The sequence below is a fragment of the Epinephelus moara genome, chromosome 2, assembly GCF_006386435.1.
Source record: "Epinephelus moara isolate mb chromosome 2, YSFRI_EMoa_1.0, whole genome shotgun sequence".
Classification (NCBI taxonomy): Eukaryota; Metazoa; Chordata; class Actinopteri; order Perciformes; family Serranidae; genus Epinephelus; species Epinephelus moara.
In genome coordinates this window covers 15,551,743-15,694,846 of record NC_065507.1, presented here as the reverse complement: position 1 = coordinate 15,694,846, position 143,104 = coordinate 15,551,743, and the positions used below count along the sequence as shown (strand labels likewise).

The window sequence follows — 143,104 nt, the reverse complement described above, 5'->3', positions numbered from 1 at the left end:
TCCAGGGGAAGTCAAACAATGTTCATCTGCGCACAGTACGATGACACACAGCTGGTTGAATATCAGCAAAGTTTCCCTGCTTCCCGTCACTGGTTCCTGTACAGCAGGATTGGCCTTTTTTTTCACTGTTATAATCACTGAAAAGCAAAAGCAGCATGTGTCTACATTCAGTAGGCTATATCTTCAGTAGCTAGCTAGCTAACCCTACACTTTTCAGGGTTTGATTTTGGTTTTGGAACAGGGAAGAAACGTATATCTTTTTCCAACCTCTCCGGGTAACGAGTGTCATTAATACACGACGTGCTCCAGACACAACATTTAGCTCCAAATCCACAAAACCAGCCTGAAGGAAATCTGAAACGATTGCATTAGAGTCAATGGAGCACACCTGTGTTGTTGTCGGACCCTGGTCTGAGCTGGCCTGGTGCTACATCTCACTACCTTTATTGAGACACTGGCAGTCATCTAATCCTTTCTCCTTTCTACCCCCAGGGAGTATTATCTGTGACGCCTGTAGTTTGGCAGCTGAAGGAGAAAATGACATCCAGGAAAACTTCTGCCACAGTCCATACGGTGAGAACAAACTGATGTAGATTAAGTTAGCTACAAAATCCATCCTTTTTTTTCTTTTGAACATGGAGCACAACACAGGATAACCCTCTGTATTATAACTCCAGTTTAAAAAAGCAGCTCACAGAACTGATCTATTCATAGAGATAGAGATTGTTTTACAATGTGTCTGAAATGGCACCTGTTAAATAGTTTTCTCTCTCTCTCTGTCTCTGTCGCAGCATTAAAAATGCGTCTGGGCAGTGTGTCGATGGTGGGAGGGGACCGTCAGCTGGTGCCTACGGCCCGCAGCCGCATTCTGAGGTGGGCAGGGGGAAGTGCAGAGAGGGCAGAAGGAATAGGAGGTGCAATGGCCCACAGTGCTTTGTGGTTGCAAGAAGGAGGCACCTGTACTTGTCCCGGCTTGGACTCTGCAGAGACCAGCGAAGACAGGAGGTGGTTAGAGGAGGAACAGATGGACAAGAGAGAAGCAAAAGAAGGAGGAAAGGTGGGGAAAGGGGCCCAGAATGCATGGTACCTGGCCCTGGCTCAGGCCGAAGAGGGACGACTGGTGCTGACTCGACTGGTGAGGTGGACCAGAGGGGACAAAGAGCTGAAGAAGTTCATCAGAGTGCTCCTTAAACAGTCCTGTCCAGAGCTGTAGACTGGGAGTCATCAACCATTGCTGTCCTTGTCCATGGACGCTGCTTTGTGTGAATCACATGAGCACAGATTGTTAGATACTATGTTAATGAGCCAAATGAGTTTGTAGAGATCTGTAAATCTGCATACTGGCCACTTTCTTGATGAACTGCTCCTGATTAACTCTGAAAAAGGTGCTAAATCCCCAACACTCAATAACCAATCAACTCTCCCTTGCTAAGTACATAATACTCTGTGTCCCATCAAGTTAAGCAGTGTATTGACTTGTTACCAAATGCATCATTGTACCATGATTACTTTACCATTACTCACAATTGATGTAAAAATAGAGCATCATTTTACTAAACTCACAAATTATAATTGTTTTCTTTTGTTAAGTTAGTGATTATCAGACAGAGAGCAGAGGCCTGTACTATGGAACCAGTTCAACCTACCTAGAATATCTTTTCATTATCTGACTTGACGGACCCTAACATTGGCCGTCTGGATAACTGGCACTACAAAGCTGGTTATCAACTAGTTCAGTCAACTCTGGGTTTTCATATTCAGCCACAAGCGTGTTCATTGGGGAGGGGGCTGCAGTGATGGAATCAGAGTGTAAATAGCAACTGTCTGTCAATCTTGCTTCATAGTACAGGCCTATGATGTTTACATACCTCATTGTTATTACCAATGACTCCGTAATTCTGGAAATGTAACGCAGGCAGCGATGGTAAAAGCCCAGACACACCAAACCAACGTCAGAGACCTAGTGGCGACAAAGGCCGACTGTTGCATCGTCTCACTTCAGCTGTGTCTCGGCCAAAGAGTTGCACTTGAACACAACACATAGACTACAGCTAACTGTCTGCTATAACATATGTTGTGCCTGCATGAGCGGAAATAACTCTCCATACCAGCAGGCCGTGGTAGTCTATATTCCTCATTAAAAAGGGAAACCAGAGGACGAAGAGGATTCAAGATGCTAGTTAGCCAGTTAGCACATTAACAACACAACCTGGTGTTTAAAAAGCAAAAGATATTTACCTTGAACAATGACACAATTACGAACTGTTTCCACCAAAGAGCTCAATGGTTAACAATAATCTTACCTAACAACTTTGTTTTGATCTCATGCCCTTTTGACTTCCATTTCTCTTCTCATCCTTTGAGCTTACTTGCCAGAGGGATTTCTCTCATCAATGGGCTCCACCAATCCAATGTGCTGAATCAGCCGACAAGTCCCAACGGTGCTGAACAAACCGCAAAAATATAAGGCGACAGATGCTCACCGACGGCCTGGCATTGACAGCTGATTGTCAGCTTGGTGTGCCAGGGCCTAAGGCATTGTTATAATAGTTACTTCTACACATGGCATGAAAAGGTTGATGTGAGGGTGGGTATTTTGTGTATATTTGTGTATATAGGAGAAAAATATAACCCTTTAAACAGTCAGTGTTTGGAAATGATTGCAGGGGTTAGGCTGATCTCATCACGTTTTCTATTGATACAGATTTGGGTTGCAGCAGAGTAATTGTTATTCCTATTATAGTGTTTTGTTTTAATACGAATTACTATATTGCATCCTATTTTACCATTTAGTTTCACCGCAGCTTAGGTCTTAGCAGTTTTATGAGTGAAATCACGTCAGGCAGCTACAGTGTCAAGTCACATCAAAAGAGAAGCACTGAAAAGAAAGGAAACGTGGTGTGAACAATAAATCATTAAGATCTTCGTTTGGTCTCTATTTTTTTTCATTTGACTCTCATGTAGGTTTTTTACACAATTAATAGATTTTTTTTATTTAAACAAACTAATAAAAATGTATTTATATCATGTTGAGGTACATCAGATTATATTCCATGAATTAGGTTTTTAGGTGTGTCTGTTTCTTTCTTGACCTTTCCATCATGACTCAGTAAAGAAATTTGATTCCACACAGACACACACCTGTTGCTGTTAACTCGATATATCAAATGTCTCACGCTGCCTCTCTCTGTCTCACTGTCTTACTGTCTCTGCACCTATTCTAAATATCTGAGCAAGAGGCAATGTGTGGGTGTCTGATCAGAAATGACAAAGGCTGGTGTTTAGCAGTCACACAGTTAGTGACGTTACTGTCAACATCTGTTCTTTGGAAATAATTACAGGACAGATACTGTCATGCACGTGATACATGAATTATTCACATCTCCAGGTCTCTTACCTTCTCTGAGACACACACACACACACACCTCTCTGTGTTTCTGTGGCTGAAGCTCCACTTTCATCTTTATCAACAGCGCTTTCTGCAAACTTTTAAGTCACCAGGTGAGTTTGTCTGTTTTTCATGGGACAGTAAGTGAGACTTTATTTTGATTCACATACTTTGTTATACTATCTCTTGTGTGGTGCAGAAAGCCTGTGGTTACCTGAGGCAGTAGAAACATCTAGAGAGGCACAGCACTTTCTCTCACATCTACCGCAAGAGCGAAGCATGAAAGATGGTTCCTGTGGAGATCTTGCATAACTCAAAACTAGGACAGTCTGTCTCAGATGTGTTTAATCACTTTGAAATTTGTTGTTTCAGGGAGAGATTATTAAAATAATAATATCAGACTGTATTAAAATGGTCTCATAATAATGGCCCTTTTTGGTATTCCCAAAATGTACCTTAGAATGATGTACACTTTTCCAGCTTTATTTGCATTAAGTAAAGATCTTTTGTCAGTTGTGAGTGATCGTTCAGTAGTTTTGTCGTAATTAATTCATGGCTTTGATCATTTAACACATGGAACACTACAAAAGCACCAGACTAGCTGCAGAGTCTTGATACCACAAAGAGATTTGTGGAGTCTCAAGGCCATGCCCATGAAGACTACACGTGGTAACAATCAATTTGCCTCTAAAAATGTACTGAAATTACATATGATGTTACTGCAAAGGACTATCACTTCAGTTTTTTGCACCTTCACTGCAGAATACTACCACTGGTGTGTGCCTGACAGTTACAAAACTTCAGACGTCAGCAAGCATCAGGAGGAAATGGCTGAAAGATCTTGCAGCACTGATGGACAGATAAAGCAGAGTTTGTTTATAGTTTGTACTTCCTCCCACTCCTTTTTGGACACGCAAATCAAATCATTATGTGTTGTTTTCAGTTTTCATGCTTCCTTTAGTATCCTGTGTTTTTTTTAACGTCTGTCTACTACTGTATGATTATTTGGGTTATTTGCTACTTACATGGTTGAAGTAAACTGCTACTAACTTCCTTTAAACTATTAAGGATCTTACTGCACCTGAACATCTATACCAGAGGTCGAAATGGCAGTGTGATAGCTTCTTTTTGACACTACAGGGCAGCACTGTTTGATTTCAAATACAGTAGGCCAATGCAATTCTAGTCCACTGATGTACAGAGAGCAGGGACACATCACCACCTTACCACCTCATTCAAACAAAGAGTAAATACATCTATTATGTTGACATAAACAACACTGAACATAACTAGGTACGAGTGTCTGATGAATCTACTTGTGTGTTTCTTTAGATGAGCTAGGATGGTGTCTCCTGCTATTGCTCTGGCCTTCCTTCCCCTCCTGCTGACTATCATCATCAGGTGCCGCTTCTACTTTGTGCTGTTCTATCGGGCGGTCCTGGTCAGGATATGGAACGACTGTGTTACTGGCCTGAGCCGCGAGGAGCGTGCCTACCAGTACGTTCTCACTCATGCCACCCCTGGAGACCCCGACAGCATCCTGGACGCCTTCGATGTCTGGTGCAGCAAGGTGGAGTTCATCAGCAACATTGGGCCTAAGAAAGGTGAGGGGGATATTGACCTTACACAGAAATTTATCTGGTGACAGGCATGATTTTACATGATGTGTTTCGTGCGAAGGGAAAATCCTGGATCGTCTGCTGATGGAGCAGAGCCCTCTGACGGTGCTGGAGCTGGGCGCCCACTGTGGGTACAGCACTGTGCGGATGGCCCGGTCTCTACCCCTGGGTGCCAGGCTCTATAGCATCGAGATGGACCAAAGAAATGCTGCTATCGCTGAGAAAATCATCCGTCTGGCAGGGTTTGACGATGACACGGTGAGAGAGCAGAAACTTAAACACTGTAGCCTATATATCCATGTGCTAAAGGCCCAATGACCTGCCTACAGAGCATCACCTTTATTTTTTACATACATCCCTGTTTTTCTCTGTTTCATGTATTGAATATGGAGAGTTTTATACCAATGAGACATCCATGCTGTGTGTGTTCCCCAGGTGGAGCTCATTGTGAATCCATCTGACGAGGTGATCCCTCGGCTGCGGTCTGACTACGGTTTGGAAAGGCTGGATTTTGTCTTCATGGACCACTGGAAGAAATGCTACCTCCCTGATCTGCAGGTGACTCAATAAATTATTAGAAAGTACTTTTACATATGAATTAAAGGTCCAGTGTGTAGGATTACGCACAATATATTGGCAGAAGTGAAATCTAATAAAATACGTATGTTTTCTTCTGTGTATAATCACCTGAAAATAAGAATCATCATATTTTTGTTACCTTAGAATGAGTTTATACCTACATAAGGAGCAGGCCTTGTCCGCGGATTCCAGCACGATACAGTGGCCAAGAAAGACAAACCAAACACTGGCTCTAGATAGGGACATTTATGTTTTTGCGTCAGCCACCGTAGTTAGCAGCTCCTCCACAATGAGCCAAACAGCATTGGAAAAACACTGATTTTTAACATGAAACTGCTTTATTCAGTATTTTTTACTGGTTTTAATCACCTGGTCTGTTTACTTTGGAGAGGAAGAGACCACTGTGAGTAATTCGGCTCAACACTAAGGGAATTCTAATAGAGATTTTAAACTTTACACATGGGATAATTTTCAGTTAGATGTAATCCGCACTCCTCACCGCTAGATGTCATACATACTGCTCCTTTAAAATCCTCTTTTATAGTTTACTGTCTGTCTGTCAGATGGCTGGTAGGAAATAAAAATATAAAGTCTTACATAGAACTTTCAGCTGTAGGAACCCTGATATTACCTAGTGTAAACTTTGTATATATTAGTAGAGTTATGAAGATAAATTGTAAGTTGGCTAAAGCTTTAAAAAAAAAAAAAGCAAATCAGAAGATTAGGTTTTCACATAAGAGAAATTTGCTTTGATGTATTGGTGTATATTATGAACACAGCGAGAGAAAATGTAATGAAAAATAAAAGCAATTATTGCAAAAAAAAAAAAAAAAACATAAGAGAAAATGACAATAAAAATACAAAAAAATACTATTAAAAAAGTGTGCAATATAGTCCAAGTCCAGCCTGCGACCCCCTGCTGCGTGTCAGTCACCACTCTCTCTCTCTGTCTCCCCGTTTCACACACTGTCCTGTCCATTAAAGGCAAAAAGCCCACAAAAATAATTAAAAAAAATGAATAAGCTGTACAGTTTTTAGAAGGTTATCAAGGTGTGTTAATAATATAAATGCAACTGAAATTGTTCTTAAATTAATATCTTTTAGTTGGGATCCTCCCCATTGTTACCTGGTCAACTCCCTCAGCTACATGATACTGTGTGTGTGTGTGTGTGTTACAGATGCTGGAGGGCTCTGGTCTGCTGGGAAAAGGGTCTATGATTGTTGCAGACAACGTGCTGTTCCCCGGGGCTCCAAAGTTCCTCAGACACATTCGCAAGAGTGGCCTGTACGAGTGGAAGGTCCATCGGGCCACACTTGAGTACAGCAAAGGCATCAGGGACGGGATGGCTGAGCTGGTGTACCAGGGAATCAAATAGACTACACTGTTAGACAGATACACATTTTTGGAGTAGCGAGGGATGAACTGATGATAGTAAACCTTATGTAAAAACTAATCTGAAAGAAAATGTGATGAAAAACAGTTTAAATAATTCCCTAAAAAGCTGCATTCACCTGAAAATTGCAACCCTATGTGCACAACACTTGTCTTCATATGGAAATATTATCTACCTTTTTATTCCTGTTGGGGATCCCTGTCATTATCCTCTCCCACCTGTCTTTTAAAAGCAGGAAAAAGTCTTCAAAAAATATCACAAATTTTGAGAAAAAAGAGGATCAATTCATTAAATATGCAAATTAAACTTAATGATGTGTATTTTTTGATTAGTTTATTATAAATATCCTTTATATACAAGTTCAGTACTGAAGAAAATATTGGCCTTTAGCTGGGAAATGTTAACATTACCTGTTCAAATCTTTCCAGATATCAAATGTTTAATGGCATAAAGTGAATTGTGGACATCAGTACCACCCCAATCATAAATTTTATTACCACCAAATTCACAGATCTCTTTATCAGTACTGGGTGTATCCCAACACACACCCCTTACTTCCATGTTACATTTTGTGTGTTTTTTCAATCAATAAGATACTAAAATGTAGACAACAGAAAAACACGGTTTCATCAAAATTATTTAATTTAATACAAAACGTCAAGGCCTCTGTTCGTTTGAGTACAAATAAGCAAAGCCTTGGCAAGCAATCCTTTTAGATAAATATGTGAGTATCTGGATGGAAACTGTGTGTATTCATATTTCAACTGACAGTCATCAACAGTAATGGCTGCTTTTACCTTTGACATAGTTGAAAAATAAAAAATATCATTTTTTATTTAAATAACAACTGATGATTTGTCTGGATTATTTCGCAAGCATTTATGAAGATTTCACCACAAATGTGAAATCTGTAACAAAAGATTAGCAGCTAACACGACACTCTGAAACAGAATTGCACTATATGGTATTTGTTAGTCTCCTTCATAGGTAACAAATTATTTAGCTGACTGAACTGTTGTTGGTGCTCAGTCAGCTGTTTGGAGGCTTTCTGTGAAGTGGCACATGATTGAGATATGACAAGGTCAAAGTTTAAATGAAAGATCACTGGGCTGATGGCTACTGCTGTCACCGTGTGGGTGTGTGCCCGACTGGTTACAAAACAGCAGGACCTTGTGTGTGAGTGAATGGGTGTGTGTGTGTGTGTGTATGTGTGCCAGGTGGCAACGCTCACAGCATTTTACAACTACGTCCTGGGCCTTCAAAGGCCAAGTGCAACTTAAAATGAGACACTTTGTGTTGGACTCACCCAACCTCCCGCTGGAGGACATCACGATGTAAGCTCGTGACTACTTTTTCTGTATACACAAATAAAAAATATATCTGTGTCACAGACTGAAGGAGCAGCAGTCGTGTTTTATGTGGGGAGTAAAAATTCATTGCCAGACAGCTTGATGGAGACTAAAATTGTCTTTTGTCTTAAATCATCCATTGGTCTTGGTCTTGATCGGGTCCCTCCATGTCCACCTGACAGAAAGAAACAGAGCTAGATTAAAGGCTATGTTTTCACTTTTTGGGGAGAAGAAAGGAAGCTAAAAAGGGAACAACATTTTTATGTAATTAAGAGTATTTTTCAGTGTATTTTACAGATTTAGTCGTTGTGCCTTTAATTCAAAAATATCAATTAAAGGAGCAGTGTGTAGAATTTAGTGACAACAAGCGGTGAGGACTGCAGATTGCACCCATCTGAAAAGTCTCCCATGTGCCAAGCGTGAACTTCCACTTAGGATCCCTTCAATGTTTATTGCTCTAGAGATTTTTACAAGGAGCCAAAATCTGCAGAGGTCTCTTCCTCTCCATAATAAATGAACCAGAGGTCTCATTTATAAACATTGCGTATGCACAAAACAAGGCCTGAAAGAGGTGTACGCCACTTCCCACACAAAAGCTGTGATCTATGAAAGTAGACTTGATGGGAGAAACTTTGACCCATGCCTACAAATATTTTGGAAACGGGAAATTGGCGATGCAGATAGTGAGGTGGAAGCCTGAGTGTAGAAACCTCACATTTTTTTGCACATTTTTGGCTACCAGTAAACACACCGAATAAAGTGTGACATACTTTATTATGTGCTCACCTCTTTTCTCTGATAACTTAAGATCAAGACGATCAGGAGGTTTTTACCAAAACCCGGATTATCCAGAGGTTACCTCCCCTCCTACACAAACGGACACGGTAATTTAAACCAATAAAGACACCAAATAAAGCAGTTTCACGTAAAGAAAACAAACAAACTGTGTTTCTGACACTGCTTGTTGCAGAGGGGCTACTTACTATGGTGGGCGACACAAAAATGCAAATGACCCTATCGAGACCCAACATTTGGTTAGTCTGTTTTGGACTATTGGAGAAATATGGCTGTGCAACACGGTGAACTCCGTGGACGAGGATCCACTCCCTATGTAGATATAAACAACTCCTTCTCAGGTAACGAAAACACAGCAATTCTTATTTTCAGGTGATTATACGCTTAAGACAACATACTTGTTATATCCCCCTAAATCCTACACACTGGTCCATTAAGTTACGTATGTTTAAACAAATTCCTTTTTTCTTAACAGTGTCGAGCCATGTGAAAATTATACACTAGTCGCCCTCAGTCATTTAACGCTGTACTGACTGCAGGAGGGGAAAATACTTCATCATAATTCAAAGCACCTCATTAATCTCGCCATCATCAGGTGACTCATTGTAGTCATTCATCTCATCCATGTCCTGCATGTCCTCTTCATCTTCTGAATCTTCCTCACTGTCCTCCTCATCCTCGTCATCCTCCTCTTCCTCTTCCTCATATGCCCCCTGCGCCACAGTAAAGCCAGATGACATATATGAAGGGAACCATGTTACTAGTACATGTGTCATAGTGTGGCATGGTGAAAATCAAGAGCAGCATTTTCATTCCAAATGCATCTGTTGAATAGATCTAAAGGACACATTACGTCAAAAATAGGTTTCCCAATGGGCATCAGGTTGTTGTCTTTCTCAGCAATGCTCTGCAGCTGTGGTAGAGATAGACAGAGAGCACATGTTAAGATGTGAGCATGAGGAGAGGGAGAAAGACCCTGTGTCTCAGCTGAGGTGTTTACCCATGTTTGGTGCTGCTGCTCCTGCTGATGCAGCTCCGTCTCGTCCACACAGGGTCGGTCAAGGTTGAACCAGAGAGACTCCGTTATCCGGGGGAAGAGAGAGGGGAACAGCGTGGACATGTCTGTCACAAGGGGACAACGACAAACACGGTGACAGTTAGCGACCCTGTGTGTAGCCCAGAGGTTTTAACGCTGAAAATAAAAAGCAATAAAGCCCTGGTTTTCTAGAAAAAGGGGAGCCAGTGAGTATGTGTCGATACAAACGCAATTTTAAATGACTAAGTAGTGGTGGAGGGACACGGTAACGTTTAGTTAACGCAACGTTAACACATCGCTAACGTACGATATTAAGTCGTCCTGTTTTTTGTTAACAAACAAACTCTAAAATGTAAAAGATAGCGTTAAAAATGTGGTATTTTACCCGCTATTTGTTGCGTTATTTAAGATAATGTACTTACCTGCCAGGCTATCGCTCCAGCTTTCAAAAAAATTCAAAACAACTCTAACCGGAAGTCGCTGATGTTCATCACTCAATACTTCCGGAGACCTCTAGTCCTGTGTCACTTCACAATGGTTCCGCCTGGGTGGCAGCAGTAGAGCCAGGAAAGTGAACCAAAAACACGAATAGACTTTGGTAAGTATGTTAATAGTGATGTTAATGATCTGTATAGATAGTAATGCAAATATTCCCTGATGTAGTTTGTCGAAAAAATACTGATTAATATGTCAGTCAACAGCGAGGGATACCTGTTGTTAACATAGTAAATGGTTGTTATATGGGCATTTTCCTCCATCTGTGAACCTGAGTGTTAATTTTTCGACCAATAAATTGCATTGTAAATAAATATAAAGGAAGAAGACTGAATTTATTACGCTTTTCTTTTGTTTCACACAGAGCATTTGGCAATAGGGAATGTAGGAACTAAAGTTGTTACCAAAAGTGCAGGTCCGAGTCATTGTTTTCAAGTCTGAAGTCTTTGCACTCAAATCCCAAGTCCAGTCCAAAAACAGGACAGGCAAGTGCTGATTCAAGTTCCAAGTCAAGACTTGTACCACATCATAAACTTTGAGTTTCGAGTCTTAAACAAGTCGCAATGTGCTCTTCACCACCAGCCATTTTAATAACAGGTTAATAATATATAAAAATTTACAAATATCGTGAACGCTTTTTAAAATGAGATTTTTCATGTAGCGCTATCCATCAGTAGGCTACTACAACAGAATTAATTTTGTGTGTCTCTGTCCTGACTTCTTGTAAACTCATTTTATTCTGGAAAAAATGTCCACAACTTTTCTCTTCCCAAATTTGCAAAATATTTTCTGTTAGACTAGTCTTCCTTTAAAGTGATATTGTATGTTGTTGCATGCTTTGTGTTTTATGTCTAAATGAAAACACCTAAAAACTTTTTAAAGTGTCATACTTTTTAATCTTTGCATGGGGAAAGGTGTCAAGTATTTTGATTTCAAAATGCTCAAGTTCAAGTGAAGTCACAAGTCATTGGTGTTAAAGTCCAAGTCGGGCTGCAAGTCTTTCTTGTTTGACTCGAGTCCAAGTTATGTCAATGAAGTCCACGCTTATGCTAATGAAAAACCATACTGGTGGATTAATCTAAATATATTAATTATTAACCTTTATTTTTGTTACTCATCAATGAAATTAAAACGTACATTGACTCAATCTTCAAGTCCAACAGTGAGAAAGCTGTTGAACCGACACTTGTACAAATTAACCGCCCACTTCAACGTGTTTGTAGCCTAACATTAAAAGTTTTATTTGAATCACGAGATGACCAACACAGATACAGCAGAAACTTATCTTAACTGCCCCCTTTTTTTACTCCTCTTCCTGCCTTCCCAGGTCACACTAACATGTCACATCAAAAGTCAAGTGTGCGTGTGTGTGTGTGTGTGTGTGTGTGTGTGTGTAAGAGAGAGAGAGAGAGAGTGAGAGAGAGAGAGAGAGAGAGAGAGAGAGAGCAAGCGAGCAAGGGAAGACCTTGAGATAAGACAAACAAAGATGTAATAAAATTCTGATAACCAAACCCACCACCTCTTTCGCATTCCTTCGTTCTATCTCAAGTACCCTCACAAATGAAGCAGACTTTGGACTTTGGAAACATTCACACACATATTTGTGCGCAGATGTGTCTTATTTGGTCTTGAGAAGTGCGTAAGAGGTGACTCGAGACTCCGATTTGTAGGATCATCACTTCAGGAAGGATTCATTACAAGGTAATGTAAATCTGTTCATTATTGATTGTTGAAGTCTTCATTGGTGTCTAAACAAGATGCCACATGAAGTCATTATGAATACAAATAAATGTATTTAGGTTGTAGGGTATGTTTTAAATTCTAATAAGTGAGGGAAGAGGGCTTAAGGGGTTCTTCAGTTATTTCTGTTACATCTACAGTCTCTTTGTTTGGCTTTTTTGTGTTACATCCAGCAATGTATATATATATATAGTTTATTTGTAAGTGTCTTTGCTGTGACTTCCCAGTTTTGGATGATTTGTCACATTGAAATGAGAGCAAAACTGAATGCTACAGAGGGGAAACAAAAACCTTTACTGCAGTGAAAAACCATCAGATTCTAATTCTTAAAAAAAGCTGTTGCGTTTTAATGTTACAGGTGAGTTATACACCTGTGTGTTTCACGTCAGAACCTGAATAACAGATGCTTGTCTCAGTAGGCCAATGTCCATCAGATATTGTGTTACAGGACATTAACCTCATTACCTCTAACACCAGTCAAAGTTTGAGCTGACGCTTGCTGTAAATAGGTTTTGTTTGTAACAGATTTACATCTCTCTCAGTCTGACTCTTCTGTCCAGTTTGTCACATTGATCATTTGTTTGAAGACTATAAGATCACCACCAGGTTGAGTTAGCTTCCTGACAGATTTTTTTGTTCATTTTTGAAATGTTGTACTTCAGATTGTAATTTTTGATAAAGAAAATGCACTTTACATCCCTCAGCAAAACACTACAATTTCTACAATTCTCTGCTTATAGATTTTATAAAACTTAATGACAGAGTTTTGGTTGTTTTGTCCAAAGAAACTTTGTAATTATGGGAGTAACGGGGGTAAAAAAGGAGAAAACACAAATAATCACAAGAAATTTGTTTTTAAGAAGCTGTGTAAAGATAGGGGCAAAAAATGGGTATATCACCAGCGCAGGATGCAAGTGCCCCTAGCCAGGATATTTTGGCTTCATCTTTGTATAGTAGGAGGAAGAGGAGACACGTGGTCCATATTTATATCCAGTGTAACTCACACAAAGTAAATTGTACACTCCCAAAAAGAAAGCTGAGAAAATAGGGTGAATGAACATCCCTTTAGGTTATGGCCCTTCGCTGTGGACAGCAGCTGTGTCCTGCTTGTGCCAACACGGTCCTCCATCTTCAGAAAATAACAGTTAACAATATAATCGATGACAGCCATTTATCTATTATGCAATGGATACATAAGTAAACAGCGAGGAGACGTTAAAAAAACGTTGGCAAAACACTTCACAGGCCCCCTCATTATCACACTTCCTCCAGGAACTTGAGCATAAAAAGAGTCTAAACTGATTGGGATTAGTTTGTGGAACACACAGTGATTAAATAACGATATTAAAATATGTGTAATGCTCTGTTACTTTAAAGAGCTCTGCTGTCAATGGACAACCAACAAGACAAGATACTGTCAGATCCAAATACCCAGACACCTGCTGGTTGGATGATATAAAAGTGACTGAGGTGGATAAAGTTCTGTGCTTACTCTACTTATGTAACAGGTTCAATTATACTGCAGTAATATGTGTGACAAGTCTAATGAATGTTGAGTATAATAATTCCAAAAAATTTGGTTCAGTTGTGGGGCATCGGTGGCTTAGTGGATAGGGCAGGCGCCCCATGTACAAGGCTGCTGTTGCTGCAGCAGCCTGGGTTCGACTCCAGCCTGTGGCCTTTTGCTGCATGTCTCTCCCCCTCTCTCTCCCCCTTTCATGGTTCACTATCCTATCAATTAAAGGCAAAAATGCCCTAAAAAATATCTTTAAAAATATTTTTGGTTCAGTTGTTATTACCTGACATGCTTAGACCTCTGTGCACAATATGTGGAACGTTTAATAACCAGTTTTTGTACCCTACGTTCACCTTTGGGGGTACCCCACCTATAAAGCGGTTTCTTCCGCCTTGCCTCCTCCCTTCTGCTGTTTTGCTCCGTGGGAGAGGTACGGAACATTGCTCTTGTGGTACTTCCTGTGTTTTAGTGCTGTTAAGCTGATTTTAAGTTCCTTTTATGCTTACATAATCTTGTGTCGCTTGATTTGTGAAGGGGCTGGAGTTTGTATGGTTGTGTATGATGGAATTTTTTTTGTTTTCGCCACCTACTTTTGTGAGTCAGTGCGTTAACTTCCATTTAGGGGAGGTGACTCACTGAGCCGTTGTCACTCATTTTGTGTAATAAACCTCTATTGGGATGCTAAAACCTGACCTTTACTACAGCAATGTCTGCCCACAATAAAACTACAGCTGAGGTATGAAGACTTTTGTCTGGTGATCATCCATTCCAGGGGTCAACAGCATCTTTACAGTGTGTGTTTTACTCAGGTTAGAGGTTACAGGGCATGCCTTTGATATGCATTTCAGCTTTTGACCAGTACTGTAGGTTGGCTGTCATCCCATTATTTTTCCCACCAGTTAATGTATGTTAATGCCTCCCTGCTGCAGAGCCATGTGGGTCATCCTGGCCTTGCTGCTTGCCCTCTCCAGTGGCACTCTGTCTCAGGACAAACTCAACATGTGCATGGACGCCAAACACCACAAAGTAAACCCTGGCCCTGAGGGACAACTTTATCAGCAGGTGATGAACATAAATGTCTCAAGCAAATCAAATGCTGGGGAACTGGGATGTTTTTTTCCTCATCTGAAGCTTCTGATCATGTTGTCACAGCCGATCCAGACGTGGGGCGGAGAAAAAAGCAGCATAAAATGACCCCTCTTTCGTCCTCCTCTTTCCAGTGTGCTCCGTGGAAAGACAATGCATGCTGTACTGCCAACACCAGTGAAGAAGCCCACGATGATAACTCCTACCTGTACAACTTCAACTGGAATCACTGTGGTATCATGAGCCATCAGTGCAAGAAACACTTCATACAGGACACCTGCTTCTATGAGTGTTCACCACACCTGGGACCCTGGATACAGAAAGTGTGTATTGTGCTCTCTCTCTCTCTCTCTCTCTCTCTCTCTCTCTCTCTCTCTCTCTCTCTCTCGTATCTGTGTTTAGCCAATTGCAACACTAGATGGCAGCATAAGAAGATGAAACGACTGAGAGGCAGGCCAATTAAATCCACATACAGGTTGTTGCCAGTGTCATCATAGTAATAAAAAAAAAATTAACCAGCAGATCAAGTTCTAAATAGAGACTTTGTAATGTGCCCCAGTTTCATTTGTGGACGCTTTTTATAACTCTCCTGACGGATCATATTGTAACTGTAAGGGCAGAGAGTTTAATTCTTGTCATACACTAATCAGCCAAAACATTAAAACCACTGCCAGGTAAACCAGGGAACCTTTAGTCCAATGACATCTCAAGACATCGACCTGGTCTTCAAATTCCTGATATCCCAATCTGATCAAGCATTCCTGGGACGTGCCAGCACTCCAGAGGTTCCCTCAATTCACACTGGAACCTCCTTGAATCTGACTTGGCTCTGACCTGTTGAAGCATGGACATCTGGGGGATGTCTGGCATCAGGGCATTGGTGGATCCCTTGAGCCCTATGGGTTGTGAGGTGGGGTACCGGCCCGTCCTACAGTTGCCAGATTAGATTGGGATCTGGGGAATGTGGAGGCCAGGTGGATGCCAGGAGCTCTTTGTCACATTTCTTTGGCCACTCGTGAGTTGTGTTTATGTTGTGGCATTGTCCCTACTGGGGAGGCCACTGCCTTTGAGGAATGCTGTTGCTATGACGGGGTTACTTTGTCTGCAATGGGGTCAGGGGTTGGACCCAAGGTTTCCCAGCAGAACACTGGATTGTAATGACACGATCGATGTTATTCATGTCATCGGCCAGTGGTTTTAATGTTTTAGCTCATCGGTGTACATCACTTGTGTTCTGAAATTATGGATCATACAAACTAGTCAATCGTGTGTGTGTGTGTAGGTGGATCAGAGCTGGCGTAAGGAGCGTATCTTGGATGTGCCTCTGTGTAAGGAGGACTGCCACGAATGGTGGGAAGACTGCAAGAATGAGATCACCTGCAAGACTGACTGGCACAAAGGGTGGGACTGGAGCTCAGGTTGGTATATAAACACACACACACATGCGTGCACACACAGACCAGTAGGTACACACAGACCTACTCAGAATAATCATACATTTGAATCCACATTAACACACTTGTCTTACCCAAAAAACACTTTTGACTATGTGCACACAGTACCATGCAGTGACTCACTCATAAACACATACAGAGATCTTCCATTACACTGCTTTTACTTGTTGCCAGGTAATCACTAAATTTCGATGCAAATTCCTCCCCTCTGTCTCACCTACAGGTACCAACCAATGCCCTAAGGACAGTAAATGCAGAAAGTGGACCGAAGTTTACCCCACACCCAAGTCCATGTGTGAACAAATCTGGTCCAATTCCTACCTTTATACCAGTTACACCAAAACCTCAGGACGCTGCATGCAGCTGTGGTTCACCGGGGAGAACCCCAACAAGAAGGTAGCCACGTACTACCTGAACAATGCGCAGCCAGGAAAACAAAGCTTTGCCTTGACAACTCTACTCCTCCTAGCTTTTGCATCTTTCTCTGTAATGATGCACTAAAATGATATCATTGACCTACCCTGTATCAGCTTTGAGGTGCCAATAAAACTGCTTTCAAATGCTCCTCTTGTCTCCTTTTGAGTCAGTTAGCCTCCTAAGTGATGGAAAGACCCCTCTGGCTTGCTCCACCTAACTAAAATGAGATTCACTGATCACCTTACAGAATTCCTGGTAATGATTGTCTATGTTCTTTTCTTGCAGTATAGTAGTAAATAAAAAAATACACATTTTCCTCTTACCAGTAGTGCTATTCATAAATCTAGATTGTTTAGGTTTGAGTTACAGAGTGTTGCCGACACTCTGTAACTCAAACCTAAACAGGCAGACATCTCTATGACATATATCTCCAACACTGTTGGAGATATATGTCATAGAGACATCTGCCTTCTTTCCAAAATAATGGAACTAGATGTACAAAAATACATTTGGAAAAATCTCAACAGCGATGTCTCTTTCCAGAAATCATGACCCAGTTACTCACAGTAATCCACAGACCATGTTGTGAGCAGTTTCAGGTAGAAACTATTTTCTTTCAACCGAACTACACCTACCAACTGCATCACTGCACAGAAGGAAGCATCTACTCGTAGATGAGGAGCTCTAACGTTAGCTAGCTTAGTGGTGCTAGGTGAGCTAGTCCCCACCTTGTATGGTCACTGAAGCCCCCACTTGCAAGTTCAACAATGTTCAACAATAAAGTAGAAGTTATGTCACTGTATAATTCATTAAATTTGATATTCATTCATTTTCTGTAACCGCTTATCCTGTTAGGGTCCTCTGACTATTACAAGGCTGACACATAGAGACAGACAACCATTCGCACTCACTTTCACGCCTACGGGCAATTTAGAGTCACCAATTAACCTGCATGTCTTTGGACTGTGGGAGAAAACCCAGAGTATCGAGAAAACCTTGCTAACATAGGGAGAGCATGCAAACTCCACACAGAAGGGCTCCCCCACCCCAGGGTTCAAACCAGGAACCCTCTCGCCGTGAGGTGACAATGCTAACCACTGCACCACTGTTTGTCATAAATTTGATACCTTGGTAAAATAAAAAGATCTTTAAAGAACATCTGGAAACAGCCTTCCTTAGTACTAGAACGATAGACAGTAATGTGCAGTACATCTGATGCACATCACTACGGGGGAGGCTAATAATTTACCAGTCTTTACTCTCCCCCTGTTTTATTTTTTGTGTTTTGCAGTTCCTGGTGAATTTTTCATTTCCTTCTTACGTTATTGTTTTCTTATTAATTTCCTAATAATTTCTTGTCGATCCAAACATCAAGCCTGTATCCATGGCGCTGTGATCATTTGCTACATGAACACTGTAAAATGTCCTCATGGTGTGAATGAATGGGATCAAATTCAACACGAACTGTGTTGGTTTCTCAACTGTCCTATTTGGAAACATGAAAGACAAACACAGGTTTGCTTTCTCCATCATAATAAAAAAATAGCAAAACATGAAAAACTACATAATTGTTTCACCACTCAAATGGAAAATTAGCTGAAATAAAGGCAGCACAGCAGTTTCACGTGTTAAAAAAAGTATAATAGATTTGAAAATTTGTACAGATAAAGAAAATAAAACAAAATCAAATGTTTGCAACTGGACAAGGCATGAAGTGACTTGCCACATACTGTACTACTGCACAGCGCTGGGATGATATTTCTGTGAGTGCAAACTATGGATCAACTTAATAACCCCTTCGTAACCTCAACCACCAGCGAGGAAACCGTAAAACAGACCCAGGATCTGCACTCAGGGAAAATGTTTCTCTACACCGGGCCCCAGTGATCACACCGTCACATGACCACTCTGGGCCAGCTAGTGGTTAGTGGGCTCCACTGCTTGGTAATTATGGAGTTCCAGTCCCTTGGGTGTGTGTGTGTGTGTGTATGTGTGTGTGTGTGTGTGTGACAGAGGGAGAGAGAGAAAGAAAGAAAAAGAGAGAAAGAGTGAGGGTGTGTTAATGTCTCACTTCCTCCCCCTATGTTTAAGTGTGTTCCTGTGTCACACAGTTTGTGTGTGTGTGTGCTTGTGTGTGTGTGATGGGCATGAGTTTACATATGTGTGCGTCAGTGCCACGTCTTAATGTGTTCTGTCAGGTCTTTGAATAAGTCTTTTGATTGGTTGGCTGGTGTGTGTACAAGACCTGAGCAGAGAGGACCTTGGCTGATCATCATGTTGGCTGATATATATTTAGCAGCTTTTGTGCACTCTGTACTTTTATATTCACGTTCTGAGATGATTAATATCGTACATTTAAAAAAATGAAAGATGCAGTCCACAGTATTGTTATAATTTGAAAATGTGGCCCTACCTTGTGTCAGAGATCAGTCGTGTCAAAGTGCTGCTACATTTCTGAAGCTGATAATAACATCCTTCCTGATGATACCACTATGTAATTTCACATTGCAAGATCAGCTGTGAACCCCAGGCCAGTCTTTCCTGTCTCTTTTCTTTGCATGAACTGCACACCTAAAGCTCTTATAGACCGTTTAAAACTTGACAACATAAAATTTCTAAATTTCTCCTTTGGTTTTTCCTGTTGAAATGTTTGTTAAGGCAGCAGCTGCAATTAAAGAGCAATTAAAGCAATTAAACAGTTTATGCAAAGAGAGGTGTGGCCTTTGTTTGTTAATGCCACGGCCATAATTTATCCAACAGCTTTATTCGAACATGAGTATGACAATGTTCCAGTATTTTCTATGTTGAACTAAAAGAATACTTATTCTAGGATTCAACAAACACCATCAATTTGTCATAATCCCCTCAATTCATGCAACACAGTTTACATTACCTTAAGCATTTTCCTGCTCTGAACCCTTTAGACATGTAAAGACGCTAAATGCAAGTGTTACTCATAACAAGAGAAACTGAAATACTACATGAACAGTGCAATAATGCTGTTCTGGGCACAGAAGAGCAAAACTATTGCATTACTGTATCTTGGATGGTGGACGTCAGCTGATGTGGGGCATCCATGCTAGTTTGCTTTTCAGATACTTGCATGTTTAGCAGATAGTATTTTAATATGTCAGATATTATGGAAGAATTGGCCATGATCAGATATCATCACTATTTTGGTTTTGATATGAACACTATTTAAAGGCCCAGTGTATGTGATTTAAGGGTATATATATTGGAAGAAATGGATTATAATATAAAAAGAATGTTTTCTTTACTGTAAAATCACCTGAAAATAAGAATTGTGTTTTCGTCAATTTAGAATGAGCCGTTATATCAGTGGTTCCCAACTGGTCCAGCCACGGTGTCCACATTTCTCCATAGTCATTAGTTTCAGGTCCACAAAGTTTACTACATTCAGCATCATACTAGCATTTGGCGATTTCTGTTAAGTAGCTGTCTGTTATTTCACTCTACGACAGGAAACAACACTTCAAAATAAAAGCTTGTGCTGGAAATTCACTGTATCTAAAAATAAAGTGTGTTTTTTACAAACTCGACACGTTTGTGAGTCACTTGAGGTCCAGTCAAAATGGACCTGTGACCTACTTTTGGAAGATGATCCATCATTTAGGGAACCACTGGATTCTATCTACATAGGGAGCAGCTCCTCGTCCACGGGCACCAAACACTGGCTCTAGACAGATTAGCATTTTCGTGTTAGCCAGCATAGTTAGCAGCCACTCTGCAATGAGCCAAACAACATAGGAAAAGAGAGAGCACGTCTGAGAGAGCACAGAGTTTTCAGCAGTTTTAATCACCTGGTCCGTTTGTCATGGCGAGGAAGAGCCCTCTGCGGATAATTCCACGCCTGGTAAAAAAAACCCTCCTGAACAATGAACACTGCAGGAATCCTAACTGGGAGGTTACGCCTGGCACACGGGAGAAGTTTCAGATGGGTGCAGTCTGCAATCCTCACCGATAGATGCCACTGAATCACACACACTGCTCCTTTATCTACTACGTGTCATAACATGCTAGAAGTTGGGCTAAACTCCTGCATTTATAGCTGAGTCTAAGGATGTAAAGTTGAACCTGGACAGCTGACTCTGAGATGTCCACACAGAATAGTGTAGCCCCTATAAAGTGGCTTAAGTGACCCTCTCACCAAGATTGGGTATGTAAAGGGAGCAGCATGGCCTGTTCTCTGGCTTGACCCTCAGGCACAACTTTACAAAAGTTGTCTATCCATTATTCATCTATTTTAGAATCTGGTTTTTGGGGTTTTTAATGAGCACTACAGCTTTCACTGTGTTTTTAGCGTAGCTACGGACTTTAACTCCTGTTCCAGATTTACCAGACAGTTACAGAAAGATGCAAAAAAAGGGCAAAATAATTTCTTTTTAAGATGAATTGCTGACCAATTATAGTTTTATTACGATGTCACATCTTGCAGCGCCCTTTTACGATCCCTGCATGCAGACAAATTGTAAAGCCACATGCTTTTACAGTCTTTTACAGTCAACACACACACACACACACACACACACACACACACACACACACACAACACACACACACACACACACACACACACACACACACCACCCTGCTTAACTCTAACCCTCTCTCCTCACTTTGACTCCAACTTTCTTTTTCCTTGTGTGTGTGCATGTGTGTGTGTGTCTCCACCACATTTTAGGAGTCAGACTTTTTGTGGACAACTAGAGAGAAAAATACATAATGTGCAGTGTGTGTTGGGTTGACTGTTTCCTGTGTTTTTCCAGTCTGGCCTCTAGGTGGACAGTTACACCTTGCAGGGGTGTGTGTGTATGTGTGTGTGTGTGTGTGTGGTCTGGAAAACAAAAGGATTACATAACTGGATTGAAGCTGGAGAAATTGCAGCAGGCTGGCCTCCTTGGTGGCTGCAGGTCACACTGATATTCAAATAGGAAAGCCCTCCGGTCATTTTCATATGCTTATCCGGGGCCAGGTTCAGGGGGCGGCAGGCAAAGCAAAGCTCCCCACTGACACTTTCCAGCACCTCCTGGGGGATCCCAAGGTGTTCCCAGGCCAGATGAGATATATAGCCCCTCCAGTGTGTTCTGGGTCTGCCCCAGGGCCTCTTACCTGTGGAACGTGCCCAGAACACCTCTAACGGGACATGCCCAGGAGCCATCCTATCAGATGGCCAAACCACCTCAACTGACCCCTTTCATATTATTGGACAGTTATGATATATGCATGCGTGTATGTAGCATTTCAGTATTGTAGGTGGTCAAAGTGCTGGTATGTTTAACTGAATACAGCTGCATTATACTTTATTTGTTGACCACATTTTGTATGTAAAATCTGAACCTGCAAAGCAACTAGTGACTAAAGCTGTCAGATAAACATAGTGGAGTACAACGTACAATATTTCTCTTTGAATATAGCAGAGTATAAAGCTGCATAAAATTTACTACATAACTGTCAAGAAGATAAGTAAATAGTTACTTTCCTCCACTGCTTCTCCTCTATTAGCATGAAGTCAGGTCATTTCGAACATCAGGTAAAATGGGGCAAATAAGGTGTTATATCTTGGGCTCATTAAACACAAGCAGCTGGTCACCAAATATGTCGTTGTATTGTTAATACAATTGTGCTTTACATAAAACAGTTGTTGTTATTGGTCTGAGATGACTAAGATGGGCACACCTAAGACTGAAAAATCCACTGGTCACAGAGCTTCCAAGGAAAGCCATGTGGCATGTTGATTTTCTCATGCTGGTAATAAGAGTACTGTTCCTAAATAAATAAGGGTGTAACAACAAACACGGTTTAAGGATGTTGTATTATATTATATTTTTGACTTTTAATCAAAATATTCCCACAATAGAGTTTATTTTTCATGTTAAAGGGGTTGGAATTGTCTTCCACATGAACTAAAGTCTGCTATAACAGTGTTCTCTCTTTTAACTCTTTTTTTATTTAAGAAACAAAGAACATGAGGTCGTCATGGGTGCTACACAGTCAAATCCCAGTGCATTTTTCACTTACATCCAGGCATAAGGTATCACACTTTTTTCAACAATAAAAAATAAAAGTAAGTCTTTCCATACAGTATAATTCGTCTATAATCCCCAGCCATTGGGCCAATGTTGGAGGATCAACTTGCAACCATTGCAACCAACAAGAGTCATGGCTTTCCTGCTACTTGCCAAAAGTATCTTTGATAAATACTTGTTTGTGAAAGGTTCAAGTATTTTTCCTAAGTATAACGTGACAAATGAATAGACTAAATCCGTCCTAATTATCTTAGAAATCTCAGCTGCAATCTCTCGCCAATATGGTTGTATTTTTGGGCATGCCCAGACTCAGCTCCTTTAAAAGCAAACTAGAAACATATCTTTTTTCACAAGCTTTTGGTTAGGTTTGTATGTGTATTTTTATTTGTTTTAGGAATTAGTATTTATTGTTATTATCTCCCCTTTTTTAAGAATAATGATAATAATAGTACCTTCTTACTCTATTTGTTTTTATCGTATATTTTATGTTTGTCGTGTATGATGTATCTTAAGCACATTGAGTTTACACTTGTTAAATTAAATGTACGATATAAAAAAGTTGACTTGATGTGTTTGAAGGTCCAATATTTCTACATTATTTTACTTTTCATCATATTTTCCTCATAGAAATATTGCAGACAGCTCTAACAAGTTCTTAACTTGTAAGGGTAGTCTTTAGAGTTTTAGGTAGTTTTCTTGGTAATCTACTGTACTTAGTGACCCATGTTACCTGGCCTTTACTTCTTCTCTCCATCCCTCTTTTCCTCCTCTCTTTCTCTTCATCCTTAAGAGCACTGTCAAGCTAGCTAACACATAGACATAACAGGAAACAGACTATGAGTGACTTTCCCACCGAAATGAAATGTCTCAATTTAAATTCGTCATCAACTGTTTTATTTTGAAAATCCTAACAGGAAGTTGTGCATATTGAACTTATGTCTGTATTGACGCGGGTCGTCCCCGCTGTTGCTCCCCGGTCTCCAGTGTGGATTTACATACCCTGATTTCCGTGGGACTGGGAAGCGATAGAGGAGGGTGTAGAGTCTTTCAGGAACTGAGGAAACAGCCGCAAACAGCGCAATTTAACAAATGTTCAACTTGTAGCCCGGTCTTCGGTTGTCTCGCGCCTCCTAACCGCCGTCGGAGTAACATTTACGCCACTTTTCGGAGCTTGTTTCGGCTCTGTCCCTGGATTATTTTTCTCGTCTTGAGGAAGGCTGGGAGGTTTTCGGAGAAGTCTGGAAGCAGCTTGAGTTGAACCCGGTTTGAAGGGCTGTGGCCATGGCCGGGGGTGGTGGTGGTGGGGTTTCTCCGTTGGGGCCCGCGCCGCCGATGTGGTATCACCGGGACCTGAGTCGAGCGGCGGCCGAGGAGCTGCTGGCCCGGGCCGGGAGAGACGGCAGCTTCCTGGTGCGGGACAGTGAGAGTGTCAACGGGGCTTACGCTTTGTGTGTACTGTAAGTAACTATATAAAGAGAAGCTTGTGTGAACTCTAAACATGTGTGTGCGGCCTCGTTTGACTCTGTTTACCAGGAAAAGTTAGTCGCCAAAGTTCTGGTTTAAATGGTAAGTTGGTATTTAAGCTAGCACATGCCTTCAGGGAATCTTAGGTTTTGTGTTTAAGTCACTACCTTATCTGTTGTTGCTTGACCAAGCCACACCAGCTTTACTTTCCTGCATCATTTGATCAAATTGTAGTTGAAGCCTGCGTGAGCCAGTTATACAAGGCATTTGTTTACTTTCTCCTGGTAGTCAGTGAGTGCCAGAGAGAGACTGTCTGTCTGCCCAGCAGTGAAACTCCAGCATGGCACACAACTTTAGGGCTGTCCCTGTCTGTCTTGTCTCTGATGTGGTCGCCTGCAGCGCCGTTTTTACAGGGCACTGAAACTGAATGGCGGTGGAGGTAAATATAAGCATCTATGTGGCTGTGGAAGCCTTGCTGATGTTTTAATTTAAGGCTCATATAAGCAGCTGGCTTAGCTGAGCAGTTACACATACTCCCTTCTCACACAGTATATCATAAAATGACAATAGGGGCCTGTCAATAGTCTCTGCTGGAAGAAGTGATGAAACGCCCAACCTCATTTGCACAATGAAGACTTTACCACCAACCACCTCCATGTTCAGTAACATAACCAACCTCACCACCTGCTGACTTGAGTAAAAGAAACTGTGTCCGTACTCTGTGCACCTGACAAGCAGACAATCAAGATTCAATACAGACATTACAGCCACCATTGTGCAGACTTGACATTGGCAAGTCAAATAAACGTGGAAAGGGGGTGTTTAACTGACCAAAATGACTCACACGCCCCCACCCAAGAGCCCACGCAAAGTCAAACAGATGCATAGACTACTACTGACTGTGCAGATGCAGGAAGGGCCTATGCCCTGTGACATGGTACTCTGACATTGACTCGACCTACATCCCCTATCTGAGAGTTTACCCCATGCTGAGTTCATTGTGCATACACGCACACCAGCAGCAGTACATACACTATATGCATTAATTTGTGAATGACTACACCATTACAGAATACATTATTTTGCAGTCTGACCTCATTATATACTTGGCCAGTTAGACAGACTCACCCTTGTGTACATTACTCCATATAAAAACCCAGAAAAAAATAATCCCGCAACCCATTTTGGCTCATGTCTAAGTAAAATAAACACTGGCAAATACCCATTTTTCATCCTTTGCTGGATGCACTTATTCAGTAGGTCACTCTATGACCAACAACATTCCTCACATCCATGCATCATCCGTTTCCGGATGTATTCCCGCCTCCACCTCTCCCTTCCTCTCCCCTTTCACCTTTCACATCGTAGACTTTGTTTCATCTAAGAAAGTTTCCTTCATGATGCCTTAACAGGGTTTAGTCAAACTTGCTTTACAAATAATATAACTGCTTTTTACCCAGAAGATTTTTCTCCACATACAAAAAAGTAACGGTAACAAGACATGGCAAAAGTATTGCCAAACCAGTGATGATAGATCAGTATGACAGAGACAAGCTGTATGCTCTCATGAATGATATATTCGAGAACTGGGATGACCGAATATTTCGCAACAGTCGCTGACGCCATAGAGTCAAAGATGTTAAGGTCAACAACATTCAACTCTCATTCTTGTGAAGTCGTGCTGATATTACTCAGTTTAAAAAAAGCATTTCCAGGAAGTAAAATCTGAATCACCAGACGTGTGAAAAAAGTTCCAGACTACTGAATGGCACACTGCTTTTAGTCATGGCCCCCAGTGTGGTGTACCGGAGGTTCAGGACTGATGTCTTTACCAGGTCCTCTTATCGTTGAATGTCTTTTGTCTCCTATGCTTTAACTTTCTAAACAATCTAGTAAAACAAACTGCAAAATTAGCTGGTTACAAGCTTGCCCTGTGTATTGGTAAATTAGTAAGTTGTATTTCCTTTGTGCTGAAATATTCATTGTATTGTAACCATTTTGTAAGACTTTAAAGACGTTTTTATAATCTTTTGAAACTAGCATATTTTAGCTGCTTAAACCAGGTCCTTTGGTCCTTGCACACAAAAATGTACATGCCAAAATGTTTCTTTAAACCTGAACATGGCTACTAGACACTGCTTTTGTAACTTGCATACACAGATAATGTGTACTTCCTTTTTGAGGGACGTGGAGGCACCAGTGTGTTTCGGAAGTGTTTCCAGTCTGCTGCTGTCTGAGAATAGACTGGTGCGAAGAGCGTTTCTGTTAGTGACTTTACAGAAGCTGCACAGCAGCACTTGGGACTGACTCTTCAGCCTCTTTCCCTTTGGGCCTTTGCATTTCACTTCCTCTTAGTGCACATGTCAGTCTGCAGGATCTGTGTTTTGTTTGTCTGCATGCAGACTTTTGTAAGAAGTGACCATTTCACCAGTTCACTGAATGCGTTAAGTATGCAAGGGGTGTTTGGCATTTCTGTGCCATAGGTGGTGCAGATAAAGTATCCTGAATAGTGTTTGGTATGTTAGAGCTTTGTGATTTGCTGCTACAGTGTGATTTAAATATTAAAATATTTGAAAACCTCTTTCTAGGTAGGGATGTTTTTCTAATGTTTCTTGCTGCAGTGTCACAACCTTTAGATTGCAATAAGAGAGATGCCGACCATCAGGTGAAGCCACGTGTTTCATTTAAGCATGTGTGTACGCATCAGTGTGACAGCTACAGAGATATTGAACCGTTTCCTATTTTTCCTGTCAGGAAGATGTTCTGTGGTATCAGTGCAGCGCGTCTAAACATGTCGGGGTTCAGGCATGGCCCTCTGTGTTTCTGTGTGTGTTTGAAACCTAGATGTTTCTGGGAAAACATTCCTCACCAGGAAGGCGTGTGAGTGGGTGTATGTACAGTTTTATTGCCCTGTGGAGATAATGGGTCGGACATTTTTTAAATGTATACTTTATCTCCAGGTAGCCTATATGTATATTAGTTTTGTTACAATACTGGAATTTCTAACTTCAGTGCAGTATCTTGGAAAATATCGATATTTAATACCATTTTCGATACCACAGGAAAAATTGTGATTGAGAGCATGCGATTTAAATTTTAATTAAAAGATAAATCAATCAAAGCTATAACATGACAATGATAACTTTTCATTTCTTGGTTTGTAGCAGAGAACAGCAGGATCACTGCATTAACAGTAAGAGGGAGCAAGAAAGTGCAGCTGGTATCAGTGTGATACTGAGCAAAATGAGTGTTGAAAACCATTTCAGATATTAAGTAGCGACATGTATTGATAATTTTGACAACACCAGTGTATTTTTATGGCAGTTTCATACCTACTGTCAATCCTTCTCTTTTGTGATCACATATTAAAAGTGAGGAAGATTTGCGATAGTGAAGAAACTTGTAATTGATTGAATGAAATTAAGGATAATCAAGAGGGAATGGAGGCTTTTACCTGCAGTCACCTGAGCAGTGTGCTTCTTGAAACGAGAAGCATGACATGACAGGCAAGAGCAGTGAGGCACAGGCTATATTTTTATTGATAAGCAGGCTAAGAATTATATAGAACATTTTTGCTAACTATTTTAGCCCCTTGGTCGAGTGTGTTGATGCACAATGCACACACAGTTTACAGTGTGGGGACTGACTGAACTGACGTGGTGTACTTGAGGTTGACGTTGGATGAGACAAAAGAAGAGGAGGTGGCACTCTAAGCCAGCAGGACAGAGGGAGTCCGTGGGGCAGTCATTGCCCTCAAGACAGACTATTGTTGACAACACACAAACACACATAGACACACACACACACACACACACAATGCTTCGGGTCTATGTCTATCCCATAATAAACCTCTCTCTCTCTTTCTCCGTCTCCCTCCCCCTGCTATAACTTTGCTGCTACTGAAACAATAGTATTTATTCCACAGACCCACAGAGAATCTCATCAGCTGCCAACAGGAAGACGCACACACACACTCACACGCACAATACTGTACACTTCAGTGACTTCTGTGTATGGATTCTGTGCCACTGAACCAACAATGCATTGTGTTTTATAACATGACAGGTTTAAATGTAGATGTGGCTTCAGAGGCCTGACCGACAAAAGGAACAGTTCATCTCACTGACTGTGTTTGTTTACTGCCGGGCCTTGAAAGGCAGTAGCAAATATGTTTTTAAAGTTTATACTGTTAGAGTGAGGAACTGCTGGAGGTGTAATATATGGAACTATTATTGGCAGCAATCAGATAAATGTGCTGTATATAAATCACTTCAACGTGGGAACTTCTGTACCAGTGTCCTGATGGTTTAGCTGGCAAGGACCCATTTTGTATAACTCTGACGCTGTGGGTTCAAATCTGTGCCAGAACCTTTTGTTGAATGTCTTCCCCTGTCTCCTCTGTGTGCAGTCAGATTAAGACAAGAATACAAAAAAAAAGAAAAAACAAAAAATTGACGTCGTTTTTGGTATCTGAGCCACTACAGCAGGAATTGGTGAAAGGAAGCCTGTAAAAACATAATTGCCCTCAGTTAGGAAATAGTCCAAAGGTTGAAACACAGAGAGCAAATTTAAAACACATCATGATTTATTTCCTGATGCTCTGGAAAGTGTTTTAAATTGCCAGCCAAATGCTGCCACAGTTTTGTGGCATTTTGCATGGCTATATTAGATCATACAAGGCTGTCAATGATCTGGCAGAGGAGTTTATAACTGAGCTTCTCACACCGTACCGTCTGAAAGGCCCCTCAGGTCTGCTAGTCTGGGTCTTTTTACTGTTCCAGAGTCCAGGTTAGAAACAAAGAGTGATCGAGCCTTTTCAGTTCTCGCTCCTCGGCTTTGGAACAGCCTCCCACTGAGCATCAGATCAACTGATTCTGTTCACTTCTTTAAATCTCGTCTGAAAACGTACTTTTACAGAAAGCCTTTTCTGACAGTATTAGAGTTGAATAGGTATAATAAAATCAATTGCTTTTTCAGTCTAAAATATACATTTTGCTGCAGTAAAAATGACTGAAGTGAGATGAACAGACTGAAAACTCATCTTATTAAATAAAAACAGATATTGACAAGGTTTTCCCTCTGGGGACATAATTTGCAGTTAAAAATAGGTAATAAATTGCAATGTATTGCATTATATGTTATGGCAATACTCAGCATATAGCAAAACATTTAAAATCATAATAATATTGTATCATGAGTTAGGCTAAGTATCATGCTATTATCGTACCGTGGGGTCTTTGGTGGTTCCCACGTCTACATGTAACTCCCGGTCGAATCCCAAAGAAATATTGATTTGATTTTTTTTAATGCCCACCCAATGTGCTGCTGCTGATTTTCATAACTCAGCTAATCGTCAGACTCATGTTGACCCGGTCAGGATCAAGGTTGTGAGGCCAGGTTGGATGAACGGTGTTGACCCGTTCAGACAGAAGGAAATGCAGGTTTATTCAATGTTGCTGTGCTGGTCTGAGAAGCCGTATAAGTAACATCGCCAGCTTAAAAGTCAAGTCAAACAGAAATCAACTTAGCTTCTTATAAAGTTACACTGGCAGTATATTTTAATCCAGTTCATGTTTTGGTTGTGTGTAAGCCGTGGGACACTGACCTGGAAAGACCGGAAAAACAGCTGAGGGGTCAGGGCAGGATGAATTCCTGACATGGATTTATCCCTCCCCTCCCTTTTTATACGGTGTATACTCACATACTGTAAATAAGCACAGCATAAGCAGCAGTAAAAGCATTGCTTTAGTGTTTTGCATTGGCTGCCGTGCTTACTCCCACACATTCAAACAGATGCACAACCATAACACATACGTACAGTGTACACACCAACAGACATAAACCACAACATTTGCTTGGCAAATTGAACATTTTGTGTCCAGTCCACTGAGCAGACATGAAGTGCAGACATGAAAATCATTAAACTCCAGCTTGTGGCTGCAGGCGTGTAGCCATGGCAGTTCAGTCACAATGTCAGAGCATTGATCTGTGATCGATTGGGGAAAAAAAAAGCTTGTGATTCATTTAGGAATGCAATTCAGACTGAAGTTTGATGCGTAGTTGTTGGCTAAAAGAAACACACAACAAATCTCGAGTGTTTCAAGAGAGGACAAGATAGTTTTCTTTTATCTGTACTGTATCTGGAAAAATCTTGTCTTTAATTTTGTTTTGTTTTTACTTTGCATTACTTTGTATTGTGACTGTACAATGTATAAAGGCTAGGTTCCACTCTGCTCTGCTCTACTGTATCATGCTACTGTAAGAATAAAGCCTGCTCACAACTGTGACAGACAGCAACAGGTTGAAGCTCTCCACAGTGTCTAAACCCCCCCTACTCTCACACATGCATAAACACACCCCTAACCACTGAGGTCAAGTACAAGAGAGTATGTGAGCATGCCAGACTTGAAATGTTACTTTTTTGTTGAATCAAACAATCGTCTAATCGTCAGTTTCTCCTCTTCTCTCACTTCTCCCTCCGTCTGTTTTTCACTGTGTTTGCTCCAATTTCCTGACTGTCCTCTTTTCCTCTGTGGTGTTTCTGTCTCTGTAGGTATCAGAAGCATGTCCACACATACAGAATCCTCCCAGATGATGAAGGATTTCTGGCTGTACAGGTACAGAGAAGACACACACACTCCGCTGAGGTCAAGTGTGTGTGCATGTGTGCAGCAAAAACTGTATTTGCTTCAGTAGCAGCTGGCAGGCAGAGATGCTTTTGTTGGCTCTGAGCTCTTTCTCTCTCACTCACACACACACACACACACACACACACACACACACACACACACACACACACACACACAGACACACTCACACACACTCACACACACTCACACACCCCAACAGCAGCCTCTTTGTGCGTTGTGCCCAACAGCTGTGAAGTCCCCACCAGCAGCCACACACACACAGACACACAGCAACATGGTGCTTCAGACGATCCGTGTGGCCACATCACAGACATCTGTGTCCCTGCTGTATGATTTCTGGGGCCTTAGCTGTGACGTTGAAGAGAGTTGGAGGAACTGAATATGTTTGGGAGCAGTGTTTACCGAGACAGTTCTTCCTGGTTTGAATTATATTTAGACCACTGGGTCATATTTGCTTACATAACATTAAATGTGGAACAATAGGGGCCACCAGAGATTTCAATAACATGACTACTTGTAGCCAAGGAGTTTGGATGTTATTGTTATGTTCATGCCATGTAGCAAATGACTTTCCTTCTCTTCCTCCTTCTCTTGTCGAATCTCCCCTTGAATATCCTCCTCCCTTTTGTAACTGTGCAACACTGGAGTGTTTCAACAGCAAAATTGTACAATTTGCAAAACTGACTTTAAGCCCTCGACATTATTTGTGCAGTAATAATTCAGCTCTGCAGTACACTGTGCAATACTCTTTCTTATTTCATTCTTGCCTGTTCAGTTCTTGCATTTATACTTAGCATGCTTACAGTGCGATACACATATTTATACATATTTCTTTATTTTTTAATGAACAAACTTCTGTGACATATCTTGATTTCTCCCTGGGAATCACCAAAATATTTCTGATACCTGTTTTCCTCTCAGACATCTCAGGGCGTGCAGCCTAAGCGGTTTAAGACGTTACCAGAATTGGTGTCGCTGTACCTGCAGCCCAGCCAGGGTCTGGTCACCACCCTGCTTTACCCTGTGGAAAGAGAGGAAACAGCTGTCAGCGACGACAGGGACTATTCAGGTGCCTCCTCAGCACATACCGACACACTTGTATGCTCTATGATTGTCACCCTTTTTTTACATTTTAACTCTCCTTTTCTGTGATTGGTAGATGGGGAGGATGAGAAGCCACCCCTCCCTCCTCGCTCTGCCTCCACCTCCACCCCCCCTGGTCCAGAGACACCCACAGAGAGGTACAGAATCTACAGTATGAGGACTCCTTTATTGTGTCATGTTAAAAATATTAATACGTAAGTGCTGATAATCAAACCACAAGTCGCAGGGCTTCCTAACCAACATGTTACCCAGGAGTATTCACACAGTAAGATATTTTGAAAATGTACGTACAAGCACACAACCGCAACCCACACACACACACACACACACACACACACACACAGGAAGGATGTTGCCTCAGTGTGAATGTGATTATGTCAGCCCCGCTCACAGAAATAGTAAGCAGAGGTATCAGTGATTATGTGAACAAACAAACACACAGTTCCTCATTCGCTTTGACTTTTTCTGTCACATGACATACGCGCACACACATCGTAAATGAAGCATTGCTACATGTTAATTAAACATCAAACATAGCAAACAGATCATCATTAGCACACACACACATACACATATATTAATAACCTGTACTCTGCCTGCGTGCCCCCCTTTGTTTGCATAAAGAAGGAAAGCCGCATCCTGTTAAAACTACGTAGGATCGCAGATGGTAGAGGGTTTGTGTGTGCACACAGATATGTGTGTTGCTCAAATCTGTGTTTAATAATGAGCTATTAGTGCCTTCACTCAGACTATAGGGAAGTGAGTTTGGTGGCTGAATTCATCATTCTGATATTTATGTTGCAGTTAGCAGTTACTTTAGTTTTCACAATATATAACTAACTAACAACAGGTAGAATTTTGCCAAAGAGATGAAAGAAATACCAAAATTAATGTGTTGCAGTGAACTTTGTCACAGTTTCAACTGTAGGTCAAATCACTGAAGCAACATCCTCATTTCTGTCACAGTAGAAGTCATTAGTAAAATTGTCAAAATAATCTTAAAATAAACTGTGGGAATAAGCTGTCATACTTCCCACATATGATTCCTTAAGTTCTCCTAAATGAGTGCAAATGACATCGTACATCAGACATAGTGAGGGAACAAGACATCACCTTTTTATTTACTCTCAACGCTTTTAACAGTCTGCTGGTTTGCAGACTTTACTTAGCTTTCATGAAAGCCACAGTGTAGGCCATATGAAAGGATCGTCATCATAAAAAAGTCGTAGTTGTAGAGGTTACAGCAGAAAAAGTGTTTTGTTTGGCCATATTAAAAGTGGCAGTATTTCTGTAAAAATGAAAAGGAAGCTACTTCCTTTTTTTGACTAGACCATTTTTTGCCCAGTTTAGAAAGAACTGGCAACCTATTAAACCACATCAGTGACAGTCCATAATACAAACTCTTAAGCTAGTTGTAGAGTGTGTAGGAGGGTTAGGGGCATTCTGCTGGCTCACGTGGTTAACTCAGAGGGAGTGTGTCTGTTTTTCTGTGTCCGTGGGTGGCAAGGTAGACACAAGTCGGCCCTCTGTGTTCGAGGAAGTGTGTGATTCTAAAAATCCTGACAGCACAGATGCAGACACACACACATGCCTTGCAGATATGGCCTCTAGGAAGTCCTTGACATCTGTGTTTTCTGATACAAGGGAGGCAATTCATCTGCAGTTTTCATACTCACTGTTTTGAGTATCAGCTGAAAGTTTAAAAATCTGTCTTATTACACTAATAACAATAAATGATCATAATCACCATGGCTCTAAATACTCATTGGACTTCATCTGAATTCATTTTAGTGCTCCAGCAGCTAACGGCCTTAGCACCATCTCCCACGAGTACCTGAAGGGCAGCTATGCTCTGGACCTAGAAGCCGTCAAACAGGGAGCCTGCTCCCTGCCTCACCTCAACAAGACACTAGTGGCCTCCTGCAAACGCCTTAATGGGTAAGAGAGACACACCAGCACATCTGTAGACACAAATATTCCAAACACACTCTTGTCTGTGCAAGTTCTATACAAAGGTGTTCTTTAATGTACGGTATGTGCTCGTCACTCATTAGTAAAAATTCACAGCCTGCAGAGCTTCCTTCTTCAACTCATCCCTTGTTTTGATTACAGTGGCACATGTTGGGCATTCAAACATTTTGATATGTCACAGAAAATAAATTTGATTTAAATAAATGTGACAAATATAACTAAATCACACGGTCATTAATCATCTGGAAGTCATTCTCCATAGATAGATCTAAATGAAGTAAGTTGTCGATCTCTAATTCCCCAAACAGGGAGGTGGATAAGGTTCTGTCTGGTCTGGAGATCCTGTCTAAAGTCTTTGATCAGCAGAGTGCTTTCATGGTCTCCAAGATGATCCAACAGGTACACATCTTTTCCTCTTTGTATCTGTGTGTGTGCATGCTTAGTCACAATGGAAGCAAGTGGAGAGCTCTATGTCGTCCTGCTTTCTATGTCTAACAACTGGACTGTGGTCTTTTCTGTATTCCTGCTATCCAGCATAATATGTGTGTATGTCTCTGTGACCTCGTCTGTCTCAGTCTCAGGAATGCAATGTCTCAAGAATGCCTTGAGGAAATTTCTTAAGATTTGGCACAGACGTCCACTGCGAGTCACAGATGAAGTGATTAGAAGTTGGTGGTCAAAGGTCAGAGGTCACTGTGACCTAACAGTTCCTGTTTTTGGCCATGACTCAAGGATTCATATGCTTATTATGACAAAATATCACACAAATGTCTAACAGGATAAAATGATGAAGTGATGACATTTTCTACCCAAAAGGACAAAGATCAACTTCACTGTGACATCATAATGTTATTCAAAAACACATTCCAGGCCAATACTTAAAGTCATATCTCAGGAGCAGAAGCGGAGACATTTGGTTAGATACTGAATTGGGACACTAATCTTGGGTGCCCACCTTAAAACTGTGCTGACTGTATAGATCAGTGGTTCTCAACTGGTCTATCCTCAGTCATTAAGTCTTGACCCAAATTTTTGACACTCCACTCAAATCTATTTCACAGACACTTCCTTGAAATTTTATGACTTTTTTCATGAAATACAATAGTCTTTTGGCGTGTATTCGTGTCTATTCGTCATCTTTGCATTGACTATTGTATGTAATATACAGACTAACATTTTGAGAATTTCTAGAAAATATTTCTAGAAAAAAAAGTTGTAAAATTACATGAACAAAGTTGCAATATTTTGCAAAAAAAGTCAAGAATTTTGAGAAAGAAATCATAAGATTTTGAGAAAAAAACAAGATTTCAAGGAAAAAACATAAAATTTCGGAAAAAAGTCAAAATATTGAGAAAAAAATCATTAAATTTTGAGACAAAAATCGTAAAACTTTAAGAAAAGGTTATAATGTTTTTAGAAAAAAAGTTGTAGAATTTTGAGAAAAAGGTCATAAAATTTTGAGGCATGGATGCAAACTGTAACTACAACTTGACGGGTTCGCGTAGGCATATAGCCACGAGGCGGTGATTCGAGTTTTCCTCATGCCTCAGAGGAAAACGACGAACACACTGATTTACTGATTGATAGAGGACCACGCTGAACAACAGCAAAACTATATCAAAACATCCGTCATCTGTGGCATGACTAAATGATAAACAAATGGTCATTTTGTTTGTCATTTGTAAGACACTATTTTATTGAGAAATATCTGTTTGTTGTGCTGCGCCATTTTTATAGTTGGAAGGCCATTTTATCATTTTAAGGGCATCATTTCCGTGTGCAAAACCGTTATCGTAATATCCCTCCTTACATGCCATATTGTTTCGTACAGGCGTAGCAAAAAATAACATCTCATCCTTTCTTGTCTTGCTTATATCCTACTCTTCTTATCAAAATTTACACCTTATATGGGTTGTAATTGTTGTTTTTTCCTCCATCAGTCGGTGAATCAGGGTGGAGACCAGGAGCTGGAGAACCTCGTGACCAAGCTGGCAATCCTCAAAGACCTGCTGTCCTCTATAGAGAAGAAGGTACAAGCATTCAGTATAGTCAGACATGTGAAGGCATGCACCCTCAGACATGATCACTCACACGGACAGCTGCTAGTTGGAGGTGGTTAGTTTAGATAACCCTCTCCATATGATGGATCATCTGTCCAGAGGCCCTGCTGGCTGCATGTGTAGCCCAGCACGATGACTCCAGGCTGGTGTGTGTTTGTGACAAAGTCAGAGAGCCTTTTCACAACACATGGAACACACACAGATAGAGACAAGTGTGTGTGTGTGTGTGTGTGGGGGGGGGGGGGTGACATTTTTAGACCGAGCAGCCAGTTGTCAATTTTTGTAACAGCGATTTAAAGCATTTCGCGTAATGTGTAAAGGCCCAGGCACATCAAATAAACTTCAGAGAACTAGCGGTGTCAGAGGCGTCCTGCTTGCTTCATCACCTGACGTTGCCGTGTCTCAGTCAAAAAGTTGCACATGAACACACTGCAAAGACTGCAGCTGTCAGCAACCAGCATGTACGTTCTGCATCTGTGTGAGAGGAAATCACTTTTCACACCAGCAGGCAGCGGTAGTCTGTCATCGTCATTCAAAAAGGGAAACTGAAAGACCGTCTTGATGCTAGTTTGCCAGTTAGCACATTAACAACACACTCCAATGTTGAAGGAACAAAGCATATTTACTGTGCAGCAGTGAACAATAACAAACCATCATGAAACGTTTCTGTGGCTAAAGAAAATTATCTCGCCCTGTGTAACGAGTTTGTTTTGGTCTCACTCCCTCTTGACTGTAGCAGTATGTTTACTTTCCTCTCTTCTCATGCACTGAGCTGAACAGCCAATTGAGTGATTTCATTCATCGAAGGGCTCCGCTGTCATGGGCGCTGATTCAACATACTTAATTGGCCAAAAAAAAAGCCAACGAGGGGCTGACGACAAGCCCGCACCAACTAGGGTGACAGGCACTCACCAACAACCAACTGTTGGCTTGGTGTGTCAGGGCCTTAACACTGATGACGCCAGATGGAGAGGGTGTGCCCTGTAGGTCAAAACAGAAAAGCAATTAAAGCTAAGTTTGTTTGTTTTTTGTCATGCCCAACAGGATTTCCAGGCACAGTAAACCTCACCAGTTAGACTTTTTTTTTTTCTATCCCTAATGTTTAAGTACAGTTTGAGCAGCTCTGCCATGTCAAGAGGGGACACCGTTTCTACTTGGACTTTATTTGTAAGGAGCTGCCTGGGAAGGAAATGGCCTCAGTACAATCAGGCTACATGCCTTGCCTCGTGTGATGTCACTGGCTCCACCTTCTCTGCTCCTGTTAGATCACATCCAGGAAATGGGAAATTGTTTCCTTGTTGACACCAACACTGATGCTGAAAACAATACAGATTATCTGTTTGTGTCCTTTCTCTTATGTGTGTGTGTGTGTTTGTGTCGTCTTGTTTATCTTTCCCTCTTTTATCATTTCTTTCTTTTAATTCTTGCTGCTCTCCCCTGCTCTCTCTTTGTGCCCCCAGGCTCTCAAAGCCCTCCAGGACATGAGTTTGTCCTCTCCGTGCTCCCTTCCTCCTCTCCCCATGCGTCACAGCAAAGCCATCCCTGTGCAGGCCTTCGAGGTACAGCTGCACGCACTTTACATACAAACTCAGAAACACACTCATTTTATTTGTTTGTCTTTCTGCAGGGTGATATGACATCAGTATGATGGCGGTAATAATAATGTCATCTGTTTCTACCTTTTGACCTTTCCTGGAAGTGCATCAACAAAAAACTGAAACTCTTTCTCACCCTTCATTTAATGAGGGAAAGGTGACGAGAGCTGCAGTTTAGCAATTATCAGAGTGAACCCATACTTGTCACTCAATGGTCTCAATTCTCATTTTCCCCTACGAGACATTCAAGCTTTTCTCCACTCTATAGTCAATTTAGGTATGCTTATTTTAATCAAAATCTCACTTCTTCTATATTTCATGTTGTATGACAGGAATAGGAAGCTCAAGTAAAGATTATTTTGTGTTGACTTTAGTCTGGGGGCAAACCCTATATCTGTTATAGAACGCTGAAACTCCTGCAGATATGACTAATAAAATGCTCCTATCAAGGAATGGTGGTTTCGTTTCACAGAGGACAGACTGAGCCTGAATTACAATAAAACAAGGTGTGAAGTCATATATTCCTCCACACACAGCAGGAGGTTTGTCAGCAGAGCTGCTGTGAGACCACAGGAATGTTTGTAATGCACTTCCTGTGGCATCATTAGTGGCTTTGTCATAGTACAAGGTAGTTGTCACATTTGGTACTATAGCCTATGCACAATGAGCACGCAGCTAGCTGTGTATTACTGAAATTTTGTCTACTGGTAATGAGATTATAGTAAGTAGTAAGTAATTATCAGCAGGAACATGTGGGGAAAGGGTGAGACAAAGAAGGAACAAGAGAGGAGTGATTTGAAATATTAGCTGTCAGCCAAGTCTGCATCCTCTGTGGTGACCTCCTTTCGAGCAGCTTCCTGTTGCAAAGGAACAGAAGTGTTGTTACGATGGGGAGATAGGTTTGAGATGTGGCACCTGATTCGCCCACTGACACACAAACAGATCCCATCGAGGTTAGAAATGATGTGACTCAAAGGCAGAACACATTTTTGTCAGTAGATGAGTAGTATGTGATGAACAGACATATATCAACTGTTTTCTAAAACTTCTGTCAACAGGATCAGGACATTCTGTGTGATCATCAGAATTAGATTTTACACTGTTAATAGAAGCAGCAACCTCGTTTTGTGTGTGATAACAGTAGAGTGAGAGAGTCCACTGCTTTACTTTGGAGACCCCTGGTGGTGTGAAGATTTGATATGAATGAAAGTAGAAAGTAGACAGCTCTGTGGACACTTCACATCACAAACACCTCCAGTTTCTATGAGTGTGTGTTTAACCCTCGCCCTGTAATCCACTTCAGGTAAAGCTGGATGTTTATCTGGCAGAGTTGACAAAGATAGGAAAGAGTCAGAAGTACACTCTGTCAGTGGACGTGGAGGGAGGACGACTGGTGGTGATGAAGAAGGTGAAGGACAGCCAGGAGGACTGGACCACCTTCACACATGACAAAAGTGAGGATTACACAAACACTCATACAACATATACAATGACCTCAGTATGTTCTAAGCTGACATGAGTAATCAGTGTTTCCCACAGGAAATTATTCAGCAGAAATCTGTGGAGCAGATGTAGTAAGCCACCCAGATAGTGACGAATCTTGTCTTGTGATTTGTAGACAGCTCTCTAACAACGACATTCATTAAAGGGGACCTATTATACTCCTTTTCAGGTTCATTCTTGCATTTTGTGTTTTTTTTACATGCTTTGATATTCATAAAACATTTTAATTACCCCATACTAGCTGTGCTGGAACACCTGTATTCACTCTTTCTCTCAACATTTCATTTTAGCGCCTGTCTCTTAAAGCCCTGCTCTGGAAAAGTTCCGGTCCCAGTCTGCCCTGACTGTTCGGCATGTCATTGTCTTCTATATCTCGTGTCCCTGCACTATCATTAGTATTGATATTGTGGCACTACCATGAAAAATCACCAGTTAAACCTTCTAAACCAAAATCATCATAACCGGACATGTTGCAGCAGGAATTTTATCAGAGCTGTGGATTAAACAGCAACATTGGCAAACAAGTTTACACGTTTCCCTGACATTAGCATGTAGCTACTATATAAAGAAACAAGTCACAAGCCGACATCACCTTGTCTTGACGGTAGAAAAAAAATGGTGGAGATGAAGTGTTCAGAAAGGTTTGAAGCCTGAGGTTTTTGCTCACAGGGATCACTTTTACATACGTTTATTTCATTATTTGGAACTGTGGTCATGATTAATATGAATATCCAACATTGTAACATCCCACTATGAAAACTGTTAAATGTCTCTAGACTCCAGGGTAAGAGATGAAATATATTTATGGGATCAAGCCTGCAAGAACACATTATACTTGATGGTAACTGTTTGAGATGCAGTTGCTGTGTCCTTCTTCATGCCTTTTCATCGTTCTCCTCCCTTAACTTTAACTGTCTCTAACCCACTCCATCTATTCCTTGACCTTGCTTTCCCTCCTGGTATTTCTCTCTCTCCTTATCTGTGACCTTCTCTCTGTCTGTCTTTCTGTTTGTCTGTCTCAGTCCGTCAGCTGATCAAGTCTCAGCGTGTGCAGAATAAACTGGGCATTGTTTTTGAGAAGGAGAAGGACAAGAGCCAGAGGAAAGACTTCATCTTTGCAAGTGCCAAGGTCTGCGCACACACAGACACAGACACAGACACAGACACACACACACACACACACACACACACACACACACACAGAGCCTCAAACTAAAATTTGTAGATGTCTGAAAGCACAATCTCCCACAGTTACTAAATCATTCAAATCACGTGCAAACACATACATATTCAGACCTACAAGGAAATACTCCCACATTACTCTTTGACTTGTATATCCATAATCAGACGAAGGACTGTTAACATGGCCAAGATTTGTGTCACAGACCCACACACAATTTTCATGAATGAATTCAGTTTCCACCGACACTTCCTGTATTGAGAATCTCAGCTCTGCATTGTTTTTTCTTCGTTGATATTTGTCTTTCAGTGAAGAAAATAGTCTAAAGTTATGTTAATTTAAAATGTTTAAAGGTTCAATGACAGCACATAAACTCATACTGATTGTTAGTCAGCTTTTGAGTGCTGCTACTTAAAAACAAGGTGCCCTTTAGTAGCAACTTCCACTCATCTATGGGTGTGTGTGTCTGTGTTTCTCAGAAGCGGGAGGCATTTTGCCAGCTGCTGCAGCTGATGAAGAACAAACATTCCAACCAAGACGAACCAGACATGATTTCCATTTTCATAGGCACCTGGAATATGGGTGAGACACACACACACACATTTTTCTTTTCAACATGCAACATACACTGACTTATCATGTAGTTTCACATGTTGCAGAACAACACAAATTCATGTATTTTAAAAGCATGACACAAGTATTTTTGAAGAGAACGTAACATTTTGGTCTGTCTGTAGGCTCAGTGCCTGCGCCTAAGTCTCAGGCCTCGTGGGTGTTGTGTCGTGGCCTCGGGAAGACGCTAGACGAGATGACGGTCACCATCCCTCATGACCTTTATGTGTTTGGAAGTCAAGAAAACTCTGTGTGTGATCGGGAGTGGGGGGAGTCACTGCGTGCCGTGTTGAAAGAACAGACAGAACTGGATTATAAAACGGTGAGGAAACAAAGATTTAATAGGTATCACATTATTTGATTACAGTGGTGTTATTTGTGCTTGTATTGAAGTCATGTGGTGGGTGTGAAGAAAAAGTGAAAGTGATTTGTTTGAGAGAGATGAGGCCAAACTGAAGATGAAGAAAGATTTTTTTGTACAGTGTGACTGCAGAGACGATGACCATAGGTGCCTCACTGTCTGTTGTTGTCACTGGTTATAGATCGCAGTGCAAACTCTGTGGAACATTAAAATTGCTGTGTTGGTGAAACCTGAACACGAGAACAGGATCAGCCACGTGGGAATGTCCAGTGTCAAGACGGGAATCGCCAACACGCTGGGTAAAAACATTACTCAGTATTAAGTCCTTGTTCTTCCTTTACATGCTTTACTTCCTCTTTATAACCTAGAGGAAAATGTGACCAGTGGAAAAAACGGCACAATCAAACGCTGACTCAGGGGCAACTAAAGGGGTTATTATGGATTTTATGTCTGCATCTTATGTGGTTCTTATTGTTTTTAGGTAATAAAGGAGCTGTGGGTGTGTCCTTTATGTTCAACGGCACATCTTTCGGCTTTGTGAACTGTCACTTGACATCAGGGAATGAGAAGATTGCCAGGTACGCACCACAGTCCTACACACACAACACTTATAGCTACTTTATTTCGGGGTCTTGTTTCTTCTATCACCTACACTGTGGTGGATATACTTTTATTGAGCGTCAGATAACATCACAAACACACACAACACACATTTACCTCTTCATATCTGTGACACATGTGACTTGATTGTTACAGGAGGAACCAGAACTACCTAGATATCTTACGCCTGCTGTCTCTAGGAGACAAGCAGCTGAGCTCCTTCGACATCTCGCTGCGCTTCACACACCTCTTCTGGCTAGGAGACCTCAACTACAGGCTGGATATGGACATACAGGTGAAGCAGAATGCACACATGCACAGGGTGATGAAGTGCAGCAGATTTGGATGACACTCATGTTTTGGTGCTGTCTGCTTTGTGTCTGTGTGCAGGAGATTTTAAACTACATTAACAGGAAGGAGTTTGATCCCCTGCTGAAGGTGGACCAGCTCAACCTGGAGAGGGAGAAGAACAAAGTCTTTCTACGCTTTGGTTAGTATGCCTGCGTTTTTAACAGACTTCTGTCTTAAAGCACTGCCAGTAGAGTGTCCATCCCATGTGAGCCATGTCCTTTCCTGTCACCCTCTAGCTTCACTGTGACAAAGGCAATAAAAGCCCCAAAATGTATCTCTTAAAAAAAGTTGTAAAATGCTATGCTTTCAAACAAGTAAATGTGTGTCTTCTTGCTTGCAGCGGAGGAAGAGATCTCATTCCCACCCACCTACCGTTATGAACGTGGCTCAAGGGACACATATGTGTGGCAGAAGCAGAAGGCCACGGGGGTATGTTTACTAACTCAAACAACATCACAGATAGACGTCCTCCCAGCCAGTTCTGGCAGCTGATAACTCTGCTGTGTCCTCCATTTTTTGTCTGTCTCAGATGAGGACAAATGTTCCATCGTGGTGTGACAGGATCTTGTGGAAGTCATACCCAGAAACACACATTGTCTGCAACTCCTATGGTGAGAACCTCAGCAGAAAATCATTCAACAAACATGTTTCATTTCAGTGTAACCGAGGTCCCTTTTTTATCAATTTAGTAACTGCGTATGGTGGTTAATTTCACCTAAACATCAAATACAATAGTACAATAGTATTTGCGCTTTTGTTTGTCAGGCTGTACAGATGATATCGTGACCAGTGATCATTCCCCTGTGTTTGCTACCTTCGAAGTCGGCGTGACCTCCCAGTTTGTCTCCAAGAAAGGTACAAGTGGATTAACGTAAATTCTTCCAAAAAAACCCCAAACGTATTTCATGTACTGTTTTTATTTCCTCTTCCTGTCAGTCACTCTTCCCTCTGGTCTAAATGTCTCTCTTTCTTCTGTTCTTGCTCTTTCATAGGCTGCGGTTAGGCGACATCATATCAGCTGATTTTTTAAAACAGAGCTGACTCTGTGCACATTTTAGAAACTTGATGATTTGTTTGTTTTCCAGCTCAGATTGGGACAGTTCTGTAATGTTCTCCTGTGATCTGGTCAATGACTCACAGCTAGTGTCAGGAGGGTTACTTTTAAAATGTATTTCACTACAGATTACTGAATAAGTGTCATTTGTAATGTATTCTATTAGATTACTCAAACTAAGAAATGTATTTTAAATACTTTGGATTACTTCTGGAATACTAATCATCTTGCTGAGTTCATTTGTCTGGGTCTTAAATTTCCATGCCCAAAACACACACATTGTCATGTAGCAGGTGCATTGCACACACACACTGTTTAAAAGGCTGTTACAGGGAAATGCGTGCCTCAGATGAATGTTACACTGTGTCCTAACAGCAAGTGAGCGACGCACCAGTCCACACTGAATCTGTTAAATATGCACATCTGTTTTGTCATGTAGACAAACCACATAGGCTGCCTGTCAGCTGTGCGCTCAACTGGACATGTAACCAGATTGTACTTTCTATCTCTCAACATTTGGTACTGGTACTTTCTGTCTCTCTTTGTTTGTACTTTTTAAACAGAAAATACATGTTTTATATTGTGATACGGGAATTACAATAAAATACAATACAGCCAGCAGCAAGTAGGTTGTTGTCAGTGATGGTCATTTACCAGAAACTTTTCTACTTCCTTCCAGCTTTAGGTTTTTGTAGTTGAATGAGGAGGTGTTGTGTAGATAATTCCTCATTTCGACTTTACAAATCAGCCGTTCCCCATCTATTGCAGAGCTTTCAAAGTGAGCAGCAGGAATAAATAGGAACAGGACATCAAAAGTTCAGCTCAAAACGGCAGCAATGTGTCGCTCATGGCCAGGTAGAACATTCCTATAGAAAACAATGCAATCAAACTGACGCTCGCTAATTCAGTTAGGACACAGTGTTAGACAAAATAAAACAAAAACAAATAAGGTAATCTCTTCGTGTAATGTATTCCAATTTAAACTGTAGCTGTAATGTAATCCAGTCACCCATATTTTGTATTTCAAACGCGTAACACCATTACTCGCCAACCCTGCTTACATGTGAACAGAGGCAGTAGGTTGAGCTGAACAAATTGGAAAACAAAACATCAACCTGTTACTCTGTTTTTACAAGATTTAGGGTTTACCTGCACTTAAAATTAATGTAAAGTAACTGAATACCAGTTATTAAGTGCACAATGTTTCATCTTTTTTGTCTCACTCTGTTTCTCTTCCAGTGAGCAAAACTTCACATTTACAAGTAAATTCTGTTTCAGTCCTGTGTATATGCTATTCTGTGATACCTACTCAAATCTTCCCTCCCTTCTTCCACCCTCCCCATCTCTCCTGGCCACCTGTATTTGTGTAGGTCTGCCAAAGTCCTCAGAGCAGGCCTACATTGAGTTCGAGAGCATTGAGGCCATAGTGAAGACGGCGAGCAGAACCAAGTTCTTCATTGAATTCTACTCCACTTGTCTGGAAGGTGAGAGGAACCTGCCTTCACTTTTGAAGCAGCTCATTCATGAAAATCCACCAGGTGTTATAGCACAGAGAGTTTCTGTAACACCAAGTGGATTTAACAAATATTATGTGTTTCTTTTTTTTGTATCTTCCTCCCTCCCTCCCTCCTAATCTCAGGCAGTCAGTATACCTTTAAGCTCGAATCCATTTTTGACCCGTGCTGCATCCCCACTTCCTGTCCTCCTTGTACTGTTGAATGAAATGTTATAGCAACATTTTCCTTGTCTCCTTCCCACCTCATTCCCTTTGTCCTCTCTCCCATCCACTCTGCCCTGCATTTGTCTCTCTGTCTCTCATCATTAGAGTTTAAGAAGAGTTACGAGAACGACAGTCAGAGCAGCGACAACGTCAACTTCCTGCGTGTGGGCTGGTCGAACAAGCAGCTAACAACGCTCAAACCTCTTCTGTCAGAGATCGAGTACCTGCAGGACCAACATCTGCTGCTAACAGTGAAGTCACTGGATGGATATGAGTCCTACGGTATAAAGAGAGCATTGTTTTGTAGTGTGGCTGTTTAATTCCGTCAAAGTTGACTTTTAGTCCAACAAACAAGCATGTGTGTGTTTTTCCTTGTCAGGAGAGTGTGTGTTGGCTCTGAAGTCTATGATTGGCAGCACAGCACAGCAGTTCCACACCTACCTGTCCCACCGTGGCGAGGAAACAGGAAATATCAGGGGGTCCATGAGGGTCAGAGTCCCCGCCGAAAGGATGGGAACCAGGGAGAGACTCTACGGTAATACTGTGTATATGCAACTGTGTGCTGATTGTGTGGTTTGCTGTGCAGACAGAAAGAAAAATTAGTAGGAGACTTAAACAGACACCAATTAAAAGGGATCAGTGTTTCTAACCTGGGGAAAGGGAAGATGTAAATGAAGCAGGAGAGACAAATGAAAGGACTTTTAAGCTTTTATATGCAGATGTGAATTGTCCAAATGATGCACTTTGATGTAGGACACAGTGTTTTTATTGTGTTTCAGAGTGGATCAGTGTGGACAAGGATGAGACAGGTGGACCAAAAGGGAAATCCACTTTGGTAACCAGAGTGGGACATGAATACGTCAAGTGAGTACTCTTTTAATTCTGCTCTGCATTTACTTTTCAACTAAAATGCAACACGCAAAAACATGACAGAGCAGGTAAAAACAATCTGTGGAATATTCTACACATTAAGTTTCAGTTAGGGATGACAAAAGTATTTTTAAAGCATGCATCTATGTGTTAAAATCTGTCTCATTTGTTATGTTATTCCTTTTCTTTCATCATCATCTTTCATCAATCTTTATACGGCAAAAATACCATTGTCATGTTGTATTTTAAAAAATAGTTATAGTATTGTAAAAGCTTTATTTCGGCAGCCATGTTCCCTGGTGAAATGTCTCTGAAAAATGCAGCACAAACATGCTGTCAGACAGAGAAATTGATATATTTGTAAGTTTCAGAGTCCAATGGAAACAGGAACCAGCATATATGTTTTAAAAATCTTTATCCATATTTTTATTTTGTAAAGATTTAACCGCAAAGTATCTGTACACTCGATTAAAGCTCCTAAAACTTGATTGGTCTGAAATTGTCATATTGGCCATTTGCCTGATGACGACCCAGTAAGGCTGACATGTTCAGTTTTGGGAGCTTTAATGCAGTGTGTAGATACTCTCCATATCTTACTTACTTACTCCTCTTCATCCCCTATGGGACATAAGGCTTCAGTGAGCTCTGTCCACTGCATTCGATCCTTGGCATGCAGCATGCTTCCAGCTCCAGTGTCACAGTTCTGCACCGGGTGTTTTTTTTTTTTTTGCTTGGTGGTGTCCATCTTAAGGCAACTCTCGTGATCCGGCCCCATTCCATTCTTAGCACATGGCCTAGTCATCTCAAACATCTGTGTGTGATTTCTTTGGCGATGTTCTGGTTACTTGTTTTCTTGTGCAGTTCAAGGTTGGAGATTTTGTTTGGCCAGAAGATCTTGCATATTTGTCTCTCCATATCTACTTTTATTGAATCTGATATCCTGCACCTTTTGCCAGGGATGTGGACACAGGCAAGTCTCTGAATCCTCTATTTTGTCCAATTTACTGACTTGTTATGATGTGCTCTCGGTGCAGGCCATCTGTGGTTCGTAAACAGCTTGGAGAGCTGGGAAAGGTCAGCGAGGAGGGAGAGAGGAGCGGCAAGGAGGAAAACGCTGCGAGGTACAGACACATTTATGTAACTTATACTCAACAGAGACTTTTCACACAACATAAAGTGGAACCATTAAACATAAAAGAGGTCAGCTGTCAACCACCTATTCTGTTTTTGTGTGTATTGTAAAGACCTAAACAGGACGCACCAGACGGTGATTCATCCATCTGCAAGAACAGCTACAATAATCCCGCCTACTACATCCTGGAGGGTGTTCCCAACCAGTCGGCAGCTGCGCTTTCACCTGAGCTTCTCCCATCTCCTACCTCTGCAAATCCCCCGGCAGCTAAAGCCCCTCCTCCATCAGCTGGAGCTCGAACCAAACCCCCTTTTGTGCCATCAGGGCCCTCTCACCCACGTAGACCCATGACAGGACACCCAGTCCGCGCTATTAGCGAGGAGGGCTCCTCAGAGGACGATGGAGGTGCCTGTGTAGCAGGGGCTCAGGGAGGTGGTGTCGCAACAACGGTTGGAAGCACACTGAATCGACCCCCTCCTGACTTCCCCCCTCCTCCTCTCCCCAAGGGAGCACTGGAGATGGTTGCAGAGGCCCCCTTCCCCAAACCTCGCCCCCTGTACCCAGACCTGACTGAGGTCAGGATCCCAGCAGCCAGCCCTGCTGCCCCGCTGGCCCTTGGAGAGGGTTTTAGACGAGGAGGAGTAGGTGGAGGAGGGGGAGGGGGAGGAGGAGGAGGAGGAGGAGGAGGACCAGGGGCATTGGATGACCAGTCGTGCTCTGTGCTCCAGATGGCAAAGACACTGAGTGAGAGTGAGTTTCCTGGGCAGCCTCCACGTGCTCCGTCTGCGCCGCCTCTTAGAGGGCAGCCGATGGGTTTGGGTTTGGAGGCCTGCCGCACCTTCCCACCCAGAAATGCCATCACAGAGAGTATTGCAGAGGACATGCCTGAGGAGGTGAGCAGTTTATTTATTTATTCATTTGTGGTTTACAGTTTTATTTATTGAAATTTTCAAGGCATACATGAATTAGTGGTTTAGTGTCTAAGTTTCAAAGCCCATTCTTGGACAAGTAAATATACTTAATTAAAAGTAAAAAATAAATGAATAAAATAAAAAATATAATTATTATTATTAATACAAGCTAGCGTATTGTATCTCTAACTGTGTAGTGATGTTGTTGACGTACGTTCTGCAGCAGCTGTGATGAGCTGCAGTGTTCCTAAAGCAGTTTTTAAGTTGATCCCGTGTTTCATTTCCCCTGTGCAGGCACTTTGGGGCAGCAGTAGCTCATCTTTGTCTGTCGGGGAGTCCTCAGTGGGGGAGTGGCTTCAGAGACTGGGACTGGAGAGATATGAGCAGGGACTTCTACACAACGGCTGGGACGACCTGGAGTTCCTCAGGTACATACACTCACACTCAGACATGTTGACATTCATGCAGTGGATAAAAATGAAAGCTGTTGCTGTAGACTGAAAATAATTAACAGTAAAATGTCTAATGTAAGAGCAGCAAATTGAGTCTGTGTGGAATTAAAAAAATAATCTCTATTGTCATTCTTCTGTGTAAATCGTCATTGTTGAATAATAATAATTGTTTTTGCAGTGACATCACCGAGGAGGACCTGGAGGAGGCAGGAGTGCTCGACCCCGCCCACAAGCGGATACTGCTGGAGAGCCTCAGGCAGCAGCAGCAGCAGCAACAGAAATAAACTGTTTGAAACTGGTCTACGACTGGTCCAAACTGGCCCGGCACCACACCGGGTCCCAAGAGGCCAAATCTCAGCTGAACTGAACTGAACCGAGCTGGAACGTGCCAATTGATGCCAGACTGTGCCTTCTGAGAGAAATTGCACTTCATTTGTACTTTCAAGAAAAAAAAAACACTTGTAGAACCACCATTGTTTTTCACATGTACTGTATGTGTGTTGTTGTTGTCGTAGAGGTGGCCTTATTTAATGAGAATCATTTCAGTCCTTTTAAGCGTCACTACATAACCCTCGGCTTGAAACCTAGTGAGAAGATGCAGGATGAGATAACATTATTTGTGGCCAGACAGAATTGGAGATACGACTCACGTGAAGAGCAGCTGATGCCTTCACCTCTGACCTGCAGCTTCAAGCGAGTGGTGAAGCTTGTTTTCCTTTCTTTGCCCTGAGAAACCTTAACTGAGGCGAGATAGAGTTTGAGACTCCTCAGATACGGGGAATGCAGACTGTTGAGTTTAAAGCTAACTGAGAAGAGGGCTTTTTTGTGGGAAACCAGAGCCTGAAAAGCAATTCAGACACTTTTAACAACAATGTGTACTTCTCTGAGTCTCACGTTTTCCCCCATTAAAGGTCACATGTGGGGAAACAATTTGGGAATTGTTAGAGAGCACTCAAGGGTAATTTCAGCCCACAGCTCGGGCAGAGGAACGCCCTTGCTTCTGTGATGGAGGCGGAGAGGAAGTGGTGAGACAGGAGAGGAGCTAGCCCTGACTCAAGTCAGGCCAAAGTGAGATCAACTCGCATTTCTCAAATTTTGTACTTTCGTGATGATGTTTCGGCCACTGTTTTTTTTAAAATGGTGGCGTTTATTGTCTCAGAGTCTCTGCATGTATTTATGGTTTTATGTTGTTTTTTTTGTTGTTTTTTTAATGATAAAGGGAATATGGAGCAAACCAACCAAACCGGTCCCAGTGGAGCTAAAAGTGCATATTTCACCGTGGTACAACATTTAATCACCACAGCACCCCTGATGTCTGATTTGTTCACACTCAACACTGAGATTTTAGATTTTTTTTCTGACACTTGCAGATTGTGACAAGTTGATTACATTATTAGAAATTGAGAATGTTTTTTTCCCAGAAATCTGGAAGTAATTTGAAGATATACCACACAGGATTCTCCTTGAAAACAATGTGTAGACTCATATAGAAGTAATCCCTCACAATTATCAGAAGTGTGTGGCGGTGTGTTTATCTGCCTGTGTTTTCTTATTTTCTGTGCCCAAGATGTTTATAGTCATTTACCCCTTAGTGGTCAGGTGAGGTCAGGGCTTTATGAATGTAGTGACCAGGTGCCAGACTGTAAGCAGTAGGCATCAAAGAAACACAGCGCGGTAAAAACACACATATAGCGAGGCAAAACACCAAATGAGAGTGCATCTGGGGTCAGCTTTTACTTTCATTTCTGCTGACCAGCATTTTTACAGTCCTGCGTAGTATACCTTTAAACATTGACAAGTGACAAATGCATCATACGGATTCTTTGCACAATCTGTGTTTGGTTCATTGGTCGAGAAAATCTACTAGATTAAGGCAGTAAAATCAGCGAACATGTGGTAATAAATGCTGTACCAAAGTGAAATGTCACCCTGAAGGTTTTACCCAGAACACATTTCTCATACTCACACTTAAATTGTCTGAGAGGAAATTTAATTTCAATTAAGAGAAGAAGGCAAATCTTATTTTAGCATCTTATGACCCAGGTTTGATGGGCTTTATGTCACATCACTCATTTCATTTTGTAGTAGCCAAATAGATTAACGAATGATTATCCCACTGGAGATTTACTAAGCCATCATATTGTCATTGTCTCGGAGAAACCATTTGTCACCAAAACATTTTTTTCTGTAATAGAGATTTTTCTTACGTTGATTTTATTTGGTTCTTGTGTTAAATAACAAGAGACACAGTCTAGTTTTTGGATTACACATGGGAGGAGATGTCACCTCTAATGATACATTCAACACAGAAAAGTCAGGTTCCAGCAGGACATATGGTTTGGGTGATGTTGTTGTTCCCTGATGTAATCAGCAGGTGGTGCTGCTACTCCATTAACCTCATCAGTAGATGCTGATAGTGTAAACTTTGGGGAAATAAGACACAACCAAGTCATGTCCAGTGAAAGGAATTGTTTTTTTATATGTTGTTCTTGAGCGGATAGAAGTCATAGAGTTGACTCACCTGTTAGTGTTAGACTGCCTTTGTATGTTCTTAATTTAAATCCTGCCTCCTCTTCTGCCAGCGAGACTAGAAGCCAAGCCAATAAGCCAGTTTATAGTTGTTTTAAGAGATGATGTGTCCTTTAAAGTAAAACTCTAAACTCAATGTGTCGTTGCATAGTCGGGACTCAATATGCGATTGTAGCAGTTTCATTGTTTGTGTAATTTTCATCGTGACCCCAAAACATCCGTGTGTTATGTTGCTCACGTTCAACCTTAGATTCAGCACTTGCCTGTGTTATGTGTTGTACAATTTGTCTAATTTTTTTAACAGCCAAACAATTGCAGAGAATGTGGATCTGCCGTTCAGACGTTTCAAATCTGATGTCTTTTTAAGCATTTTTTTGGCCTCTCAGTGTTCTCACCTGTGTGTGTGAGTGTGTGTGTGTGTGTGTGTGTGTGTGTGTGTGTTTGTATTTTTGTGCATGAGTGGAAAAATCATGCCATTTCTCTGACACACTCCATTTTATCTTGTTCCTTAATGTAGTCGCCTCTTTTTGGTTATGTTAAGTTAATGTAAGTTCGCTCATGTATTTTTTTTTTTTTCCAATTAAAATCTAATATCTTTCCTTATTTTCTACATTTGCTCATTTTCTCCCTTTTTTTGTCGTCTGCAGGGACAGCTGAGAGGATGAGGCAGTTATGGTCCGTGAGCTGTAGCCGAGAAAGGGAAAGAGTGTACGGTAAAATGAAAAGAAGTTTTTATTAGAGCATGATTTCAGGAGCTCGTAACTTTTAGTGTTCATGAAAACAGCTTTAGTTTCTGAGGTCTGCACATTACACACAACACTCGTCACACAAGAAACCAGATCACTGAAGGCGTCACGTAGTGCTTCCATAATGTAGATTTATTAGAATATTCAGAGTAGTGCTATAACTTCTCATTCACTAGAGCTTCTGTCTTTTCATAGTTTTCATGGACGTGTTGGTCTGTGAGACAGATGCTCCGCGATGAAATAAATCTGTAAAGCAACGTGAGAGAAAAGAAACAAAGGGCTACCTAATATTTATATTACTAATTACGGAATTTACAGTCACAAAATCTCATGGAGCAGTTCAAATAAATGTGTGGGTTTCCTCACCGACATAATAAAGAATATTAATAAATACATGTTTTTTTTTTCATCCCTTTTCGAGTAGATTTCCAGAGTAAACCCTCTTCAAAAAGTCAGCTCTGAAATCAGTCTTGTTTCGGTGTTTTTGCTACAAAATGAAATAGAGGTGATACACAAGCAACTTTGCAAGGTCAGAGAAAGTACAAACTGCTGCTTCTTTTGCCTTTTTTGCAAAAAAAAAAAGATGGAGGTCAACAGGAACAAAATCAGAGTATTGATGGACATACAGTTGAAAACTCCAGTAACTGCCTGCATCTCTCTCTATATTGCCAGCTTGCGTTGCATTTCTGAGAAAGATCGTCCCATATTTGTCAGCTGTGTGAGAGTTTATGAAGAAACTGATGAAAGAGTCAGAGTGGAGGGTGAGTTGTAAGTCCGATAGAGTTCGTACCATCAGACTGAAGCACACAAACTCATTTGGCTCCTATCAGTCCAGCAGAAGAATCACCAAAAAGTGAGAAACCAGTTGTGGTACCAACAGTACAAGTCAGTTATACTTAGATTGACATATTTGTGGGTTATTCTCTGCTCTGCGTACATCTTCTCACCTCCCTCCACCCAAAGACCAGGGCAGGGAAGTTCTCCATCTGTGTTTCCTTGCTGACTTTTAACAAAGTGCCCACTGTTTGGTAGAGAAAGGCATGATGGGGCAGAGAGAGTGAAGGCTGGGGGGGGGGGGGCGGGGGGGGCGAGGGCTCACATTGAGGATGAGCGCAGGGGAGTCAGGACTGGATACAGTAAAGNGGGGGGGGGGGGGGGAAGGGGGGGGGGGGGGGGGGGGGGGGCGAGGGCTCACATTGAGGATGAGCGCAGGGGAGTCAGGACTGGATACAGTAAAGAAGGAGGAAGAAGGGATGAACTTGGGGAGGTGTCTGGTCTGGACCCGGAGGCTCTAATTGGATTTTGGGGTGCCCTGCTCTGCTCGGCAAAGAGACTTAGGGGGGGGGACCCTGTTCTGTGTGTCAGGGGAGCTTAGAGGAAGTTGTGCTTGAGGGTAAAAGTTTGTTTTGTTTCCCCAGCAGAGACTGGAGCGTGATGTTTAGCTTTCTGCTTTAAACTCGTACCTGACCGCCATGCTCATCAGAGTGCTGTGGCTCTGATGCAATGCAGCGAGTGTGGGAATGTGAGTTTAAGTTAGCAAGAAAAGACAAAGGCTGGGTATGAATGTGTGTCTGATATGTTTATCAGTCCAAGCAGATCTGATTTGGTTAAAATCCTTTTGACAGTGACGTTTAAGGGTCTGTACATGCAGAGTGTTGCATCATGAAATTGAGTTTTATCTGAGGGAGAGTGATTTTGGGGTGAAAGTGATTCATCGCTGGAAGAAAACTGACCATGTCCAGAGTTTTGCAGGTGCAGTTGCATAATAATTTGGGGTGAGACATGGTGATCAGACCTTTGACTTTACTATCTGAGCTTTGAATCAGGTTGAGAGGATAGTTTTTTGGAGAGTAACAGAGGGCCTCTGACTGCACCGGTGAATTCAGTGTTATAATGGGTAAGTCCTGACTCTCTCAACAAAAGCTAGAAAGTCCTCACTGCTCCAGTCGACAGTTTGTTTCTCATTTCCTCTTCCTCTGTGCTTCAGAACAGGTTCGTCTTGATGGCGGGGTTGGGTTTTCTGTGGAAGGAGGACAGGACTCCGGCAAAGGGCCCGGTCATACTGTCCGCCGGCTGCCAGGCCTTCAGAATCTCCTGAGTCTGGGCAGCGGGCTGGGCCACGGCCGGGTTGGACGGCCCCAGGCTGGACCAGCTGGGCGGCTTCAGCCCTTGGAGGACCGGAGAGCTGGAGGTGTTAACATAGCCGTTGTTGGCAGGAGCCGGGCTGGGGCTCAGGCTGGCAGGGCTGCCCAGGTTTCCGTTGGCAGAGCCGGGCAGAGAGGCCGTGCTGTCAGGTGTGGGGCTGCAGGTGGATTCTTTGGACTCGTCATCATCGGATGAAGATCTCAGCTCTCCGCCCTTCTTCCCTCCAGAGCTGCTGCTGGAGCTGCTGCCTGTGGTACCACCAGAGCTGTTGGCTTTGGCGTTGGCTGCACGCTCCTGCTTACGAAACTTGGCACGCCTGTTCTGAAACCAAACCTGGTAAACACACACACAAAGGTAAAATTAATATTTTAGATAGATAGATAGATAGATAGATAGATAGATAGATAGATAGATAGATAACTTTTTCTTCAGGTAAAAGAGGAAAAGCCTGTTCCTCTCACCTGTACCCGCGCCTCGGTCAGGTCTATCTTCAGCGCCAGCTCCTCTCGGGTGTAGATGTCTGGGTAGTGCGTCTCGGCGAAGACCCGCTCCAGCTCCTTCAGCTGGGAGCTGGTGAAGGTGGTCCTGATGCGCCGCTGCTTCCTCTTCTCGTTCAGGCCGGAGGGGTCCGAGAAAAACTTGTAAGGGACTGAAAGGGAAAAATGATGTCCTTTTAGTGGTCGGGAAGCAACATTTAAAATGGTCTGATTGGCGCTTTAAAACAACAGGCCATTGATTACCGCTGAAAACATGTAGAGGCTGTGCGTAAATGACGCAGACGCGTCTGAACGCTTAGGATTTTTTTTTACCAATAGAACTGTTAAAAGGCGGCATTAGGAAATATTTCATAAACAGATGTTTTTGATGTTTTCGATCACTAACCGACTGTATTAACACAATAGGCTGGTTATTGTTTTGTGAAAAGTGGATTTATGTATTGATAAACTGATTGCATCGCGCTCAGTGCCAATAAGATCATATAATAGGCTGGAGGCCCATAACAGGCCGATTTATAACAAATGCTGAAAAGGCAGTATCGCCTTTATAAGGCTGGTTTATTCATTCTTTTTACATTTTTTATTCTATTTAGTCCGTTATGTTTTTGTTCTATAATATTGGCTCAAAGTTTTTGTTAAAATATGATCAAGCCTCAAATTAATTACAGGCTTAAAACTAATTAGGCTGTTTATTCAATTTAGAAAATGTTTTACAATTAGGCCTATAGCCTACATTTTAATGCAGGAAGTACACTTTAATCAGTATAACCACAATGTTAGTTTGCAACTAAAAATGGATTTTGGTTATTTTGGAGTGAGGTCACGGCTAATATAGAAATGTCACAATACACAAAAAAAAAAATGAAAAAATTAAAATAAAGAAATAAAAAATACAAAAATGTCATTGCTTTAAATAAAAGAAAAACAAAATGAATAGTGAGTTTAAAATTATAAAAGTAATTTAAAATTAAGAATTGGCCAGAATTATATCTGCATATGAATAAATTATACGCCCAGTTTGTCTGTCAGGTGGGCCTATGGCCAACACGTGTGTGTGTGTGTGTGTGTGTGTGTGTGTGTGTGTGTGTGTGTGTGTGTGTGGGTGTGTGATCCGTCAAGACTGATTTCGATTTTTTTAGAAAATGTATTATTATTATTTTATTTTATTTTTTATTATTATTATATTGTGATGTGTGTGTACATATATATATGTATATATATATATATTGACATGTATATAGAAAGGCTGTTGTCCAAGTGAGTAAGGAAATACAATGTCAAAAAATTAAATAATAACATCAAAATGTAAATTATTACACTGATGATTTTAAATCAGAAATGAAGTCTAATACGATTAAATCCATGTAAACCCATTTAGGATTTAAGCTGTAGATGGTTAGGTCATCAATAACGAAAACTAGAACTGACTATTAGATATTGCCTTTTTTCTTTTTTATGTAATGTCGATGGAAACTGTCGCAGTTTGAGCCACATGGAGACAAAAATGCATGACTTTATAACATTTTCTTTCCTCGCATTTTAAATGGAATTATTATCATAATGAACAGCATCCCATAACTTTTCTTTACATCCCTGCAGACCGTCAGAGGAATAAATGAGAGGCTCCTGTACCTGAGGAGTAAGGTGTGGGCTGGTGCTCCCGCAGGGCTCCCAGGGTGCAGCTGGCCGTGCTGAGCGGGGTGCAGCCCGGGTTGGAGAAGGGTCCGCTCCGGATCGGGTTGTACTGGAAGGAGCTGGCCTGGCTGCACGAGCTGAAGTCCGCGTAGGCCGACGCTTCCATGGCCGCCATGCAGGAGTCATAGGAGTTCAGGTAGGAGTAATCCATCTTATACATGGAGATCAGCCGGTGCAAACACCGGGCTGCGAACCAAAAAAAACGACGAAGTGATATCAGAGCAGAGGAGCTCGGGTGGGTCTGCAGCCGCCTTTTATTTCAGGAGATGGAGTGAATACTGTTCAGACCAGTCACAGTTGGTGTGTCTCTCCAGTATCTCCACGGACTGTTGGTTCGTCTCTCCAAAAACTTCCTGTCAGCTTTGTGGTAAACTCGCTGTCACGCGGCTGTTTTTCACGTTTCTTGGTAAATAATCCAGATGTTTTTCTCTCACAGCTCTTTATTCTCCTTCTGCTTGACTTTCTCCTGCTCCCTGGTTTCTCCTCCCTTCAGTTTTCCTCCCTGGACTGCACTTCGCTCTGCTCTCGCGCTCCGTTTGACAGCGCGCTGCGGCTCGCGCGGTGTTTATAATAAACTTGGCAGAGCGCAAGACAATAGCGAGGCGGTGGTCTAGTTTCCATGACAATGCCACCAGTGAGTGAGCGTGGACACTGACGCCCCCCTCCCTCTCCCTCCCTCCCACCGCTCACTGCACCGCCCACGCGCTCCACAGCACCGCGAGCTCGCAGGTGTCAGCAGAGTTAAACAGTCAGTCTAAAAAACCAACGGCTTCTTCATTTAAAACACTTATAAAGTCGGTGTTTCCTTTATCGGACGGTGCTAATTCTGGTGAGTCTAGTCTTTCTTGGCCCAAATATGACCAAAATAAAGTGTCATTTTCTTTAAGCTAACCTATTTCCTTTAGATAAATATATAAACTGCGTCTTTTGTGACTTTAATCAGCTCTTAAACTCTCCAGGTAGAAATAAAATCCTTTCAACCAAGACAGGCACTTCAATGCTTATTGTCCCTCTGAAATTATCATATTTCCCCTCTTTTTCCACGATAGTGAAGAAATGCGTGTGCTATAATTCAAAACAAGAAAGTAGCCCGGCCTATCAGCCTCTAAAAGTGCCCTTAAACCACGTCTGGTTTGCAAAGTATATTCATTTGTGGAATTTTATTCCTTTTATCCTATATTTGCATTCAGACGGAAGATTGAGAGTGATTAAGAATTTGAGGGTTTGAACGCCAGACTATGAATGCAGTGTCTATAGGCCTGAAGAGATGAACGCCAGACTATGAATGCAGTGTCTATAGGCCTGAAGAGATGAAGAAAAATAATAATAATAATAATAATAATATAAAGGAGCAATCGCCCGGGTTGCAATTGAAATTTGAAAATTGTCCGATGATGGACGCACCTAAAAAAACACACACACACACATATAGACATCCTTTCTGCTCTGAGAGAGTCTAATGTCTGATTATTTTTGGGATATTACAGCCTATGCGATTACTTTATGCCAAAACACTTGGTAATAATAAATATATAAACATGTGACTGAAATACAGTTTATGAGCAGCTGAAGCCTGAGCCCCCAAATGTTGCCTCGCAGCCGGTCAATATTGTTTCACTGCCCCTCAAACGGCTCGTGGAAACAAGTGCAGCTCAGCCACAGAAGTCTTTATGTGGGGGAAAACGTCCAGATGTGACGGTGATTGGTGAGATTAAAAGCTTTGATTTGATTCCGATCACTTTTACGGAGATGTCACCAGAGTGAGCGTCACTTTGATGTATAGGACTAGAGAGGGAATTGGCTGCGGAGACAACTGAGCAACCACGACAGGCTAACCATAAACGCATTGACGCTTCATAAATTGGTTTAAGTTTATTGTTCGGTGTCATACAATGTGATAAGTCATATCCCACACGGCCCCCATCGCACACACACACACACACACACACACACACACACCACAGACACACACACAGAGGGCTTGAAACCGGCAGCAAGGCGCGCGCTCCATCCTTGTTTCCAAATCTGGTGCTATTTAGAAACACGACGGCTGCATTTCAGTCTCTGTTCACGAAATTAACAGGCTTTTTATTAGTGGATAAATGTCACCAAATAATATAACCCACAAACCAAAATTACATTTTACGTGCGTGCGAGAAATTAATTAAGTTTGTCCTGCGTGCGCGCGCGCCCAAAGTGCGCGCTCTTATCTGGCTTGACCAGAGGCTGCATGATGATGATGCTCCTTAATGACATTAACCCGGCAAACACGGGCGCGCGCATGCGTGCCATTTGCTGCGCTGTACTCACTTAAACTACAAATAAGTATAAATAATAAGATTTGTTTAAAGCGTTTATTGTGTGGTTGGTGAGAGCTGGTGGATGTTTGGGGCGGGGCGGCACGCGGTGCTCCTGTTGATACAGTTGTTCGTCTTGCGCTGATGTTGGCTCGCAGTTCTGGTGGAACATCTCTCATGTCTGTGGCTGCGTCAGAGTCTGAGGCTCAGTAAGGCCAGACACAAGAGCTGAATACTCAGTCTCATTCTTCCTGGTAATTCAGTCTGAAAGCAAAGCTATATCCCACTGAACAGAAGTAAATGCAACATGTAAGATGTGTGCGTAATTGCGCACAACATGACATGTTCTCCAAATGGTTCAAGGCAATTTGCAGTCTGAGTTAGACTCCAGCTTTAGGTTACATGTCCTATTCTTAACTGCTTATTCTGGTCTGGTGTTTAGTCACAGCGTTTCCAATAATAAAAAATAATTTATGCAAAATATTTACCCAGATTTTATGCTCCGTTTATGCCTCATCTGCAAAAAATGTGATTTTGTGCACCTGCCTTCCCTGAGATAAGCACTCAACCAGCTTCCTTTACTGGGATATTATTATGAAGCCTAGAAATTACATGTCTGCGGGTGTTATATATGAAAGTCTTACTGTTTTAGGTCAAGAAAAATATGCTTTATATGATACATGGCATAAAATAGGTACTTAACTCCCTCTTAGTTGTGTTATTTATTCAGTCATGTATTAGTGCCCTGTCTCTACACAAAAAGTTCCCCTTCCCCCAACACATGCACTCATAAGAATACACACTGCAACACTGATATATCCTCAAAAATACTAGTGAGTTCAGTGTGATTCTTACTCTTTAAGCCATTTAAAATACATCTTATGAGCCTTGTGATTTTTTTCAGTCAGCTCCCAGGCCACACCGTCTGTTGTGTGTCCTCGTCCCGTCTGGTGGGTTCAGAGGTGAGTTTACCGAGAAACTTAAACTGTTTCAAAGTTAAACTCTCCAGGGCCGTTTCTGCCTCCTCCCCAGAAAAAAAGAGCATCCAGGAGCGACCCTAGCTCTCCCGCTTTTAAGCATTTAAACTTTAATCCCTTCAAAGAGGGGAGCGGTCTCTTCCAGGCCACTAATCCGCCCTTAGTGCTCCAGCGCAGGGGGAGACTTCTCCTCCGCGGAGGCTTTAACTTTGGACTTTTACATTCATGGGGCGATTTGACGGAAACAGTAACGGGGATCTTTGGCATTCATGACGTCTGAGTCAACAGAGGGGGGACACAATGGTCCCCTAGAGGCTCCTGAGGGCCCCTGAGAGAGGAACCCCGAGACTATAGGGATTATAGGCCTATGGAGGACTAGGGGGGGAATTTTATGGACGCACTTAACATAGGCTGTTTCTAATCAGGGTTATGATTGAGTTAACATTAAAGGATCAATCCTCATTTTTGAGGTTAATTAGCCAGTATTAAAACTTTAGGTTGTAATGACAGGAGACAAAAATAATGTAACGAATTGAGCGATTAAGACAATTAAGCACAAGTTCTTATGCGGAAATCATGAAGGAAATCATAAAGGCATATCACAAAACAATTAAAAATAGTGCGTTATTATAATAAAAATCAGATTTCTCTTTGTTTTGTCGTTATATGTGTCTTTAGAAATAAATTTAGGCTCTCTGTTCTCTTTATGATCCTGATGCATTATGAATAACTATACCTATTAACCAGGGTGTAAAGCCTGACCTTAACATCTTTTTTCTGAGGAAATACCTGATTTTTCTTCGCTTTGTTCTCATAATTAATTATTCTAGGGCTGCACTCGGTTTTATATTCACATCCCATTAATTGTCCTGTCTGTCCTATCTTATTTCAGCCACGAAAGGGTTCACGATCTGTAGAGAAATTAAATTCCCAGCATTTGTTGCCTCTCTGCTCTCATCTTTCCTGCCACTGTAATTGTTTGTGATGGTCTTCCACCGACTGGAGATCAGAGGGGCTGCATGCAGATTTGCGAGCAGTGGAATAACTTGTGTGCGTCAGGGTGGTGATGGTGGTGGTGATGGTGGTGGTGTGGGCAGAGAGACTGGTCCCTATGATGGATGCCTGGATGGTCTTCATGGAGAGATGGAGAGGTGTATTGATAGAGACAGGGGATAAGGGATGAGTGAAAGATGGGACAGCGGCGACACCGGTTTAAAGAAAAGCCACGCGGGAGGCCCCAGCCCGGTTTCTGTCCCGTGACAGGCGGTGGTGGTCTGAAAACCAAGTGAAGCTGTCAGTCAAAGGGAGAGGCTGCCAGCTCCATCCATCATGAGAGCTCAAAGAAGAACATGTCCCGTGTGTCGAAAGCCTTTTTTTGCTGCTTCAGAATGAGGCAGCTATTGATCCTCAGGTCCGGGTAGTCTCTCTCCTGTTTGTCGAGCTCTGCAAAACGTGTCGTTAAATCCACATATTACTATTATTCTTATATCTTATTAAGAGTTAATTGAAGCCAGTGCCACTGATATTGTAAAATCAAACAAAGTTTTATCATACTAATTTCACATTGCATGGTGCGAGCATACAGCTGATGGTTGCTGTGCAGCTGCTGCAATAAAATGCAACCAGGTGGGACCAAAAGAGAGAAAAAAGAAACAGACAGAGGCCTAAGTTGAGTAGTGTTTTGGCGAGACTGTATCCTCTGTTACGGATTAACCCTCCATGGCTGCTTGATTCCCTCTGAAATGAAATTTTAGTTAATGTGATAATTATTTATAAACTGTTAAAATAGCTGCAGCAATTGTAACACCCACATCTCTGCGCTTTAAAATGCTTTTAATTGGTTGTAATATCTTATTTTACTTATGAATTAAAATCCATTTTTAATTTAGATAATGCTATTCATTATTTTGATGATATTAACTTCATATATTAATTATCAAAAGTGAGTTATAAATCAAAAGGTGAAATTGATCGAACATTAAAATTATTGTTTCATGCGCACCTCTATGTATTTTCTCCTTTTTGGAATTTGCTGTTGTGCATATTGAATTATTAGACCTATATAGCCAATCACGATGATAGGATGTGGACAGCATGTCTGTTTTCGTTGCACTGTATCAAGTTATAAATGAGTCCCTTAAAGCTGATTTAATTGTCACCTGTGCGTAATTTGCTTGTGCGCAAAACACACAAAATGGCTGATTGAATTCCTTTGCTTGCTCTCAGCATGTGTCCATAATTTACCTTAGATGTAATTTTTAATCTCCTGTCAATAGTTTATATCACTGAGAGTGAATTGATATTTGTAAAGACTGATTATCCTTAAAATTTAATCATTAGGGCCCGTGTTTTTTTTTTTTCCATTTGCTGCAACTTCATCCTCCACCGGGCCAGTGCGCTCCACACAGCCGGGCAGCTGGCTCTCCACCTGCAGTGTCACTAAAATGTGTCGTGTCATCGCCCCTCTTAAGATCCTCTTCCCTCGGAGGTGAATTTGATTGCGCATAAAATAAAATCAGAAATCACAGATCCTGCCGTTAACATCGGCCCTGCGTCTTTACAGCAGCAGAGGCTGGCGGCGCATTTGATTTGCCCGGTGATGGATGAGAGCCGGTGCAGGAGAGGGGGTGGATGGAGGAGGGAGGAGGGGGGTGTGTGGGCCAGGGGCCGGGGGGTCCCGTCGGTGCGCCTGTCCCCGCATTTCAATCCTCAATTACCGGAATGTACCGTGACGCTTCGGCTCGAGACGACGGCGCGCATCTAACCGGGTTAGAGACAGAAGCAACAGCATCCAGTGTAAGAGTTACATTCAACTCCTCACTCAGGTGGTGTTGATGCACATGATCAAAATCAGCGTGGGGCTGTAGCCTGCTCCACAGGAGGGGAGTAAAACACTCATACAAAGATAGTTTTATATTTTCTTTAATACCTTCATTTATTTGTTTTTCAATCTTGGCCATATTGTGCCTTGTATCTGGGCCAAAGTGCATCACCTCAGAGAAGCTGTTAAGGGCTTTGTATTGCATAATAATACAGCCTGGTGAGGCTGCACACAGGCAAACATCCCCAAAATCAAACATAAAGAAGAAAACCTTCGGATGAAATGGCTCTCTTGTGAAATCTTGTCATATTGCACCAGTTTTTCATGATCTGAATATCATCTTTGGAGCCTATAAAAGCGCCTTTAAAGAAACCACTGCGCTCACTGAAGAGCAGTAAATCTGCTGCGCACTCTGAGTTTGGCTCAACATAAGGTCAGTCAGAAATCCACAAACTATTTTCAAATTCGCAAACCTTAAGTGTGCAGCACAAAGGCTCGTCAGTTGTTCTGTCAGTTGCCACAAAACGTGCCCATTAATTTTATCCATCAAATTAGCCTCGCGCTAATTTAAGTCCGCTCTAACATCAGTTCAACATGCATTCATCAGCCGGAATATGACGCAGAGCAGCTGCGGTTATTCACATGCTGCGTACATCTCTCTACTGCGGCACCAGACCTGTATTATCCTAATGGATAACGGCATGTTACTTAAAAAAGAAGCTTTTTAGGATAAAAACCAGGTCCCGGGAGACCACAGTACACACACACACACGCACACCACAGCTGGAGCGGCGAGGGATGGCCGCGCGCAGGAGAGCTTCTCCAAACACGCTAATTAGATCTCGAGCTCTGGCCCCGCGCTCTGAAAGCAGCCCAGCGGCGGGGCGCGCGGAGCTGTGGAAAGTTAATTGAATTAAATTCCCTCTAAACTAATTAGGCTGCAATCTGCCACGCGAGCTGTCCCTGAGCAAGGTTCGAATTAGGCGGAATGGATTCTTTCCTTTTCTTTAAAAGAAAGGAGGGCAGACTGGTGTGTTTTTGGTGGGGTCCTTTATTTGTCTTTTATGCTAATTCTCCCAGGGGACTGTCACGTGATTGCCTTGCGGTAACCGGACGGCATCCGGTGCGTGCAACCCCCGTCAACCGGTCCATCTCCCGAACCACAACAAAGCTTCCATATAACTCCAGGCGTTAACACCAGAGCCAAGTGTCTCATTTGAGCAAACGCGTAAAACCAAAATGAAAGCCTGATGCAGGCTGTGATAACTGTGCTTCTCCACAGCTGCATGAATGAGGAGCATCTCTAAAGCTGAGAGGACTGAGGTAATGGAGGTGAAATCGATCGCTTTCCTGGGGGAGCACAATGAGAAACGGGAGGGGGGGAGGGATGAGAGGAGTGCGGAGGGACACGGATGAAAATCCCCCGTTAAGAGCAGGGACAGATATGATAATGGGAGAGCCTCTAGTAGTCGTTCATCATTCACCACCTCCACCTGGCTGCTGCACCTCTCTGAGCTGCTGCTGCTGTCTGGGCTGCACAGCAACTGCACTGAAATCAAACACACCCAAACTTCTTTACCCATCTTTTTATTTACAGAATGTAGATTAGTGTTTATGAGCAGTAGAGGACATGGGCCAGATCTCTCACATTACTCTGCATTGTCCATTTGTGCATGTAACACATTCAGATACACAAACTGGGAACCCTATCACAACAGTTAGACACAGTACCATCTTAATGTGTGTACAAAGAGCAGTTTGACTCTGCAAAATTATCCAGATTTCTCAATAAACCCTCCTTTTCTTCATTAATATATGAAGCAAATTTCTTTATTTTCACCATAATGAAAGTCCTCTGATACTTAAAAGATTTCACTTTAGGAACTATATGCATTTACTAGCTGACAGTGTAGAGATGAGGGAATTACATACAACAGAGGATCCAGTCTGGACAAAGAACTGGGGACGTTGTGGTCCATGGTAAGCACCTTGAACCCAGAGGATGCCCCAGATGTTTTCAGTAATTTGGTTAATTACAGTTTAGAGAATCTGCACCACTAAAGGATAATATCAGCTAAGGCCATGCATTATTACTTAATCTTCATGGGCTGACTATGAGACAACAGGATCCCTGGGCACAGATATGCAAAAGGCCCCACCACCTCTCCTGCACAGGGACAAGCAACACATTCTCACTCTGACCTCGTCACATACTGATGTTTGGTCATGGACTTTCCACGTCCAGATACGATGTGAAAGGTACCCCGTGTGTTGGTTGTTGATGTTCTGGGACACCATGTCAAGTTCTGCCTGTTACATGCATTGTCTTCTTTCAAAATACACTTCTGTTTTCACAGGAACTTCACCATTTACACACTGTCTCTTTCAAAATAAAAGCGCTACGTCAGTACAACAACGCAAATTGATGTTTTTCTACAGCAACAAACGCACCTGGTTAGGTTTAGGACAAAAGAGCAGGGTTTGGCTTTATAATCTTATGGGATGCGAACACCACTCTCCCAGGTGAAAGTTGATGTTTGTTGGACCCATCCACCACCCCTCACTGCTGAGCATCGTTAAAATATAATGGTGCCCAGCCACGTGATGTTAAAGGACAGCTTTTCGGTCAGTGTCTGACGCTGCAAGTCACTGCCCAAGCGCCAGATTTTGACGACTTTGCCGTGAGACCGGGCTCAAGACACACAGACACTGTGGTGGTTTTGCCTCTTTTTGTTGTTTTGCATCTCTTTGTAGTCGTAATCTTTGTGTGGTTTTGTGTCTCTGTGGTCAATTTGTGTCTCTTCGCAGTTCTTATGTTTCATTTTTTTTAGCTTTTTTTGTGTCTCTTCCTGGTCAGCACATGATAATTTGAGTGCCATTTTGCAGGTGTAGACCAAGAAGGCCCCTGATACTTTGGGCCCCTGATCCTGTGCCCAGTAGGCCTGTCAATGTTAATCTTGTGGCCCTGTGTTGCAGAGGCAACTGCTACTGCTTGGGTCCTTGTCTTTACAAGTTAAGAAAGTCATGGTAACAAATACTGAAGTCTTTTGTTTTATTATTGTACTAATGAAATGTTTTTAATTTCTCCCATCTTTCTGTTCCTCTATTTCCATCCTCCTCCCATCTTTTACCTTTACCCTCTCACTCACTTCTCTGTTTTGCTCCTCTCCTGCACCTTGAACTCTCCTTTTCTATCAGCAATAGAAGGTGGAGGAGAGCCACCGGGGCAGAGAGGGACAGAGACAGACAGACAGATGGACAGCAGAGCATAAGGGAAGGACCGAGAGGAAAAGGTGGAGGAGAGAGAGAAGCTGAGCATGAGACGGAGGGAGGATGGGTGAGCAAAATGCAGCGAGATAGAGTGAGAGGGAGGTTAGGACGATGGAGGGCCAGGTTTCTGTTTCTCCATAATCTAATCAGAGAAATGGCAGCAGTCAGAAATAGCCTGACGGACAGACTAAGAGCCTCTTCTCTCTCCCCTCCTCCTCTTATTCTTGTCTTCCTCCTCAGGGAGGGTAAATGGATACACACACGTGCACGCACACACACACACTCACATATACACCAGCTCGACTTCCTAAAGCCATAAAGTGTAGATGTGTTTGAGGGTTATAAGAGATTGGGAAAAAAGCCTTGAGGTATCATAGCAAAACCTGATCTACTGTCCAGATGCAGCCACTTTAAGAGTCCCAAGTTTGAAAACATCTGCTGCTCCTTCGATCAGCTTCACAACATGTAGATAACATTTTTAAAGCAAAGGGCAATTTAACAATGCAAACTATAATTGATACAACCACAGAGTGAGCTTAGGTTCATGAGTAGTTGGCAGACAAATTAAAAAAATGATACTTTCCTCTCTTCAGTTCCAAGGAATAACAACAAAATGGTCAGACCACTTTTTGAGGCTGTAACAAATTCAATAGTGGACATTAAGAATGCACAAAATATATGAGGAATGTTCATAAAGTGGATCATGGTAAAAGTCACCGTCCTCTATTGATTTCCATTATTAAAACTACACCAATCATATAGGAGTTGGAGGAAAATCAGGGCTGCAACTGAGTATTATTTTCATTATTGATTCAGCTGTTATCTTTTTGATTAATCGTTTAGATACTAAAATGTCAGAAAATATTGAAATGTGCCCACTGCAAGTTCCCAAAGCTCAAACAACATCTTCAAAAAGCATTTTCTGTCAGATCAACCAACAGTCAAAAACACAAAGATAAATCAGAGTTCACACATTTTTACCAATTAATATTCAAAACTTTTTCCATAATATTCCCATCATATTTTACCCCATTTTTGTGACTTAACTTAGGTAGTTTAAAACAGGTAGGCAGATCACTGGATGCAGCAATTGATTGGTTGCACGTCGCTTGAAGTTGTTCCACAGCTAGCAATGCTTGCCTTGCTGGTAGAAGCGGTAATGTTATCTGGCCAGGCTATGGCACACGTAAAATATGTGCAGACACTTGCAGTCTGTTTAGCAGCCTTTTGGTTGTCTAGATGCTTTTTCCCTTTAGCATGGCTGACCAGAGTCGTTCCCCCCATGTTGCCACGTGAAAGGCTTTGGTGCAGAGCCTACACCCCATGCAGTGAGGATCTGCCCCTGTCTTTGGCCACGTGTATTTGTCATTCAAAAGCCATACAGTATTAAACATGCTCTTTTTGGTCATTTGCAGATAAGCATACTGCTTGGAAACTGCTTGAAAAGAAGATGGGATACACCTGGTCACAGATAGAAAAGAAAGCCAGCGATCGGGTACTCTGGAGGTCCCTTGTCGACGGCCTATACCCCAAAAGTGGTGTAAGGCATAAGTAAGTAAGTAAGTAAACTGCTAGCACTTTCTAACTTTACTTGCATGTTTGATGTCCCCACCATCAACTAGCTTCATACACCAATGTGTATCACGTGATACTAGTGATGTCTCAACAGTTGTGCAATGCAGCACTAGATTTTACATCAGCAATATAGGGAACATACAGTAATTTGTATAACCTTAGACATATTTTAAATAGCCCAAACAATATATATTCAAAATGTTTCCAAAACATTCTATTAAATTCAAACTATTTCCAGGCCTGGAAAACATTTTTTGTTAACTCCATAACTTTCCAGGACTTTCATGACCGTGGGAACCCTGGGTAATGAATTTACAATAATAAAAAACAGTGTAAAGAAGCTGGAGCCAGAAAGTGTTTTGCTTTTTTGCTTGAAAAATGAATCGATGGCAGGTAAAGATTCAAATAACAGAGGAAGATTTGTATTAAATATGTGAGACACAATGTACATCCACAGACTCACCAGTATGGAAGGAATTCTCCTCTTAGAATTTACTTTTTCACAACACCCAAAATAAAAAGCAGGCAGCTTGGTACACAGCAACGATGTTGGAGGCTGTGCGGGAGCACGGAAGCCGACCACACACATATTTTTCGGAGCTGTACAAATATCAGATCATACTGGGAAAATATTAATGTGGCTGTTAAAAATATTTAGAGATACAAAATCCCAAATACCTGCCTTGTGATGTATCTCAGGAGCATTAGTTAGCAGTTGTGATTAGCAAGTTTTACTTGCAGCAAGTAAGAAAGCTGGCTCAAAGTGAACCCCCCCAAAACAGAAACTCTGGCTGGAAAATGTCCAAGACGTTTTAGTGATGGAAAAGCTGACGTGTTTCGAGAATTTAAAATATTACATTTAAAAAGAACTGGAAAAAATGGAACATTTATATGAGACATGACACCAACTAAAAATGCCTAACTTGAAGACACTTATTTGGTTTGTACTGTTGATGTAACTGTGAAAACACAATGAAAATATGTTAAAAAAAGAAAGAAAAATGAATCAATAATTAGAATTTTCTACAATTCATATTCTGGCGATTAATGGGCTGTCGAATCATTTCAGCCCTAGAGAAAATGATTGCTTTGTTGTACTGTAAAACAACAGGGAATGACAGCCGTGACTCTGTAGATGTGTGTGTGTGTGTGTGTGTGTGATGGGGGGTCCAGGCGGAGCACAGTCAGAGTGAATGTGTCTTTTTCCTGCATGCTAATTCCTCCCTATAGGGAAGGCATTCCTGCAGGGTGTGTGTGATGTCTTTTACATTTCTGTGGCATTTACCGCGCTGCATTCCCTCCCAGCGTCCGACACAGACCCCCACACAGAGCAGAATTCCAAGGAAATTCCCCTGTCATGTTGTTTCACAAGGTGGACATGTGTTATTGTTGCAGAATTCCCACCCAGGCACTGGTCACTCACACACATACACACACACACATCCATCCATCCATCCATCAGGAGTGTCAGTGCGACACAAACAGAACAAAAAACAGAGGAATTCCCTTTTTGTTGTGATGACTTTATTTACTCGGTGGAGGTTGGGATACAAGAATGAAAAATGTCGCTGGCTTACATTTGGTGCCTTGTCAACATGCTGTTCAAACATTTATGAAACAACACTTTGAATATTATTTCTTCACGACTCTAAATTCCTCTTAATGTCAGATAGATTTTTTAAGCTAGACACACACTGTACAGCACCAGAGCCTCTGTCGTGACAGGCGAGACGTCTTTACATCAACATGCATCAACAGAAACAATTCACAAGGCAGTTATATTACCCATCATTCAAATGGGCTGCTATACATTTCTGCTTGGTGTTTCGCCACTAACACATTCTTTACTAAAATGAAATTAATAAGCAGGTTGTGTTGACTAACATTTATCAGTGGAGCTCTGCTGGTGAGGAGTTTTACATAAATGTGCATTAAAGTGAACACGATCTGAGGCAACGTCAAACTATCTTTGGTCATTAATACCTTCCTTTCCTTCACGGCAAACTGACAAACTTAAAGTGGCTGTTATTGATCTCACTTTGGCAAAACATCCGTCATTCTTAAATCAAATTACTTGGTGTTTAAGAGATTTAAGTTTTGCTCCTCGTTAATGTTTTCCATTTGACATCTTGTCTCTTCAAAATCATGTCGGCTTCATCGGCCTCCAAACTGCCAGATATACTGCCATTAACTTAGCTTATATATATCCTTAAAGGAAGCTGTAGAGCATATCTATGATTCAGAGTCTGGGCCAGGATTGTCTGCACTTGGTTCTCAACATGTAGGTGGCTGAGCTAGCACCTAGCAGCTAACGGTGCTAACAATGGCCACAGTGCTGACAGAGCTAACATGTTAACATAGGGGTGGGTGCTACGCTTCCAGGATAACGCCGTCCCACCACGTGCCAGGACAGTGTTATCAGCGGTAACTGTCATATGAGCACAGTGCAGAGCGGTAATTAGCTAGCCTGTGGGATACACAAACAGGGACTCGCAAACAGACAACACACAAAGAGAGCGTGACTTCATTCTCTGCTCGGGATGCCATTACCCCATGTTCCCTTATGTTGTATAGAGCACATTTAATAAATATTAAATAATTTGGCTGTTTTCAGTGTTCCACATGATAAAGCAGACATTAATTTTAACTACGTCACAGCTACATTTATTAACAGTAGGCTACTACAGACGTAAAGCTGCTAAGCTTTTGTTTCAGCTAATAAGATGGTTTCAATCCACTGATGAGATGTCTGATGTTTGATGTTCATGATGCTGCACGCTGAAGCCTCTATGCTACGTTTACAACCTGCGACACATTCACTCACCCTGCGCTTAGATTTTATATCTAATGAGACCGTGTGCACAGCTCTTGATATCAGTCCCTGCTGATATGAGATTCTGTTGTAACATAAACTTTAACGTTCAAGTAGGCTGACTTTACTTTTTACAGCACACACTGTTGGCCGATACACTGTCATGTAATTTGGCATGTAATTACTGCATATGTGTACTGAAACAGAGAGGCAGTGATGTGTTTATCAGAGGTACTTTTATTGGTTAAATCCATCAAGAACCATCCATCCGCCTGACACTATGATGATGATGATGATGATGATGATGATATTATGTGTGTGGAAAGTGTACATGTGTGCATATATATATATATTTATCTGTATATATCCTCTGCGTTTCTGCATTGTGTTAGTGTTCAGGGCTGAGCGGTGGACGGATGTCCAGCGTTCTTGAAGAGCTGTCCTCTCCTACCACCTCAAGGCGCAGACTGGGCGTGCTCCGCTCCTCCCGGTCCTCCGACTGGACAGACAGACGCAGGGTGCAGCCTTTGGGCAGCAGCTCCTGCTCGTACGCTGCTGCTAACTGGTTGACAACCCGACGCTCAACCTGAGGGATCAGGGACGAGGTTAGTGGTGCGGCAGAGTTTAGAATATTGTATTTAAAGCAGTATAGTGCTGTTCTTGAGCTTTGCTGATTGGTCCCTAAAACAACATGATGCTGATATATTTTAACTACTGAAAACCAGCCACTGCTCTCTGCTGATAGGAGGCTCTTCCCTGATCAAATATGTGTGATAGATATATCTGTATCTCATATCTACTGACTGAAAGAGTATTTTGCAACTGACACATGAACGTTAACAATGTCAGACTTTACTATGGATTTATCTGCTTATTTTCATGGATGAGTGAAACAAATGCCACTCTCTGACCTAGGAGAGCAGTGTTTGAGACCAACAAAGAGTGATACCTGTTACAGTGTTTTTTAGCGACACGCCGCTACCTTTCTGGCCATGTTTGTGTCACTTAAAGCTGGGTGTTTTTTTGGTGAGGGGCAATCAGGCTGAACAAGGGAAGGTAAGGGGGTTTGCCTTTTAAATACTCCCTAGAAGAGAACTTGAGAGCAACATCCGCAGTCTTTTCCTAACCATAACCGAGTAGTTTTGTTGCCTAAAGCTAACCGCCAACCCCTTCTGTCTCAATGTACAACGCAGAGGAATGCCAGCTTGTGTAATTTTAGTAACACCCGAGGCTTCTGCCCAAGCGGCAAAACCTGACGAGTACAGATGAGATCACGATAGACAAAAACAGAAATTTTATCTTGCGGAATATGGAGGCTGCTGGTCTCCTGCTGCCTTGATCAGTTAATGTGTTTCTGTTATTGTGTGACTTTGGTTGAATCCAAACTAACATTTTAAAACACCAAAGTCACATGATAACACAAACTAGAGGCAGCGGTAGACCAGCAACTCCCGTGTTCTGCAGGGTAAAATTACTTTTTTGTCAAAGGAGTCTGGTGGCTTTGAAGGGAGTAATACAACAGCTTCAGTTTCCTGTCGTATAGAGCTGTGTGACGGCATGTTAAAGCAGTGAAAATATTCAAAATATCGCGTACAATTAAATGGATACTGAGTTTTTTTAGATGGGGCTTTTTTTTTTAGGCAGCTAAAGTAAATTTTGCTGCTGACCCCTCCACAGCTGTATATTGCTTTGCTTCTGTGTCGGTACTCCTGCGTATTTCTCCAAACTGGGAGTGGGCCAACTGACACCTAAGTGGCCTAAGTACCTCATACATACCTCATACCCTACTCCAAAAACTCCACACTATCCGTTCAAATTTTGGCCAACAGTCCTATCAGTTAAACATTTTACTCAACAAAGTCATTGTTGAGATCTTGAGATGTTCTGCTACACACATCTTTACATGTCTTCACACACATGATCAGACAGGTTTTACACCAAACCACACTTAAGGCATATTATCTTAACCACTTAATTGTGAAAATGAACATTAATGTTAAATTAATTACCCTACTATATGTCTGTAAATGTCCCTCTCTGCTTGCCCTACCGGTCTGCTGCAAAGCTCATCTAGCAGAGCTGCTGTGTCCCCAGATCTCAGTCATGAAACAAGTGAGTTAAATGTTAAGTGTGTTTTACAGCCCCTGCGTACCTCATGTTTGATGGAGCGTGCTCCGTAATGCATGTTATACCCGCCCGCTAACAGCTCCAGAACCGGGCGCTCCCACTGAAGAGTGATGTCATGGCGCTGCTTAGCCTAATGACAGGGAGAGAGGGGGTGGAAGAGAGAAAGAAGAGGTTATTATCATAAGAGGTTATTATCATAAACAGTCAAATCAAAAAGAAAGCATGGTGGATGGTGGAGACAGAGACAAATGCTCGGGCAGAGAGGAGATACTGTCAAGCAGCATGTCTGCCAGGGCTAATCAACAGGCCCTTAATGCATTTTAATCAAACACCAGTCAATAGTAGCGATCAGAGCTGCTCATTTAGCTCCTGATGTTAACACTCCATTCAATAACTACCATGCCATGTTGTACTCCAGAGATATAAACACTAATATTACAACATTACAAATGCAGTATTAAAGCCAATAATGATAGCACTAAACATTTAATTTATTTAATATAAGTGAGTGACAAACAAATGGCTCATGAGGATTCTGTAGTAATGAGATTTCTGCTGTGAGCAGCGCTGCCACACACAGACAGAGGCGAGTTATTACGAGACATGAGCACTCAAAACATTAAAGAAAAATAGATGCGCAAGAAAACACACACAGCAACGTTCAAAAGACAAATGCACAGTGAGAGTTGTGAGTCAGGTTCCTATCAGTTGCCTGCAGGGCCCATGTTGGCTGTCAGGACACCAGCTGTAATATTAATAATTAAATATTGATGAAGGCTCCACATGTTAAACACTGTAATCACATTATAGTGAGTAGTAGTGGCACATAATATTGATCTGCGTGTGCTTCTGCACAGCTCAGCGGCTGCAGGATGAAGAGGGTAGGGCCTTCCAGCCCGACTGGAGGACACCCATGTGTCTGGGCCGCAACCAAGATTATTTTCATTTTTGATTAATCTGCTTATTTTCTTGATTAATTAATTAGTTGTTTGGTCTATAAAATGTCAGAAAATGGTGAAAGATGTTGGTCAGTGTTTTCCAAAGCCTGAGATAATGTCCTCAAACGTCTTATTTTGTCCTTAACCCAAAGATATTCAGTTTACTGTCACAGGGAAGGAAAGAAATCAGACAATATTCACATGTAAGAAGCTGGAATCTTTTTTTCTTAAAAGAATTACTCAAACTGATTTACCCATTGTCAAAATAGTTGACGATTAATTTAACAGTTGAGAGTTTATCAATCAATCAATCAGTTGTTGCAGCTCTGCTCTCAGATACACTTGGAGAGGATTTGTTGAACCTTCCCAGTAGTTTGAAAAGTACTAGTAGTTTGTACAGTCCCACGATATTCTCATATTTACAAACTGCAGACAGCTGATTTTATTTTTTTATAAAAGCATATAGAGGATCTTAGGAGCTGTGAGACCTATCTGAAAATATAATGTGAACACTGTGATGTGCTTTGCTTGTGCGCACTGTTACACACCTTCTTGGCCCAGAAGTTGAGCTCTTTGCTGACCAGCTGCAGCAGCTCTGAGTGACAGAACGGCAGGAAGTACACAATTTCATTGATACGACCCAGAAACTCGTCCCTCCGAAAATGAGCCTGGGGAGGAACCAAAGAATTAGCAATGACAACTGAAGCATCTCAGCTTTAACTACAACATTAAACTGCTGTAGTGAAGCAAATAGTTAAATAATTACAGACAAAGTAGTTTGTCTGTAATTACACCAAAAAAATGTGGGTTACCTTCAGGATCGGTCGAATCACAGATTCTTTAAACTGTCGGGAGATTGTGATGTCATCACTCTTCTGTACATCCTCTGAGGAAAAACACATCAACATTGATTTCACTTTTAATATTATTCACCTGGCTCTACGGTATAGCACCAGATAACTACACTTTATGTAGATGTCTTCCCAGTATCTAAAATGTTGATCTAAGTTATTTAGCAAAACACTGATAAGACCTGACAAAAAATTTGGATGATCTGATATTAAAAAAAAAAAAAAAAAGATTTGACCATGCTTGACATCATTTCATCATGCTGATTTTAAACTACAGTAATGGATGAAAATGGAAAATAATGTCAGACTGAGTTTAAATGGGTTCCCAAAGTGGGAACTAATAAAATCACAATGTCCAATTCATTTTGCAGCAGCAGCAAATACAAGTCAGTGCGATGTCTGCTGTGCATCATCGTGTTAGTGTGTTTCCCTCACCGAGGTTGTCGGCCAGCTTTCTGCGGCTGACCACCTCAGCTTCCTGCCGAAGCTGGAGTGCATGCTGGGCGATTTCGTCACTTGCAACGTTGGATGTCATGATGAAGATGGCGTCTTTACATTCGATGGTTTTCCCCTTGCCGTCTGTGAGGCGACCCTGAGACAGGAACAGCAGCACCCATTAATGTTCCGTTTGCAAATGTTTTATCAACACGGCATGGATGTAATTTCACAAAGGTGTAATAATACTGCTCATCTGTGTGTGTTTGTATACACACTTCATCAAAGAGCTGCAACATGATAGTCAGAACATCAGGGTGGGCCTTGTCGACTTCATCAAACAGGACGACAGCGTTGGGACACGCCTTTAACAGCTTGGTCAGCTGACCCCCTTCCTCATGTCCCACATATCCCGGCGGAGAGCCAATGAACTTTGCCACCTGACAGAGGGTGCACAAAATAAGTTCTAACAATATAACATAAAAAGTCTTTTGCAAGGATCTGTTGCTGCAAACTATGCAGAAATCCACAAAAAAGTCAACACTGGATAAAAAATACTGAACATGGTTTCTGAACGTTGTAAAATAATGCAACTCTGATTCACAGATTAAACATATTCATCAACAAAGTTTCACAAAGAAGGGCAAAAACAACATTAATTTTGGTTTATGGGTCCATTGTGAGTACATGAACAGAATTAATCCAGCGTGTCAGTGGCGTGCAAATGAATGGACGTCCGTTAGAGCAACACATTTGACACAGTATGTGTGATATAGTCATTAGAAACACTTTTTGGCTACTTCCTGGTAAAAAAGTGTCTTACCTCGTGTTTTTCCTGGAACTCGGACATGTCCATACGAATGAAACCCTGCAATCACACGATTGGTTAACTTCCCCAAGAGGCACAACATGCTGCTGTGTGTCTTCGTGTTGAACTTGTGCTACTAATAGTTACCATGGAAACCAACACAAATTGAATTCTCTGTCATTTCTTCCGAGGCGAGAAGAGCCCCTAAATTAAATGTCTGTTTTATATCTATGAGAGGACCTGTTTTCCACCTATTGACTGGATGCTGAAACACTGGTGTAAATGTGTGTGTGTGTGTGTGTGTGTGTGTGTGTGTGTGATGCCTCGTAACATACCTTCTTGATGTCCTTGTGCATGTAGCGAGCCACCTGTTTGGCCAACTCGGTCTTTCCTGTGAGACCCGCCATCAACCGGTCGGGCAAAACAGAGACATCATTTAATCATTCAGCTTAAAACAGGAACAGCTCCTTCTTCCATTTAATTATTTTGCTTTTGATATAAAAAAGAATGCCTGCTTTTTTGGAATACATCAGTATGCAGAGATTTCAGGAAAACAAGCTTACTCATTTCAGACAGAAAAACGATCTCTCTCCCTCTGTAAGTGCTGGCCTAAATCCCAGCGCCTCCCTCTACAGAGCTTTCAATCATCTCCTGCTCTCCAGAAGCACACATTATGTTTGTCGCTAAAATATTCTGCATATAATATGCTCATATATGATATTGATGTCTTGTGTTTGGTATGCGTATGATGATTGTGTGTGTGGTGTGTGTGAGAGGCTGTGTGTCTTGTTGCTGTGTTTAATATTGATGTCTCATGGCCACTGTTTGTCGCTGAAGGCAACAGAGAATATGAACACCAGCGCTCCTTCATCTATCTCTGTGGCCTGTCATCTCACCATCTCCCTCTTTTTTAGCCATCTATCTGGCCCTTAATATCCCTCTGTCTCCCTCTTTCCTTCACTCTAACACACACATGCACTCCCACTTCTTCATCTCACTGCTGTTTGAGATCATTTAGGCTTTTCTCTGAACTGGAGATGTCAAGTTTTGTCCTTTAATATTGAATATCTGCTGATATCGACTTGATCCAAAACTTAGATTTACCTACACAATGCAGCTACTTAGCCCAAAGCAGTCTCCACTTTTGATACTTTGGACACCTCAAGAAAAATACAGCCTTCCTTTAACAGTTTCCTATAATGTTATAGCGGTGGCATGGTGGGGCAGTGGTTAGCACAGTCGCCTTACAGAAAGAGGGTTCTGGGTTCAAACCCACTACCCGGCTGGGGCCCCTCTACGTGGTGTTTGCATGTACTCCTTGTGTCGACATGGGGTTTCTTTGGGTACTCCAGCTTCCTCCCACAGCCCAAAGACATGCAGGTTAGGTAACTGGTGACTCTAAATTGCTGGTAGATGTGAATGTGAACGTGAATGTCTGTTTTTATGTGTCAGCCTTGTAAAAGTCTGGCGAGCTGTCCAGGGTGTACCCATCCTTTTGCCCAATGTCAGCTGGGTTATGCTCCAGACCCTCCTCCACGACCCTTTACAGGATAAGCAGTTACTGATAATGAATGAATGAATTATTTTTGTGTTGCATTTTTGCCTTTATTCGGACAGTAAGTGTGACAGACAGATGTATGGACGGAGGGCTGTCGGTGGGGATCTGTTATAGCAGTAAGGTCCTGACAGAATTCAGTCGCTCTCAGTTAACCCCCAATGGGCATCTTTAATTGAAACCACTGTAGTGTTGTTCTGAGATTTGCTCACTCTCAGCGCTGTGTGTCACAAAGAGGTTCCTCCAGTGTTGTAAAGTGCAATCAGCTGTTTTTGACAGCTGGCGCACCCAGAGCTCAATCGGATACATTAAACTATGGATTAGAAATGGATGGGGCTTTATCAGGGCCTGAGCACTGGAATGGAAATGGAATGGAAAGAATTATTATTCTCTCACATTAATTGCATTATGTTGTAAAGCTATCATTTGTCTGTAAAATATTTGTAGGTTGTGTACTACATGTACCTTAGTCCCAGCTCTGCTTAGTTAATACCAGATTCTAGCTTGGTTCAAGAACATTATCATCTCAACACAGATTTTGTCTAAGATTCGAGATAGGGCTGGGCAATATGGAGAAAATCAAATATCACAATATTTTTAACCAAATGACTCATTGTCGATATTGCGACAAATATATAGGGTTGTTGCTTTCACAAAATATTTGCACAATGCGATTTTTGATAAACTAGGAAAATTCAACACTTAGGTTCTGACCATATTCAAAATCTAAGACAATATTTAGTCGCACACAGGGCTGGGCTGATGCATTGACGTCGACTACGTAAATAGATGTTTTTTGTTTGAACCGACGCGTGGCGGCGTGCAGCAGCAATGCTGTGCTATTGTGCTAGGGCCTATTCAAGTACTGGAATTTGTTATTTATGTGACAACACCTGAATGCAACACAGCTTCAGCTTCACACCGCTCCATTGACTGCGTGCACAGTGCCGTGCTGCGGGTTCGGGCTGGACTCGGTTATAATTGTCTCACCCGGGTGAGGAAAATGCAGCCCGAACAGCGCTCTAGTGTGCTCACCCGTGTCTCTGTGTGTGTGTGCGTGCGCAGATGTTTGTGTGTGTTTGTGCGCGCATCGGGGCCGAACTCCGCCGTGCACGTTACAGAGAGCCGAGGAGAATTGTAAACATGCGACCATGTAGAGACAGAAATGACATAAGATAAATAACATATGGCTGTTTAGTTTGTTTAATAAAAGGACAAGGTATAGACCTGTTCTATGGGAATGGTAACCTTAAATGACTTCTGTTCTGATCTGGCGCTATATAGAAAATAAAATTACATAAAATGAACTTGACCTTCAAGGGGGGGCTGGGGGTACCGTTGGAGGGTAAACAATGATGTTTTAATAAATGTCGCTAGAAAAATAATCGTTTGGGACAGCCCTAGTCACACATCACAATATTAATATAACATAGATGTTTTTCGCAGCCCTAATTCTAGATCGTCTGTAGTTCACCTGGTTGGAAATTGATTGATGATTATCTTTATTATCCCACTAGGAAAACTGATTGAGAAACAAGCGAGCCAATCAGAGCCTTTGTGTACGGGACTACATCTGGTGACACTGCCAAGCTGTTCCTGAGTCAGAGAGGTCGTGACATCTAACTTGTATAAAGTGGCTGTTGTTAAAAACTGCTCATGAAAATGGCATATAACCACAGAATACATTTACCAAGTTAATGATGTCATTCTTTTCCAGTCCCAAACTGCCTGTTCACTGTGATAACACAAATAACTTAAATGAGCCATACACGACTTTCAGAGGTATAGCTGCTATGTAAAGTTATAGTGAAGTAATGACGTCCTGAGGAGAGATTTAAGTCACGCTACCTCTGTGTTTGCTTTGTTTCGATCTTCTCTATTTGTTGTTGTGGTAGACAGTTCAGCTACGCATGCATGTTCGTGACCAGCCAATCGGCACTGTGCTCATACGGTAGTTACAACTGATAACACCATCCCGACCCACAGCAGCAGGACGGTATGGTTGAGGAAGCATAACGCCCACCCTCTTGTTCCCGACTAGGTTACCACTGTTAGCTCTGTTAGCACTGGTCTTGCCGTTAGCACCGTTAGCTCCTAGCCGTTGGGAACGGGACTAACATTATCTTACAGTTTAGTTTACTAAGCCAGCTAACTTGCCAACAATAACTTTAGCCTGCCGACTTGTTACTGTGCTGGCTGTATGAGTAGTACACTAGCTTTAGCAAGGAGGAACAGTCTTTGAAAAAATTATTGTCTCAATTTTTGTCTTTATTTGCTCAAATACATCCCTTCTTTTTATGTTTGAATTTAAATCTTTATAGAAATCAAGATATTGGTAGTTAATTAGTTAATTCAATAATCAGATGTGAGAAACAGTAAAAAATTCTGATTTAAATTCTTCTTTTAGTCTGTTTCTTTTGAAATCAGTCAACTGGCCAGAAGAAAATACACTCCACATGCATTCAACAAACTTCAGAAACTCAAGTGTCATGTTTAATTTGGCAGCTACTTTCAAGAAACTGAGGAGTTTTTTGTCATTACTTCTTGAGATCAAACAAGAGACAAGAAGTGTTTGGTGTGAAAGATGAGAGAGTGACTTACCGATTCCTGATGAGCCGAGGAAGAGGAATACAAGAGGATGCTCTTCATCGTACCAGCCGTTCTCCTTCCTCCTGATGGCTAGAGAGTGCAGGGACAGACAGAGGGAGAAAGAAAAGGAGACAATTATTTCACTCATTTGCATTTGTTGACTTTGCTTTTGCACCAAGTATTCTGAGTTTCACCCGACTGAACCGAGTTGACCCGAGGGCGACGGGTATCCCAGAAACTATGATAAAAGAGCGAGAGAGCAGGGATGAGAAAAGGGTCAAGACATTTGGTGGAGAGAAAAAAAAAAAAGAGACAGAAGAGAGAAAACAGAGCAAGAGAGCAAGATGAGAGACCTCCAGAAAGCTACCCACGCTGCCTCTCTTCCCCCCTCAGTCAGTGGGGCCATTAGCCAGCAGTAATTGTGTTAGCCTCCCTGGCGCGGCCATGGCGAAATCAGTTTAGCATGGATCGCAGCCTCACACACACACACACAGACACACACGCTTGCTTAAAGAGGAGTGCCTACCCAACCCTGCCATCACCCCAGCAACCACACTCACACACATACACAAAGACAAGATGATGAGGTGGATGGGAGGGGAGTAAAGAGTGTATTTGGCCCATGGTTTCAGCCACTCGACGAAGAAGCAGACACTAGCACAAACTCATCCAAATCTGAGGCTGTTGAGAGGCCGGGGGCCAAAACCTGAGCCACAGATGAGCAGGATTCTGCCAACAGGATCAAAGCAAGGAGGTGGCACATTGGCTTTTGGTTGCCTTGAGCAAAAAAAGCCCTGGGTTTGAATAAACTGGCAGGCTGGGGCCTTAATATGTCCTCGCTGTGTGTCGGTGGCTTTCTTCCCACAGTCCAAACACACATTTTGGATTAATTTGAAACTTAGGTACGACTGTAAATATCTGTCTCTGTGGTAGCCTTGAGATAGACTGGCAATCTGTTCAGTGTCACAGTGTGCCCCACCTTTAGGAGCTGAGAGGCTCCAGCCCCAAAATCGTTGACCAGGTATATGACATGGGTGAATGTATCCTGATTGGGTCATTTTGTAAATCTCCTAAAGCTGACACAAAAATAATCCCAGTTCCTTTTTGAGAGCCGTGCATCCACCTCAAGACCTCTTGGGCCCATTTACAATTCGTATTAACATGATTCTTGGTTGATCGGAACACAATGGGACAGATTTATGCCTCTCTGTTCACACCTGGTATTAGAATGCATCTCCACACGAGACCTGAGTGACCACCTGTAATCAGATCTCACTTCCCCACTCTATATGGAAATAAACACGGAGATCAATTCTGTTTGCAAAGCCCAAATGTGTTGTTTTTAACTGGCAGGAGGCAGTGATACACTTTCTGTGCAAGTCTGCCAGAAATTAAAAGATGAAGAAGAAGGGGAAGTTGTTTGCAGACCTTGACGCATGGGCAAAATCAGGAGAAGTCAGACAGGGTCTATTCCTTGGTGCAGGCAAACCAAATTGCCCAAGATGTTTGATGCACTCATAATATATCTGGTGCACCTACTCTGCCTATGCAGAGGATGTCAGCTAAGTAGGCGGTCCTACAATATGGCCCAGGACACATTAACGAACACACTGCTGAAAGAATGTGGCCATATGCAGCCATGATCATCTCCTAATGTGGTCTGAGTGATCAGATCTCACTGTCCCTGAAGCATCCACTTGCCATCAGATCGACAAAGGCGTATGTTAATACCAGGTGTGACAGGGCCTCAGTACAACTGATGCTGGCAGACCGGCTGTTGCAGAGCTGGAATCAAAATCATGATAATTTCTTTTACATGGTGTGATTGTTGTTATACAGTGCAGAGGGGATTCAACAGGATCCTGTGTAACAACAAATTTAGCTTCATTTCATTTTCAGGTAACACATGCCAGATATTACATCTCACCTTGTTGCTTGAGGTGCATCAGAGTCAGTATATTAAGGTTTAAGTTTAACATAAACCTGTATCCTATGTTTTTTCTTTTTCTCAGCAGCAGTCACAGAGTGGATCATTTCAGTTAAAGTGCGTGGTCAGGTCAACTCTGATTGTTCTGAGTTGATCGATGGATTAGAGGTGGGTGAAAGCAAACTTTTACACCCAGTGCTGGACTGCGGGGTGTGTGGTTTCCATGGGAACGCAGCTGGTTTCATTTAAAGTAGGTTGGAAAAGAAACAGACAACACTAAAATGGGAGCGCTGGTCTAAAAAAATACAGCACTCTATTTCTATATCAATTAATTTGACTGCGCCTGGTGCTCTGCTGCTCCATTTGTGCCAAGAATATGCTATGCGCTCAGAGAGTACGGTGCTCTGAATAACAGAACAATATTAGCGTTTCAAATGCTCCAACTGGTGATAATGTGTCAAGCTGCCACAAATAAATTAATGCATGGGAACCCTGGAAAGCACCAATAATCAACCCTACAGTCTTGTCGCAAAAGCTTTATGGAGGTATTGGGTCAAAAATATTGTGATATTTGATTTTCTCCATATCACCCGGCAGTAATTAATATAAGTCTGCAATTTCTAATTACAAATTTCAGTGCTTACCATTTTAATGCTGCCATCTCAGGCCAACTTTTCTTAGCCTATTAGAGACACAAAACATGCGACCTTGCACACTAGGCCTTTCCTTGGGTTGGGTCTGACTTTACATCTGAATTGTAAATTTAAGCAGTTAAAACATAGGTTCCACATCATGAATCTCTGTCTGTTTGAATCTGACAAGTGAGAGGACAACATTGATTAAAGTCCTAACTCATAAACACTGGTGAATGTTTGGCAAGCTGGTTAATTTACGCCACATCTGTTCTCATTTTATGACCAGTTTTTATACACCTACCACGTGCCTTCTCAACTTCCCACAACCTTTACAACATCTGGTGAACCGTCTATAACGACACAAGTTCTCAGCATAAATGTCTGCAGTTAGCGACACAGTTGGAGATAACAAGCTTAAATAATGCATCTTAGAGGTGTCAATGTCTTGGCAAGTTATCGAGTGCAGCCAGAAGATGATAAGTGGCAGGAGATGGCTGTGGCCAAGTTGCTAAAGAGAAGGAACCACAACTTCTATTCAACTTCCTGCAACAGTCAACAACAGTCCAACAACAGCTACAGATGAGACCATGAGACCTTTCCCGCTCACATATTGTAATCTAAGAGGCTCCGTGTGTGATGCAGTGAAGCTAAAATACTTCACGACAGACACCAGGCCTGAGTGTTAAACTCACTACTAATAGCTGATAATCATAAAGAACAGATGCTTGGCAGGAGCAGAGGAGGAGAGGTAGAGAGATGACATGGTAGAGAAGGAAGCAGCAGCAGCAGCAGGAGGAGGAGGAGGAGTGAAGATAAGGAGAGGAAAGAGGAGTAAGGATGTAGAAGGAGATAAAGAGAGGAAAGAGAGAGGAGTGATGGAGATAAGGAGACAGAGAAACAAACGAGTGTGTCAGAGATGGACACAGAGATGAATAGTGACAAGAGGGGCTCCAAAGCTCTGTCTGCTTTATCAATGGCTGTGTGAATGACAGCGTAACCTTCTGTGTGTGTTTGTGTGTGTTTTAGCTGATTGAGACCGACTTTGACAGAAGGGCACATTGACATTTCTCAGAGGACCCTGACAACAACAAGGAAAGGAAGGAGACACAAAACAAATGAAAGCTTGCGCTCTCTCTCTCTTACACACACATACACACCAACACACACACACACACACACACACACACACACACACACACACTCAGGGCAGTGTGTATTGGGCAGGTCTGGTTGGCTCTAACATGATTACAGAGGGATGATTCTCCTCAATAACTCTTAGCCCTGAGAGCTAAACCTGGATCAATCTAACCTCCTTCCTGTGTGTGTGTGTGTGTGTGTGTGTAGTTAGTGTATTTGTACCTTGTTTGCGTGTGTGGTTGTGTATCTTGCTGCAGGCCAGCTGTTCGTCATGAGGAGTTCAGGCGGAAACAGCCATTTTGGAGACATGACAACACACCAAATGCAACCTATGTATGTATACGTGTGAATGTGTGTGTATATGTTGCATTTTTAAAACCAAGAAAACAAAGCAAATTTCTTAACTTCTGGTCTGCAAAATAAATATATATAAACTATATAAATGGAGATAACCAATGTTGAAACATTTTTTTTTTTTTAATCAATGGCAAATTATTTTTTTCTCTGGTTTATATCATTGTAAACTGAATAAAATCAAAATATTTTCTGGTTTCTTCACTCCTCTGTGACAGAAAACTGAATATCTTTGGGTTGTGGACAAAACAAGACATTTGAGGACATCATTTGTGCTCTGGGGAACACCAATCGACATTTTTGTACACCATTTTCTGACATTTATATATGAGGAGACGTCAAGGTTTCAAAATGTCATCTTTGTCTCTGGGAAACTCTCATGGGCGATAAGGAGAAAAAAGAAGATCTGACATGTGACAAAGGTTTCTTCCCCTGCCACAGACATTTTTAATCACTCCAAGAACTCATGATATAAAGTAAAATATATTGTTGTGTGTGGTGCTTCTGCGATTACATAATCTGGTCGTGTGCAGCTCCCTCCTCTCTCTTTATCTGTACATCCCTTTCTCATTTGTTGGCTCTTTATCTCCAGTGTATCCCTTCCGCTCTTTCCTGGTCCATCTCCTCATCTCTACATCTCTACCTCCTCCTCTCTGACTCAGCAAGAGGTTGGATCACTCCTGCTCTGAACATCTTTGATAAAACTGGCAAAATGACACACACATGGTTAGTTTATCCATCGGTTAGTTGTTTGGTCGATAAATAATCAGAAAAATGGTGAAAAATGTTGATCGGCGTTTCCTAAAGCCCAAGATGATGTCCTTAAATGTCTTGTGTTGTCCACAACCCCTCAAATATTTGGTTAACTGTCATAGAGAAGTAAAGACACTAGAAAATAGCGACATGTAAGACGCTGGAATCACAGAATTTTACCTCTTATTCCCCTCAAAATGACTCAAATGAATTAAATTATAATCTAATTAGTTAGGGATGAATTTAATAATTGCAGCTCTACACAACACACAACACTTTGAAGGTAGATCCTCTGTCTGCCTCTTGGCCTCTTTTAGGCATCCCACATGTTATGCTGCTTGCTTTCAGTGTGTGTGTGTGTGTGTGTGTGTGTGTGATATATTCACTGTAATACTTCTCAGAGATCAATAAGCTGTTCCTTTATCACTGTGGCGACGTCTTCTATGGCTTTCAGGACAATTTGCCATGATAACAACAATCATTCATCACCTTGCCAAAGACTACAAGTCCCAAGATTCCCTCTTGCTTCACCGACTCCCAGCAAAACCTACACTACCTGACACTTGTAACCATCGCTCACATTGCATCACTGTTTGTATGCTGCCTTATAGTCATCTATAGTTTGTATTTTCACAACTGTAGTTAGTCTAGTTTTTTTTCGGGTCTGGAGGCAAAAATCCAAGTTGTTCTCCTGTTGATTATAAACTCTGCAGTATTTGCTCTCACGAAAAAATTACAGATTATAATATCTGCTTCTAGCTTTGGGAGTGAGTTGATTATTTTCACAAATCTGTCCAAGATCATAAAAATAACACACAGCCTCTTCCTCCGCTGCAGAACCATTTCTGAACACACACACACACACACACACACACACTCTCTCTCTCTCTCTCTCTCATCTGCGGATCAATACATGGCCTCCATGGATGCCTGGTGTAATATCAGCTCTTTACTGTCTGCTGTGTTATTGTGCTCTAACTCATCCTCCCTCCTCTTCTCTATGCATTACACTCGCTCTCTTTGTCTTTCTGTCAATGCTCCGAGCTTTCTGCTTCTCAGCCACCTCTCTGCTATCTCCTCCCATCAGCGTTCACGTCTCTTTTTTGTCTCCCGTTGCCTCCGTTTGTTTTACCCCTGTCTCATCTGTTTGTCTCATCCTGTCTCCATCACTTTGCCGTTCGCCTGTCCATCCCTGACTCTATGTGTTTTGAGGAAGGGAGACGGACGGCACGGCGCGGAGGAAAGAGGATGGAAACATGCAGAAGGCGGAGGCCGCAAAGTGGAAGCAGGGAAGGATAGAGAGGTGAAGGAGAAAGAGTGGGTGTGATGAAGATCAAGGGGGTAAAGAGAGGAGAGATGGAGGGAGACACTGAGGAGAGAAAGGGAGGAGAGACAGAGAGAGGGAGAGAAAAGAGGATGAGGGGTGGGGGGGTGGGGGGTCTGTAGTATGTCTCCTCTCTCTGTAATCGTGTTAACTGGCGGCTCCAAGCCTGGCCTCTTCAGCTGTCACACACACAAACACACACACATGCACACAGCACCTGTGTATGCCTGACAGACAGCTCATTCATCACAATTAACCAATTACAGCCTCCGCCGGTCTGTCTGAACCCGCCTACTGTGGGAGGGAAGGGAGGAGAGCACAAGAGAGAGGAAAACAGGAACATGGTGGAAAGAAAGAAAGAGAAACTGTGTGGAAACAAGAGTTTGGCTTTGAATCATGTATTTACGTGCACCTGTTATTAATGTGGTGTGTCTTTGTGTGTTAGCTGCATATGTGTGTGTCCATGTGTGTGTTTACCTGAGGCCACGGTATTGATGGCCCCCTCCTGTCCGATGATGTGCTCCTTCAGCCTCCTCTCCAGGGGGAACCTCCTCCTCTCCTCCGCCTCCCGCCGAGCCTGTGCCTCCTGGAACTAGACGGAGGTAAAGAGGATGGACATGCAGAAAACAGATGAGACAGTCAATGAATCAGGACGAGAAGGGAGACAGGTGAGAAATCAGCTCTCCAGTGAAAAACAGGGGGACACTGAAGAGTCTGTCTGCAAGTCTCTTCCTCTTTACCGTCATCTTTACTTCTTTACCAATAGGGCTGCACAATATTTTAATTTTTATCGCCAATGCCATGTCATCTTGCGCAAAAAACACATCGCAAAAGACGGCAATATAGCACCCGCATTTTTGGGTAAGCTAAAACAGTATCAGTCAAAGACAGCACATTAAATTGTAACAACAGGGTCTCTACAGATATAACCAAGTTAAACTTAAGACCTTTTAAGACCTTTTTAATACCACCTTACATGAAATTTAAGACCAAACCTGTAATGGAAATACACATTATATATAAGTGTTTGTGTGTGTGAGGGTGTGGCACACACGTATAAGTACTCTTTCTAACTAAACACACTGATGTCAGCTCAAAATGAACAGTAAGGAAAAACGACAACAAGTAGGTGAGTTTAGGTGTTTAATGTGTTAAATGCTATTTATATTGCAAATCTTCGGTCTGTCCAATGACTGTAAACTGTCATTGGGTCTGTCAGGCTGGAGAAATTTTCACGTTAATGCGACCGAAAATATTTAAGACCCATCAAATTTGAACTTAAGACAATTTAAGACTTAGGCCTTATATTGAGAAAACTTAATTTAAGACATTTTAAGACTTTTTAAGGATCTGTAGACACCCTGAACAATCACTTTTTTGTATTGGTGCCTTTGTGTGTGGGTCACTTTGTTGAATAAAATAATGTTGGAAGTAATTTCCTTTTATTGTTTTTAATTCAACAAGCAATTTGTTGTGTTTTAGCAACTTACTGGAAGCAGCAGAAAGGCAGAACAGAGTACACTTTAATACCTGGTTTTTTTTTTTATGGCGAGTAATTACAATACTTAACAGCATTATCACATATTTTCCACATATTGTGCAGCCCCATTTACCACCCGTACAAACTTCGCAGCTCATCCCCAAAAAAGAGACAACAAACATGCCAAAAACACACCAAGAAGCAGCAAAGTGCGGCCTGCAGCTAACTGCTTTGCAAAGACTATGGAAAGCTGTGGCAGCTGCTTCAGGCTGCACCTGTTTAATTCTGCTGGGAAGTGCAGCCAAACAGAAAGTTTGGGATAGTTTAACTTTTAGCAGCGAATTACAGCCAGAGAATACCCGTAGGCAATCAGTGAAGTCCTGTGACTCCTGTGACTTATGTTGGAAGGAATTTCTTTCCCATCTGAAACACATGGACACGCCTCCCAACCGCAGTAAAATTAATTATTTTATTTATTTATTTATTTTTATGAATTCAACCTTTATTTAACCAGGAAGTCTCACTGAGTTTGAAAATCTTTTTTACAAGAGACCTGGCCGAGGTAGCAGCCAATCAAAACACATTCAAAATCCAACAAATACAACATATAATACAAAAATCAACAATAAAACAACAACTATTCAAACATAGCGGCCTCTCAAGAAAAACAAGCACATGTCTCTGTCACCACATTCTTTATGATGCCCTTAAATTCATCAGTGGATATAAGCGTCTCTAATCTTTGTTTATTGCTGCACACCGAACACTTTGCTGCTACTTGGTGTGTTTTCAGTGTTATATTGTTGTGCAAAGCTGACTGAAAAAAATCCATTCTAGATGCAACAATAAAGCTGTTTCTCCCTTTTTTCATATTAAAGGGTTGTGGTGTCTCTGCTACTCCCTTCACCTCCTCCCTCCAACTCCCTCCTCTTTAACACACTACCTCTGTCTTTCTTCAGTTCTCTTACACGCATTCCCTCTTTTATGCTGATCTGATCTATTTTTCCACCTCTTTCTCTGACCAAATCTTTTCTCTACCTTTATTTTCACAGTTTCTCTCCCTCTTTCTTTCTCACAGCCACCCAACGCCTCATTCATCCTTTCCTCTTTGTCCTCTCCGACTACAGGTTTTCGCCCCGCAGTGGAGGCTGGCTGTTTATTCTCTCTCTCTTCATCTTGCTTAGCTCTGGCCCGCTGTCAAGCTGGGAGATAACTACGGGTAACTCAAGTTTTATTTAAGAAAACAGCTGACCTCACCTCTACTACAATACACCAGTGAAAATACCGAGAGATGAGAGGAGAGGGGTCCCTGCAGTCAGCTGATGCTACACCATCGCTCAGATACAAGATAACCAAGCTTCGAGATCAACCTCAATCAAAGTTCACAGTTTAAACCCGATGTTAACAATCAGGAAAAAATACCAACTATCGGAAAAAATACTGCACAAAAAAGAGCTATTTTTTAATATGTTTTATATAAAGCCCCATAGAACAATATCTATATACGGTTGATATATAATCCAACTTGTTCAGCACGTTTTTAACCCCAGTTAACCTCGACCAGCTTTCACATCACTAATACTCAATAGCACCTGTCACTCAGTCAGAAGAGTGACACAGACCTCCTGAGGAGTGTGTGTCTGTGTGTGTGAAGGCAAGTGAATGACACAGATGTCCGCTGAGTGAATAGCGCTGAGTCATTCAGACCAGGCCACAGGAAACTACTGCAGCATCAAAACATTAGTGTACATGGAAACTAAAGTTGTTTTTAATTTGCTTGTGCATTCTGCACAGTCTGTACAGGAGTGTGTGTCTGTGTATGAGTGTTATACCTTGCCCTCAAACTCCTGCAGCACTTTGCTCACTTCTCCCTCCTTAGCGTAGGCCCGTGCTGTGTGTCCCAAAGCATTGGTCTGCAGTGGGTTGGCACCTGAATGCAAGCATGCAACACACAAACGTACAAGTCATACGTTAGATACACAAATCCAGTTATTTGTAGCCACTTATAAAATGGTAGAAACTAACAACAGAGCAGCAACATTTCTTTTTTTTTTGCTGCACACTCGACCTCAGCAGGAGGCTCAAAACGTCGATGGAGGAAGTGAGCTTAGGGGTGAGAGGTCACATGGGTTCAGGGGTCACCGAGACTAACTGAAGTGAAGCAATAGGGCAATGCAATGACCCTGTAGGGGGTTTCATATCTGCAACGCGTGCCAATAACACACACTTTGACCCTGGGTTATTATACAATCCATACACAGCACAGGTTGTTGCAGGTTGGGGGCCATTGAGGCACAGGAGCACACGCACATCACACAGCAGGAGGGGTCAAACGGAGGAAAAAAATGTACTAAACAGATCTTTAAGGCGTCGGAGTATGAATGAGGAAAAGAACCATAATGTCACAGCGTGCGTGAAGTGTGCCAGGAGTTGTCAGTGAGGGTGGTTAGCGGTGCCTTCTGCCCTGACCTGTGCCACCACGCTCAACCCACACATACGTGCCTCCACATGAACAGGTGAATGTTTCCATTGCATCGGCTATAAGCAAGACAAAATGAAAATGCTATAAATAATGTAAGGAACTTTGTTTTTGTTGCAAAATCAGCTTCACATTTGGAAAAGACTCTTTTTGTAAGCAAACAAAGTGACACTACACAAACACACAAAGGTGTAGCTTTGGTCTCTAGTAGATACTCGACGACTAAGATGTGCCATCCTCCAGGCTTTGGCTACTGTAGGGCTGCAACTTATGATTATTTTCATTATTGATTAATCTGCCCATTTAATCGAGTAATAGTTTCTTGATAAATTGTCAGAAAATAATCTAAAAATCCAAAGCTATTCATTTTATTATTATGATGATGAAGAAAAGCATCAAATCCTCACATTTAAGAAGCATGAAACCAGCAAATGTTTGGCTTTTAAGCTTGAAAAAAAAATACTTAAAGAGGTGATACACAGACTTCAACAATCTATACTCAAAATCTCAAAGATGATTCTTGTAATAGATGTAGAAGTTCCCTTGCAATACTGGCTCATACATTCTGGTCTTGCCTGAGTCGCCTAATTTATTGGTTCTCCACTTTTGAAGCCCTTTCCAAAATCCTTGAAAGAACAACTGATCCAGATCCTCTTACAGCATTTTTTGGTATTCAGTGTGAAAACCTTTCTTCTTTCAGGTACAGTCAAATTGCATTGCTTATGTCACCCTTTTAACCAGAGGACTTATATTACTTAAATGGAGGCAGGTGACGTAAAGATTTTTGATTGTCAAAATAGCTGACAATTAATTTTCTGTTGATAGACTAATCGATCAATCTGTAACAAAAGGCATCCATAGCACCATCTACTCTCACAAACTGAAACTGAAGTCCAAAAACAAGAGGGGAAAATGCAAGGCACTGTGGTTCTTCAGTATATTAAGACGCCTTTAATGTTTAATAGCTGACACCAACACATTTCTGCTTAGAGCCTTTGTCGGAGTGAAAGCAGTTTGAATGCTTGATCAGATTTGTGCTCATCATTACTTACTCTTTGATCGGACAGCTAGTTTTGGGCCTTAATATAATTTAACAAACTTTAAATTTGCTGACACACGAGAGGAAGTGCAGGGAGTGACATAAAATGTGTCACTTAATGATTAGTCAGCAGGGAATACAATGAAATCTCTATGTTATGAGGATATAGTGTGATTAAAATGAATCACTGACACATTATAAGTGACAATACACCTTTAAGATATATTTAATCATCATCTATCTATTCAGGTCTCTGCTGTACCTGCTCAGCTGATGAGCGGATATTTGTACCAAATCTCAACTACACTAAGTTGTACTCTAAGTTTTTCTGAGTGAGCTACACTCAGGAAAACTCTTCACAGTGCCTGTAATCATTACAGGTGCTGGTTGTTCCTCTCGCTCTGAGCACCGACCGCAGAGACTAATAATCACTGTGATCATTATCGATAAACCCCTAAATTTTGTGACCTGCTCACGAAGCTATCGATCCCACCGTACACCACTAATCCCTCCACCCACCAAAAACATGAGGGAGGAAAGCAATAAAGTACCCCCCACCCTACACACACACACACTGGACATAATAAATAGCATCATTTAGGGCTTTAATATCAGGCCAACCCTCTGGGCCATAGCACTTTATAACAGGATCAACACTAACGACACTCACACAAACAGGCCCCCCCCATCTGAACGCTCACACTCACACTCACACACACACACACACACACACACACACACACACACACACACACACACGCGCATACACAGGATCCCTTCATTAGGAGTGCTTTAGTTATGCCTATTAGGAGTCCCCTCCTCTTTCCTATTTCCTCCTCCCTCTCTTTCACTGCAGCTGGTGGGAGAGAGCCCCTGCTGGTCTTTGTGCATGTGTGTCCTTGTATCTGTATTGTGTGTGTCTGCAAGCATGTGTGTCTCCTCTGGCCTCCTACCACCTACGGAGCCGTCCATTACCGAGCGCCTGTGGCCACGGGCCTGATGTGGAGCCTGGGGAGAAGCTAGAGAGCCTCCGCAGGTAGGGCGAGGGACTGAGGGGCGAGGAGAGGCCCGAGGGTGGGCCTGGAGACTGTGATGGATGGAGATGCGAGTCGAGGGCCGGCTAAGGCCAAAAGAGCAAACCCACGGCTGGCGGAGTAACGTGGACTCACACAAACACAAGGGAAATAAGACGGTAAAGGAGACACACAACTCCACACAGATCCGCACGCATTGTGCACATCCATGAAGGGAAGATGACGCACAATCAGACGACACACACACATCCAAATCCACATAGATGTCCTGAAGCTGTGCAGTTTATAAGATTTTTCGTGATGATGTAAAAAAAGATGAATAGGAGGCGACAAAGAGGAAATGGATTCAAGAAAAAAAGGGAGTAGCAATAACACACGCTTTGTCAACAATAATCAAACGCATTAAAAACTAATATAAAAGTCCTTAATTACACAGAATCACATGGGCAGCAATGTGTCGGCGATTGACAATGTGTGATATCATGATTGTTATTGGCCGCGATGGTGGCGCCAAACCGGCAACGACCCAGTCGGGTGCGCAAAAGCCCACCCTGTCTTTAATCAGATTGACTTAAAACAAATGTCTCTGCTTTGTGAAATTTCTTACCTTTTTAATTCAAAAATGCGTCTGCAGAACATTTGATCAAGTTAGACCGAGTGATTTGTTTAAGCGTACAGAGTGCTGCTCACTGACGCAGGGGTGAGACGGGAGGGGCGGCAGGCAGACAGAGCTTTGGATGCACCATCCATCATAAACATAAACAAGACATTAATACTAGCTTGTGTGTGTTTGTGTGTGTGTGTGCACTGATGGTGGTTGGGATGTTTGATCCAAAAAATGGAAAAATCTTTTTAGATTAAAAACATATCAGCCTAAAAAGCAACAACTACAAATGTCCCCCCAAGTTAGATTCAAAAAGGCGTGTACGTACTTAAACATATCAAAAAAGCGTACATGAATATATGAATAATTTCATGCACAAGCACACACATGCGCACACAAAGACATATATTCATACATATACACACTCACAAAAGACACACACATCCTGTGATTGTGGAGTTACCCCAAGGGCATGTTCTGTGCGGAGGTCACAGTTCAACTAGGCCTCGCTTGTTTAAGAGCTGCTCGTCTGGAAACTGAGGGGGATATTCTGCCCCGAGGGTCTTTGAGTGTGTGTGTGTGTGTGTGTGTGTGTGTGTGTGTGTGAGTTGGTGGAGCTGAGTCAACGACAGGTGCGAGTGTAATGGGGGTGAGCAGAGAGGGGGTATGAACAAGTGATCAATTTCAAATGAGCTTTGTAATACTGTTTATATTACTCGGGGGTGGGAGCGTTAAGATGATGATACATGGAAAGCTTCTTAAAGCTGAGGTGATGCTGCCTTCAGCTCTGAGGACAAAATGAGAACCATTTAGTTTGTATAGCAAAGGCTAAGGTGAGGAGCCTGACATGTGTCTTGAATTAACAATTTGTTTCCTCGCATTAATAAACTGCTCCTTAGAATAAATATTTTTTGGCTTTTAACAACACAGAAACAATCTTCTCCCAAAACAAAACCTCCACAGTATTACATGAGCAAAGTAACTGTCAACTGAATACAGCTTGAGCTTTATCCAGCCTAACAACAGATAAAGACATTCTGTTAAATCACTGGGACTTTTCCCTTCAGGTCAACAATATAATTGAGTTCTGTCAGTTTGTTTTAGCTGAGACTGACAAGAGTCCAGGTGACAGCTGCATTTTTTTGCAGTTTTTCCTCACGAGGGACGGACTGGATCATCTTTTTTTTTAAAGATTGTTTTTGGGGGGCTTTTTTGCCTTCAATGAAAGGACAGTTTAAAGTGTGAAGGCGGGGAGACAGAGAGGGGATGACATGTAGCAAGGGGCCGCGGGCTGGAATTGAGCCCGCAGCTGCTGCAGCAAGGAAACTGCATTTGTACATGGGGCACACGCCTTACCTACTTAACTACTGGGGGCTCATCTAGTGGCAAAAATCCTCATCCGTCATCTTCCTCCCTTTCTCTGAAGACTAAACACCAAAATACTATAAATGTAAATGGGGAGCATAAACGTGAGTCATGGCAAATTCAAGGACCCCCTACTGTCATAACCTCGCTTAAGATTTTCACTGTTTAGGTTGACATACTAAAAAAGAAGGAGATTCTTGGTCCACGTTTAAGAATCATACTACCATGAAATATAACTGCAGACTATGTGTAGATATTTAGACCCTCAGAGATCCCTCATGGACTCTGAAGTTGAGTTAGGGATGCTTGGGTTGGGCAATAACAGTAGAAATGTGTCCACCGGTAGAGATTTGGCAATACAGTTTCAATCGCAGAAGCTATTCGGGGCAGGCTGTGTATCAAATTGGGACTGGATTCTCACTGATCATGTGAATCCAGCATCGCAGGGTAGCATGTTTTGGGCAGACATGGAGGAGGAGAGAGAAGTTGTAGATGTAGAAACCTTTTAAATTAAATTAAAATTATTTCTCAGGAACCTTAAACCTTTCTTTTTTGTTGTCTCATGTGGGGCAGTTTTTTTGCTTGTATTAAAGCTCCAAATAAAAGAAGAAAATAATCAAATGTGATGAAGTAACAGACAATATTATATTAAGTACTACAAGAACTACAAGAGTTCTAATGAGAACCACAAGCAGTTCAAATGACGTTTTTCCAAATAGCTTTTTATGTCGGAGCTTCAGGACACTTGGATCACTACGGACGAGCAGTATGGAGACATTTTGTGGTTTCAATTCTGTGTTCTTGGACGTTTTAATCTGGGGCGCTGTCAGCCATTAGGTGTGCAGTCGTGCTGCTACCCACTCCCCCCTCGGATCTCCGTAAGTGTTGTGAGGACTCTAAAACTTCACCAGAGCCTCCCTCAGCATGAGGGTGAGTAGATAATGGCTGAATTTTCATTTTTGGGTGACTATCCCTTTAAATGTTGTTATGGATTCTATTTCTGCAATAACTTCACTTTTTGTGTTTACTCTACTAGGGAGCAGAAGCCACCACTACGGTTTTGCAAGCTGCCACCTGCATTTATGTAATCAACTACAACACAGTCCCTGATTGGCTGCTTACGTTGTCAACTACAGTGCGGATCCCTGATTGGGTTTTAATTTTTCTTTTTCTCAGTGTTTGGTGTGGCAGTGGGGCCAGACTGACACAGAAAGCTCACATCATCAGGATGGTCTCACCAGGCTAATATATTGTTACCATGATATAAACGTAAATATAACATGCTAAAAGATTTTGGCGATATCGCCCACCCCTCATGGGTGGGGTTCAACGTACCAGCCTCCAGCAGCATGCGGACAGTGCGTGGGTCATCAGCCAGCGTGGCGTAATGAAGCGCTGTGCAAGCCCGGAAGCCGGCCCTGCTGCTGAGCCTGCTGCTGAATTCATCCTCTCTGGACACAAGGACTGTAGGGAGGGACAGAGAGCGACAGAGAGACAAGAAAGATTAGAACAAGCGCTTCCTTTTGCAGAACGTGCATTGGTCGACAGAAAAAAAAGGCACAAAACACACGCTATTTCCGGCTCCAATGTAAGATGCAACCTGTAAACTCTGTGGAGCTAAGAAGATGAGTATGATGAATTAACGAGCACCTTTAACTGGAAATGTCTGAGCCTTGAGAGCCTGAATAGCATTTTTTAATCTATTCACAGTCATGGTAAGGCTCCAAAAGTGTGACAATGATAACACTGCAGTCTACAAAATTGTCTTTCCTGTTTCCAGCGTTGGAAGAGTTGTTCATTTTCACAGATTTAAGCTTGACTGTCCGACACAATAGGAATAATGTGAGCTGTTTTTAAGGGTCTCCTCTGCTGTGCTCCTCACTAATAATAGAGACAGTCTATCATTCTCTCCTTACTTCTCTTTTTCATAAGAGCACTCATCTCGTGCCACTCCTCCATCATCCATTTTTATTTTTTCCGCCTCCTTCCTCTCCTCCTCCGTATCCATCAATTCCTTTCATCGCTTGCACCCTCGTCCTCCCTCCCCGCACCCTCTATCCCAATAACTTTGTCTCATCCATTTCCTGACTTCCTCGCCTCTCCCTCCCTCATCATCCCACCCATTTCCTCCAATCCCTCCCTCCTTCTATCACCCCAAACGTCTTCTTCCTTTCCTCCATCTTTAACCTCCCTCGCTCCATCGCTGCTCCCTAGCTTCTTCCCTTGCCCCCTTCACTGCCTTCCTCCTGTCATGTTTCCTTCCTTCATCAGTCTTTCCCTTCATCTATCCATCCCACTCTTTTTCTCTATCTCTCCGACAGTCTCTCTATGCAGCGTGTGTGTGTGTGTGTGTGTGTGTGTGTGTGTGTGTGAGAGAGAGAGAGAGACAGTGCGGGATAATCATAGCTAACCCAATAAAGCGTCGCACAGGCCCCCCTAGCCCATCCATCAGCGTGCGTCTGGGAAACGCTTCCCCACGCTACGCCGGCCCCACGTGGACCCAAACCTGACAGCCATATAAATGTCTGCAATATACATATCCCATATAAATATGTCTGCAGAAACCCAACACAGACTAGGGGGGGTAAAATGTGTGTGTATGTGTGTGTGTGTTTGTGTGCCAGTGCCATCTTCTCCGTGTTTGTGTGTGCAGCTCGGAAGAAAAAACAAATAAAACACACACCACTTGTCACAGAACATATAAAATAAATAACAGGGAAGAAATGAAACATGTACATATATGCAAATCTTTATGCAAATTATAATGTCTCATAATATCTGGTTCAACACTTTGGATTCATACGTGTAATATACCAACCACACACACACACACACACACACACACACACACACACACACACACACACAAACACACGCATGATGGATGCACACACAGTCACAAAGTGGGGTTTTTCTTCGCTTTCACCTTCCAATGAGTGGATGCCTTTCTCCCGCGAGGTGTCGTAAACGTTGTTGAAGTCGTCTCCGGCGTTTGGGTCGGCACCGGCTTCAAGTAGAACCTTTACCACACTGGAAAACAACAAAAGACACACGCACACATTTAAATACATGTAATAATCCTGCCTGGAACTCATATTATATTAACACACACGTGCACACAGACCAAGTCTTTCCACAGCAGTAATTCTGTATTTGCAGCCAACACTGCTCAAAGATACAACTGAGTCTTTGGGGCATTCATACATTTATATTGTTACATCAACATATATATCATGATATATTAAGAAAATGAAGTATCTGAGGGTCTCCGAATTTTGGTAAATCCAGTGAATTAAAAAAACAGATTATGTTCTTCATCATACTAATGCTAAAGTACTGTAAATCTATTATTGTCATAAAGCAGCAGTGCCCTCAATAGCCTAATACAACCAAAGATATTAAAGAGACAGCTACCTGCTAAAACATCTAAACTCCCACAGCATGTATAGTCAAATTGCCCAACCCTAATCAAGCTGTTTATGTTTACATCCACAAACATTAGAGCCCTTATTTAAAAAAGACAACATTCCTACTAAGCTGTTTACATGGCAAATAAAAATTAGTATTCCACTCATACTCCAGTTTACATGCAGCTGCGCATATTCTGATGAACATGCCCTAACATGCCGTTTATCATGACATGCCAGGATTTTGTCAGAGTTCTTGTTCAACCGTGTGAACACAGCCTTCCTTTTTCATTCCTTCAACCATCTTCTTGAAAAGGTCAATGTTGCAATATTTGCACATTTAAAATATAAAAGAAACGCACACCAAAAATTATACTGAGGTGCTGATCACAGGCAATAGACTTCTTTTATTTGGATGACGTTTCGGCCTTTGGACCTTCTTCGAGTTCAACAAGCATGTCGCATGTTGCTTGTTTTCTGCAATATTTGCACCTATCAAAAAATGGATATCGAAGTCTTTAATGGTGTTTAAAGTGGCTGTGTTTCTTCTTTCAACCAAAAACATGTGGGCTTTTATTTTGGGCTTGCACTTCTACACCAGCCTTGGAAACTGCTGGCTAGTTGGTTTGTGTACAACAAATTTATGACAACATACAGTGCCGAAAGTAAATAGGCAAGAGCTGTGTGCCGAGAAGTGTGGTAAAAATCCCAATTGAGAAGTATGTTCTAAATATGCTGTAAACATGTCCAAAAAATGTTACAAAGCCCGAATAATTTCAGTATATTCCATGTTTTAATCAGAAGAAGCTATATGCTGTTTACATGACCCATATCAATCTTGGAATATTGTCAGGTTTGAAATAACAGTGAAATATTAGTGTGCATGTAAATGTACCCACTGTTTCCCAAAAAGACACAGGCAAGCATGTGTCACAGCACCTGACAATGTAGCCATGTTACAGGAAGTAAGATGCAGACTGGATTTAAGACTGGGAAGAGACTTGCTTCCTTCGTGAGTGTAACCTTGACCCTTTAACGAAGTTTCTCTCATCCTCACAGCTTGAAAACAAACACACCGCACAGATGTTGATTCCTCAATTGACCACGACTCTTCCACCTGATTTACTTCCATTTATAGTCCGCTCCGTTATGGTGGATACACTCCAGTGGCTGCTCCCCTCCCTCAATACACAGTAGTCTGCTTTGTAACATGTACATATGTGTACATTGAAGGGGCAAGGGTCGGGCCTGTTTCCGGCGCCATTGGCGAAAGGGGGGGGTGTCTGTGTGTTTGTGTGTAGTCCTTCATTGGAGCGTACCGCCTTATAGAACAAACACGAGAACCTCGGCAACACCACTCACTGTGACCCAACGGACATTCCAGGTACCGTCTCTCCGTCTACAGAACACACTCGCTCGCACGTTTTACATTTGCCACCGTGAACGTGAGCACTGGCTTTGACATTGAGACGCAGACATGCACATGAACACACACAAAAACTAGTCAGCCAGTGTGTGCCCACTGAGAGAGAGGACGGGGGCGATGGCCGAAACATGAACCCTGCCAGTACGCTGCTGGCTGCCATTAAACCTGCGACTGTGTAATTCAGCCTGGGAGGGAGTGATGGATCATTTTCAGCTAAATGGTTATGGCAGGAGGCCTCAGAGGGCTTAAATGGAGCAAAATGATTATTCATAGAAGGATGAGTCGGACCCCTTTTTTAGAGCATCTGTGCTTGACCACGTAACAGACTACAGCTTCTCTTTAGGAGGACCTGTGCTCTTAAAACGAGTACTGGGAGGAGATACGACCTCAGGAAGGATGGAGAGACTTCACAAGTCACTTCTGATATAACACCACACAGTCATTTTAGGTGGGGTGTGAAATTAAAGTAAGAGTAACACACAGTGAAGTACTGTTTTAAAAAGGAAAATAAGACATTTTGACAGGACAAAAATGTCTTAAAAATAAAACACATTTGACAACAGACTGAAGCAGCATAACATCTGGAGTATGTAACAATAAATGGATGCAACCAACATTTTTACTTTCACTAAAGATGACTCTGCAAGTAATTTCTCTATGAAATGTTTATCAGAAAATAATGAAAAATGCTGGTTGTAATTTCCCAGAGCCTTACATCTCGAAATCAAATGGCTTCTTTCACACAACCAATGATGGCTGCCTCTGTTGGTTGTGCACGTCCTCAGAAATTAATGCAATGTGTCCTCAAGATGCAACACATACATGAATGGTGGGTGCAGGTGCAGTAGGCTGCAACTAACCATTAATTTCATTATCATTTAAGTCTGCTGGTTACTTTTTTAAAATAATCAATTAAGTGTTTTTATCGGTCTATAAAATGTCAGAATATAGTGACAAATGTCCATCCCAGTATCTCACAGTCCAAAGTGATGTCTTCAAATGTCTTGTTTAGTCTTTCCAAAACCCAATGACATTCAGTTTAATATAATATAAAACAGAGAAACACAGAAAATCTTCATATTCAAGAGGCTGAAAACAGCACTATCTGCCATTTGTGCATGAAAAATTACTTTAACATTCATTCAGTTACCAAAATAGTTGACAATTATTTATCTGTCTGTTGATTAATAAGTCAGTTACCAAATCTGAAAAATTTCTGCTTTTTTTTTTTTTTTTTTTTTTTTTTTAATGAAACCAGCAGTTTCTGTGCATAAATGGCAAAAGTTTACATAGACTACATTAAGCGGGAAAGCGAGAGAAAGATGGGAGGAGTGCGACAGAGAGGGAAAGTGACAGAACGACGGAGTAAAATAATGGAAAAACTGAGAGGGATGGAAAACGAGAGAAAGAGAGGGGGCTGCAAGGTGACTTGGTTGGCAGTGTTTCCTTCTGCCTTCCCAGCAGTCAGAGAAATGAACGCAACACACAAGGAAGAGTGGTGATCATCATCTGTGCATCACATGGCCATAGATCACCATGCGCACTAGATGCACTCTGCCGAACCTGCCAGGCATGAGGCGACAGACTACTGAAATTAGGAAGAGACGAGGGAGAAGTGATACAAGAAAACATGAGCCCTTTGCTTGTAGCGTTTTTAAAGTGGAAATGTGTGTGTTTCCTCGGGCTCTGGCCCGAAACTGCTGCCGTGGGTCAGACATATGTCGCATTTGGATAGTAGTGGTGTAGCTTTGTGTAGGGTCAGGGTAGCCTCATTGTCGCTTTTTCTGCTTTGATTTAGTGATTTTGGAATTAACAATTTAGTAACCTCCTCCAGTGTCTCCATGTTTAGGTCTGTATGGTTCTAGTGGAATCCTTCAGTAACACGCATGGTACATAGGCAAGTATACGTCACAGTACACACAGTACAGTGTACCATCCACATAAATGGCTCCAGTATGTCAGTAAAACTAAAAAAACAGAATAAAAAACATAATTAAAATCAGAGCAGACTTGTAGTAGTTTGTGTTGCACTACAGAACATTCCTGTGGGAGAGTGATGCTGAGAACAGCCTGGCCAGGTCTTTGTGTCTGACCTTGCTGAGGGAGTATAAAGGACTATTGGGGGGTCCCCTTTTGTTACTGTATCACTGTGGCTGGGGGCGGCATGGGGGCCTTGACCCACGGAGGGCTCTCCTCTCACCCTTGCAAGCACTTCTACAAACACATCGATGCATCCTCCGAGACACATACAGACGCACACAAACTACGGTTGGTCACACGAGGCTGGGCAGGGCTGTGTGAAGAAACGAGATGGTCTGAAAAGGGTTAATGGCATCAGGAAGGTAAACACGACAGGGATAAAGAGAGGAAAACTGCAGAGAGGAGGAGGAGGAGTGGATGAAAGGAGGGAAGTGCAGCTAAAAAGATGAAAGAGGGAGATTTAATTATCCAGGATAGTGCTAAAACTAATGAGCTTTTGAAAACAGTTGATAGTTTTGCTAATCAACTGATGATCAAGTGGCTAACTTTATTTGGGACATTAAGGAGGAGAGTTGCAGCACTAATTTGACGCCAAACTGAAGGCACGCAGAGGTTAATTCGGTTAAATTCCCATTTTAAAGGAGTGGGCCAAAGTTAAAATTACAGACTTCCTAATAAAATTTTATAAGTATCAAAACAATGTTATCTGTAAATTACAACAGTATTTTACCTTCATAGCTAAACCGAGACAAAATGTGCATGTAATATTGTGATAAGAGTTTCTTTTAAGGAGCAAAGCATCGCCCCTGGAGCTGAGAGGGAGTTCACATCTTCCTTGAGAACACTTCAACAGATGCTTGGACCAGATAAAGGAAGTTCTCCCTGCTGAACAACCACCCAGCTCTTGTATCGAAAGCTTGAATTAATGACCACTGTTCACTGGTAGATTTAACCCTCCAGCTCGTGCCGAGGTTCGCCAGCAGGTGACCAGTGTTACGGCTCGAGGCTGGTGTTAGTTTCTTATCTTGCCCTGGAGGGAAGACAGGAAATGGACACTTCCGTCGGCCCTGTGCTATAATAGACACCTGAGCCGAACTGACCATCCATGTCTCTGACCACCTGGCCCAGACGCTGGACCTCACTTGACCTCATCTCACCTGGTGCACACCTGGGGTCAGATAGATGCCAGGAACAGAGCTTCACTGCTTTGTTTTTTTTTTCAGCCAAATAACCACATTGGTAAAAATGCTGTATTATTAAGCTAAAATCTTCAAAGTATTTTCTTTATATAATTATTTTCTTCTAAAGGATCCCTCCTCTGTTGCTCTTGCTGAGGTTCGTTCCATTTTTTCCCTGTTAGGTGTTTTTTTCCTTTATCTGAATCAATAGGCCACTCGAGGCTGACTCTACAGTTCAGTCACTCCCCATAGACCTCCATGTTAAAATGCCCAATATTACAGTAGAAATAAACATGTTTATAGCCTGGTACAAAAACTGTCACATTCATGACAACTGTAGGGGGTTGAACTTTTAATGTAACTCACCTGTTTAAATTTCTATTAAGGCTTGAAGCTATGCATATTTTAAGGTGGGCCACTTTGACTGACTCTGAGTCAGATCCACCCTCCAATATGGTCACTTCTAGCCCCAAAAAAACAAGATGGCAGTGGTCTAAATGCCAAACTCGAGGCTTTAAAACGAGAGTCAGCAAACCAATGGGTGACATTGCGGTAGCTACGTCCAATTTTCTATACGGTCTATGGCTTTTCCCCGTTCCTATCAAAGAAAGTCATAATATACTGTATATAACAGGTGTGCATCATGGGATTATGACAATGAAGTAATCCATACAACATTAGTAGGTACATTTTTTTGTCTTTAACAGTGGTTCGTAAATGTGCCGTGATGCCAAATCAGGTGTGCCGTGGGATTCTGTGATATTCACACATTATTACTGCAATGCTGAACTGGGCCTATAGAAAAAGTTATGAATGAATTTTTAATTAACTGTATCAGTATATTGTGCGCACCCATTTCCTAGCAGAGAGGCAAATTCCACCTAAAAAATGTAATTAGTTCAATTTAATTTAAAAGACTTACACAGGGAACCTATTTGTCGCCATACGTGAGTGGGAATTATGTGTGACACAGTGACACATCAAAAACCCTGATTGGCAGTCAGTGTGAGGGATGATAACATTTAAAAGGAGAAAGTACAATAGATCGCTTTATTGTACAGAGCAAATTACAACAGAGAACCAGCAAAGACCTACCACCAAAAGAAAAGAGAAAAAAACTGTCAGTAGACAATACCACAAAAGCTACCTGTCTTGTTTTTTCTAATTTTTATTGTCTTATGTCGTAATAAGTGATAACACGTTACAAAAGTTTTTGTGCACAGATATATATACACAGGTGTGTCTTGAGATTTCGGTTGCCCTTTGGTGTGCCTTGGGCACAAAAAGTTTGAAAACCACTGGTCTACAAGTTCAAGTGTGAAATGTAGCCAACAGAACAACAGCCTGTATAATATAGTTACCTAAATAATATAAGAGCCTAATTATTAAGGATAAATGGTAAGGAAAGCACTCCAAAATGTAAGAAAAAAATGTATCAACAAGGATGAAAATATTAAAAGGCCGTTGTTGTAAGTGGTCCTCTTACATGTTGGAGTGCCTAGGTGTTTATCCTGTTAACCTGACTCATATTCTTGATTTAGGTTTGATTATACAGAGCACCCAGTCATCTTTTTCCTTACCTAATGATCTTTAACTCACTTAAACACTCTCCCTGTTTTCCTGTTATACTGGCTGTGCAAAGTGGTGAAGTTCATGTCCAACTTTCAACAGCTATACTCTCTTAATCACTGCATGGTTGCTGCATAGCTGTGAAATTAAATAAGACAGCAATCCCTTATATTCAGCACTGTACTCTTATGAATTTTCTACTTTGAATGAAAAGTGAGCAATGTACACACGTTGAAAAATTAAATGAAAACTCAATAATGTGGTTTTAATGTGGCACAGGGAAGAATATCCTTGAAGTTTATATATGTTTTATCAGGGCCCACCTCAGAGAATACTGTTTCAGTGTACAGGAAGTGTACATGTTAGAAACAATGATATATGGTAACTGACTCTGTCACTAAACCAGGCTGCCTACCATCATCGTCATGTTGTATCGTGACCAAATGATGAGAATATGTTACTGGGAGCTGTGCTGGTGATTTTTCACCTCTATTCACTAGAGCTAATCCCATTCCCAAACCCATAATCCCTCTCCACATCACTTTCGCTCCACATCTAGACTATTCTCTCCTCTCTTCCCCAACGAGCCACTCATCCTCTCGTTCCATCATCCCTCCGCTTTCCCCTCCCTCACATCGAGTAACTCGGCCGACAGGTCGGAACGGTCAACAGGCGTTACACTCGGCTGAGCGCTCATTGTGCACGTGAATGCAGCGAGGGAGGGACGGAGGGAGAGAAAGAGAGATGGAGATGGGCATTGTGTGTTAAAGAGTGCAAATAGCGGGCCAGGCCCTGCGCCTCCCTGATTTAGCCCCACATCAAAGCTAAGCAAACACACGCCCCCCGATGTCTCACCCTTAATTCTTACACACACCCTGCTACTCCGCCCCTGATTCTCTCCAACAGCCGCACCTCGTCCCTGCCTGGCAGACGCTACACCTCGACAGAGTCAGAGGACTCGACAGCTTCCTCTGAAATAGCGCTGTGGTTAAATCTTGTGTCTCTTGAAACACAGTTATCACTTCTGGTCCAGGAAAATATAAATACAGTGTAAGGGAGGGGTGAAGTTATTCAACAATAAGATCCATGCTGACACTGTAGCTACAGGCTAGACCTTGTTCCTGAGTAATGCTCCCTGTGTTTTCACTTAACGGCTGCAAATAAAGTTGTGTGTGACTGAGTAATAGGTAGTTGGCCTGTAAGATATTTGGTATAAACTCCCCTTGTATGTGTGTGTTTGTGCACACACTCACACATGCATCCATGCATGTGTGTGTGTGTGTGTGTGTGTGTGTGTGAGAGAGACATGCGTGACTGATGTGTGTGAACCGATGTTCTGTCTTCCCTGCAGCAGTGACGGCTCACTGGGGGGTTGGAAGACGGGATTAAACACAGAGGAGTGTCACTGGCTCGCTGAGTTATAGCACTCATAACACACACACACACACACACACACACACACACACACAAGACAGTGCAGTGACACACACAAACAGTGCGTACAGACACAAACACACATACAACCAAATATGTATCCTGGTTACAGACCAGGCAGTGAGTAGAACAATTATTGATTGATTTTTGTCTATAAAATGGGAGAAAATTTTGAATAATGCTCATCAAAATGTCTGGCTGCCCAATGTGACATCAACAAATCACTTATTTTGTCCAAAATCCAAAAGATATCCAATTCACAATCAAGTAGAAGCAGCAAATTGTCACATTTGAGAAGCTGGAACCAGCTAACATTTGGCATTTTCCCTAAAAATGACTTAAACTGTTTACCGATTACCTAAATTATTAAAACCAACTACTAGATTAAATGCTTCTTCAGTTTATTAACTTCATGGAAAAGTTTATTAGAACACATTTATAAGTAATACAGAAAATAAAAATCTAAACTTTCAAATTAACACAAATTATTCGCTCCAATTCCGAAACATTGCAGAAAGAAAAATCATTTGTTCCGACAAACTTCAATTCGTCTCACATTTCCATTTTAGCAGCATTAAATTCAAATTTACGAACTTGAGGAGGGACCACTGTAACCCTGACATCTAAAGTAAGCTCATTTTCAGCTATTTTCATATTCAAATTTCACATTATGCTTCTCACGGGCACATGAGGCCCTTAAACAATAAAAAGTGACCAAACAGTCCTGATGGAGGAAAAAAAAAAAAAGCGCTGTAAATTGGATTTAGCCCGGCCTTAACCTCGGCCCCTCTCTGTGCTGTGTGTGTTCTGGGGGCCAGGAGGCTAATTTAATTTGTTGGACAGAGAGATGGGGGAACGGGTAAAGACCGTCTGTCAGTCTCAAAGTCGCATTTTGCACTTCTGAAGACCTACTGTAACAACTAGAGCGGGGACACGGACGACATATGCTCACACACTAACTCATGCAGACAGCTGTGTGAACCCAAAACACTACATCACTGTTACATTTGTTCATCAGGGAGGGCAGAACTTTGAAACACATGACTTATTCAGTGGGTTTAGTTGAAACACACACAGACCTGTGCTGTCGGTTCATGGCCGCCACCATGAGAGGGGTCCATCCTAAACGGTGGCGGTAGTTTGGGTCGACCCCCTCTTTTACCAGCCTGATGGGGAAAAGAAAAGTGGTTAGAATTTAACATCACCATTATTATCATTATGTAGTGTAGGGCATCTGAAACAACTGTCCATATTGCACAGGGCTCCACACTAACTTTTTAAAGCCGTTGCCAGGCTGGCACCAGGCCTTAGCTTTTGGTTGCTGTAACTGAAAATATGGGCACCATTTTAAGTCACTTATATTTGGATTAATTAAAATACTATGCAGCATTAAGTCAACTTAATAATGAATATGTGACACATAAATGTTTTACTAAATTGAATGAACAAAATTCTGTTAGTGTTTTATCTGATACTGTTACAGACTTTGAATCTGAAGTGTCATCAGTAATGTTTCCACCCTAAACTTCCGGTGTACAAAATATTTTGTCTAATCCTGTGGGTCTGTGGGATGTGCTACCTTGAACTAGTGAACTTGATTTATCACTTGATGCATTTCGGATGAATTTGCACATTTGTATGGGACTTTTCACCCATCAGTGAAACAGCTCAATTTACTTGGACACTGCCTCTAAAACAGATGCCTGTGCACATGCGAGTAACTAATGCACCAACGCACATGCAGCATCATCACATGCAGCATTGTCTGCTGCCAGTTCTGAATATCACTAATTAAACAAATATTTAAAAAATATTAATCTAGGTTGCACATTTTGCTGTTTACTGTCCCTTGAAATGTTAAATAGTGGCTGCCACTGATAACACCCAAAGGCCAATAACTGGTTGCGAACTTCTCAAAATGGTTGCCAATGGTAACCTGGCAACCATTGCTGTCGAGCCAATAGTAGTGGTACCAATATGGTAGTAGCAGAGCTGCAACAATTAATCAATTAATTCTCAAATATGAAATTAATGACCTACTAATTTGATAATCGATTAATCAGTTTGAGTAAATTTTTGAGAAAATAAGTCAAAATTCTGGTTCTTAGTTTCACAATTTCCTGGGTTTTTTTTTACTCCTCTGTAATATTAAACTGAATATGCTTAGGTTGTAGACGAGCCAAGATATTGAGGACGCCATCTTGGGCACTGATCAACATCTTTCACCATTTTTGGACATTTTATAAACAATCAATAATCGCGGAAATAACTGACAGATTGATCAACAATGAAAGTAATCGTTAGTTGCAGCTATAGTGAGTAGGAGTATTTGTTAATATCCTTATACATGCTGAGACATAATGGTACGAGAGTGAAGATTTGTTCATATGTAAAAGGGGAAATAACGCACATGAAATAGGCAAAAATGTGAAAATGACAACTGGCTGAACAGCTGCTTGTGTGACTGTACCAAAGGCCTGCCTTGTTAGACACACCAGCATGAAACCAGCCCGTTATATCTTTGTCTCTATCTAACACACACACACTTGCTCCTTGACCAGTTAATGTGTCTGTGTGTGTAGCCCAGGTGTTTGCTGAGTTTCCTGCCCGAGGGTATGACATCAGGTACTGGAGTGGCACAGGCTTTATAAGTGTGTGTGTGTGCGTGTAAGTGATCCGTCTGTCGTCTCATGTGCTGAGCAGACAGACAGTGTGTGTGTTTACAGTCAACACAGTGGCCTCTGTCTGCTTTGCACTCAGCTCTGTCGCTCTCCGGCTCCGTTTTCACTGCCCGGTCTGCATGCAGAATGAGAGAAAATGGCTCATCACTGCAGCTACATCTGAGCTCTTCAGGGTGCAGAGCTTGTTTTGGTTCATTCAAACTGAGCGGCTTTGAGTACATTAGTTTTACAGAAAGGTTGATTTAATTTAGGGACATTGTGGGAAGTCGGAGCTTTCGTATTTCACAAATACACAGCAGAATTAGATGGAAAAGCAGGGCAGGTAAACTGTGGTCCATGACAATTAAAATGATTTAAATCAAATGAGTCAAACAACCACATGAAGGGGTCACAGGATTGTCAGAATCTCCACAAACAGGGGCTTAAAGGAACATTTTTGGTTAAATTATCTGTATATTTCAAGTGTCTGGCTAATGTATCTGGCAAACCTGGCCTTTAATGAAACTCGGATATTGTTCAGCCAATGTTACTTTCAAATGTGGCAGAGAAAGACAACAGAGCGTCAAGGATATCTGTAAATCCCGCAATGAAACCACCTGAAAAAAGCCTTGAGTGTGAGTTTTGCTGTGAGTTATAGGGTCACAGAAACCCCTTTCACACTTGCACCGCAACCTTGAACTTATCTAGACGTTACCCAGTACGTATGTGAGAATGCAAGTGCCTGAATCAGCTGACCATCGAATAGATTTTATCCTGCCAGCTCTCTAGTACAAAGTCCATGCAATTACCGACTGGCCCATCTGTTAATAGAGCAGATAATTGTCCTGAGAATTCACAGCGAATAAGTGGGCTTGCTGATGGTGTTTCTCGAACACAAGTGGTGCGAAGCTGGAAGAATACAAACATCCGAGGGCAAAGAAGGATGGTACGTGTCCACAGGGGCATTTTTTGACACTAGGGGTCGCATTGCTTCCTGGCATTGGACCGTTGATGGGCATCCCACTAAGTAAATAGGCAAATGGTTTCTAGACATCGGACCATTCAAAGCGCTTTTTACACTATGAGTCACCCATTCACACACTGGTGGCCGAGGCTACCGTGCAGGGTGCCACCTGCTACTCAGTTTTTAACACCAACGGGGTTCAGAATCTTGCTCAAGGACACTATGACATGCAGACTGGAGGAGCCGGGGATCGAAGTGGACGATCGCTCAGCCACCCCTAGAACATAGGCTGTTCTTGGATTTCAAAATGGACCGACATGGCGGCTCAGTTGGAAACATTCTCTTGTATTAAGAAAATAGTTCACCGAAATGTGTTTCTGAAAACAACTGAGGCGAGAAACAAGCTGTGAAGTTGCTGAATCTGTCTTCATTTCAGAATGAAAATGATTCGTTTTTCAGGAGTCTCCAGAGGCGGCGAGTTGCGCTGGACGCCCCTGATTTGCATCAAGTAGCATAGATTCAACTTTGTGCAAATGAGGAGCAAAACACAACGCAGTGCTACCAGAATGCATCGCACAGACCACAAGGCCCATTTACACAACGACACCAACAAAACTGTCTCGAAATCTTCAGAGTAATTAAGGGAACGGAAAGAGACTGGCTACATAAATGAAACACTGTGATTTCCGCACCACTTTTTGCGTCATGTTCTGCCTCCTGCATGCTCTAGCCAGGAAACACCCCTGAGGTGGGAAATAAGCCAGGAAATAAGCCGTGTTCTAGGAGACGACACGTCTGACACAGATAATCTCCTGTTGTCACATGTAAAAGGGCAACTCCGGACAATGTCCCAGCCTGATTCTCCATTCAGTTCAAATGAGTAACAGCAGAAGATGACGTGGTTTCACATGCTAGGCTGCAATAAAACTAGAAGGGGGACATTTTCAAATCTATAAATACTAAAGACAAGCACAAGATAGAAAATGACAGCAGTTTCCATTCCAAAAACTTCAGCATCGTTATCTGTGGAAGCTGCATCTCATTATGCATGACAGCACATCAACTTCATACACATCTTCCAGTGTTACAATGCTATCTCAGTATTACAGTGATTCAGCTTTTATAAAATCTGTGTAAAAAACGAGACCTCCATCCTCTCCAGTCTCTCTGCAGGCACACCCTGACACTCTACCACTTGTATAACCTAAACCAAAGCACTTAACACATCTGTGATCTGCTGACTGTCTCTCTGCACTCTCACCTGCGCCATCTGGCATCTGGGGACAGGTAACTCTAGCCAGCACATGGAGACACACGTGGATAAACACATGTACGCTCGCTCGTATACACTGATACAAATACCCGACGACGCACTGTACACACACAAGCACTGATTGTTGACATGATTTTTGCCCAAAAGTGAGCAGCATGACTGACAGGGAATCCGACAATCCACCAATATGAACAGCAATGTGTTTGTTTATGTAACCAAAGGTACTAATACATCACACATGGCACATTGTAGGCTCTTCAGTATTGAACTTCCACACCAAATTTTAGGATTGTGATCTTGTGACTACAGTGGCTCAATTCGGTCTGTTTTCATAGTTATTCAAGATTTGTAATACAATATTATCAGCAGTGCAGATGGGGACCAAGAGGCACTACAGGACCTGACATGCTCTTTTTTGGGTGGCTCTGGTTGACTGTCTCTGAGTGTGAAGTGAGATTGTAAGAGACTCGAGAATAAGGGAGCATTTTAATTTGTAAGGTAGATAAGATAAATAAAGGTACTGCAAGTGTGAGGAAAAATATCTTTAAAACAAACGTCAAATATGAGGGAGGGAAACAAATCAAGGCACACTATTTGAACACTAGCGCTCTGAGTGTGAAATCCATCCTGCTAACACACACAGGTGGTCCTCTTCTTCCACCTGGTGGTTATTGGTGGGACTACAGGTGATAGAGCTGTGGTTTCATACCTGCAGCTGTTCTAACTGGCTTCAGCATATATCTGTGGTTTGTACAAGGATAGGAACGAGACTAAAGAGCAAATGATAATCGATAATTCACAAGAGCAGAGTGGAGAAAAAAGTCTAAAGCTCTTAAAGGAAAATACAATGCTTTCTACTTTCTAACCAGAGCCCATTACAGGTTGACAGTGACATTGTACTGCAAAGATCACTTTAGATGGAACCACTAACTGTTTCTGTAGCATGTAAATGGAGTTAAATGTAGTCCAGGCTGAGATAGATGAAATTAAGCATCACATTATTTCTGCTTCAATGTCCTGATACGTAAGGAATTATAATTACTTGCAGCGGATATGATCTCTGACAAAACAATCACTGACAGCCAAATAAGTCATTTAATTTAGCACAGCCTCTGAAAACTGTAGAATTTACACATTACAATAACTAAACTCCCAAGTCATATGATGTTATATAAATATCGCAAACCTCTGCTGATTCCCAACTGAGTTTAACTAAAGGAACAAAAGCAGAGATCGCAGGACATACTGTGTCTTTGTACTTTTGAGCTAATGACAACAAGGCCTCTCTGGTAGTTTCTCCTCTCCTCTCACACAAGAACAGTGTGAATCATATGGCTTTACTTCAGCCATCGATTTCAGAAAAAAAAATCAACATTTATCACACCTGATGGAAGTGTGCAGAAATTGAGTTTCGTCAAAAGCATATGTACAGGTTCAATTCAAAATTGTTGGCAATTATTTTCATCCTCATACATCCTACTGCCATCATGACGGGTTGCTGTTCTCTGGCACGATGACTGACTATCAAAATGTAAAAAATAAACATGTCACATATTTTTTTGGCATCTACAACACCCTGCAACACCTCCTTGAATCATGTGGTTCAGAATGGAGAGAGCCAAGGATGTGTCTCCATGTTGTGGGGCTGGGAAGCGCATGTGCAAAGTGTCTGTGAAATACGCAGTGAGCAGTGCGCACTAAACACATTTTTGTGATTTTCTGTGACTGTGTGTGTGTGTGCTACCTGGCCACATCTTGAGAGTTACAGGTCCTTGCTGCCTCAAGAAGAGCATCACCTTGATATTGCAAAAAGAGAGCAGAAAACATTACACAAGACTAATAAAGAGAACTTGAGCAAACATGAGAACATTAAGGATGTGCCAAGAAGGGAAGAGCAGGGTCAGTTGAGAGACAGTGGGACGGTGCCTCTCTGGAAAGTTGGAAGCAAGTATGTCTTTGCCATATACCTGGTTACAATTTTTTTTAAAATTAGACAAAAAATTTTCCTAATTGAATAAGACCCACTGGGCATGTTTTAAAAGTACAGAGTTAACTATTTAACTTTTGTTAATTTTTTTTTGATAAATCTCAAGTTGTGGTTGACATTTCTGTTTTGCAAAATACAACAAACTCAATAGTCTATATAAATCTATGGGCTATATGTAACCGAATAACCACATCGAGCTCATACGTGCTGCTGAAATTAATATTCGGAAACAGCTTTATTTCATATCTCAGTAATGTATTAAATTATAATAATTTTACAAATGTTTTTCCAGATATCAAAGAAATGTGTGAACAAGTGACAGTCAATTTAAGGTAAATTACTTTTTTGTTCAATTTAAAAGATATATTTTTTTAGTCTGGAACAAGGTGTCCCAACTAACCCTACCCATTTCCCCAACTGTCCCGAGAAGGCAGAATTTTGGGAAATACACTCCTTGTACAATTTATAATACTGTTCCTTTCACATTTGGGTTAACCTTTTAAAAAACTTGGTATATTGTTAGAACAGACAACTCTGTCTGGTCAGGAATAAAATTATGGGTGCGTTCCAAATCGCATACTTTTTCTTTTACTTTTAGCAGGTATTGCAGCTGTCCTTAAAAAGTACGCAGTATGCACACAATGGGGACATACTACTTTTTCATAACATTACGCCCTGAACTTTGACCCTCTTTGTCATATATCAAATACCTTGGAGATAAAACTAAACACCTGAGAGCTCTGATGTTGTTATTTTGCAATTAGTAATGACTGCATACATTATACACGGGGGAGCCCTTCTGTGTGGAGTTTGCATGTTCTCCCTGTGTCAGAGTGGGTTTTCTCCAGGTGCTCCAGCTTCCTCCCACAGTCCAAAGACATGCAGGTTAATTGGTGACTCTAAATTGTCCGTAGGTGTGAATGTGAGCGTGAATGGTTGTCTGTCTCTATGTGTCAGCCCTGTGATAGTCTGGTGACCTGTACAGGGTGTACCCTGCCTCTCATCCAAAGTCAGCTGCAACCCTCAAGAGGATAAGCGGTTACGGAAAATTAATGAACGAATGAATGAATACATTGTTGATTCTAACATAATATATTCACAAAAGTAAAATTACACAGGCTATGCGTTTCTTTGCTATTCTTATTTAACACTTATGCCCTTTTGTTGTGGTTATATTTATATTTATTCTGTTTATTTAATCAGTGGTTCTTGATTTAAACAATTAGTCCTAATTTTTGACTGGTCATCAGTTACTTAAATGCCCGGTCATCTGTCGCTGCAGCTTCTGACAGATTTCAGTGAGCTGTCAAGCTGTCATCTGATGTGACAAATCTTCCCCTGCGCAAAGGATTGTGGGTCAGAATAGCCAGAGAAGCATGCTGGCTTCTACACTGCAAAATCTGACCTGATACATAACATCCTGGTATTTTGACATACTACGAATTGTGACATACTAAATCTTTATCTGGCGCACTACATCGTATGGTAATGTATTTTTATTATTCTTCAAGCAGTCTGTGAGAAATGGAAGGTTATTCCATGTTGATACACAAATGTCCCAACCAACCCTGCTCTCCACTGCTGTTTCTTTGAAGCCAAATCCAATTCATCAACATCTTATAAACTCAACTGACCACAATCATAGGCTACTTTAAAATATTTTCTAAATATAGTGACCCATCACTAATAGATAAAACAATTATACTTAGAAAACACAGTGAGAGCTGATAAAGTGCACCTTTGTTATCAGAGTCTTTCTTCAGGCAGAAGGCCACGGCTGCAGCAGACAGCACACCGGCAGAGGCCACTCCTGCCCGGCTGGCTCGTCCACCTGTCCCCCGGCCCTCACCCCCACTGCTCTCCTCCCAGTACTGGTTGTTGTTGCGCCCCCTGCTGGCCAAAGCCGCCCAGGAGCTGCGGCGGTTCTCCAGGCTGGACAGCCATCTAGGGGCGAGGTGGTGGAACTGCACCGACGGGTTCACACTGGTACCTGCCGTCTCCTCCGCCAAAATCCCCCTCCTGGAGACCCGGGAGGTGGACACGATGGGGTTGCGGTTGATCTCCGCCGGTGTCTCGCGGATGCTCTGGCAAGCGGCGCCACCTGCGCTGGTCTGGAGCACGCGGCTGCACGGTGACAGGCTGCGCGACCTTCGCGCAATAAGCCTGGTGGGAATGGACGATAACATGGCGATAAACTCACCAAAAAAGAGACGGAGGGTGAAAGCCTTGGTCTGGCGGTAATTCCAGAGGGAAACGGAAACCCTACAGGCCCGGGACACCGCGTTAATTCCGGTAATAACAGCCGTTACACCTCAATTTCAAGGCAGCTACTTACAACCACCTAGACGAAAACAACCGCTTCACCTCATCGTAGCGTGGATGTCACCAGAAGGCGCGGTGCATTCTGGGAAATGGTGTTTTACTGGAAACTTCTATATCAGATGCTTAAGACGAGGCAAGATAAGTATCTGTTATGTACTTCCGCGTTCGCATAAATCATTTAAACTACAGTGAGGTATATTATTAGTGATTTTAAAACAGGTTGCAGTTGATCCTGTTTTGCGCATGCGTGATGTCACCAACTGTCACTTCTGGATTTAACTGACCAAAATACCCACTGTATTTACAGCATAGTTGTCCTGTATTTCATCACCCTACAATACGAAACAGGTGTTTCCCTTGATAAGAAATGATGTCACAGTTAACCTTCAGTTTTAACAGCGCGTGCATCATTTTACTGCATCGCACAGGAGCTGTTTGGGATTTCTGGTGCTTTCCTACACATACTGTACATTGTAGTCTGCAAGAAAGCACATGAGAATAACAGAGCACTCACAATAACATACATGTGATGACACAAGCACTTGTTTTGTCGCTGCACACGTCCTTTGGTTGTTGATCATGGCCGCCAGATGGCATCAAAGTACAGTGTTGTTGTGTAGTACACAGGGTGTTACAGGCAAGTGTCATCATCCTCATCCAAAGTCTTCAGTTTCGGACACACTATTGAGAATGGCTGGAAAATTATATTTTAATTTCATCAGTGGGGCACAGATTGGTGAAATGTAATGTGAAGGAACCCACTTATCTCAGCATGTGGGTTTTTGTTTGTCTGTGATCTGTGTTATTGTGACTACAAAAGAGAGAACAGAGAATGAAAAAATTAGTCATTGCTGAAAACCTGATGGACTTGAAATTAAATGCTTCTAGTATTAGGAAAACAAAAGTTGTACACACACGTACGCCAGTACAAAAGCAGCTCAAACCTGAGAGGGAATATTGCATTCATTTATTGCTTCCTGCACAACAAACCTAGCACAATTTTCCTGATAATAATTGTCTTTAACATCACAATGAAACCGCATTTTGAGAGCATCTTGCTTCCTTCGCTTTCTGTAAATTGTCATGTTGAAGTGTGATGCTGCAGCAGACAATGCAGACAGGTATCGTTCAAAGTTTTAAAGCAATTGTATATCAGTAAGTGAAAGAAATAAGCAGCAAGCGGAGGACAGTTTATTCAGATATCTGATGGTTGACATTTCCATCTACACCGACTACGTGCATATGATGAGGTTACCACTAAAGATACTGTGCATTCCAAGAAAAATAGTAGCAATATGTTGTTGAAAATACAATTTTCTTGTGACTAAAATACAACCTGAGCCAACCTAATCTGACATATACAGGAGTGGGCTGCAATTTATTAGATGGGTGTGTTGTGTGCTGGCAATGAGCTTACTGGCTCATATGAATCATAGAGGGCATCATGCTCCACCATCATAAATCCACTGGCACCTTTACCAGCAATCCTCTCTAAATGTCAGTGTGGGTTTGCTTTTGTAGACACCTGATAATACATCTATTCGCTCCAACAAATGCAGCTGAAGTCACCCACACCAAGATGTCAATATGTCTCTAGAGTAGATTTAAAACTCACTATCAGTATATCTGATGTGATGGCTGAGATCTGTGTCTTGAGATGGCCAGCTGCACCGCTGCAGGGTCCAGGCTGGATTGGCAAATGCAGGTGAAACTAATTTAGTTAACGATGGCTCGATTCTAGTGAGTCTCCCTGAGTGCCTTTTCATCAGCCTGTGAATAAACTGGATAAACGAGTCACAAAAGCAGCCAACTCCAACTGTATTGAAATAATGACACAACAAAACGCACATTTATCTTGCTGTATTGATAGCTCACTCGAAAGCAACATAGGCTTCCTCATATTTTGTATTTGACTGACAGTTTTTCCTTTCTTCTCTGTCATAAATCTGTCCATCTTGCACTTCGGGCATTGTTTTGCTTTCTGAATAAATCTTAGTAACCTGAATCATCAGAGGACTCTTATTTCTGTATTGTATATATATTAACTATGTTTACTTTAGTGTATGATCACCTGAAAATAAGAATAGCTGTGTTTTCATTACCTTTGAATGAACCGTTCTCTACATAGAGAGCGAGTCCTCATCTACGGTTGCACTGCCATGTTTCTACAGTTAGCACAGAATAGACAAACCAAACACTGGCTCCAGATAGAGCCATTTGCATTTTCTCATTTTGCAGCCTCTCCACGACAAGCAGCACCACACAAACACAGATTTTTTTTTTAAATGTAAAACTGCTCTATTCTGCATTTTTTCTGGTTTGAATCACCTGGTCCATTTGTTTTGCAGAGAAGGAGACCTCGGTGGAAGGTAAAAACCTCCTGAACATCTGGGGCCGCATTCACAAAGCTTCCTAGAGTTGTTCCTCGTGACAAAATTCTAAGAAAATAGAGGACAGGGAGGAGGACTTTTAAGAGGTTTAAGAGTTTCTTAATCAGAGGAGAAAATGGCAGAAAGACAAAGAGGTCGGAGAAATATTCTCCAAATGCTGGATGTTAGTGAGTAAATGAAATACCACAGATTAGATCATGCAGGGATAATATTTGTGGTCGATCTTATCAGGGATACACACACAATTCCCAGCTTATGCTAAAAGGCTAGAAATAAAATTAACAGGATACTAAGATATTTGAAAAAACTGAAAAGATGCAATCAGTCTCATCCTTCCATCAGCAGAGTGATCACACTAACAATAACAACACTTTCACAGTCAGCAGTTCATTTAATTTCCACTGGGTGTCCACACCATGCAGGCTCAAAAGGGGGTGCGTCTATGACAACCAATCACACCTGTTAAAAAAAGGCCTCATGCCTGGCAACAGGGTCAAACACCCCCCCTCACTTAGGTAAAAGTTTCTATCCCTTCCGTGCTCAGAGTTGCTCTGAGACCTTTCTTAAATCACTCCTAGGCTATGACTCCTTACTAAAAACGTTTAGGCTAAAATAGGAGCTCTCTAAGAATATTCTTAGAGTGTTTGTGAATACGGCTCCTGGATCTCAAGTTATCAGAAAAAAAAGGTGAGCACACATTAGCAGGTGCTGCGCTAGCGACCCATCTGCAACAAGCCAAACACACTTTCCTTTAAAGGAACAGTGTGTAAGATTAAGGGGAGGATTTAATGCCATCTAGTGGTGAGGATTGCAGATTGCAACCAGCTGAAACTTTTCTCTATTTGAATTCCTTTCGTGTTTATTATTCAGGAGGTTTTTACATGGAAAAAATTATCCATTGAGGTCTCTTCCTCCCCAAAACAAACAGAGGTGATTCAAAAAAACAATAGAGCCACTGTTTGGTTTGTCCATTCTGGGCTACTGTGGAAACATAGCGGTGCAACATGGCGGATTCTGTAGATGAGGCCCCACTCCCAGTTTAGATATAAACGGCTCACTCTAAGGTAACAAAAACACAACAACTCTTATTTTTAGGTGATTATACACTAAAGAAAACTGCCAATGGACCTTTACGTTAGTAATGGAAAACTTGGAGCTGTTACAGGGTTTGTTTATTCACAAGAAATATCAGTCAGCAGCGAAAAAGCTGCATTGCTGTGGTGCAAAGCAAGACAGTAAAGTTCATGCTTGCAGAAAGTGATCACACCCAAATGACGAAGTTACTCTGTGATGTGTGTACAACACTCTGGCTACACTACAGTACCTGTCAATCACCAAAATGAAACATTACAGCACATTAAAAAAAACTTGCATGACTTATTCTTGATTTGTATTTTTACACAAACACGTGTGATTCTAAGAAGGTGCTCTTTAGATTATTTGGGCTTCATGATGTCGTGAGAACACCCACGGTTTAAACTGAATGAAGGAGGCCAATAATGGGTTTACACACTCCGAGATGAAAGGAGGGAGAGTGATGGAACAGAAAGTGACACGACAGACTGAGTGAAAAATAGATGGGCACAAGCAAGCAGAGTGAGGGAACAAAAGAGATTAACAGTGACACTTACAAACATATTTCATTGTAGGAATTAAAATGTTTATTGTTCTCAACATGTGAGTTCACATCTTGTTTAACTGACAACTCCAGCCATGAGGAGGTATGGCAGAAAGACAGGTTAGATAGTTTCCACGTCAGCCAACAGGAGCCAGGCGCGCCCCCGCTGCTCCGTGAACTAACAAGTTTACAAAAAGGTACGCGTGTATGGTGTGATAGCGCTCGGTGCGTTCATGTACAGTCGGGAATATGAGAACCATAAACAAAAAGTGCAACCATACAGGAGTTAACTGCATGTTTAAACTGCAGAAAAAAGCACGCAGCTTCCTGTTATAGAATCATTCATAAAGGGACGCTTGACAAATGAGCTTAAAGTGGTCGTGTGTTGTTCATTGTACTTGGCAACTCACACTACATAGGCCTTATCTCCCTTCACTGCTGACCTGCAATTTCTAGGTCAGCAGGTCATTTTTTGACAATTAAAAATGTTCCAAATATGAGCCTAATGCTGAACTTTTAATACAGATCTGCTTCCAAAGTTTATGCTACACCTTCATGTGGCTAGTTTCATCTTTCTTCCAGCTATATAAGATTGACATACAGCATACAGTCGGCAGTTGTATAACATTAATATGATGGGTTGCATATACCACTGTCACAATGCTGTTGGTGTAATGTTTCCCAAAGCAAAACAGGCTTAGCAAACTTTGAATAATGGCTAAGATCCCAAAATGTTATGATACAATATGATATACTTTATTTATACTTAATTGAAATTTGTCTTGGACTCAGGAGCTGCACAAGTACTGCTGCCAGGTGAAAAGCACACATCATAAAAAAAAACATAAACCCACATACACTGGTATACATGTTGTCGACAACATCTGTGGTTTCACAGAAATTAATTCATTCATTCAGTCATTTTCCGTAACTGCTTATCCTGTTGGGGGTTACGGGGACCTGGAGCCTATCCGAGCTGACATTGGGCGAGAGGCGGGGTACACCCTGGACAGGTCACCAGACTATCACAGGGCTGACACATAGAGACAGACAACCATTCACACTCACATTCACACCTACAGACAATTTAGAGTCACCAATTAACCTGCATGTCTTTGGACTGTGGGAGGAAGCTGGAGTACCTGGAGAAAACCCACGCTGACACAGGGAGAACATGCAAACTCCACACAGAAGGCAGGACTTCTTATTGAAAGCCTTCACTTTACAAATGAAACTAAGAACAAAATGTCTTTAACGCAGAGCTGGGAGCTTTACGAGGAGCACCTGAAGGCAGCACAGGGAGGCGTTTCCATTGTAGCTGTCCCTGCGTTGCCTGCCTGTTCAGCCTGGTTCCTCCTCCTCCTCCTCCTCTCCCCCCTCCTCCTCCACCTGCACCTCTTCCTCTTATTTCTCACCGCAGACTCCTCCACCACCTGCCACAGCAGCTACGCGGCGATGGAGAGCCACTGCAAATGATAATAAGCTCACAGAAGACCACAATTGACAGAGGGAGACAGAGAAGGACACACAGAGGGGAGGACAGACCCAGAGAAAGACAGACAGAAACGGAGAGAGACGAGCGGAAACAGAAACATATGGTTTGTCTGAAGAGCAGCTGTTAGTGAGGACTGCTGAACCCGGACTGAAACTTATTCAACCACCGTCATCAGATAAAACCCACACTTGATTCGTGCATCTCATTTCCTGACACTTGTTTGCCTTATTCCTGTGCGCTCTCACCTGCGCGTAAATACACCTCTGTTTGATTAGTTTGTGCGGGCTGGATTGCGGTTGTTGTACCTCCCCTGAACGCGCGCACACACACACGCACACCGATCATCACAAGACGCGGTGCAGCCCACAAAAGCTTCTTGCAAGGAGGAAATTGAATTAGACAAGTTATTCTCACACAAGAGGAGGACAAGAGCGGCTGGCTCTCTGCTTTGCCTTCATTCCCCCGCCTCACCGTGTGTCCTCCGGGCCCGACAGGAGTCTCTCAGACCCCCTCCTCCTCCTCTCTCTTCTCCCAGCTCCCCCCCTCTCCGGTAACAAGCCATGTCTGGGCAGACTGTGACCATCCCGGACGACCGGGCGTTCGCCAGCTTCAAGGCGGAGTGTCTGTGCGAGGAAGGCTGGAATGTGAGCCACAACAAGGGGGGCATCACGGTGTGGATCCAGGCTCTGGAGGAAGGGAAGTCCATCCACAAAATTAAGGTGAGACTGCATCCAGGTGAGAAACAGGAAGCAGTGCAAATCCCATATGGAATATAATTAAAATAGAACAAAGTATAACTCAGATATGTGCTTCCACTTTCTACTTGGCAGGGAGGTGCTTTTATTTCTCAACTCCCATATGATTCGAACTGCTGACTTGCTTCAACTGCTTCTTCCCCCCCTGCATGGTAGTTGCAGAGGCAACCAACTAACAGTGTATTGCATTTCAAATGTATTTAGATGACACAGCACACTATGTAAGCGCATAAACAAATGGGCTTCACAAATAGTCCCAATGTGCTGCTAAAAGTGCTACTTCTTTGTATCACTGTTTAGTGAACGCATCCTGTGTTAGATTCATCTATTTATAAATGTGTACAGTGGTTGGGTTGTGAATTCATGCCTCTCGCACACTACTGTATGAGAAATCCCCAGTGCTGTAGAGAAGTGAGTCTCAAAGGGCAGGTTTAATTCTCCGGGGACACCTTTAACCTCTGTCAGTGACACAGTTTTCAAGTCTGTACCCAAAAGCATATTGAGCATGGTGCGACAGCTCACTTTGACTTCTGTGGTGTTGGTTTTGCATACAGTTTGTCATTTAACGCAGCACGGGGAAGTTAACAAAAGCTGAAATGGTGTCAGAGACAATAGAGCTGACTAAAGTTTTGTACTCAGAGGTTATAGCTTCATGTTTCATGTCATTCAAACTAGAATATCTTTGGGTTTAATGACAAAATTTGCAGGATAAATGTATTACTTTGATATCCTGTGATGTTTTTTTGTTAGTATTTGCAAGTATTTTCTTAACTAAATGATTAACCAGGCCCAGAACTGCACTGGTGCACAGTTTGGCATTAATACAGTAATACAGTAACACAGGGTGCAGCAGGTGGAGAAAAAAATGCAATATATCCTGATCATTGTTCAGGTGAGGTAATGATGTGACGGGCATGTGAAAGTACTCGATGTGCAAACTTTATTATCTAGTCAAACAGCAGTCGTGGCAATTTGCCTCAAATGGGAATGTTTGTCTTGGGAGTTGATGTGGAGGCGTCATCGGGACAGCGGGTGTCACTTTAAGCCACCTAACACATTGAGTTTGACCAGTCATTAATAGGGCTTTAGTGTTCCGGGGACAGAGACCCAGAGGAAACAAAATACTTGGCAAATTTGTGGCAAAAAGAGAAGAGGAATTGATTATTAAAATTGTTTGCATGCATGTTAAGTTAAAAAAATGATAGTTTAATACAAGTTTCAGCTCATTTTGAAATTTTATTTTTAAGAAAGTAATTTACGGGGCGTCGGTGGCTTAGTGGTAGAGCAGGTGCTCCATGTACAAGGCTGTTGCCGCAGCGGCCCGGGTTTGACTCCAGACTGTGGCCCTTTGCTGCATGTCACTCCCCCTCTCTCTCCCCCGTTCACACTTGTCTGTTCTATCAATTAAAGGCTAAAAATGCCCCAAAAAAATCTTAAAAAGAAAAAAGGTAATTTAGTAGTGGTTTAGTTTGTCTGTGCAGGTGATCTGTCTCACTCTGGACTGCCTGAAGTGGCCCCTTAATATATAAAATGTATGAATACTTTTGGTTTATGCATGTACTGGTGAAATCTTTTATCCAAACAGTCTGGATATTGCGATTTGTTCTACATCGAGCCATTAAACCTAGCAGCAATCCAGATCTAGATCCCCCTGGAATTTCTTTAATTAAAATATATATGTTATTGTATCCCTGTTATACTTGCAGTTCACTTTGCCAGTGCACACTACAGTCTCCACTTGGCCTCAGACCTGACTGACTGGCAGTTTAGTGCTTAACTGGCTCAAAATCTCTTTAGTGTTGTCACTTTCACTTCAAGACAGATTTTGCTTCACAGCTGACCCTTTTTGGGGAGGTTGCTACTCCTTTATAGCCCTTACAGTACTCTGATAAGACCTGACATAAAAATCTGATTACTGTAATTTACACTGCACATTGTCCCCCCACATGTAGAGATAGAAGTTAAATACATTTTCCTCCATGTAAATGTGTGCATGTGCTTTCCTGCTGGCATATCCGGGTGTGAGCAAGCAACCAGGTGTTTACTTTGTTGAATAAAGTTGTGTGCGTGTGTGTGTGTGTGTGTGTGTGTGTGTGTGTGTGTAAAAAGGGGTGTGCAGGGGCCACAACAGTAGAGGGGTTTTCCCAGCCCCCCTGAATCTACTGTATCTTTGTACTCGTGAGGCAGGGTCTTAGTGTGTCTGTGTTGGTGTGTAGTGAACGGGCCAATCAGGATGGCGTAAACTGGCCTCATTTGCCTGTGTGATTCCTCGGGGTATATCCTGTGTGTGCAGAGGGTGTATCATGGCAGAATCAGCTGTGAATAAAGTGTGTGTGTGTTTGGTTTTGTACTTGTGAGGACCAAACATACTTTTTAATCATCAGAATGAGGGCATTCGGTCGGTATTCATTTCTTCAAAGGCCTGTGTAAGGGTTAAGACTTGGCTTTTAGGTTACGGTTTAAGAATTAGATGGTTAAGGTCAAGGTAAGGGACGAGGGAATGCATTATGTCACCGAGGGTCCTCACAAAAATAGAAGTGCAGGGATGTTTGTGTGTGTGTGCTTGTGTGCAGAGTGTATGGACAGGTGTGTTTCCTCAGGACAGCTCTGCAAACAGAGGGAAGTAGAAAGTGCACACAGACTCACACACGTATAGTTTGAGTAGGGCTCCTATCTATACCCGGCATGTTATCTTTATGTAAATATGACAGTCACAGGAGCTTTACTTTGCATGGTATATCGTTCTCCATCTCTCGTATTCTTTCAGTCTCACACAGTCAATCTGCCACTCATTTCAAACTCTGACATGGCACGTGCGTGTCCTCTTCACAAAATGATGACATTAAAGGAGCAGTGTGTAGGAGTTAGCGGAATATAGCTAGAACTTCTCCCATGTGCCACGCATGAGCTCCTGGTTAGGATTCCTTCAGTGTTTATCGTTCAGGAGGTTTTTATCAGTAGCCGAATTATCTGCAGAGGTTTCTTCCTCTCCAGAACAAACCAACCCAGTGATTTAATCTGGTAAAAACACTGAATAAAGTAGTTTTATGTTACAAATCAATGTTTTGCCAATGCTGTTTGGTTCATTGCTGACTGGCACTGGCCCAGCATCTGCTAATGATAACTTAAGATCCAGACATTCAGGAGGCATTTACTGGGAGCCGAATTATCCGCAGAGGTCTCTTCCTCTTCAGAACAAACTGACCCCGTGATTTAATCTGGTAAAAACACTGAATAAAGTAGTTTTATGTTACAAATCAGTGTTTTGCTAATGCTGTTTGGTTCATTGCTGACTGGCGCCGGCCCAGCACCTGCTAACGATAACGTAACATCCAGACATTCAGGAGGCATTTACTGGGAGCCGAATCATCCACAGAGGTCTTCTTCCTCTACTAAACAAATGGATCCGGTGATTTAAAGTGGTAAAAACACTAAATAAAGTAGTTTAACGTTAAAATCAGTGTTTTTCCAATGATGTCTGGTACCAAAGTACGGCGCCTGACACAAAACCGTGAATGGCCCCATCTAGGGCCAGTGTTTGGTTTGATTATTCTGGGCTACTGTGGAAACACGGCGGTGCAACATAGTGGACTGTGTGGACAAGGACCTGCTCCCTATGTAGATATAAACTGCTCATTCTAAGGTAATGAAAACAAAGATCATTCATCAACAATTCTGCCATATATCTCCCTAAATCCTAGACACTTGACGTTTTAGTGTAGCTGTGTGAAAATACACTGGATGGTGTGTATGGATCATGCTCATAGGTGTGTGCAGTGTGTGTGAGGGTAGGGGCTTTCAGCGATGCCACAGATACAACTTTTCTATTTATAGACGAAAATAAGGCATGCATCTTTGCTGATGCATGTCAGACGATTAATGTGAGCATTGAGTGTCTTCCTGTTTCCCGCTCCACTCCGCAGTATTAATAGCATAAAGAAAAAGTGATGTATCCAGATCAGAGATTGAGAAAGAGAGCAGATTGGCAATCATCATTATCATTAGCAGCCTAATTATCATGAGCCCCATTATCGTCATCATCATTGCCACTGCCATATTCATCAATAGTGACTTTTGTATCACAGTGTAATCACAGCTGTAACCATCATCATCGTCGTCGCCATATCAGTTGTCAGCACATGACTCCACGTACAACACGCAATGCGTGGGTGTGTGTTAGTGTGTAGGTGGTCTGTGTTTACTCTTAATAAGTTGACAATCTGTCAGACCGCCTCTCTGCCATGCCCACACACGCTCACACACACAAGCACGGGAGACTCCTGGGTTTCAAGCTCCCTGCTGACACACAGGGAAACCCAGCTCTAAATCACCCACGCACTCCTCCATTTTTTTTGTTCAAAATTGTCTTCTGCAATCATGTATCAGTGCCCAGAGGAGCAAATGATGAGAGCTGACAGGTCGCAGGGACCAAGCAAATAAAAGAAGAGAGGAGAAGAAGAGTGGGTGAGACAGGGAACAAGGGAGAGAATAAGTAGTGGGTGGAGTGGGTTGGATGTGCAGGGGTCAGAGGTCACAGGGTGTTCTGAGTGGGCAGTGGGCACAGTGTGGACTCGGACCAGGCATGAAGAAAAGACTCACCAAACCACGCACACACATTGTTTGTGTACCTACGCGTCTGCCTTTTGTCTCCCTTTGTCTCTGCTTTATCTCTCTGAACTCTCTTTCACCCGCCTCTCTGTATCTCCGTCTCCTTGCTTCATCTGTTGACTTCACCGAATTAGTGTATAATAGAATTACGCACACGTGTACTTAGCTGGCTGTACGTCTTCATTGTGTACTGGATGTCTTTTGCTCCCTACAGTTCTCTTCTGTTGCCTTTTGCCTTTTTTATTTGGGTTTCCTTCTTCCTTGTACTCCTGTCTCAGTTTGCCTCTGGATACAATACATCTATTATTCTCCCTGGTGTTTTCTGACCTGCGAGTCCTCCGCCAGTCTGTCTACACATGCACAAACGAGCACGGATATCAAATATGAGACCTTACTGATACTGGCACTAGGGCTGTTGCGGTGAAGGAACTTCCCCTGCAGCAAGTAAAGATGGCTCAACAGCTGATATGCGGTATTACCGCCATTTTTGTTGTTTTTGCAAATTACCTTGTATCCAGATTTTAGTGCTTTGTAATTAAGCTTTATTGTTGCTTTTTAAATGACAAAGATGACATAGATTTTAGAACAAATACCTGTGCATTGTTAAATGCCAAAAACAGAGGGGCACTGAGGCACAATAAGAGGTTTGGCGTTTTGCGTCTGGTTGCCATGATACAGAATATTCGCAAAGTAAAAATGTCGGCACAAGGTAGAGTACCTGCGCTGGATGATGGTAAGACTGGCCAACATAGGGAAAAACAACAGACCCGCTGTTCTATGTGGGTTCAGTATTAGTTTCTTCTCCATTGTTGTTGTTCAGTGACATGATGGTTGGTCCTTGTGGGCTATTTGCCCCACCCCTACTCCACTGTGATTGGACGACTGGGTAAAAAGTGACAAAGACGAGCAGCTGCAGCATTTTTTACCCAAAGTTGAATATTTTTTAACTCAATGCAACCAGAAAAGCAGTTTGTAAAGAAAGAGGCAGAGCCATGAAGGACGCAATGCTGGCTTCTAAAATTAGTTTATAATATAAAAGGCAATATGCCACCTTGCTCACAGTTTTGCAATATACCCTTATATATTGAATTATTATCCTTGTAACTGGATACATGTAGCATGGCCAGATTCTCCTTCATACACAGCCCAACAGGATTCATCATGCATTCTGTCACAGGCTTTGTTGTTTCCCTTGAATGTCAGTCTACAACCGTACCCTCATTCTGCACCCCACACACGTTCTCCTGACACACACCAAATCATTTCTGGGTAATAACAGAATAATTGTTAAAGTTTTAACCATTGTGTTTAATAGACTGGCATTGCATTTGTTTAGTCAGAGCAGTATCATGTGACTCTACAGTCACTAAACACAGTTAAACAGTTAGTGAGTTTGTCTCCTGGCCTCCTCATAGTCTGGTTTCTTAATCGCAGTGCTGGAAAAATTAACTTACATCCTTTATTTAGTTAAAAATAGTCCTTCCACTAATTCCTGCAGTCAAAATGTAAAAAGTAAAGACAGCAAAATACACTTGAAAATACTCATCATACATACATAATTATAATATAAGTATTATCACACTGTAGCCAGTCAAGATTCAGCTGATTTTAATGGCTTTATACAATCAGTGTGTAAAGCCATATGAAATTTTGTTGACGCTGTTATGTAGAGGTGTAAATTCAATTATGATGTAAGATACACCATTCAATATAATGTAATCCAGCTCAACGCCACCTTTCACGATGGCCTCAGTCAGAAACATATGATTATATTATGACGATGTCAAAATGAACATGATAGGTATCATAAAAACTGATTTTATGGCCGAACAGTTGCATTTGATGGCATTAGACTGTAGAGGTGTACCTAATAAACTGGACACTGACTGTGTACTGTTGAACAGTGAAATCTATAACAATGTATATGTTGATCACACATTGTAGCTTTAGCTGTAGAGAAATGGCTTAGAAGTATAAATGTACAGAAAATGGAAATACTCAAATAAAAGGACATTTTCAGATATCTGTCAATCATGTATCAGTCTACCTCCTAAACAGAACCATAAAGTAGCTCCCTTGATTGAAGTATTGATGAGATCCGACCAGGTGATGCCTTGCGCCACGTTGTTATTTTGTCTGTTCTTTGTGATTATGTCAGCAATCAGTCTGTATTTACCTGCTCTCTGCACCCAATCTTTATTTCCTTGTTCTTAGTGAGGGGTCTGTGTTTGGGGAGATGTCATTTCAATTTAGCACTTTCAATTTATTTTGTTCCAGAGTGCGGCTGGTTGTGAAGCCCTTTGAGACTGTGGCCATGTCTAAGGGCTATATAAATTAAATGGGTCTGGACAGAAGCAACAAGTGAGTGCATGCAGTGCACAGTGATATTGTAATAGCCTACTTGTCCATTTTGAATTTAGAGTAAAATGAAATTTCTTGGACAAGTGGGTTGGAAGGCAAAATGGGATGTTGAGAATTATAATGATATGTGGTCCCAGAACAATTAACCAATCACTAACTTCACTAATTTTGGGTATTAACCTGAAACATTTTCTGAAATGGTGACTTTCTGGTGTGTCTGTTGGTTGGTTTGTCCATCATAAATCAACAGTTCATAGGAGATCTAACAAATAATCGCCCGAGAAATGGTGTCGTCATGTTTGGTTCTTAAAAACGTAAAGTTATGAAAGTTAGGTTTAGGCAAGTAAAGTTACAAAGGTTAGGTTTAGAAAAAGAAACAAGTGGGTGTTGTCTTGTTACATACTTAACAAAAAGTTACGTACTACTTACTGTAAAGTTAGGTATGGTAGGTTTAGGAAAAGAGACGTGGTTGGGCTTTGCCATATTCTGTAGGCAACGTAACATAAAGTTAGGTTGCCAACTAAGCAAAGTTACAAATGTAACGTAAAGATGTGTAGGTCAGGTTCTAGGCAAGTAAAAGTAAAGTACTTAATGATGTTGCGTACTTAACGTAAAGTTATGCAGGTTAGGTTTAGGAAAAGAGACACAGTTGAGCGTTGTCACATTACGTAGGCTATTTAAAGTTAAGTTACATAGCCGACTTAACGATGTTGCATACTTAACGTAAATGTATGTAGATTAAGTTTTAGGCAAGTAAAGTTACATAGGTCAGGTTTAGGAAAAGAAACATGGTTGAGTGCTGTAACGCTACTTAGGTTACTTAACGTGAAGTTAGGTAGCCGACTTAACAAAGTTATGTACTTAATATAAGGGTACTTACGTAAAGTTTAAGACAAGTAAAGTTACGTAGGTAAGGTTTAGGAAAAGAAACATGGTGACAACATTCCTTAAAATAAGTCAAAGTTGGTTTCACATGGGACACAATCACCAGTCTCTTGGGGGGAAAAGTCCTGTGCTTGTTTGACCCATCCACCCACTAGCCTGCCTCCTTATGCGAAGTTTTGCTCCCTATATTACTTCCTTCTTTGCTCCTGTCAGTGGATTGGTCCCATGACTGCAGCTTTCCCCATTAAGTGGGTTATATAGGAATTACTGGCTCATGATTACATGGGTTGTATACAAATTCTGGCGCATTGCTTTTCATAGGTATTTACGAAGAGTGCATAAGAGCACCCTGACAAATGTTACAAACATTATAGCTAAATAGTAGCATGTTAATATTGTCAGAGCATGCTAGCATACTGATGTTAGCACTGCTGTGCCTAACCACAGCCCAACAGAGCTGCCAACATAGCTTTAGTAAACTTATATTACTTTTTCATGTGACAGAATTATGCGTCTGTGATTAGTGAAGGATTTTGCAGATCCATATCTCATTTAGCTCCTCAGATAACAAGTTGTAAAATGGAAAGTGCATATTTAGTGCCGTTACACTAAAGAGAGCTGTACAGCCAAATGTAAAGTAAAGTTGGTGATCAGTTTCTTAAATGAGGCCCTGAGGGAACGAGGGAAAAAGAAAATTGAGTTTTAACCCTCGTGGACTGATTTGTAATGGGAGTTAAAGTCATCTGGGATAGACAACCACCCTCGGTCCATTTCTTTCTCATTTACTCCTCCTGCTCTGTTATTCTTTCACTCTCTCTCGGCCTCTCACTTGCTCTCAGTGTCTCTTTGTGTCTCTTCTCCATCGCTCTGCCCTTCTTTGTTGTTGTTGTTGTAAGACTAATTCCCAGTATCCCCCTGGTAATTGTAACTGTAGTAACAGCTTTTACCCAAGGGCTGCACACCTCTCTTTACATGGCTTGTGGTGTATGTACAGTGCCATCCACTTCAAAGCTAACATAGGCAGGAGTCCCTGTGGTTTCATTAATACGCCGTGATGCACTGCACCATACTTGTTCCATATTAAAAAGTTCAATGTATAATTCATCATAGATTTTTCTTTGAAAGTAATTCATATAATGTATCTAAAAAAATGATCAGACCCTTTGCTTCCCCCTTATTCTCACATACCATCTTGACAGATTGTGTGTGTGCGTGTTTGTGTGTGTCTGTCTCTTGTACTGACTGTGTTGTTTTCCATTTAAAAAGCTCAGGTCTAGTAATGACTCATTTGTGGTCAGTGGCCTGTCTCTCGATTCTCTCCTGATTATCTCTCTCTCTCTCACTCACACACACACACACACAGTCTTCTTTCGCTGCTCTCTGACACTGATACCCCGTGACCATCTGATGTCTAATCGTTTACACGTCAGTTGCCACTGTGTGTGTGTGTGTGTGTGTGTGTGCGCACGTGTTTCTTTGAGTGTGTGCAGGATCCCTCAATACTCGTATTTACACACCTCCTCTTATTTTATTTGTTCTGTTTGCATATCAGATTAAGTATGGATGGAGAGTTTTGTGCTCATCTTTGATGTGTTCACCGGGGTTTGTTTTTTTGTTTCACATGGGATGAATAGCGACAAACTCTGCAGCTCTCCTCAACAACAGCACAGTACTTAACTGTGAATTTATGGGATGCAGTGTCATTAAAATCTAATGGATTTTCCGACTTCGTAGTTTGCATCGGATAGAGCTCTTAAATGTTTTTGCATGATCAGTGCAATAAAACTCATAAATCTGGTCCATGATTCAGTTATGTTAGCTCAGTATATGTTCTGTATTGCCCAAAATGAACACTGTCTGTCTGTCTGTCTTTCTCAGTGTCGGATGGTATGTAAGGACGTATCAGCTGAGACCATATACGACGTTCTCCACGACATTGAATACAGAAAGAAATGGGACAGAAACGTCATTGAGACCTTCGATATCGGGAAACTTACGGTCAATGCGGATGTCGGTTACTACTCATGTACGTTACACACTTGAGTGTAAACATATGCTGTTTACAAAAAGCATTCACTTGTCACTAATATGATTTGTGGCTGCGAGGGGAGGCACACACACACACACACACACACACACACACACACACACACACACACACACACAAAAAGTATACATTGATGTGTTTTGTTCATCACATTCATCTTGTGCATTAACAGGGAAGTGTCCAAGTCCTCTTCGGAACCGCGATGTTGTCACGCTTCGCTCCTGGCTGCCAATGGGGAAAGATTACATCATCATGAACTACTCTGTCAAACATCCTGTGAGTACACACACACACACACACACACATACACACATATGCACAGAGGGCTTATAGAAGCTCAGCTGGGGCCCCGCTCATTCGCCCCTATAGAACTCCATACATACTGTATGTGCTCAAAGGTGCACTGAGAAACAACTGGCCCGTTTTGAAATGAGTGCACATTGGGTGAGCCGACATGAGCGTTGATCCAGTTAAGCAAGCGTAAGGGCGTTGTGTTGTATGAAAAGAAATCCTTAAATATTTGTGGAAAGGCGGCACTCCAAAGCTGTGTGTGAGTCAGTCATTTAAAACAACCGGTGCATCCAGAAGGCAAAGAGAATTTGGCATCTTTCCCAAAGAGAGAGCGCCTGACATACCTCCTGCCCTGGATGCTTTTACCTGGGAAATGATAGATGTACTGTGTGCTGGCACTGCTTCAGTTTGGCTAATTGGATTCTGTTGCATACATTGTGTTTTCAGTTCAGCTTCCAGTCGTGCTTTTCAAGAACTTGAGTAATTTGAATGCCAAACGGCAGTAAAACAAACCGACTGATTAGAGTACGCCGAGACCATGTGAGTGACTTTCAGTTTGGAATTGGGCCCAAAAACCCAGTCTTTAGTTTGGATGTATTTCTCCGCTTCTTGTCCAACAGGAAGAGGAGGACAAGAACTGTTCCATGTTAAAGCTTGTTCTTATCACCTCTTTTTACGGCTGCAACATCCAATTAGTTTTATTATCGATTAATCTGCATATTTTTTGCTTGAATGCTTTATTGTCTGGCTTATCAAAGGTCAGGAAATGGTGAAAAATGCCTTTCACAATGTCCTACACATCTTGTCTTATCTACAAACAAAAGCTATTCAGTTTACTGTTGCATAAGAGAAATAAAAAGCAGCATATCCTCACAGTTTCCGAATTATCAACTCATCAAATAACTGAGTAATAGTTTCAGATGTACGTTTCTCGATCTGACTTTCAGTCTGTTCTGTCTCGTTTCCTTTTTCTTCTCCATCTTTATTGCTTTTTGGTGTGTGTGTCCCCAAAGTCTCTTTTCCCTCTCAGTTTCTCAGTTTCACTCACTAATTTAATGTTTACAAAAGGATAAGACCTCTCATGTGACTCGTCGCTGTTGACTTCCGCCTCCCCTTCCGCATTCCTGCATCATTAAGTGGTTACGGACATAATAGACGATATGTGTGTGTGTTTGAGTTCCACGTGTGTGTGTGTGTGTGCATGGCTGTGTTTAATTAGCCAAGGTCACTCTGTGTAATCAGTAGATTTTGAGAGCTTTACTTGTGGAGTGCGGCTCAAGGGGGATCCTTAGTGTAGTGCTGAGTTCACACACCCACCGCCAGGATTCAGTCCACTTATACTCTGACACTATCTTCATCTGTGCTCTTTCCCATGATTATTTACAACTGCTTTTTCTGTCATACATGTGGAACGGCTTTCAGCAATCAGCCTTTGAGATCCAGCTGACACTGCCACCAGAGTAACGGTCTAAGTCTGACTTGTTCTTATAAGAGAGGTCTATATTTATATTAGGGCTACAGCTAAAGACGCCTAATGACTACTCTATCAGCTGATCTGTTTTTACAAGTTTTTAGCCACAATGACTCCAGGGATGGCAGTGTTATTATTGGATGGATGAGATTTTGTGCAGACATTCATAGTCCCCTATGGAAGCCCATTTACGCTAGTGAAAGAAAAATTAAGTAAGTCCTGTAAGTTTCTGATGAGCCCCTTTTACACAGCCTGTTCAAGGCGGGAAGCTGGTTAGCATTGTTGCCTCACAGCAAGAGGGTTCCTGGGGTGGGGGGTTCGAACCCTTGGTGGGGGAGCCCTTCTGTGCATGGTTTGCATGTTCTCCCTGTGTCAGCGCGGGTTTTTTCCAGGTTCTCCGGCTTCCTCCCACAGTCCAAAGACATGCAGGTTAATTGGTGACTCTAATTACCCTTAGGTGTGAATATGAGCATGAATGGTTGTCTGTCTCTATGTGTCAGCCCTGCGATAGTCTGGCGACCTGTTCAGGGTGTACCCTGCGTCTCGCCCAATGTCAACTGGGATAGACTCCAGCCCCGGTGATCCCTAACATGATAAGCGGTTATGGAAAATGAATGAATGAATGCTCTTTATAAAAGGTACGATTGTGGAATTGGGGGACAGAGACAGAGAGACAGAGTTGTCGAGCCTTTAAGCAAACAGAGAAGGTAGTAACAGCATCAAATCGATGTCTGTGTAAAAAGCACTGGCGGCAGGATGGGGTGTGGCAGGCGACCCACCACCAGGAGATTTAAAAAACAGCTAGCAGCTGTTAGCAGCTGACACGAGAAGAACAGCAACTGAAAAATTCTGCAAAGTAGGAAAACAATGAGATGCCATATAACAGGGACAGTAATGATTGTTACTGCCATGCCAAGACTTAAACTTCACTGAGTAAGCGCACCTTCACAGAGCTGCTAGCATGGCTGTGGACTCTGTCTGGTTGATTAAATGTTGAATGATTAAAAGTATCAAAAATAACAAATGCCCATTTGAGTTACTGGAGCCCGAAGTGATGACTTAAACTAGCTTGTGTGATCTGACCCAAAAAAAACAGCCAAAAAACACAACTTAAGTAAATGTTCTGTTGATCAAGCAATTAACTGATTGTTAGATCGTAAGATAAGAAGTTTCCTGGTATACTAGATGTGTCAAGACTGCAGAGAGACACCTCATCAGTGACTAATGCTGATATCCTTGAGTATCTCTGAACAAAAAAACCCTCTCTATTACGTCAGAAGATTATAATAATGTCCCTGATTTCCCAAAAACCTGCAGATGTCATGTTTCACGAAAGCTGTCATTGTACTGTCAGCAAAAATTCCTACAGTGTCCCCCATGTAGTAGAGAGGTCCAGGCACAGTCAAATATTAGGGAATGATAAAGTAGTTATCTCCTCTGAGAAAGTGTGCTTCTGAAGTGCTCTGCAGTGTGCCTGTCCCAGTTAGCACAGGCTAACCAGTGCTGTACTTTATCTTCATGAATAATAATCTTAGATATATAGTCAAAAGAGCCAGCAGTGAGTGGAGTAGTGGGCCTTCGCTGCTGTGTTATTCACAGAGTAGTGTGGACTGGATTTGCATCGGAAAGATGACTGTGAAGCAGAAAATCAGACTGACTGGCAGCAGAAAAACACAACACAGACAAAGAGCCCGGAATCCCAATGCTTACCCTGCACAAAGTATGTCGACCCTTTGGCAGATGGACACAAAGAGCTAAAGTCCAGTATCTAGCTACAGTACCGTAAAGTATTTCCTAGTGAAACAGGATAGGCAGGCGGGAAAATATTTGGCAGGAAGTTGATTTGATTGTTGAAAGGTGGGAATGTCATACTAGGCTTTGACAGCATAACACAGACCGTACGGCACAATCTGTCAATTAGAGAAAAGGAGCCCATCGTGTGCTCTGGGTAGTTGCCGAAGCTGTCCAGTGTAAAATGCCTTGTGCATAATCTGGAGCTGTCACAGATATTCATTCATTCATTTTCCGTAACCACTTATCCTCTTGAGGGTCGGGGCTGGAGCCTATCCCAGCTGACATTGGGTGAGAGGCGGGGAACACCCTGGACAGGTCGCTAGACTATCACAGGGCTGACACATAGAGACAGACAACCATTCACGCTCACATTCACACCAGAGTCACCGATTAACCTGCATGTCTTTGGGCTGTGGGAGGAAGCCGGAGTACCCAGAGAAAACCCACTCTGACACTGGGAGAACATGCAAGCCATGCACAGAAGGGCTCCCCAACCCAGGGTTCGAAGCCCCCACCCTGGGTTTGAACCAGGAACCCTCTTGCTGTGAGGCGACATTGCTAACCACTGCACTGCATGGACCCACAGGTGTGTTTTTCTCAAATGAATAGACTCTAGCCCTATGGCCAGTGACAAATGAAATGAAGACACACAGATGTAGCATGCTGTTGCTAGCTAGCTAACTTAATCTTAGCTTTTGCTGCTAAGGGTTGCAGATTGATTGATGGATGGATGTCATGATATTAATTGTTGAAACGTACATAAGCGCACGTATATGGTTTTACAGGAGGAAAACATGACTGGATTTTGATATAAGAATACAAAGAAGTTGAAGGTTTTTTGTATATAGTGTAAAATATGTGTTCAGTATGACTTGGGATATTAAGTCCAGTTGAGACCAAAGATTCATGACGAGACAAGTTGAAACAGGCAACTACTTGCAATGCGCTGTTCCACCATGTTCTAAAAACCTGTTGGTTCACACCAATGCAACTAGATGAGATGGTGTGTCATCTCTATGCAACAACTGTCTGTACTTCTGTTCTGATTTGCAGCTTTTCAGACTTATTTTGTGGCTGAATATAATTTGCAGCTTCTTAAAATATGAATGAGGATAGTGAGAGTTTGTGACAGTGACAGTTGCCTTTGTACTAGTGATGAAACAGCGAAAAACATTAACAAAACAAGCATCAGATGGACTGTATTCACAATAAATATGCCACAATAATATGAAAAACCAGCACCAATGAATCACCATCAGTCGGCGTGAGTCGAGCTCAGACCGGCCAGTTCACACCACTGCAACTTTTCTCTGCAACGTTCTAAAATGTTTTCAGCTCGTCGCAAATCTTTGGCCTAAACTGGGCTTGAAGGGGTTTAAAAAGCATTTTTCATTTCATTTTGACTATAAAGACACTTTTGTGTTTTGTTTTTACTAGTGATGTTTTTGGTGCACTGTAGGCCAATGTCATTTACATAATGAATGAATGAATGAAGGTTTACAGGGCTCCTTGTCTTGTTCAAGGTTGGTACATGCACTGATTACGGATGTTACTTCCAATAAGAATCTGTGTGTGTGCACGTGTTGTCTCTACAGAAATACCCTCCTAAAAAGGATCTGGTGCGAGCTGTGTCCATTCAGACTGGCTACATGATCCAGAGCCAGGGACCAAGCAGCTGTACCCTCACTTACATGGCCCAGGTAGATCCACGAGGTAACTAACACACACACACACACACACACACACACACACACACACACACACACACACACACACACACACACACACACAAAGACAATTAACAGCACAAGGACAAACTCATACAGAAGTGCATAAATAAAAGTAAACACTCAAGACTGAAGCACACAGGTACACATACGCACACCCAGGTGCTTAACGCATGCTCAAAGTTCTAATGAATGATTCATCCCCCTGCCTTTTTGTCAAAATGAGTCGCTATAGTAACCATATGAAGGACAGAGTCTATTTCACTCTGCCACCTCATTCTGTCCCTCCTCTCTCTTGTTTGCTCTCTTTTTCCATCCATTAATCCGATTCTCCCTCTTATTCACTCGCGCATGCAAGTGCTAATTGTCTAAATGTCTCTAATCACTGGTTTGTAATGTGTGTTGCAGCGAGTAGCAAGTTACAAAGCCTGGATGACATGACATGCAATAAAGCAAACTTAAAATCCCTCTTTTGTCTCTTCACCCTCCTCCTCCTCTTTCTCTCTCTCTCTGTCACTTATTTCCTGTCATTGTCTCACTTTTTTCCATCCTACTCTTCACTCTGTCTCTCTCTTTGCAGGTTCCTTACCCAAGTGGGTTGTCAACAGGTCTTCCCACTTCCTTGCTCCTAGCGTAAGTCATTGCAGATCAACACAGATTCTATATGTGTTTGGTGGTGTATTAAAGGAACAGTGTGTAAGATGCAGGGGGATTTAATGGCATCTAGTGGTGAGGATTGCAGATTGCAAACAGCTGAAATTCCTCCTGGTTAGAATTCCTTCAGTGTTCATAGTTCAGCAGGTCTCTTCCCCTCTGTGATTTAATATGTTAAAAACAAAAATAAAGCAGTTTCAGATTACAAATTTTCGGCACATTGCAGATGGGCCGCTAGCCCATCAACTGTGTGCTGACCTTACTTCTTATCTAGACATTTAGGAGGTTTTACCAGGAGCTGTATTATCCGCAGAGGTCTCTTCCTCTCCAAAACAAATGGACCCTGTGATTTAAACTGTCGTGGAGGGGCTGCAAACTACAGAGGCCAATGCAAAAACATAAATGGCCAAACTAGAGCCACTGTTTGTTTTGTGCGTTCTTGGCTATTGTAGAAACATGCTGGTGCAACAGAGCCACCACGGGGGCAGATGTTGGTGGTAGCAGCAAATATTCAAATGAGAACTTTAAAGGCCAAAGTGGAGAAGGGTTCCATGTGAACAGCAGTTGATTGAACATGGGTCAGTCGGTCCTAAGAGATGGGCGAACGGCGTTCGGAAGGGTAGGGGGCGATGGCCTACGTCGCCCCCAGCCGATCGAAAGGGAGTCGGGTTCAGATCCCCGAATCTGGAGTGGTGGAGATAGGCACCGCGAGGCATCCAGTGCAGTAATGCAGATGCCCCGGGGAGAGTTCTCTTTTCTTTATGAAGGGCATTGCACCCTGGATTGGGTTGGCCCCGAAAGAAGGGCCTGTGCCCTGGAAAGCGTTGCGGCTCTGGTGGTGTCCAGTGAGCTTTCGCTGGCCCTTGAAAATCCAGGGGAGAAGGTGTAAATCTCGTGCCAGGCTGTACCCATATCTGCAGCAGGTCTAAATATATGATTGAGGTGAATTGGCGAAACAAGACATGTCTGCTGCCCTAAACAAAAATGAAGTCATGGTCTGATAAAGATACAAAAGCAGAAGTTTCAGCCCAGGAGACAAAGTTTTGGTATGAGAAACCTCGTGTTTGCCGGAGCTCCGCCATCTGCACAGGGGAGGTTCAGACCCTTGGAGGGGGCGAACCGTGATCTGCAACCTCCGGACGAGAACCCACTCCCTGTGTACATATATACGGCTCATTCTTAGGTAACAGAAAACACAATGATTCTTAATATCAGATGATTAAACACTAAGGAACACATACTTATTATATTATATTTCATATCTGCCAATATTCCCCCCCTAAACCCAAAACACTGGATCTTATATCCACAGGCACTTGTACAGCTAATTTATAATCTCTCCTACGAATCCAGGAACATTCTGTCTCCAGTATTTGTTTGTCTGTTTGAGGGTGTGTGCATACTTGTTGAAATAGGGCAAAGATTCTCTGGAGAGCAGCCTGGGATGAAGGTACCCCCTTGATGATAGTCAAAAAATAGCTGCTCAGCGAGACGCACAAATCCCACTGAAAATACCCATGCTGATGACTTCAACACAGTGAATGCAAGAAGAATTTTCTGTCTGGGTGTTATAGATTTTTTTTATCAGGAAAAATTTATAATTCAGAATATAGTACATATTGTGGAAAACCATTTGATTTAATCTTTTAAACTAACAGACATACTGAATGAGGATTTTTAAAACTATTCTTCATCCCTGTTCAGTCCAGTCTGTCTTATCCGAGCATCAACCAGGAATGAATATTGACAGTGCATTCAAGTGCAATCATTTTCTTTCTGCCAGCTGAAGATGTTGACGATCAACACACATCTACAAAACAATGAATGTTGTCTTACTTGTGTTGTTCATCTGTTTTGCTCCTTTTTTAGGCGCTGAAGAAAATCAACAAAGCCTGTTTGAAGTATTCAGAGTGGAAGCAGAGACACAACCCCGGCTTCAAGCCCTGGCTCTTCCCTGAACAGACTACATTACCCAGCATCCCGCTCTCTGAGCTCAGCATCCAGCATGCTGAGAGCCTGGAGAATATTGATGAGAGCTCCCTGGCTGAGACCCAGGAGAGAGAAGACAGCGACTAACACACACACTCGCACACACACACTCGCACACATAGTCAACTATTCATAGACACACACAAACAGTAATGCAGGGTTACATGCATGCCTGATACACATCCATAATTATACTTATGTACTTATGTGTGATTCTGTATATGAGTATATATGTATGCACATGCATACGGTTGCATATGCAGGCATACTAACATGCACCTATATGGAATCATTCATGCACACAGACAAACTCATACTTGATCAACCCCATCTCATGCCTACATAATGTATGAACACATATACGCGACATAGATGCACTCACACACACACGCCCACTCACAAGGGGCACTGAAAACTACTTATTTTTACATGTCAGTAAACCCATAGTCACTGTAATCAGAAAAGTGTCTTTTAGTGTTATTTTTCACGTCTCTTCAAATGATATCAAACTTTCTTATTTGGACCTATACAGACTGTCATAGCAAAATATATTTTCAGTAAGAATTACTGTTGAAATGTTTACAGACTAACCAGACAGTGGACATCCATATCTCATTGAAAATATGAACAATGGATTTCAAAATGATACTCTCCATCATGTATACACACTCAGTTTGTGTCTCTCTGACCATGTTGTCTCTGTCCCTCATTATGTGTCTCCATCCCAATTTTTGTAAGCACATAATAAATATGCAGGTGTGCAGAAGGCAGCTGGAACCCCCTTTACCTGCGACTCTTTCGTACAGACACACACATACACATACAGATTTTACACACGTACTGTCTGCTCCTCTAATTGAGAGATGTATGAATGTATGTAGAGTTTAAAAATTAAAATCATATTCCTACAAAGGTTTTCAAATTTCACTGGTGAGATGAGTCGTTTTTTTTCCCCCCGCTGTATGTGTGTTGTACACGTGCCGGTGCGTTTGCTCGGGTTGATGCATTCTTTCAGACACACACACACACACACACACACACACACACACACACACACACACACACACACACATCCATTGATTTTAAAACTGCACTGCCACAGTGTTTCACTCACTGGAAAAAAAAAATGCATGTGTGTTTTGTTTGGTTGCATGCACCCATGCATGTGTACAGCGTATGTGTGCACAGTGGCCTAGATTAGAATTAGGAATCCCCCAATCTGTTGGCATGGCAACTCTGAGATCGACTCAGCACCGAAGGGAGACGTGAAGAGATGAGAGCGTGCCTGTCACAGAGGAAGTGACTTATTGCAGGGTGCCTGCCCCTTCTTGCCTACGTTGCATTAGGCTAAGAGCATGTGTACTGTAAATGCACCACATGTGCGTCAGCTATAATTTCTGTTTCCCTGCAGTGGGTTAATTGGATGACATGACACTTGTCTTGCGTACCACACTCGCACATTTACATGGCTTTAAGTATGGCTAAAGACCGCGTTAAGCATATTGGACACGCTTAAAATGAGAGAATTATTCAGAAGTCCATGAAGCTATCTGTCTGTGTTTGCCACAGGAAGAGAAGCGCAGCATTGCACTGTACATGTCATGCCTTTAAATACACTGCATGTCATCCTCTCTGACCGTTCCTTTTTTTTTACAACATCCACCTCTGCATATGCACCACCCAATAAAATATGAATGATGAAGGAAATAGTATGTGAGACATGCAGAAAGCATACAGCTCTGGTGTTCTTTCCTGCAGCTGCATTGACTGTTTATCCCCCTGCCCTTGTATATAACCATCCATCCATCCTCAGAGTCTTAATGAGGCCTCTCGCTCAGCCATCATCATTATGTACGTGTGTGTGTGTGTGTCAGAGGAAAAGGGCTGCATGTGCATGGGGTGTGTAGGATGCGTGTCCCAGTGGCAACCCTGCATTGTCTTCCACCCGCCTCCACAGCAGGAGGAGACGTATAAGCAGCATGATGGCCGGCGCCCCTCTGTGTGTGTGTTTCTGCATATGTGTCACACTGCCACCCCCACAGCAACCCAGCCCACCAGGGCTGATAGCCTGGTGATGACTCATCACCACCCCATCTCCTCTTCAACTCCTCTCCAGCTCCCTCTCCCTCCACCTCGTGTATTCTCCCCCTTCTCAGTTCCTCAATTTCCCCCCTTCATTTCTATCCCACCTCTTCATCCTTTCATCCACGCCTCGCCTTTGATCCTCTTTCCCTCACCTCCACCATGTTTCTTCCTCTGCCCCATCTTGTCTTTGCCTCTTCTCTTTTTACCTTCTCTTAATCTAAACCATTTGTTCCCCTCCATTTACTCCCACCCTGTCTCCTCTACAGTCTCCAGCTTGCTCATTTAATCCTCCTTTTGCTTTTCCCTTTTATGCTCTTTTAACCTCCCTCTCATTCAACTTTCACTCCCTGTTCTCTCCCTGCCGATTCTCACCTTTTATCACCTGTTTCTTCCATCTGTCACCTTTCATCTCCTTTCCTTCTTGTTTCCTCCATCTCCTTCACCCAGGCTAATCTTTCTGGAACAGAGTCTCCTGATCTGTACCCCAGGCCTGAAGTGAAATGAGTAACACGCTTCAGTCGAGTCACAGACTTGTCACAGAGCCAGTGTATTGTTCATCCAAGCTCCCAAAGGCTAAAATATTACGTTTACACTGATGTGGTGGACTGACTGTAACACTGAGTCGCATATGTGACACACACAGAAACACAAGGGCCAAAATAATAGGCATATTTCTCCTTTAGCTCACTAAAACATCTGAAACCATATGACAAATGTGACCTTTTTAATTCATGTAAACTCAGAAGTGGGATATATTTCATCAGTAAAAGTTTAATGTTTGCACTCATGATATACAGTGTGACTGTGAAGTTATGGGTTTCAATTTGGTTTAGCTTGTGACTTTTTATTCCACGCCAGCCTCCCTCGCTCTGTCCCTTTCATCTTTCTGACTCTTCACTGTGGCTGAAAACCAATCAAAGGAATCCTCTTTAATAACTGAAGGTCTACTGACATGCAACATTCTCTTTCTACTATAAATGCTGTTTTCCATTTATTATTTTATGCCTTTTTTTATTAAACATGATGTCTTTTGAAATTCTATCTCCATCTATGAGGCTTAGTGTCATGATGGTGAGTGGTTGCCCTCTTCTGGTTCCTATGGGAGCCTACAACTAACAAATCAGCAGCCTGTCTGATGTCTGAATGCCACATCACCGCCACCTCCTTACAAATAACTGTTTGGGGATTGTGGGCACGGTGCTGAGGAGATTATATCTTATCATACCACCTGCTCGAGTGGAGGGGAACCTATGCAATTAAATAGTCGCCTCTCATTTTGGCTGATGTGCCACAGTTTCTTTGTTGTTGTTTATTTTGTGATTAAATGTATGTCAGTCAATATCTGATGATTTAAATCCAACAAAAACATGTTTTGTAGTCATTACTAATTAATTTTGTACTTTTATAAAATTAGTTAGCTAACACTATTGCTCCCCAAGGAAAATAAGGTAAGTATAGTGTGTGTTTTGTGTGCCTCAATAGTAACTTAAATCATGTTGTGTGTTATTTTTTGCAGTATTTTCTAATATAAAGATTTATAATGTGCAATAAGTGTATATTCTTTACAGATAGTGCCTTTTTTCGTTAGCTTTAATGTTTGCTGGTGGGAGGTGAGTGGGATGCTATGTGGTTAAAGTGCATTTGCATGAAAACAAACTGGGCTGTCCACTCTTTTTCAGTGGTCACATGACGGCCGTACGGAAGTTTTTGCAATTTTTGCTGCGTCAAGTTTGCCATAATTATCCATAGACACACCGGAAATAACCACTTCCTATACGTAAAAATAAAAGGCTGCATCATTAAACACCAATCTGGGTGTTTATTTTGAAATACAAAACCGGAAATGGATTGCTTCCTGCACTCATGCTTAACACTCGCTGTGTGTGAGTTCTGCTACTGCTTTAGTTTCGTGTGAAAAATGTTATCCGCTATTCGGCGTCGCCGCTGCGGCCACTAATTTCACCCGAAAAACAAAACGCCTATGTATTTAAGTGGGGTTGAACAGCTATAAAGACTTGGAAAGGTGAGTAAATGACAAGAATTTAAGCTTTTATCTTTTCCTTTTTTGTCTAAATACAAACTTTTCCACAACAGCTGATATAGACGCTAACTTAACAGCACTTAAACGCAACAAACATTGAAGTGGCTCAAACAGAAAATGTGTTGTCTGTGCTACACTGTGGTGGAAATAACTTTAACCAGTTTAGCTACAAGAAATTCCACATTTGTTTGTGAAAAGCTGAACTGCTGAGTCCAGTTCTGCTTCAGCTGCTTACACATTAATGATTAATTCCTACCCTTTAACTGGTTAATGGTAACTTGTTAGTTGCTTGGTTGTTTTTCAGGCTGCTCTTTTCTTTCTGTGGTCAAAGCGGAGGAAATGGGACAGCCTATGACGAGGTTGTTTATCCCCAGTGGAATTCATTATTTTTAAGCTGGGTGCATGCGTGCAGTTTTTACTAAATTTATATATAGATGGAGTCATCTGGTCCCAGCATGTGGGAATACAGCTTCCTATAAGCCTTTCTCGTCATGATTTGTGCATACGTTAGCAGGTGGACTTGTGACAGGTGGTCATCCAGGCTGAGCATTTTTAGACCAAGAGTGGGGATTTTTACACTTTATTTTCCAAGGTTGCCCCACAGCCTGCCACCACAAGAGATTACACAAACCCACTTTGCTGCTCAGGTTTTTTTAAGACCTTATTTCTGCTTTTTTCCCCCCTGCACACTGTGGGATTTTTTAAAAAGGTGATAAGATGTGATCAATAGTGAAACTGTTTGAATATGCTATCAGATAAGGTATTAAGTGGAACGTGTGATAGGTTTTCCTTTTCTGTGCTAATGTGCTGTGTGATAAGTACAGTCGCAGGGGAATGCTTTTTGCATGTGGGCTATAGGCCTTGGAATAGAGGACATTTTGCATGACTGACTTGCTCAGCAGACCCTTAAAAGTGGTGAATACAATAATTTGTGCACAGTTCTCACAGAGTCAGAGCTCCCGAACCATGAAAATGATGACTGCAGTGGTTAAACAGATGTTCTTCTGCTGTCTGACGATTGCTAAAATTTGCAGTAGTTAATGAATCTGCATTAGAGAAGTAGAGCAGGGCATAGGACTTGCTAGGACACTGCTCATACATTTACGGCAATGATCATATAACCTGTGTATCTTTTTAAAAAGCTTTTTAAAGCAACACAAAAAACGATCCACATACCGTGGCTATCAAACAGCATGGCCCTACTGACCCTGTTGTGCGCTGTAGTGGAAACTGTGAAACTGACAGGCTGCGACTGTCTAGTTTTGGCTTTTTGAATGCACATTGAGAGCCACGTAATGTAGTGGTACAGGATGTTGTTTATCAAAACTCAGATAAGTATCTCACTACCCCTCAACAATTTTTGTGTCTACCAAGGCACACTATGCTGAGT

At 42.1% G+C, this 143,104-nt stretch overlaps 8 protein-coding genes and 1 pseudogene across 11 annotated transcripts in view; 6 read left to right on the top strand and 3 right to left on the bottom strand.

Moving 5' to 3' along the window:
• LOC126401972 (secreted frizzled-related protein 2-like) overlaps nt 1-2,975 on the top strand; it is a 4,474-nt pseudogene extending 1,499 nt beyond the window's left edge.
• Nucleotides 2,976-3,392: 417 nt separating this feature from the next.
• On the top strand, nt 3,393-7,458 carry tomt (transmembrane O-methyltransferase). The gene is made up of 5 exons (XM_050063617.1): nt 3,393-3,501; nt 4,721-4,992; nt 5,069-5,265; nt 5,443-5,565; nt 6,765-7,458. Exons 2-5 carry the CDS (start codon nt 4,731-4,733, stop codon nt 6,960-6,962), a joined length of 780 nt encoding a protein of 259 aa, XP_049919574.1. The 5' UTR covers nt 3,393-3,501; nt 4,721-4,730; the 3' UTR covers nt 6,963-7,458.
• A 146-nt stretch (nt 7,459-7,604) lies between these two features.
• anapc15 (anaphase promoting complex subunit 15) lies at nt 7,605-10,659 on the bottom strand. The gene is made up of 5 exons (XM_050063649.1): nt 10,583-10,659; nt 10,125-10,246; nt 9,978-10,037; nt 9,697-9,837; nt 7,605-8,504 (listed from the first exon to the last, which is right to left on the bottom strand). The coding sequence occupies exons 2-5, from the start codon at nt 10,242-10,244 to the stop codon at nt 8,457-8,459; spliced, it is 369 nt and encodes a 122-aa protein (XP_049919606.1). The 5' UTR covers nt 10,245-10,246; nt 10,583-10,659; the 3' UTR covers nt 7,605-8,456.
• A 1,594-nt stretch (nt 10,660-12,253) lies between these two features.
• Nucleotides 12,254-17,016, top strand: folr (folate receptor). 2 transcript variants are annotated; one of them, XM_050063628.1, is made up of 5 exons: nt 12,254-12,356; nt 14,841-14,973; nt 15,132-15,320; nt 16,280-16,415; nt 16,675-17,016. In XM_050063628.1, the coding sequence occupies exons 2-5, from the start codon at nt 14,845-14,847 to the stop codon at nt 16,950-16,952; spliced, it is 732 nt and encodes a 243-aa protein (XP_049919585.1). In that variant the 5' UTR covers nt 12,254-12,356; nt 14,841-14,844; the 3' UTR covers nt 16,953-17,016. The 2 variants fall into 2 exon arrangements, with proteins under 2 accessions (XP_049919585.1, XP_049919594.1); XM_050063637.1 differs by lacking the exon at nt 12,254-12,356 and adding an exon at nt 14,283-14,341.
• A 6,847-nt stretch (nt 17,017-23,863) lies between these two features.
• Nucleotides 23,864-52,922, top strand: inppl1a (inositol polyphosphate phosphatase-like 1a). Its single transcript, XM_050063444.1, has 27 exons — nt 23,864-24,372; nt 30,933-30,996; nt 31,951-32,098; nt 32,189-32,270; nt 33,925-34,071; nt 34,413-34,503; nt 36,045-36,134; nt 37,625-37,723; nt 39,063-39,213; nt 40,285-40,391; nt 40,922-41,024; nt 41,180-41,376; nt 41,597-41,714; nt 41,897-41,993; nt 42,172-42,310; nt 42,406-42,505; nt 42,707-42,795; nt 42,896-42,977; nt 43,132-43,221; nt 44,791-44,904; nt 45,246-45,422; nt 45,520-45,675; nt 45,920-46,004; nt 47,045-47,131; nt 47,255-48,035; nt 48,348-48,481; nt 48,684-52,922. The coding sequence occupies exons 1-27, from the start codon at nt 24,197-24,199 to the stop codon at nt 48,787-48,789; spliced, it is 3,810 nt and encodes a 1,269-aa protein (XP_049919401.1). The 5' UTR covers nt 23,864-24,196; the 3' UTR covers nt 48,790-52,922.
• A 5-nt stretch (nt 52,923-52,927) lies between these two features.
• phox2a (paired like homeobox 2A) lies at nt 52,928-56,655 on the bottom strand. Its single transcript, XM_050063592.1, has 3 exons — nt 56,055-56,655; nt 54,387-54,574; nt 52,928-54,258 (listed from the first exon to the last, which is right to left on the bottom strand). The coding sequence occupies exons 1-3, from the start codon at nt 56,275-56,277 to the stop codon at nt 53,764-53,766; spliced, it is 906 nt and encodes a 301-aa protein (XP_049919549.1). The 5' UTR covers nt 56,278-56,655; the 3' UTR covers nt 52,928-53,763.
• A 13,432-nt stretch (nt 56,656-70,087) lies between these two features.
• On the bottom strand, nt 70,088-113,572 carry clpb (caseinolytic mitochondrial matrix peptidase chaperone subunit B). The gene is made up of 16 exons (XM_050063487.1): nt 112,920-113,572; nt 110,939-110,990; nt 105,377-105,463; nt 96,230-96,333; nt 94,639-94,767; nt 88,615-88,712; nt 85,780-85,894; nt 79,185-79,262; nt 75,364-75,419; nt 75,044-75,088; nt 74,499-74,660; nt 74,221-74,377; nt 73,747-73,820; nt 73,483-73,602; nt 72,022-72,126; nt 70,088-70,455 (listed from the first exon to the last, which is right to left on the bottom strand). Exons 1-16 carry the CDS (start codon nt 113,365-113,367, stop codon nt 70,258-70,260), a joined length of 2,028 nt encoding a protein of 675 aa, XP_049919444.1. The 5' UTR covers nt 113,368-113,572; the 3' UTR covers nt 70,088-70,257.
• A 5,317-nt stretch (nt 113,573-118,889) lies between these two features.
• Nucleotides 118,890-138,515, top strand: stard10 (StAR-related lipid transfer (START) domain containing 10). The gene is made up of 6 exons (XM_050063602.1): nt 118,890-119,725; nt 129,494-129,641; nt 129,835-129,938; nt 134,814-134,931; nt 135,526-135,578; nt 137,469-138,515. The coding sequence occupies exons 1-6, from the start codon at nt 119,567-119,569 to the stop codon at nt 137,673-137,675; spliced, it is 789 nt and encodes a 262-aa protein (XP_049919559.1). The 5' UTR covers nt 118,890-119,566; the 3' UTR covers nt 137,676-138,515.
• A 3,048-nt stretch (nt 138,516-141,563) lies between these two features.
• LOC126401870 (arf-GAP with Rho-GAP domain, ANK repeat and PH domain-containing protein 1-like) overlaps nt 141,564-143,104 on the top strand; it is a 68,042-nt gene continuing 66,501 nt past the window's right edge. For all 3 annotated transcript variants that reach the window (XM_050063415.1, XM_050063424.1, XM_050063408.1), the window contains exon 1: nt 141,564-141,696. The gene's annotated coding sequence lies outside the window, so the exon portion shown is untranslated. The remainder of the gene's footprint in view (nt 141,697-143,104) is intronic.

What these genes read in the sequence shown, in the direction of transcription:
- tomt (XM_050063617.1), top strand. Translation starts at nt 4,731, where the DNA reads ATGGTGTCTCCTGCTATTGCTCTGGCCTTCCTTCCCCTCCTGCTGACT. An exon ending in CAGGGTTTGACGATGACACG is followed by an intron (nt 5,266 to 5,442) that starts GTGAGAGAGCAG and finishes TGTGTTCCCCAG; the next exon opens with GTGGAGCTCATTGTGAATCC. An exon ending in GCTACCTCCCTGATCTGCAG is followed by an intron (nt 5,566 to 6,764) that starts GTGACTCAATAA and finishes TGTGTGTTACAG; the next exon opens with ATGCTGGAGGGCTCTGGTCT.
- phox2a (XM_050063592.1), bottom strand. Translation starts at nt 56,277, where the DNA reads ATGTATAAGATGGATTACTCCTACCTGAACTCCTATGACTCCTGCATG. An exon ending in GCCCACACCTTACTCCTCAG is followed by an intron (nt 54,575 to 56,054) that starts GTACAGGAGCCT and finishes TTTCCCTTTCAG; the next exon opens with TCCCTTACAAGTTTTTCTCG. An exon ending in TGACCGAGGCGCGGGTACAG is followed by an intron (nt 54,259 to 54,386) that starts GTGAGAGGAACA and finishes TGTGTTTACCAG; the next exon opens with GTTTGGTTTCAGAACAGGCG.
- stard10 (XM_050063602.1), top strand. Translation starts at nt 119,567, where the DNA reads ATGTCTGGGCAGACTGTGACCATCCCGGACGACCGGGCGTTCGCCAGC. An exon ending in GGATGTCGGTTACTACTCAT is followed by an intron (nt 129,642 to 129,834) that starts GTACGTTACACA and finishes GTGCATTAACAG; the next exon opens with GGAAGTGTCCAAGTCCTCTT. An exon ending in GGCCCAGGTAGATCCACGAG is followed by an intron (nt 134,932 to 135,525) that starts GTAACTAACACA and finishes CTCTCTTTGCAG; the next exon opens with GTTCCTTACCCAAGTGGGTT.
- clpb (XM_050063487.1), bottom strand. Translation starts at nt 113,367, where the DNA reads ATGTTATCGTCCATTCCCACCAGGCTTATTGCGCGAAGGTCGCGCAGC. An exon ending in GAAAGACTCTGATAACAAAG is followed by an intron (nt 110,991 to 112,919) that starts GTGCACTTTATC and finishes TGCAATATCAAG; the next exon opens with GTGATGCTCTTCTTGAGGCA. An exon ending in TGCACAAGGACATCAAGAAG is followed by an intron (nt 75,089 to 75,363) that starts GTATGTTACGAG and finishes GTGTGATTGCAG; the next exon opens with GGTTTCATTCGTATGGACAT.
- folr (XM_050063628.1), top strand. Translation starts at nt 14,845, where the DNA reads ATGTGGGTCATCCTGGCCTTGCTGCTTGCCCTCTCCAGTGGCACTCTG. An exon ending in TGGGACCCTGGATACAGAAA is followed by an intron (nt 15,321 to 16,279) that starts GTGTGTATTGTG and finishes GTGTGTGTGTAG; the next exon opens with GTGGATCAGAGCTGGCGTAA. An exon ending in AGGGTGGGACTGGAGCTCAG is followed by an intron (nt 16,416 to 16,674) that starts GTTGGTATATAA and finishes TCTCACCTACAG; the next exon opens with GTACCAACCAATGCCCTAAG.
- inppl1a (XM_050063444.1), top strand. Translation starts at nt 24,197, where the DNA reads ATGGCCGGGGGTGGTGGTGGTGGGGTTTCTCCGTTGGGGCCCGCGCCG. An exon ending in CGACGACAGGGACTATTCAG is followed by an intron (nt 32,099 to 32,188) that starts GTGCCTCCTCAG and finishes TGTGATTGGTAG; the next exon opens with ATGGGGAGGATGAGAAGCCA. An exon ending in GGGAATCGCCAACACGCTGG is followed by an intron (nt 41,715 to 41,896) that starts GTAAAAACATTA and finishes TATTGTTTTTAG; the next exon opens with GTAATAAAGGAGCTGTGGGT.
- anapc15 (XM_050063649.1), bottom strand. Translation starts at nt 10,244, where the DNA reads ATGTCCACGCTGTTCCCCTCTCTCTTCCCCCGGATAACGGAGTCTCTC. An exon ending in TTGGGAAACCTATTTTTGAC is followed by an intron (nt 9,838 to 9,977) that starts GTAATGTGTCCT and finishes ACTGTGGCGCAG; the next exon opens with GGGGCATATGAGGAAGAGGA. An exon ending in ATGATGGCGAGATTAATGAG is followed by an intron (nt 8,505 to 9,696) that starts GTGCTTTGAATT and finishes TCTTTCTGTCAG; the next exon opens with GTGGACATGGAGGGACCCGA.